The sequence below is a fragment of the Cervus canadensis genome, chromosome 8 (genome assembly GCF_019320065.1).
Source record: "Cervus canadensis isolate Bull #8, Minnesota chromosome 8, ASM1932006v1, whole genome shotgun sequence".
NCBI lineage: Eukaryota > Metazoa > Chordata > Mammalia > Artiodactyla > Cervidae > Cervus > Cervus canadensis.
Genome location: NC_057393.1, coordinates 12,762,330 through 12,897,721, shown reverse-complemented (window position 1 = coordinate 12,897,721; position 135,392 = coordinate 12,762,330). Strand labels below are relative to the sequence as shown.

At 42.3% G+C, this 135,392-nt stretch overlaps 1 protein-coding gene across 1 annotated transcript; it reads right to left on the bottom strand.

The window, feature by feature from the left end:
* Positions 1–53,610: 53,610 nt before the first annotated feature.
* Positions 53,611–124,214, bottom strand: CACUL1 (CDK2 associated cullin domain 1). Its single transcript, XM_043475315.1, has 9 exons — positions 123,518–124,214; positions 101,511–101,637; positions 100,548–100,650; positions 74,244–74,339; positions 72,217–72,319; positions 70,163–70,252; positions 66,432–66,570; positions 58,961–59,004; positions 53,611–58,536 (listed from the first exon to the last, which is right to left on the bottom strand). Exons 1-9 carry the CDS (start codon positions 123,879–123,881, stop codon positions 58,496–58,498), a joined length of 1,107 nt encoding a protein of 368 aa, XP_043331250.1. The 5' UTR covers positions 123,882–124,214; the 3' UTR covers positions 53,611–58,495.
* Between the last annotated feature and the right edge of the window lie 11,178 nt (positions 124,215–135,392).

Below are 135,392 nucleotides of genomic sequence, written 5' to 3'. Positions count from 1 at the left end.
CCTCAAAGATGTTTGTTTGTTAAAAGTCCTGTTTAGTTTATAAAACCAAGAAAAAATGGACCACTTCTCCCCACTTGGAGCCCACACTGACCTCTTCCTTGTCCCAAGTTCTCCAGTCCCAGCTGCCCCTCCAGTCCTGGGTCCTGCTCTTACTTGCCTGTGGGACTGCCTCCTCCCCTGGGTTTCATCTGCTGAGCTGATTGCCTCCGTGAGACCCGTCAGGGATGATGATTTATCCTCTTGCTCCCCAAGGCATTTGGTAAGTTCTGGTTAAGTTACATCCAGATGAAGGAGATTTGACAGCTTCCAAAATCAGGGGAAGCAGCATGAGCAGGAGTGGACCCATGAGACACGATGTTGCTTCCAGCCAACAGGGATGAGACAAGAAAAAAAGTTTTCCCTGGAGATGGAGTAAGACAGTATCACGTCTGCTTTATAATGAATTGAGGCTTCCTACGCAGCTCAGTCAGTAAAGTATCTGCCTGCAACGCAGGAGACCTGGGTGCAGTTCCCAGGTCAGGAAGTTCCCCTGGAGAAGGAAATGGCAGTGCGCTCCAGTATCCTTGCCTGGAGAACCTCATGGACAGAGGAGCCTGGCAGGCTACAGTTCATGGGATTGCAAGAGTCAGACACGACTTAGAGCCATCTTTCTTTTTATAACGAATTGAGAGAGTAGCTTTGACATATATACTCTATCATGTGCAAAATAGATAGCTAGTGGGAAGCTGTCCAGCACAGGGAGCTCAGCTCGGTGCTCTGTGATGACCTAGAATGGAGGAGGTTCAAGAGGGAGGGGATGTGTGTACAAACAGCTGATTCACATTGTCCTACAAGAGAAACAAACACAACACTAAGTAATTACATGCTAAGTCGCTTCAGTCGTGTCCGACTCTTTGAAGTCCAATGGACCGTAGCCCACCAGGCTCCTCTGTCCATGGGATTCTCCAGGCAAGAATATTGGAGTGGGTTTCATGCCCTTCCCACCCAGGGATCGAACCGATGTCTCTTATGTCCCCTGCATTTGCAGGCAGGTTCTTTACCACTAGCGCCACCTAGGAAGCCTCAAAGCAATTATACTCTAGTTTTTAAAAAAAAAAAACAAGAAATTAAAAAAAAATAAATTCGACTTTTGCTTTTTTACCTTGAAGGCAGCATTGATTTTACCAGAGAAAGAACTGATTTGCACAATGTCTGTTCACCCTTTTTTCCCACTCAAAATGGCCTTAGGGGAGAAATCTAACCCGGAACAAGGAGTGGTAGGACAGTCCCTGAGAGCTGCCAAGGGTCTGCGGCTGGCAGATCCACCTCTGCTGTGTTCAACCCTGCTGCCCCCCTGCCGTCCGGGAGTCCTGAGACTTGGTCCAGAGTTTTAATCCATCACACCCTCTGAATTAATTCCAATAGTATGACCTGCATTTTCTCCCTCAACTCAGACACTCAGGATGACTGACCCCAAACATTGAAGTGTGAGCAGAGTTCTGGGCCCGAGTCCAGAGACAGAAATAGCAGAAACTGCCAACACCTCCAAAACAGCCGTTCTGAAACTTCAAGTCTTGTGGAAGACTCGGGGCAAGCCTGGGAGGAGGATGGCTGAGGAGGCACTTTCCACTTGAGAACAAGCTCGCTGAAGTAGAAACACAAGTTGGAGGGGCCACTGGGGGGACTGGATGGATGCCCAGAGATGGTCGTCCAGAAGGTTTTGTGGAAGGGCCAGCAGAGAGCTTTTGAAACCACTTCCTGGGCACATCTGTGGTGGAAGCTTCATGCCAGGGGTTAAGGGCATGGGCTCAAACGTTCTAACCCCGCTTGGCTGTGTGATGCTGGCTGAGTCATCTGCCTCTCTGAGCCTGCTTCTAGTCTGTAGATCGGGTTCATGAGAGTCCTCACTTTCTGTGCTCCCTGAGTCTGAATGAGATAACCCAGGTGATGAGCTCTGGGTAGGTCTCTGGGTTAGTCTCCCTTACCCAAGTCCAAGCTCGCTCTGCTCGCCCAAGAAGATGGCAAACTAATTTCTCAAAATAACCATCTTCTGGGGTCTAGATGCCAGGTTCTTTTATAGAACAGAGCTGAGGGAGGTGAGGAAATAAATTAAAAAGCCCATTAATCTTGCACACATCTCCTAGAAAGTCAAACCTCGGGAAGAGGATGTGTTCATTTCTTTCTTCCGGTAGCCACCCACAGGTGCACAGGGGCCTGAACATTGCTGCAGTAATCTAACAGAAGGGTAGAGTTCCCTAAGGATGAACAGTATCCTTTTAGTGAACAAAAGCGGGCGGTGGGGGGCGGGGGCGCGGGGGGGAACAAAGGCTAAAGTAAAAGCAACAGATCCATCCTGGAGTCAGTTTTTCCCTATAACACCTGCATGTGGTTAGTGCCCAGGGAATGTCAGCAACTCTATCTGCCCTCCACAGTTGTTCTCCGTGTTCCCACACTCATGGCCTTGTTTCCACCTCACACTAGCCTTGAGAAGTAGGTGAAATCATTACACCCATTTTACAGACTTGGAAGCTGAGGCTCAAAGAGATGGAATGGTTTTCTAAAGATGTTGTAGCTGAAGGGGCAGAACCTGGCTGTGCACTTGGGTCCTTCAGCCTCCTCACCCCACCCCTCCATTGGAGGGACCAGACAGCACTGTGGGTACCTCTGAGAGCACCAAGGAGCATCCGAGCTTACAAAGCAGGTCACCCAGCACAAACAGACTCTCGTTTAATACCTTCATAGAATGAGAGAGTAACTGCCCTCACGCTGTACAGTTCAGTTCAGTTCAGTCGCTCAGTCATGTCCGACTCTTTGCAACCCCATGGACTGCAGCATGCCAGGCTTCCCTGTCCATCACCAACTTCCAGAGCTTACTCAAACCCATGTCTATCGAGTTGGTGATGCCATACAACCATCTCATCCTCTGTCATCCCCTTCTCCTCCTGCCTTCAATCTTTCCCAGCATCAAGCTCTTTCCAATAAGTCAGTTCTTCACATCAAGCGGCCAGAGTTATTGGAGTTTCAGCTTCAGCATCAGTCCTTCCAATGAATATTCAGGACTGATCTCCTTTAGGATGGACTGGTTGGATCTCCTTGCAGTCCAAGAAATTCTCAAGAGTCTTCTCCAACACCACAGTTCAAAAGCATCAATTCTTCAGCCCTCAGCTTTCTTTATAGTCCAATTCTCACATCACTACATGACTACTGGAAAAGCCATAGCTTTGACTAGATGGAACTTTGTCGGCAAAGTAATGCCTCTGCTTTTTAATATGCTGTCTAGGTGGTCATAGCTTTTCTCCCAAGGAGCAAGTGTCTTTTAATTTCCTGGCTGAAGTCAACATCTGCAGTGATTTTGGAGCCCAAGAAAATTAAGTCTCTCACTGTTTCCATTGTTTTCCCATCTATCCGCCATGAGGTGATGGGACTGGATGCCATGATCTTAGTTTTTTCAATGTTGAGTTTTAAGCCAACTTTTTCACTCTCCTCTTTCACTTTCCTTAAAAGGCTCTTTAGTTCTTCTTCACTTTCTGCCATAAGTGTGGTGTCATCTGTGTATCTGATGACATTTATTGATATTTCTCCCGGCAATCTTGAGTTCAGTTTGTGCTTCATCCAGTCCTGCGTTTCACATGATGTACTCTGCACATGAGTTAAATAAGCAGGGTGACAATATACGCCTTGACGTACTCCTTTCTCATTCATTTTCACAGAATGAGAGGGTAACTGCCCTCACGCTATACAATTTGGGGCTAAGAGTATAAATTATGGAACCAGACTGTTGGATTCAACACACCAGATACCAGACTGTGGGCTGTTATTTAATCTCTAGGCGGCCTCAGTTTTCCTGTCTCTAAAACAGCTATAGTGATCTGTGTGCCCACCTCGGAAGACTGAATGACTAAAGTGCATCGAAGAATACCTGGCATAGAGTAAGCGCTCAGTAAACATTAGCTGCAATCTTCCACATTTTACAGATGAGGAGTGTGAGGGGTGCAGAAACTCGAAGCTCGGTTTCTAGAACTCTCCCCACCATCCCTTAAGAGTCTGGCCCATCTGCTTGAGGCCAGATCCACTCAGCTGCAAAGTCTCAGTGCCAGGGTCAGCCAACTGCCCAAACAGTCAGCCTCCTCTAACCCAATCCACCCATAATTCCTCCTACTATCATGGGATTCTTTTAAATATATTTACTCAATTGTATTTTTTTTTATTTCCTGAAGCTTTGTTGCTTTTTAGCACACAATCAAGAGTTAAAGGGGGGTGTGGAGGAGAATGTGAAAGTCACTCAGTCCTGTCCAACTCTTTGTGACCCCATGGACTATTCAGCCCGTGGAATTCTCCAGGCCAGAATACTGGAGTAGGTAGCCTATCCCTTCCCTTCTCCAGTGGATCTTCCTAACCCAGGAATCAAACCAGGGTCTCCTGCATTGCAAGTGGATTCTTTACCAACTGGGCTATCAGGGAAGCCCATTTGGAGGAGAATGGATACATGTGTGTGTATGGCTGAGTCCTTTCACTGTTCATCTGAAACTACCACAACATTGTTAATTGGCTATACCCCAATACAAAATTAAAAAGTTAAAACAGGGAGGAAAAAAAGAATTAAAGCCTCGGGGATGAGGAGCAATGTAATTATAACAAAGATTAAATCAGTATTTAAAGGCTAATTTTGACGTGTGCCTTGAGTAACAAAAATCAGAATAATATAGTCAGGTTGAGAGCGTAGGTGAAAACACACTCTGATTCTAGAACACGATGGGAAATGCTCTTGAGTTTAGGTGAAAACACTGTCTGGCAACATGATATGTTTTGCTTTTCTGTGGTTAAATAAAAATCTAATTAAGTCACGGAATCTGCCCTGGGGAGTTCCAATGATGCTGTGATGTGATTCAATAAGGAAGAAAATGTGTGAGTACAGTAAGCACATGCAGATTCAAGCCATCAAGACACCGTGTTGCTGGGATTAATATAAAACTGGGTACGCAGCACATTCTGCAAATTGGAGGACTATTGCCTAACTAAGCAGAAGGACCCAAAGCTTCATAAACAATTTAAAAATACCAGCAGTACAAACACTCATTTTCAAACAAGGTCAGATCTCAGGTGTTTTTTCTTCCCACTCAAAGATAAGGGAACACAAACATGGAGTGGTATTTTTAGTTTTCAAGGGCCCCAGTTCTAGGGAAAACATCTTTTCCCTAGGCTAGTGGCAATTTCAGAGAAAAAGGTGGGAGGGTTTTACCTGGCTTCAAGCCCAGCCTGAACTCACTGTAAGGGAGTCATTGTCAAGAAAATGAACGTCTACTAGACAATATTAATAATAATTATGACGATGATTAGTGGAAGAATAGGGTGTGAATTTAAGGAGATAGTTGTCTCATGCTCTCACTTATTTATTTAACAGTCTAAGCTGGAGCGGGCTTCCCTGGTAGCCCAGCTGGTAAAGAATCTGCCTGCAATGCAGAAGATCCCGGTTTGATCCCTGGGTCAGGAAGATCCCCTGGAGAAGGAATAGGCCTGCCTCAGCATTCTTGCCTGGAGAAGCCCCATGGACAGAGGAGCCTGACAGGCTACAGCCCACGGGGTTGCAAACAGTCGGACACGACTGAGTGACTAAGCACAGCACAGCAAGCTGGAGCCAATCTGGCAGGAAAACAGTAGGAAAAGTAGTATGTTTGAAAGAAGAAGGTACATCTAAGAAAAAAGTCAATGGCTCTGAGATCATTTAGGTTAAAGAAGCAAAGGAGTGGGACTTCCCTGGTGGTCCAGTGGTTAATTAAGACTTCGACATCCAAAGCAGGAGGTTTAGGGTCAATCCCTGGTCAGGAAGCTAAGATCCCCCATGCCTTGTAGCCAAAAGAAATTAAAATATAAAGCAACATTGTAACAAATTCCATAAAGGTTTTGTGGTTTTTTTTTGTAGTTGTTGTTTAGTCATGTGTGACTCTTTGCAACACTATGGACTGTAGCCCTCCAGGTTCCTCTGTCAATGGGATTTCCCAGGCAAGAACATTGGAGTTGGGTGGGCATTTCCTTCTCAGGAGATCTGCCTGACCCAGGGCCGGAACCCACAACGCCTATATTGGCAGGCAGGTTCTTTACCACTGAGCCACAGGGGAAGCCCTTTAAAAAATGGTCCACATCAGAAAAAAAAAAAAAAAAAAAGAAACAAATTAGCAATTAACTAAGCTTAGGGACAGAGAAGGGGAGAGACTAAGGGGTCCAAGAAAATGTATTAATAAGGTTATCTTGGATATAAAGATTCCAACAAATACCCACTTGTCATTATTAATATGTTTATTCACAAGAATACAGAAAGCAGAATTCTTTACATTTGAGAATATTCTTTATGCATGTGTTTTTCTTAAATATATTTTTGAGTGAGTTCATTTTATTCAATGAATAGATCATTTTCAGGCTATCGCCTTAGGAATACGTTCTTATAAATATATGCATGGTTCCTCATTTTCCCATCTTTTCCACCCTCTTTCTGCCCTCATCGTTAGTCTCTCTTCTTCAGACTCTGGCTTCAATAACAGGGAGTGAAGGCAAAAGCAAACTGGACATTCTTTAAAATACTTTTGTGAAGACAGAAATAAAATCAATTAAAACTACTCAGTTTTAGCTTTGTAATCTTTCAGTGTGGTGGATTGACAGTGCCCTTTCAGCAGAATGATGGTCTGTGAATGAATCTGGTGGCAGGTCATGTGAAAAGATACAGAGATGCGAGGAGTTTTAGCCAAGCTCACCATGAACTGTGTCAGTTGGCATCAGTGTCATTAGAAATAAGCTAGCAGTTGACTAATTAAAAAGCTACATTTGTTTACACAATGTTATGAATAATAATAATGAACCTTTCCATTGACCAAGGTTGATTGAGCCAGAGGTGGACAGCTGACCCAAGCAAGGGCAATCAGAATTCTTTCCTAGGATTTTTCAAATTGAAATTGAGACAAAGGGTTGGGAGGGAGGTTCAAGAGGGAGGGGACATATGAATACTTATGGATGACTCACGTTGTTGTATGGCGGAGACCAACACAATATTGTAAAGCAGTTATCCTCCAATTAAAAATACATCAAAAAAAAAAAGGAAATTGAGAAAGAGAATGAGCCTCTTAAGACTGAGCCCTTGAGACTTCCCTGGTGGCCCAGTGGTTAAGACTGTACTTCTAATGAAGGGGGCCTGGATTTAATTCCTGGTGGGGGGAATAGATCCCACATGTCATAACTGAGAGTTCGCATGTGGTAGCTAGAGATTCGGCATGTGCAACTAAGAGCCAGGGCAGCCAAACAAATAAAATATTAAAAAAAAAAAAAAGAAAAAAGACTGAGCCCCTAAGAAGTAAGACAAGAGGAAGAAAAATTTTCTTCAACTCTTTCAGGATCCCTGATTGGGTCAAAAAAATTAAACTGACAAAGATTAACAGGAGAAAAGTGTACACATTTTATTGAATTTTTACATGTACATGGGAACCTTCACAAGAGAATGAAGACCCAAAGAAGTGTCCAAAGCAGGAAGCATGTATACTCTGAGACAAGTAATGAATTTGTGAAGGATTGACAAGACAAAAGGCTTGAGCTAGGGGTAATAAGGGCTTCCCAGGTGGTGCTAGTGGTAAAAGAACCTGCCTGCCAATGCAGGAAACATGAGATTCAAGTTCAATCCCTGGATTGGGAAGATCCCCTGGAAGAGGGCATGGCAACTCACTCTAGTATTCTTGCCTAGAGAATCCCATGGACAGAGGAGCCTGGTGGGCTATGGTTCATAGGTTCACAAAGAGTCGGACACAACTGAAGTGACTTGGCATGACTACAATCAGGGGTGATAAAGGCTCAGATAGCAGAGTCTGCCTGCAGTGCAGGAGACTCAGGTTCAATACAGGGTTGGGAAGATCCACTGGGGAAGGCAATGGCAACCCTCTCCAGTATTCTGGCCTGGGAAGTCCCATGGACAGAGGAACATGGTGGGCTACAGTCCATGGGGCTCACAAAGAGTTGGATACAACTGAGCAACTAACACACAAGCACCTCAGGGGTAATAAATGGCAATGAAGTAACAAGAAAGACAAGGGTTGGTTTAACTAGGAAGATAAAGGTTGGTTTAACAAGCTTTGTATGGATTTCTTGGCCCCAAATTCCCTTCTCTGGTAATGAGACTATCTTCTTTCCTCCTTGTACAGGGAGAGTATCTTCCATGTGGAAGACTCATTTGTTTCAGGGAAGAAGAACAAGATGGGAGGGAGTCAGAGTAAACTTCCTGCTTGTGTCATTTTTTAATTCCTTCAGCTTCAGATATTTAATGTGCCCAGGAGGCATATCTTGGGGTGGGGTGTCCTGAATGAACTCTGTCACAGACAATCCTGCACAGGTTTGTTTCCCACTAAGTGAAATAAGCCCCCCATTGAGCGGAGCTGAGTGACCAAGAGTAGAAAGGTACATGGAGCAAGAGGGTCTTGACAGTGTCCAAGCACCTGGATCCCACTCTTCCTAAAGCCCTGCCCACAGGTTCTGCCCACAGGACGACGTGGCCAGTTCCAACCTGAGGGGCTGGATCAGGAGATGCTCGGGGTAAGACCCGGAAGATGAGAGACACTGAGAGAGAAAGAAACCCAGAGACCTGGGAGATCAGAGCTGCCCAGCCCAGAAGTGCCAGTGGCGCAGGTGGCTGAGCAGAGTGTGAATGAGAAGGCAGGCTGGGGAGGCAGGACCAGATCTGAAAGAAGCAGAACCTGTAAGCCAGGTAAGGAGTTGGAGCTTTATTCTCTAGGCCTTGGGACTCACTGATGGGTCTTAATTAGGGGAATGAAGTGCACTCCCATGGGAGCATGGAGAGAAGATTGAAGTGGAGACAGATAGGAGCTGGGGTGCCCACAGGAGGTTGCTGCAGAGGTGCAGGTGAAAGGGGAGGAGAGCCCAGACAGGGTGGGGGTGCCACCAACTCCCAGCACCAGCCCTTCAGCTTTTCCCTTCACTGGGTGTGGCTGGAGGGGAGGGGAGGGGAATCAAAGTGAAAGGGATGTTGTAGCAGCCTTCTGGATTGTTCCACCTGTTACCCTGGGCACCCAGAACACACATGCCCACACTTGGCTCATCCTGGGTTCCTCAGATGCTAGATTTCCTTCCAAATACATACAGGGTAGCAGGTGTGGCTGCATGACCCGATGTTCATTCTACAGCCTCTGTCAGCATCCACTGAAAAGCAGCAGCTCCCAAGAGGGTGCGCTCTCTCTTCTGGACACATGGGCTCCTCACCTATTAATCCCCTTGAAGACTCTTTGTCTGCATCGCAGACCATCTGAAATTCCTGCGCCCAGGCAGTCCTCCCAAAGTGCAGCCACCCACCCCATATGGGGCTCTGCCCCTACATGCAGTTCACTTTCCTGAACTTTGTCTATCCTCATTTTGCTGCCAGATGATAACAGGAGACCTTTGTCAGGATGATGGAGCATGGCACGCACCCAGGGAAGTCTTGACTGGATCCACTAACTCTGGGACTCACTCTGATTTTCACCATGGCCTTGGCCTTCAGCAGGATACAAATCACTGCCACTGTCCCGCAGGACCATCTCCTCTTATTGCACCCCCTCTTCCTCCAGGTTCCCTCTGTCCTTCTCCTCAAGATCTTAGACCAATGCATTTCCCCTGCATTTGCTAATTTGGCTCTAGTATCAACCAGCAAACCTTGACTCCTCCTCATAACCCAGAGCTGCATATTTCACTCAGCACTCCCCCGCTTTTGACAAGAGGCATTCTAAACTTACCTTTCAAAAAAGGGTGCTCAAGGGGACTTCTCTGGTGGTCCAGAGGTTAAGACTCTGTGCTTTCACTGTAGGGAGTGTGGGTTTGATCCCAGGTTGGAGAACCAAGATCCCACATCGCCAGGTGGTGCGGCCAAAAAGGGAGGAGGGGCTCAGAGGTAATTATTTCTCCCATCTGCCTTTTCTGTTTCATTTTGACCTCACGTTGCTCTGCATAAAAACATAACACCGATAACTTAATGACTTCCACATTACCGTAATTTGCCTTATTACGCTATATAATCAATTTCTCAGTTCAGTTAAGTTCAGGTCCTCAGTTGTGTCTGACTCTGCCACCCCATGCTTTGTGACCCCAAGCAGCACGTCAGGCTTCCCTGTCCATCACCAACTCCTGAAGCTTGCTCAAACTCATGTCCATCAAGTCAGTGAGGCCATCCAACCAACTCATCCTCTGTCATCCCCTTCTCCTCTTGCCTCAATCTTTTCCAGCACCAGGGTCTTTTCCAATGAGTCTGCTCTTCACATCAGGTGGCCAAAGTATTGGAGTTTCAGCTTCAGCATCAGTCCTTCCAATGAACACCCAGGACTGATTTCCTTTAGGATGGACTGGTTGGATCTCCTTGCAGTTCAAGGGACTCTCAAGAGTCTTCTCCAACACCACAGTTCAAAAGCATCAATTCTTCAGCCCTCAGCTTTCTTTATAGTCCAACTCTCACATCCATACATACTGGAAAAACCATAGCTTTGACTAGACGGACTTTGTTGGCAAAGTAATGTCTCTGCTTTTTAATATGCTATCTAGGTTGGTCATAGCTTCTCTTCCAAGGAGCAAGTGTCTTTTAATTTCATGGCTGCAGTCACCATCTGTGGTGATTTTGGAGCCCAAGAACATAGTCTCTCACTGTTTCCATTGTTTTTCCATCTATCTGCCATGAAGTGATTGGACTGGATGCTATGATCTTAGTTTTTTGAATGTTGAATTTTAAGCCAGCTTTTTCACTCTCCTTTCACTTTCATCAAGAGGCTCTTTAGTTCTTCTTCATTTTCTGCCATAAGGTGGTGTCATCTGTGTATCTGAGGTTATTAATATTTCTCCCAGCAATCTTGATTCCAGCCTGTGCTTCAACCAATTCCTAGGCCCCTTCATCTGCAGAAGGACACCACCCTCCTCTTCCAGCCTGATTGCTGCATCCAGGAACCTTTTCCACCACTGCTTTCACTTGCTTCTTTGTCCTTTTGTTCTGTCTAGCTGGTAAGCCCTGCCGATTTTTGCAATGGTTAAGTGCTGTGTTGCCCATGGTAAAAGCAAATTTCTTTGATGACAAGACAGGCAGATTCCCTTTTGCCACTGCAGTTCAGGGCCTTCTGAGATGTCAAGAGGACTATCCTTAGGAGCACCTGTTCCTTGGGTTGGAACAGAGACCGCCGATCGTGGCGGCACTCTGACTCTGGCTCAGCTCCTCTACAGAAAACTCTTCCCGTGCCCGGTGTCCTTCCACTGGGGCCCTCCAGGAACCTCCCAGGTGGGAGTGCTGGGGGGCGTGGCCAGAGAACCCAAACCAGCCAACCTTCCAGAACAGGGGCTTCCATGTAGCATCAGGGAGACGTGCCTGCAGTGCGCTCAATAAGGGACTTGAGACCTGTCTCAGAGGCCGCTGCCTCAGCTCCCAGTGGAAAAGACAGACGAGCTTCTAGCTCTCCAGAAGGGATGTGGGACATGACTGTCTTTACAGCACGCTCAGAGCCGGGCAGGACTCAGCCCCACAGCCACTGTGCTCCAGCTCTCCCAGGACAGTCCCCGAGGATGACTGGTGGGGACCCATGCACCTGATGACCTCCTACAGCATCGCCTGCCTCAGAGCCAGCCACCAACACTGTCCACCAAGACGCTCACAGCAAGCACCAGACAGGTTCCCCAAGGACCCTCCTTTTCGTGCATCTTTCTACGTTTTTACCACTCTGTCAAAAACAATCTGCTTTCCCTATAAGTACTTTAGTCTCCTAGCTAAACAAACAGAATGTGTGCTGAAATAACTGCATTTCCCACAGGGTTTATGAGTTTTCATTTTTTTGTTTAATTTTGACCATTGGCTCAGCTTCCTAGAATTGACTTCAGAGTGTCTAGGTGTGGGTGTGACTTCGCTTGGAGCATCATTTGAGATCCAACAACAGATCTGAATAGAGGAACCCAAGCCTCTCCCCAGGGCAATACCAAACAGCCCTAGGGTACAGAGCACCCAGTGTCATTAAAAAAAATATTTTCATACACTTTTTAAAAAATCTATAAAAATGAAAGGAGAGAACAACAGGAAATATTAGCTCCTAAAGATTGTTTTAAATCCTTCTCTAATTTTCGCCACTGGAGTTTCATACGTGAATTTGGTTTTGAATAGGGAAAAATTCTATGTCTCCCTTATTCTCAAATGCTGCTTCTGTGATCAGATGTGTGTGCATTTTCCCTCTCCAAGCAATTCTGCAACACCAGCTACTTAGTCCCACAATTTAAATCCATTCTGGTACTATCTACTTGAAGTTAGCCTCAGACTCCACAGGTTAAAAGCTCAGTCCCAAAAGACTGCCCCTCACACTTCAGACGCCAATCATAAGATAAGATTATCACCTGTGCTTCAGACTGACTGGTTATAAGTCCCCCATGACCCCCACTTTGGGTTTGATAATTTACTAGAGCAGCTCACAAAACTCGGGGTAGCAGTTTACTTACTAGATTATGGCAGCAGATGATGAGATGGTTAGATAGCATCACCAACTCAATGAACTTGAATTTGAGCCAACTCCAGGAGACAGTGGAGGACAGAGGAGCCTGGCATGCTGTAGTCCATGGGGTCACAAAGGGTTGGACATGACTGAGCAACTGAATAATGACAATAATTATACTTAGGAGCAGCCAGATGGAAGAGATGCATACAGCAAGGCATGGGGTAGTGGGGAGGCTTGAAGCTTCCGTGCCCTCTCCAGGCACACATCCCTGCAGCGCCTTCACATACTCACTGTCAACTACAAATTGGCACTTACCAAGAGCATTGCCAATGACTGAATAACAAAAGTGTTTGCCATCTGCCCCTATGGAGATTGAACCCCTTGCTGCTATAGCTGTTGACCTTCAACCACCCCTGAGGGTGTTCAGGGTGGAGTGAGGCACTCTGTGCTCCAGGGAATCTGGTGGGACAGGTCTTCAGATAGTTGGATGTTTTTAGGAACAGATTTTATGATCTCCATCCTTGCATCTCCTCATATCTAGAGAAGCACTGAATCGCTTCAGATCCTCATGACTAACAAAAAGCCCTTTGTAAAATGAGCACTTCATGGTATTGAACTCCCCCTTCACCAAAAGCTTATGTATTGTCTTTCCCCCAGTTCCACTTTGGAACAGTCTCTCAGAACTATCTGGGATGCTGCCTCCCAAGCTGCAGTCCTCACTTTGCCCCCAAATAAAACTTAACTCACAACTCTCAAGTTGTACGTCTTTTTTTAGTCAACATCACCAACCCAGGATTTTTATGGAGACTTCATTTTGAAGGCTCAGTTGATAAAATCATTGACTACTGGTGATTAAGTTGATCTCCAACCCCTTTCCCCTCCCAGGAGGTGAGACTGAAAATTTCAGTGCTCTAATTACATGGTTGATTTCCCTGGCAACAAGCCTTCATTCTTAGGGCTTTCCAAAAGTCATCTCATTAATGTAGTTAGGTAGGTAGAACAGAAAACAGGAGTCCAAAATGCGGTGGCGAAAAGACAAGGAAGGGAAAAGCCCGCGAAAATAGAACAAAGGAAGGTCCAAGGACTGGAGTGAGGACTTCAGGTAGAACAAACGACACTTCCGGCTAACCCAATTTACATAGGGCAGGCCCAGGGGGAGGAAAAAAACAAAAAAGAGGAGCCAAAGTGCTCTTTCTCTCTCTCTCTCCCATGCATGTGGTCTCTCTCTCTCTCTCTCTCCCCCTCTCTCCCTCCCGGGCACTGGTTCGCGTCTTTGGGTCGGCATGCCCTCACGCCTGGAGGATGGATTCTCCTGCTATTTTCTAAATAAAATAGGGCTGTAACTCTGATTTGTCTAAGAGCTATAACACAGTCTGTCCAAGACCCAAGAGCTGTAACGCGCCGAGGGCTTTAATGTCCGTCACTCCAAATCTTTGTTGTGACGAGACAGAACCAAGGAGCATACACTTGCCTGACAATATGAACTCATGTGATTGAAAGAAGATTGTTATGAATAACAAGGGTCACCCATTTTTATCTTCATCACTCTGAAACTATTTCAGGAACTGGGAACAAAAATAAAATATTATAACAAAAGATACCCTTATAGCTCTTATCACTTAGGAAATCACAAGGGTTTTCAGGGTTATGTGCCAGTAACCCTGGAGGAAGACCAAGGTAAATGTACTAAGTGATAGTCAATGGAATGCAGGAGGAATTGTTGAATACCACTTCCAAGTTTTAGCTCTAAAAATCCTCCTTCACAATCATTCATTTCCTTTCTGCCAGCTGAATGCAAAGAAGACAAGACCTTAGAAGATGAAACACCCACATCATGGAAGAAACTTTAGTCCCTAAATACATAGAACAGTCTAAGACCCTCTACCCACTTCCCAGTAACTGGAACAAAACCTCATTGGATCATAATATGAGCAAGAAATGAAATTTTGCTGTTTTAAGTCATTGAGGTTGAGGGGTTTGGGGGGGTTTTTTGTTTGTTTGTTTGTTTTTATATTGGTCTACCTCATGTGCCTATTAAAATAATTTTAAAACTTCCAACCAGAAAGTTTACAAAACCACCTCCATATCTTATATGCCTTCTACTATATTCCTCATAGAGACTCCTCAGTGTAAGTCCACACTCACCCAGCACCATTCTGGCTTGTGTTGTCACAGTATGTGAATGAACACTGATGGTTACTTTCAGTTTGGTTCATTGTCCTGATTGACCATATTGACACCTGGCAGCTCAACAATTCATTCTTAACTGCTGGATTCTGTCTCAGTGGCACCCACCCAAACATTTCTAGAAACAGAAGCATGTTAGATCCTAATGCATCTCAGGGCTGAGGCCCAGTCGGCCATTTTTCTTGCCACCCCCACCCCCAAACATCCTTTCTCTTTTTCCTCTCCTCCCCCAAATCCTTCTCTCCTCACCATCTGCTGTATCACTTAGTTTCTCCTGAATTTACCAGCTGAGCTCCTATTTCTACTAATGTCAGTGCCTATCATCCTATATCTTCCTGATCAACAGTTATATCACAATATCACAATCATGTGCTTGATATGTACTTGGTACATATCAGGTACGTAACATGTACTCAGTCATATTGTGAAAATAGACGATGACCAAGGGAAGGGGAAGGACTGGAGGCAGATTCCGGGGGCTCTGGCTTGCATAATAGAAAGAGAAATGTGCTTAGGGGAAGATGACTGCTTGACTTTGAGACATGCTGTGTCTAAGGTGGTGTCATTCAACCAGGTGAAGATGTCACATCGATTTATGGACGGGTTTGCCGAGCTCTCGCCTATGCAGATGGAAGAAAAGCCATGGGCATGGACCATCTGCCATGCTGTTATAGGGGCTTTTTATACCCTGGGAGCAATTGGAACTTCTGAGTGTTGGGGATCAGCCAATTCTGGGGAAAGAAAGGAAACGAAGGAGCTTTCCACCATCCAGCCAAGCAGGAAGGCAGTTCTCATGTTTTCACCAGGGAAACAAGCTCTGCATCTCACCCTGCTGCTCTTTTCAGGGAGGAAATATGAGCAGAAAATCAGAGGCCCCACCTCCCCACTGCCGAGTCAGACTGACCTCACTCAGGTTTCTTTCTCTCCTCCGCCGTAAGGACGGAAGCATAATTGCCTTCACACAGCCTGCATGGAAACCCTATGGAAAGCCTCAGATGCAAGAAAACACAGGGAGGTCACAACAGAGACAGTTGCAGGTCAACAGGGCCTGTGCCTTCTACCCTCCCTCTAGCGAGAAGGAGGCTCTCAGCAATAGGGCCATTGCTCAGAGGGGAGCAGGGGGCTCAGAGCTGGCTTGCAAATCAGCTGCACTGAGTCAGGGAGCAGAAACGAGTCTCCTGCTGGTGACAGCAACTCCCATGACCAGTGCACGCCCTCTCATTCCTGAGCACACCCAGGCTTTGGCTGGTTGTGACAGAAATGGTTGCACAAATACACATTTCTCCAAAGAAGACATGCAGATGGCCAAAGGCACATGAAAATGGCCAAAGGCACATGAAAAGATGCTCAACATTGCTAATTATCTGAGAAGTGGAAATCAAAACTACAATGAGGTACCACCTCACACGGGTCAGAATGATCATCACCAAAAAGTTTATAAGTAATAAATGCTGGAGAGGGTGTGGAAAAATGGGAACCCTCCTACACTGTTGGTGGGAATGTAAATTGGTACGGCCACTATGGGAGATTCCTTAAAAAACTAAAAATGAAAAATTTTTAAAAACTAAAAATAGAGCTACCTTAGGATCCAGCAATCCCAACTCCTGGCTTATATCCTGAGAAAGCCATAATTTGAAAAGATACATGCACCCCAGTGTTCACTGCAGCACTGTTAACAACAGCCAAGACGTGGAAGCACTGCAGATCCTGTGACGATCTGCACATCGATAGAACAACAGATAAAGAATATGTGGTACATATATACAGTAGAATATTACTCAGCAATTAAAAAGGACAAAATAATGCCATTCGACATGGATGGACCTAGAGATTGTCATACGGAGTGAAGTAAGCCAGACAAAGACAAATATCATATGATATCATTTATATGTGGAATCTAAAAAAATGGTACAAATGAACGTATGTACAAAACAGAACCTGATAACAAACACATGAAAAGATGTTCAACATCGCTCATTATTAGAGAAATGCAAATCAAAACTACAATGAGATGTCACCTCACACCAGTCAGAATGGCCCTCATCAAGAAGTCTACAAACAATAAATGCTGGAGAGGGTGTGGAGAAAAAGGAATGCTCTCGCACTGTTGGTGGGAATATAAATTGATACAGCTACTATGGAAGATGACATAGAGATTCCTTAAAAAATAGGAATAAAACAACCATATGCCCCAGCAATCCCACTCCTAGGCATATACCCTGAAGAAACCAAAATTGAAAGAGACACATGTATCCCATTGATCATTACAGCACTACTTACAATAGCTAGAACATGGAAGCTAGATGTCCATCAACAGATGAATGGATAAAGAAGCTGTGGTACATATACATAATGGAATATTACTCAGTCACAAAAAAGAATGCATTTGAGTCAGTTCTAATGAGGTGGATGAACCTAGAACCTATTATACAGAGTGAAGTGAGTCAGAAAGAGAAAGATAAATACCATATTCTAACACATATATACGGAATCTAGAAAAATGGTACTGAAGAATTTATTTACGGGGCAACAATGGAGAAACAGACAGGAATAGACTGATGGACATGGGAAGAGGGGAGGAGAGGGTGAGACATATAGAAAGTGTAACATGGAAACTTACATCACCATATGTAAAACAGATAGCCAACAGGAATTTGCTATATGTCTCAGGAAACTCAAACAGGGGCTCTGTATCAACCTAGAGGGGTGGGATGGGGAGGGAGATAGGAGGAAGGCTAAAAAGGGAGGGGATATATGTATACCAATGGCTGATTCATGTTGAGGTTTGACAGAAAACAGTAAAATTCTGTAAAGCAACTATCCTTCAATAAAAAATAAATTAATTAAAAAAAAAAACAAAACAGAACCTGGACCAGGGGAAGAAGGGATGATAAATTGGGAGATTGGGATTTACATACATACACTAGGGTCACGAAGAGTTGGACATGACTTAGCAACTGAACAACAATAACTGATACTACATACAGAATAGACAACTAACAAGAACCTAGTGAAAAGCACAGAGAACTCTGTTCAATACTCTCTAATGATGGCAAATAGCTGGGGAAACAATGGAAACAGTGACAGACTTTAATTTCTGGGTCTCCAAAATCACCGCAGATGGTGACTGCAGCCATGAAATTAAAAGACGCTTGCTCCTTGGAAGAAAAACTATGACCAACCTAGACAGCATATTAAAAAGCAGAGACATTACTTTGCCAACAAAATCCATCTAGTCAAAGCTTTGGTTTTTCCAGTAGTCATGTATGGATGTGAGAGTTGGACTATAAAGAAAGCTGAGCTCTGGAGAGTTGATGCTTTTGAACTGTGGTGTTGGAGAAGACTCTTGAGAGTCCCTTGGACTGCAAGGAGATCCAACCTGTCCATCCTAAAGGAGATCAGTCCTGAATATTCATTGGAAGGACTGATGCTGAAGCTGAAACTCCAATACTTTGGCCACCTGATGTGAAGAACTGACCTCACTGGAAAAAACCCTGATGCTGGGAAAGATTGAAGGCAGGAAGAGAAGGTGACGACAGAGGGTGAGATGGTGGATGGCATCACCAACTCAATGGACAGGAGTTTGAGCAAACTCCAGGAGTTGGTGATGGACAGGGAAGCCTGGCGTGCTGCAGTCCATGAGGTGGCAAAGAGTTGGACATGACTGAGCGACTGAACTGAACTGAATGACCTCTATGGGAATAGCATGTAAAAAATAATGAAAAAACAAACAGAAAAAGAGAATGTCCATGTTAAGTTTTAACAGTATTTTCAGATTGTCTTCTGCAGATAAGTCCCCAGCCTCTAGTGTCACCTCACAGATCGCACCAGAACAAAGTGCTATTTCCTACATTTAGTGTTTGTTTTTTGTTTTTTTTTTTTTTTTTGTAAGAAAGTGTTGACACTTCCTGAGCATATATCCAGGACATTTCACATTCTTAGAACATAAAACATAATGCAATTTAAATGTTATCTGTATTTAGAATTATCTTTAAAGGTTGTATTAAAGAAAAACCCCTACCTTCCTATTATATTTGGAAGTAACCCATCTCTATAAACCTTGAAGTAGTGAAGGCTGGCTCATCACAACCAGTCAATAAGGTTAATAAAAGTGAAGCAGAAATGTGGATTGAAACCGATAAGGCAGTATGTGGCATACTGTAGCAGACACTATCAGTAACCTGCCCAATATCTATTCTCGCTTCCTTCTATCAAAACCTTGATTGTGCTCAGGATAATAGTGCCATTTGCCTGCCGAGGTAAAGTCCCACTTTCCGACTCTGGTGTGGTCACACAACACAGTTCCAGACACAGAGAAGGAAGCAGGTATCTACTGTGGACTCCATAAAGATTTTTGCTTTTGCTGATAGAAGGGATGGGTATCAAACGGGTATCCTTTGCACTAACATCCCTCATCCCACCCTTTCTCCACCATTGCTTTCATCTGCTTTGAATGTGAAGTGATGCATGAAAATACCATAGCCATTCTGTAAACCTAAAGACAAAAAACATGAGGGAGAACTCAGAGAACTGAGGAGAACTGCAAAGAAATTGCCCTTGATATTCTCCAGCATAGGCCTTTTGATATTTGACTTTAAAAATAAAACATATATATTATGTTCCTCTTTGTTTAACTACTATATTATTTTGGTACTTGAAGATGTAGACATAATCTTGCATATATTACATTAAAAGTGTAGATATGGTGAACTATTTTTAAAGTTGAATTCTAATGAACCTTTATTTTACAAAATGAAGATGTGAATGAAAGTGGTGGATTATCTCTTTAGAAACTGTTTGCAGCCTTTGGTTGGAAAGCAATAAGATAAAAAGAGAAGAGGCTGAACTTTGGAATCTGACATGCCTAAATTAACATTTAATTTCTGCCACTATCTCTTGGGGTGAGGGGGGAAGGGAAATGTGGTTTCCTCACATATAATTTAAATATATTCTGGTGGCTCAGATGGTAAACAATCTGCCTGCAATGCGGGAGACCTGGGTTCAATCCCTGGGTCGGGAATATCCCCCAGAGGAGGGAATGGCTACCCACTCCTGCTCCATTTTTGCCTGAAGAATTCCAAGGACAGAAGAGCCTGGCAGGATACAGTCCATGGGATCCCAAAGAGTTAGACACAACTGAGCAACTAACTCTCACTTTCAAGAAGAGTCTTACAGGTTTGTTCTGAAGATTGCATGTGACGATCACATAGTAAGTCATCAACACATGTTGGTTCTCTTCTTCCATTCAAAACTGATCATTTTGTGTAAAAAGCAGCCTCAATCTACCTCCCAGGAGATAATACAACTTCTCATTATTGATTAGTTTATGAAAAGAGGAAAATAACAAGAAAATAAAGTAATATAGGACTTTTTAATCTAAACTACATATTTCAGGATGTGATTCAACTCAGCTCTTAAACCTTATAGAAGTACATCCCAAGTAAACTGAAAATTAATGCTCACTATGAAGACTATGAGCTTCTGCAAGGTCCGGGCCTAGAGGACTAACTTAGGTTCACTCTATAGCACTTACCAACACAGGAAATATAAGGGTGGGGTGTGGGTAGGGGGACAAGCAATGTTAGTTCTTTGCTATTTAGAACTCCCTAAGGATGACTGTTATCTAAGATTTTGTTAAGGATCACAACATGAATTTTTTTAGGACAGGAAGAAAGTGAAAGATCATCGACATTGCAGAAGTACAAATTCTACAGTTTTTTATGTTTGGCAGTTCTTTTGTTTCTTAAAATGAAAGTATGCATTTTCTTCTCACTTTGCAATTAAGAAGCATGCTTGTACCAAAAACCACTGAACTGCACACTTTAAATGGTTGAATTGTCAGATATGTGAAGTAGATATCAATAAAGCTATGTACAAAAACAAAAAGAAAAAACAAAAAAGAAAAAGAAAATAGATAACGAACAATAAATAGCATTTGGAGCTATACTCAATGCTTTGTCATTTTTGAGATTGCATCCAAGTACTGCATTTTGGACTCTTTTGTTGACCATGATGGCTACTCCATTTCTTCTAAAGGATTCCTGCGCACAGTAGTAGATATAATGGTCATCTGAGTTAAATTCACCCATCCCAGTCCATCTTAGTTCGCTGATTCCTAAAACGTCGACATTCACTCTTGCCATCTCCTGTTTGACCACTTCCAATTTGCCTTGATTCATGGACCTGACATTCCAGGTTCCTATGCAATATTGCTCTTTACAGCATCGGACCTTGCTTCTATCCCCAGTCACATCCACAACTGGGTATTGTTTTTGCTTTGGCTCCATCCCTTCATTCTTTCTGGAGCTATTTCTCCACTGATCTCCAGTAGCATATTGGGCACCTACCCGCCCTGGGGAGTTCATCTTTCATTGTCTTATCTTTTTACCTTTCATACTGTTCATGGGGTTCTCAAGGCAAGAATACTGAAGTGGTTTGCCATTCCCTTCTCCAGTGGACCACACTCTGTCAGCCCTCTCCCCCATGACCCGTCTATCTTGGGTGGCCCCACACGGCATGGCTCAGTCTCACTGAGTTAGACAAGACTGTGGTCTGTGATCAGATTGGCTAGTTTTCCGTGATTATGGTTTCAGTGTGTCTGCCCTCTTATGCCCTCTCGCAACACCTACCATCTTACTTGGGTTTCTCTTACCTTGGACGTGGGGTATCTCTTCACGACTGCTCCAGCAAAGCACAGCTACTGCTCCTTACCTTGTATGAGGGGTATCTCCTCACGGCTGCCCTTCCTGACCTTGAACGTGGAGTAGCTCCTCTTGGCCCTCAAAAATGACAGAATGATCTCTGTTCATTTCCAAGGCAAACCATTCAATATCATGGTAATCCAAGCCTCTGCCCCAACCATAATGCTGAAGAAGCTGAAGTTGAATGGTTCTATGAAGACCTACAAGACCTTTTAGAACTAACACCCAAGAAAGATGTCCTTTTCATTACAGGGGACTGGAATGCAAAAGTAGGAAGTCAGGAAACACCTGGAGTAACAGGCAAATTTGGCCTTGGAGTACAGAACGAAGCAGGGCAAAGGCTAATAGAGTTTTGCTAAGAGAATGCACTGGTCATAGAAAACACCCTCTTCCAACAACACAATAGAAGACTCTACACATGGACATCACCAGATGGTCAACACTGAAATCAGATTGATTATATTCTTTGCAGCCAAAGATGGAGAAGCTCTATACAGTCAGCAAAAACAAGACCAGGAGCTGACTGTGGCTCAGATCATGAACTCCTAATTGTCAAATTCAGACTTAAATTGAAGAAAGTAGGGAAAACCACTAGGCCATTCAGGTATGAACCTAAATCAAATCCTTATGATTATACAGTGGAAGTGAGAAATAGATTTAAGGGACTAGATTGATAGACAGAGTGGCCTGATGAACTATGGATGGCAGGTTTCATGACATTGTACAGGAGGAACAGGGATTAAGACTACTCCCCATTTGGAAAAGAAATGCAAAAAAGTAAAATGGCTGTACTGAGGAGGCCTTACCAAATAGCTGTTGAAAAGAAGAGAACGCGAAAGCAAAAGAGAAAAAGGAAAGATATCCATCTGAATGCAGCAGTTCCCAAAGAATAGCAAGGAGAGAATAAAAAATAAATCCTTCCTCAGTGATCAATGCAAGGAAATAGAGGAAAACAATAGAATGGGAAAGACTAGAGATCTCTTCAAGAAAATTAGAGATACCAAGGGAACATTTCATGCAAAAATGGGCTCAATAAAAAACAGAAATGGTATGGACCTAACAGAAGCAGAAGATACTAAGAAGAGGTGGCAAGAATACACAGAAGAACTGTACAAAAAAGATCTTCATGACCCAGATAATCACGGAGGTGTGATCACTCACCTAGAGCCAGACATGCTGCAATGGGAAGGGGCCCTTAGCAAGCATCACTACAAACAAAGCTAGTGGGGGTGATGGAATTCCACTTGAGCTATTTTCAAATCCTGGTGAAAATGATGCTGTGAAATGGCTGACTCAATAGTGCAGCAAATTTGAAAACTCAGCAGTGGCCACAGGACTTGGGAAAAAGGCAGTTTTTCATTCAATCCAGAGAAAGGTAATGCCAAGAATGCTCAAACTACCGCACAATTGCACTTCATCTCACCACACTAGAAAGTAATGCTCCAAAATTCTCCAAAGCCAGGCTTCAGCCAATACGTGAACCAATGAACTTCCAGATGTCAAGCTGGTTTTAGAAAAGGCAGAGGAACCAGAGATCAAATTGCTTGGATCATCATAAAAGCAAGAGAGTTCCAGAAAAACATCTATTTCTGCTTTATTGACTATGCCAAAGCCTTTGACTGTGTGGATCACAATAAACTGTGGAAAATTCTGAAAGAAATGGGAATACCAGACCACCTGACCTGCCTCTTGAGAAACCTGTATGCAGGTCAGGAAGCAACAGTTAGAACCGGACATGGAACAACAGACTGGTTCCAAATAGGAAAAGGAGTACATCAAGGCTGTATATTGTCACCTTGCTTATTTAACTCATATGCAGAGTACATCATGAGAAACATTGGGCTGGAAGAAGCATAAGCTGGAATCAAGATTGCCGGGAGAAATATCAACAACCTCAGATATGCAGACAACACCACCCTTATGGCAGAAAGTGAAGAGGAACTAAAAAGCCTCTTGATGAAAGTGAAGGAGGAGAGTGAAAAAGTTGGCTTAAAAGCTCAACATTCAGAAAACTAAGATCATGGCATCTGGTCCCATCACTTCATGGGAAATAGATAGAGAAACAGTGGAAACAGTGTCAGACTTTATTTTTGGGGGCTCCAAAATCACTGCAGATGGTGATTGCAGTCATGAAATTAAGACGCTTACTCCTTGGAAGGAAAGTTATGACCAACCTAGATAGCATATTTAAAAGCAGAGACATTACTTTATCAACAAAGGTCTGTCTAGTCAAGGCTATGGTTTTTCCAGTAGTCATGTATGGATGTGAGAGTTGGACTGTGAAGAAAGCTGAGCACCGAAAAATTGATGCTTTTGAACTGTGATGTTGAAGAGGACTCTTGAGAGTCCCTTGGACTGCAAGGAGATCCAACCAGTCCATCCTAAAGGAGATCAGTCCTGGGTGTTCAGTGGAAGGGCTGATATTGAAGCTGAAACTCCAATACTTTGGCCACCTCAAGCGAAGAGTTGACTTGTTGGAAAAGACTCTAATGGTGGAAAGGATTGAGGGCAGGAGGAGAAGGGGACGACAGAGGATGAGATGGCTGGATGGCATCTCCGACTTGATGAACATGGGTTTGGGTAGACCTGGGAATTGGTGACGGACAGGGAGGCCTGGCGTGCTGCGATTCATGGGGTCGCAAAGAGTCGGACACCACTAAGCGACTGAACTGAACTGAACTCAGTATTTTGTAGTAACCTATATGGGAAAATAACCTGAAAAAATAGATATATATGTATATATAACTGAGTCACTTTGCTGTAGACATGAAACTAACACAAATGGGATGTGTCAAGGCAAAAAGCACAGCAAAGGAAGTATTCAATAGAATGAAAAGTCAACCTATGGAATGGGAGAAGATACTTGCAAACCATATCTAATAAGGGATTAATATACAAAATATGTAAGTGTTCTAAACACTTCCACAGCAAAAAAAAAAAAAAAAAGTAAAAGTAAAAGATAATTGAATAGACATTTCTCTAAAGAAGTCATACAAACGGCCAACAGGTATATGAACAGCATAACTAATCATCAAGGAAATGCAAATCAAAATCACAATGAGATTTTACTCTATACCTGTTAGAATGGCTATTTTCAAAAAGGCAAAAAAGATAAGTGTTGGTGAAGATGGGGAGAAAAGGGGATCCTTATCTGTTGGTAGGAACTAAACTGCAACAGTAGTTAGGAAAAACAGTATGGAGGTTCCTCAAAGAATTAAAAATAGAAGTACCATATGATAGAGCAATCCCACCTCTGGGTATATATCCAAAGGAAATGAAATCAGGATCTCAAAGAACTATCTGTACCCCCTTGTTCATTGTAGCGTGATTCATGATAGCCAAGATGTGGAAGCAACCTGAATGTTCACCAACAGATGAATGGATGAAGAAAATATGAGAGAGATATATAGAGAGAGTATGGATTATTATATAACATATGGAATATTATTAAGCCATAAAAAGAAAGAAATCCTGCCATTGTGACAACATGGATAAACCTGGAAGACATTATGCTAATTGAAATAAGCCAAATGCAGAAATACAAATGCTGAATGATTTCATTTATATGTGGAATTTAAAATAGTCAAACTCATAGAAGCTGACAGCAGAAAGATGGTTGCCAAGAGTTTGGCGGGGGAGGAGGTAGAAGAAATGGATAGATGTTGGTCAAAGAATACCAACTTTCAGTTAAAGAATGAATAAGTTCTGGGGCTCTAATGTACAGCAATATGACTGTAATTAACAATATTGTATTATATACCTAAAATTTGTAAGCTAAATCTTCAGTTCTCACCCACTCCCCAAAAAAGGTAACTATTTGAGGTGATGGGTATGTTAAATAGATTGATTGTGGTAATTAGTTCACAATGTATTCATATATGAATGCATCAGTCTATATACTTTAAATATAAAACATTTTACTTGTCAATTATATCTCAATAATGCTGAGAAAAAAAAGAGAAAAGCCACATATCTAAGGTGACACATAACTTACAGTCTGAACCCAAATATTTCGGTGGATGACCAAATGTCCTGGTGGGCTTGGGACTAGGGCTTCCCTGATAGCTCAGTTGGTAAAGAATCCACCTGCAATGCAGGAGTCCCTGGTTCGATTCCTGAGTCAGGAAGATCCCCTGGAGAAGAGATAAGCTACCCACTCCAGTATTCTTGGGCTTCTCTTGTGGCTCAGCTGGTAATGAATCCGCCTGCAATGTGGGAGACCTGGGTTCGATCCCTGGGGTGGGAAGATCCCCTGGAGAAGGGAAAGGCTACCCACTCCAGTATTCTGGCCTGGAGAATTACATGAACTATACAGTCCATGGACTCACAAAGAGTCGGACTCAACTGAGTGACTTTCACTTTCAGGAGTTTCTTAGGACATAGGTCATTCTACTTTTGAAAATGAACATGACCCTTCATTCAACTTGTGATAACTTTTTGGTTCTCCTTATGATTTCTTCTTTTTTTTTTTCTAATTGCTTCACAACATTTCAGTGTGATTTCTTCTTTGACCAATGTATTGTTTAAAGATATGTTGCTTCATTTCCCAATATTTGAAAATTTTCTACATATCTTATTTTTAAATTTCAAGTATAATTTCATTTGTTAGGGAGCAGTCTCTAAATGATTTTAACCTTTTTAAATTTATTGACACTTGCTTTATAGACCAGCATATGGTCTATCTTGGTGAATGTTCCATTTGCAGGAGAAAAGAATATGTATTCTGCTTGTTGGGTAGTGAGTTCTAGGAATACCGACTAGGTCAAGTTGGTTGATAGTTTTGTTCAGCTCTTCCATATCCTTTGTGTGTGTTAGTTGTTCAGTCATGTCCAACTCTTTGCAACCCCATGGACTGTAGCCCACCAGGCTCCTCTGGTTGTGGGATTCTCCAGGCAAGAATACTAGAGTGAGTTGCCATTCCCTTCTCCAGGGAATCTTCCTGACCCAAGGATCAAACTCAGGTATGCTTCATTGCAGGCAGATTCTTTACTGCCTGAGCCACCAGGGAAGCTCAATCACTGAGAAGGAGGTAATAAAACTTCCAACTAGACTAGAAGATTCATTTCTTTCTCCTTTTAGTTCTGTCAGGATTCCTACTTGCATTTTGAAACTCTATTATTAAGTACATATACATTTAGGATTGCTATATCTACTGAGAACTGACCTTTGCATCATTATGAAAGGCCCCTCTTTACCTCTGGCAATATTCTTTATCTTGAAGTCTAGGTTAAATAATTCATAAGCTCCCTCCAACTCAGAAAAGGAAAGAGACAAGGAAGTGCGTGTGTGAGTCTGCCGCAGCCCTGACTCATTTAAAGTCAAAGACAGTCTGTGTTTTTTTCACTCCCTCTTGAAATCTTGGGGACAGATTGCAACATTCAGAGCATCCAAATTTATACAAAAATGGTCTGTTTGGTTTAAACCTGCCCAGATGTGATTCCAATTCAGCTGCAGGGGACACAGTTGTTTATGTCAGGTGGGCTGATAAGGCCTTTTGTCTTGGGGGAAAAAGCAGCAACTTATCAGCTCTCTTGGACCTAAATCACTGGGCTTTGGGGGGCTGGAGGATGGCAGATGCTAATTTTGCTCTTTGAAAACATCAAGAACATAGGTGACCTTCTCAGCTAACAACCTCTTTCCTGGTGGCTTGTCTCTCATTTCATCTGCATGGAGATATTCCTGGATGGGGTAGAGCCTCAGGTCATGTGGAATAAAATCAATGGTTTAAGGACATCAACCACAAACTCCCAGTTTACAGAGCGGCCATGGGGATGTGAGAGGAGTAAAAGAGAAGTCACAGGTAGTTTCCAGTTTAAAAGATGAGGGAATGGTGATCCCAGAGACTGGAACAGATGCTGGTTAGTTTTCATTTTGTGTCTTCCAAGTTCGTCACAGTGATAAATACCTAGTAGATGCATAATACGGGCTTCCTGGGTGGCACTAGTGGTAAAGAACCCGCCTGCCAAAGCAGGAGATGTAAGAGATGCTGGTTTGATTCCTGGATCGGAAAGATACCCTGGAGAAGGGCATGACACTAGTGGTAAAGAACCCGCCTGCCAAAGCAGGAGATGTAAGAGATGCTGGTTTGATTCCTGGATCGGAAAGATACCCTGGAGAAGGGCATGACAACCCACTCCACTATTCTTGCCTGGAGAATCCCATGGACAGAGGAGCCTGGAGGGCTATGGTCCACGGAGTCACAGAGTCGGGCACAACTGAAGTGACCTAGCATGCAGATGTATGATACATATTTTGGGGGCAATCCAATTAATAAAAGAGTGAAACTGAAGTCAGAATGTGCTCTCAAGGAAAGTAAAGGAATAGATCAGGGGTCAAAACCCCAGCTCCTTTAGGGTTTTATTAATCAGGGTTCAGTTGCAGATAACAGTAACCACTGTAGCTAGCTTAAGCAGCAATGAATTTAATTTCAGGAATCAAGTGTTTACAGAGTCACTGGATGGGATAAAAGAATAAATGATCTCTAGTCTGATAAGGAAAGTGAAAAGGAAAGTGAAGTCGCTCAGTCGTGTCCAACTCTTTGTGACCCCTGGACTGTAGCCTACCAGGCTCCACCATCCAAGGAATTTTCCAAGCAAGAGTACTGGAGTGGGTTGCCATTTCATTCTCCAGAGGATCTTCCCAACCCAGGGATCGAACCCGGGTCTCCCGCATTGCGGGCAGACGCTTTACCGTCTGAGCCACCAGGGAAGAGATTCCTTCAAATGCACAGAACTAGTCCACCAAGGGACAGGAACTGTAACTTCTGCTACAATCAGGAAGCTGCAGATGCAGGAGGCAATGGCTGGCTGGAGGTCTACATGACCAGTGGCCAGAGACCAGATGTGGCCCCGAGCACTGCTGGCTCCATAGCTCCACTGTGCCTGCTGGAATCTGCTGCAGCAAACAGACACTTAGCTCAATTCTGAATGCAAGTCCCAGCAAGGGCATCTGAGGGTCGATCTGAGTCACTTCTGGAGCCACACCCGCAGGGAGTTTGGGAAGTGCAGATCTTCCCAAACTATCGTTTCTGCCATGAAGGAAGTTATCCTAGAAGGAGGTTGCAACAGAAGGTTGGGGGTTCAGATTCTAAACTTTTCAAGAACAGCATGCTAACCGGACAAGACGCATCTCAGCCACACTTGCCTTTCCGCAAGCATGAGAGTCCTGGTAGAAAACAAAGATTGCAGAGCCTGGGCCAGGAGAGGGGAGAGGAGAAGCCAGTACAGACAGCAGGATTCCACGTATATGTGTTAATGTATGAGATTTGTTTTTCTCTTTCTGACTTATTTCATTCTGTATGACAGTCTCTGGGTCTATCCATGTCTCTACAAATGACCCAATTTTGTGAAATCTAGAAAAATGGTACAGATAATCCTATTTGCAAAGCAGAAATAGAGTCACAGAGGTAGGAAACAAGTGTATGGATATCAAGGGGGAAAGAAGGAGTGGGAGGAACTGGGGGATTGGGGTCAACACATATACACTACTATGTATAAGGTCCCTCAGTCGTACCTGACTCTTTGCGGCCCCATGGACTGTAGCCCACCAGGCTCCTCTGTCCATGGGATTCTCCAGGCAAGAATACTGGAGTGAGTTGCCATGCCTTTCTCCAGGGGATCTTCCCAACCCAGAGACTGAACCCGGATCTCCTGTATTGCAGGCAGAAAATCGATAACAAATGAGAACATATTGTGTAGCACAGGGAACTCTACTTAATGCTCTGTGGTGGTCTGGATGGGAAAGAAATCCAAAAGGGAGATGATACATATATACCTCCAAAGGGAGGTGATACATACATATGTATGGCTGATTCATTTTGCTGTACAGTAGAAACTAACACAATGTTTTAAAGCAACTCTACTCCAATAAAAATTAATTTTAAGAAAAGAAGCAGGAAAAGCAAGAGCGGGCATGTGGGGGAGAGAAACGGGGAAGGTTAGTGCGGTCAGCAGTCAGAGAAGGGGTGGCTCTGAGATTGGAGGGGGGAGCAGCAGCAGGGAGCTGGGAGGAAGGGAATAAAACAACGGGGGCCATTTTATTGGAGTAGAGTTGCTTTAAAACATTTGGCAGGACCTCGTGAAGCTGACTATAGCTCAGCTGGTAAAGAATCTGCCTGCAATGCAGGAGACCCTGGTTCGATTCCTTGGGTTGGGAAGATCCCCTGCAGAAGGGAAAGGCTATCCACTCTGGAATTCTGGCCTGGAGAATTCCGTGGACTCTACAGTTCATGGGGTTGCCAAGAGTCGGACACGACCAAGCGACTTCACTTTCACTTTCTTTCATTAACAGACTGATAGTGACTATGTAACATCCAGCTGAAGACGAGCAGGGGGGCACTCTTTCTGCCCCTTTCTGATGCCTATGTTGGAAGCTTTCTCTATCTCCTTTATACTTTAATAAAACTTTATTACACACACACACACAAATAAATAAAAATTAAAAAAAAAACAAAAACAAAATGTTGGATGAGAGGAGCAAGAAGACAAATGACACGGGCAGAACAATACCACTTATTTCCTTTTTAAGATGAACACACACAGAGCACTGACCTGGCTTATAGACACACAAGTGTGTGCTCACTGCAGTGTACAAGGGCCCACAGCAACCTCGCCTGAGATGACAAAGGGGGTGCAGGAGTGGAATGGGAGAGACGGGGACCCTGCAAGAGAGCACCGTTGCCAAAGTTTAGTATTTTTTATAAAAGCTTGGAAGAAAATAGACAAGATGTTAAGAGCTATTCATTTAAGTGGTGACAATACGGTCGTTGGTATGTTCTCTCTGTACTTACTTTCCAGGGCAATTTAAAAATCAAAAAATAGATATCGTTTTGTTTTGTTTTGTTTTTTTAAGAAAATGAGGTGGGTGATTCTGAAGTGGTTCTGTACATTTCATGCAACTCAATGAACATTTGTTTCTCACCGACACTTTCGGATCCGGTGGTGGCTGTCCAGAGGCGCCCAGCAAATCCTGCTTCTCCCGAGATTTAGGAGAAATTGATGGGGCTTCAGGCAACTCATCTCCACATACGAAGATACAATTTAAAATCATCACAGCTTCTGCTCCTGTTGGCGCATCTCTCCCCACCTGGTGCAGGGGTGGGGGTGGGAGGGGTCTGTGAGCAGGCTCAGCAGCCTGGGGGAAGGCGGGCGGGAACCCCAGCCCCTGGAGCCCCCCGTCCCCTCCAGAGCCAGAGGGAGGGACACCTCAGGATCCGTGGACCCTCCCCAGCCCCTCCCCTGAGCTAACCCCTCATCCTGAGCAGTCCAAGGGAGTCAGAAAAGGACCCAAGGAGAGCAGGGGCACCAAGGCAGGGGAACAGCCCTGGAAGGGGACGAAGCCTTACCCCCTGGGGCTCTGCCCACCTCACGTCTCAGGCTGTATGCTCCACTTCAAGAAACTCTGCTCTCCTGGGCAGAGACTGAGAGCATCCTGGCTGAGCACCCACCATCACCAGGCTCAGAGGCAGGCACTTAATTATGCAAAAGATCAGCTCTCTCATCTCCCAGCAAGCCTGAGGGTGACAAGAAAAATCAACCCTGAAGAATGTAGCAAAAAGGCATCGAATGGAAGGAGACTGGTGAGCTCATGGAAGTGACAGGAAGGCTGGAAAAAAGGGATCAGAGGAGGATCTGGAAGCTGAGCAGATTCAGGGGTCTAGGAAGCAGCTCTTGTGGGAGTCTTGTCAGGGCTCAGCTGCCAGGTAGTCCTGAGGGTGACCCCACCTAGAGTCACTTTGGCTGGGTTTGGTCACGTGATCACTCTGGCCAGGGGATGGCAGGACGCCTTGACATATCCATCTGATATCACACATGGTGGGGAGGTAATTCCCCAAAGGAAATCAAGGAACTGTTAGCAAAGGAAAGAAAATAAATGCTGAGCAGCCAATAAACAGCTGAATTTTATTGTAAACACACCCATTTTACAGATGAGGAGACTGAGACCCAGAGGCATTAAGTCCTTTTCCCAGGGTCACACACTTAGTGCAGAATGAAGATTCCAGCTCCATTCTTTGGGCTCCAAAGTCCAGGCTCCCCACACTGTTTCCATGATTCCAGAGACCACAGGGGGTCTGAAGCGAACAAGCATCGCCCCCAGAGTCAAGGCTATGCCTGAGTTTCACTGCCATAAAGCGGCCATCTGAAAGCTACAGCTTCTCAAAACATCCGTGCATTCTCACCCCAGATGAGAATTAAGGCCGTGACCAAGCTCAGGACTTATTGCTGTGATGCAGGACACTGCTGGAATAATTGTCTTATTATAGCAGGCCCAGAGACACAATTTCTCAGACCATCTGGCTGGAGTACGTGACCGGGAGGGACAAATTAAGATGCCCTCGGAGAAGCTAATCAGATAATAAATAGCAGACACACTCTGAGAACACAGGTTCATGGAGAAGTAGCCCTGGAAACTGTTAGGGACTCGGGGCCCGAGACAGCTAAGCCAGCTGGCCTGTGCTCTGGCCCTTCAGCCTGCCCACCCTTCTCTCAATGAAGAGGTGCCATCATCCCAATGGGGAGCAAGGAGGGAGAAGGAAATTGGGTTCCAAATGCAAACCTTTAGGCATAAATGAAATGAGCTTGTTTGTTCCTCACTTGAAGAGCCCAACTGATCATACTCAGCATAATACATTTTAGATACAATCCTGTCAACACGATAATAAGCAACATTTAGGCTGCGCTTTTCTCCCAGAGAAGCTGGTAACAAGCAGGGGTGGGCTACACACTTGCAGAAACATCTTCCATCAGGGAACTGCCTTTTGAACACAGAGCAGGCAGCTTGGCACTGGCCTGAATGTTTTCCTGATGAAGAACTGGCATCAGCTGAATGTTAAGAGACAGTCCACTACTGCCTGGCTCCCAGTTAAGAGAATGTTGTGCATGTGTGTGTTTTATAACACAGGACATCTTGGAACAAGAATCACCTGGCCCAATATACAACAAAAGTTTTCCACCTTGGCACTGTGCCATTTGTGGGTGGTTAATTACTTTCTTTTTAAAAAATATTTATTTGTTTACTTATTTATTCGACAGCACTGGCACACAGGATCTTCATTTCAGCCCGCAAACTCTTTAGGTGCAGCACGTGGGAATCTAGTTCCCAGACCAGGGATTGAACCCGGGCCCCCTGCATTGGGAGTGCAGTCTTGGCCACTGGAAGGGACTGGTTAATTCTTTGTTGCAGATGGTAGGGGACTGTCCTGTGCATTGGAGGATGTGTAGCCGCATCTCAGGTCTCTACCCACTAGATACCATTAGCTCCCCACCCGTGCCTCTCTCCAGCACCTTTATCCTTCCCAAGCCTGGTCCTGCCAGCAACTCTTGTAACCTAGGTCAGAGACTGCTGAGTTGCGGGCCAAATCGGTTCAATTTTGTTTGGTTCGCTAGAGTTTAATGCTTCAATCTGCTACCTACTGGCAGAAGAAGTCAAATTTCTATCTCTTCCTGAGAATTCAAAAAGCGAAAGAAAACATCTGACTTTCCTGACTTAGCAAGGTGGTAAGCTGGGGGCTCCAGGTGCCTGGTCACCATGGAAACCCTCCATCCTGCCTACGCTCACTACCACTTCCCTGAGTGGTGGGACCAGCCCCATCTGCAAGCGTTTGCGGATGTGTTCTAATTACTGTACTGTACTGTACTGTGCTGGTACTGTAGCAGATACCTGGAGCTCTGGGTTTCTCTGTAAACCACTCTGTCCCAACCCGAGGTGGTCCTGAGGATTACAGGTTCCCTAACAACATTCCCAGCTCTCCTCACCTCTCATTCCAGGCCACCTCATCATCTCCAGCTCTCTCAGAGCCTTGGACGATCTCGCGGTCATCTTCTTCATCTTTGTAACAGTCCCAGATAAGGAGAGAGACAGAGGTACAGTCTCTCTCAGAGTACAAGAGGGGAAACTGAGGCCCTCAAAGAAGTCACGTCACTACACCCAAGTGACTTCCACATGCAAACAGGAGCTGGATGGAGCCCAGGGTTTGCTCCTTGTTGTGAACCCGACGTCCGAGCCTCCCCCAACTTCATATGTTGCAACCTTAGCCCCCAGTGTGGCTGTATTTGAAGATGAGGCCTCCAGAGAAATAATTAAGGTTGAATGAGGTCATGGGAGGGGGTCTGCTCTAATGGGATCAGTGTCCTTCTAGGAAGAGACACCAGAGAGGACTGTCTGTACCTCCCTTCTCCTCCCCGCACCCCACAAGCATGACTGTGTGAGGATCACGTGACAAGACTGCCATCAATAAGTCCAGAAAAGAGTCCTTAAGCCAGGAAAAGAGTCCTCAAAGCGACCAGATCGGCCAGCTCCTTGATCGTGGACTTGCAGCCTCCAGAACTGAGAAAATAAACATCTGGTGTAGAGGCCGCCCAGCCTGTGGTTCTGTTATGGCAGTCTAAGCAGACTGAGTCATACCATACACTATTTTATAAACTGCTTCTTTCACTTAATGGTGCATCGCAGACATCTGGTGGGGTCATTCCTTTTAAGGGCTACGTCGTCATTTTTTAACGCCTATCTCGTCATTTTTTAACGCCCACATGCAGCTTCTCCTAAACGTTTCTGAAATCCAGGCTGTTGACGTCTTGGGGCAGGGACACCCTGAGGTCAGGATCCCAGGCCCGGCTGAGGGGACACCCAGGAAGGGCCAGGACCAGCCTCGGGCAGAGAAATGATGGCGTCGGTCCTGCGCCTGGACAAGACCGCCATCCCGGCGCGGCCTCCTTCCGGGGGCCCGGTAGGGGCTTCCTGTCCGGTTGCTCTGAGGCCCCCGTCCCCTCTCCCTCGACACGCCGGCACAACTCTCAAGTTGCTGCCATAGGAACTCGCCAGGCAGAGGTTGGTACGTTCTCCGCGTGATTAGGGATAATGGTGCTGAGTCACACCAGCCGTCTGACTGTTTTTCAGCTCCGTTTTTCAAATTAGGGCTGCGAGAGCGCTCTCGACACCACCCAGGCTGGCAGCGTGAAGTACCCACCCCTCCTCGCCTCCTCCCGCCAGCTAGAGGGCATGAGAGGCCCAGCCGCGTCCACTAGGGCTGTTGACAACAATCTGCCGGATGCTGAGTTCCCAGGCCACCTGCTCGCAAAGCCCTGATGCCTACACGTGGCCCGGCTGGGAACCGGGACCCTGCAGCCTCCGGAGGGGGTGCCTGAGGCCAGGAGGTGGGGGAGAAGGGCAGGCCTGGAAAAATGGGATGCAGGCCCCCCTCTAGCTGAATCCCTCAGTCCTTGTGATGTGGCTGAGATGACAGCCCCCTCCACCCTGGGGCTGCCTCTAAGATCACCCCTTCCTCCTCGTTCCCGAAGAGGAAGACAAAGAACCACTCCCTGAATAGGCATCCTCCTGAGCCTTTTACACAGATCGTCTCACTTAATGTCCCATTTAGCTCCTAGTGTGGCGTGTCCTAAGGCTCTCCTCCTCCACGGATAATGGAAAGGAGATGCTGAGCGCCTCCAAAGGCCTTGATGGGGCCAAATTTAAGAGAAAGCCTTTGATTCCCCTTTCTTGCCACTGCCACGGAGGGAGATGGAGCAAGGGAACCCTCAGAGGCAGTCAGTTCCACGAGGAGAGAGGGGTAAGTGAGGGTGATGTATCCAAACTCCTCCCAGCCCCCATCCTCTGTCTGGGCAGTCTCTACTTAGCCATGTACCAGGCTCCGCCCCTGAGTTGACAATATATGACCTGCAACCTCTCTCTGGTCTGATGGCCTTGGCTGTGCAACCTCAGGCAAAGCTGCCTAACTTCTCTGAGCCTCATACTTCTCAACTGTCCAATGCAGCTTTCAGATTAAAAAGATTTTGTTCCCCAAAACTTTCAGCAGCAGAGCCCTCAAACATGCAAGAAGCAAAGGCAGAGCTTGATAAATTTGGGGGTTTTGGAACAATGAGTGAGCTCAGCTGTAAGACCACATCTGTGTGGTTCCTCTCCCCAAGGCTGGCTGAGCGACTTCTCCACGGACACTAAAAGCACCCTATTCGCCAAGAACCATTTTGCTAAATACCAAATCATCCAAAGAAAATACCTTACATGAAAAATTAGCATATGTCAACTTAAATATAGTCACAACCTGAAAGTGGAGAGTTGTGTTTTATTCTGCAGAAATTTTTAGGACTTCAAGCTCAGGAGACAGCATCTCAAGTAACCCTGAGAGACTGTTCTGGGGAGTGGCAGCGGGGGGAGGGGGTAGGAGTGCAAGGGAAGAGTCAGTTTATATAGAAGTTTGCAACAAGGGGCAGGTAGTCTGGGCATCAAAAGATTGTTGTTAATTAAGGAAAACCAGGTATCTCAAGTTGAAGAAGTTAGCACTTTTCTATGTATAGGAAGATTTGAGAGTCTGGGTTCACTAAAATCATTCCTTTCATATGTATCTCAGCTATCTAAGGCAGTAGCTTATGTTTTTTTCACATGCACCTTCTCCAGCTCCTCAGAGCTCACCATCGGGAATGGTTGCAGTTAGGTGGTTGCCAGATAGTGGGTATTGGCCTCCTTCCTGGGCGCCCTCAGGGCTCAGAAACTCACATTTGGATCCTTGTCTGTTGCTATGTTGTTGTATGTTATGTTGTTGTATGATATGTATGTTGATAAGACATATCCTTGTCTGTTGATATGGCAGGAAATACTCCATTTCTTACATAAATGCTAAAATTCTCAAATGCAATGCTGGTAATAGTCTTTCTGTTGATGAAATATCTTGTGTGTGTGTGTGTGTGTGTGTGTGTGTTAGTCACTTAGTCGTGTCAATCTCTTTGTGACCCCATGGGCTGTAGCCTACCAGGCTCCTCTGTCCATGCGATTCTCCAGGCAAGAATACTGGAGTGGGTTGCCATGCTCTTCTCCAGGAGGATCTTCCTGACCCAAGGACCAAACCCCAGTCTCCTGCATTGCAGGTGGACTCTTTACTATCTGAGCCACCAGGGAAGCCTGATGAAATATCTTAAGCAAAAGTAAACTCTCCTTTAATAAGCTACTAAATATTGCCTTTACCAAATCAAACAGGAAATCTGATGAAGTAGACAAACTGGTTATTTGGCAAATTGATTGGTGAGTTTTCCTAGAAGGCAGATCCTTGGGCCGTGCTGCAGACTCTCTGAACCAGGGTCTGCATTTTAAACAAGGTCTTAGATAGTTTGACTGCTCTTCAAGTTTGAGAAATGCTAACTTAGAGTAATGATACTTCAGCCTTGGTTCCACATTAGAATCAGGAAATCACACTCTTGAAGAAATACCTGCATCTGCATGTTCACTGCAGCATTATTCACAATAGCCAAGACATGCAAACAACTTAAGTATCCATCATTGAGAGACGAACAGATAAAGAAAATGTGAGATATATGTGTATACCTATATAATATATGTAATATATTCTGCCATAAAAAGGCAGGAATTTCAACCATTTGTAACAACATTGTTGGGCATTTTGCTAAGTGAAATAAGTCAGATGAGCCAGACAGAGAGTGACAAATACTGTCTGACATTTATATGTGGAATCTTAAAAAGGTGAACTCTAGAAGCTGAGAGTATATATTGGTAGATACCAAGGGTGAAGAGGTGGGGAAAAGATGTCAATCAAAGGTACAAACTTCAAGTTATAAGATGAATATGTTCTGGGGATCTAGGGTACAGATGGTGGCTGCAGTTGACAGTGCTAGAGTGAACCCTTGAGGTGCTAAGAAAGGAGATCTCAAATGTTCTCACCACCACAACAAAAAATAGTAAGTGTGTGAAGTGATGGACGTGTTAACTACTCTTATCATGACAATCACTTTGCAATATATACATGCATCAAGCCGTCACATTGTACATCTTAAACTTATGCAATGCCATATGTCAATTATGTCTAAATAAAGCTGGGGGGTGGGGGAAGAATCATGTGGGGAGCTTTTTAAACCTGTCAGTGCCCAGGTCCCAGACCCAGAGGGTCTGATTTCCCTGGCCGAGGGTGAGGTCTGGGCTCCCTGTTTTCAAGCTCAATAGCTGCCTGGTGCCTACATTTCTCTATCTCCTCCCTCCCCTCTCATCCTCCTGGGGACCTGGGAGCTCCAAACCAGTCCCCCCCCTCCCCCCAACGCTCTCAGCGGGGGACCTGATTTCTATCATCTGAAGCTGACAGTCAGTCAAAACAAGCCATCAGCCAGGGAGATGCATCCCTTGTTCCCTTACAGAACAAGCCGTGAGCAGCCTCCCCATCCACACCTTCCGTGGGACTAATTACTGGCAGGATGACTGTGCAAGATGCAAGCCTGGCAGACTGCAGATTACTGAGACCCAAGCAGGAGCAGGGCCAGCAGCGCTGGGGACAGCGGTCGGGTGCCAGCGCTCACTGACCACTCCCTTCCTGGCCTGCTCTCAAGCCCATGAGCAGGTTTGGAAAGGATGTAGATCAGGGAGCCACCAGGGCCAGAGGGAGACTGCTGGGCTGGGAGAGGGAGTCGTGTGGGGCCAGGGGAGGGAGCCTGAGCTGTGAGTTGTGGCGGAGTTCAAAGCCAAGATGTTGAAGGCTCCTGGAGCTGCTACGGTTTTCAAGCTCTAGCACCCCAGCTTCACCTGCAGGGCTGGCCCCACTCCCAGAGTCTCTGATCCTGTTGTTCTAGGGAAAGGCCAAGAGTTTGCATCTCAAACGCATTCTGAGGTGATGCTGATGCTGCTGGTCCAGGAACCACGCTTTGAGAACCAAATGCCTTTGAGACTATACTTTGAAGCAACCTCTCGGTCACAGACTGCTCAGCGTTGTGGTTAGTGGAGCAGTCTGAGGGGCCAGCCACACCTGGGTGGGAAGCCCAGCTCTACCACTTCCCAGCTGTGTGACCTAAGGCAGGTTACTTAACCTCTCTGTGCCTAGTTTTCCCTTATGCCCACCTGCCAAGAGGAGCCAAGGACAGTAACTGTGCCTTAGGGCTGTGAGGAGGAGCAAGAGAAGGAATACCTGCCGGATGTCTGGAGTACGGGTGTCCTCTTAGCACTCCTTACCTGAACTGTGGCCAGGACGTGTCTGGAGAAGTGTGTGCATACCTCCTGGGCCAGGCTCCTTCCGGGGTTCAGTTGTACTTTACCAAATTATCTCTTTCCATCTTCAAAACAACACTTGGAAACAGATGTTTGGAATACCCTCCCTGACCCCTCAATTTACAGATGAGAAAAATCTGCTCAGAGAGTCCAAGCAATGAGTCCAAGTTTATACTGCTAAGAAGTAGTGGGGTCTGTATTTGAACCCTGGGTACCGACTCCCTTGCCCTCCTATCTTTTATTCAAAGACACTGAACTGATGTGACTTCAGCCTGTGCAGCCTTGCTGGGTACACATAAGTTGTGTCCAACAGGGTGGTTCAGAATCTCCTGGAACATGGGACCCTCCAGTTATCCATAGTTTCTTTGCTTCTAGAGCTGTGTTGTACAATACAGTACCCGCTAGCCACACTGGGCTACCGACATTTGACGTTAAATCCATTAAAATTAAATACAATTAAAAACTTCAGTTCTTCGTTTGCGCTCACCACATTCCAAAGGCTCAGTAGCCACCCATGATTAGTGGCTACTCTCTTGAACAGCGTAGACCTAGAACCTTCCCACCCTCACATAAAGTTCTATTGGACAGTGCTGCTCTAGAGCTTTGATATACTTATTCTCTGTACTTTCCTGTATTGTTTTCTAAATAAAAAGAGAAAAAGAGGAAGGAAGGACGAGAGGGATAGAAGGGGTAGGGAGGGAGGCGTAGAGAAGGGGAGGGGCATGAATTAACCCAAGTAATCGCTCTGGGGGTCACCTGTCTCCCCATGAAACCTGCAGATCAGGAATTTCTGTGTCTCCTTTTGAGACAGGCGAGCTGGAGCCCATTCTGGGGAGGGTTAAATAAGAGTCAAAGACAATGAGAGTCTTAACAGCCACGCTAGCAAGTGTCCAAATACTGCCTGGGGGAGACTTGGAGTCTCCACCAGAACAGAGATCCACTGGCCTCTGCAGGGGCTAGAACCCCTCTCTGCTGGCTTTCCTCCCTGTCTGGCAGCCTGGCTCAGAGGGCAGCTGGGGCTAGCAATTAGCTCTTCCCCAGAAACTTCTCCATCTGAGCATGACAGGAGGCCTTTGAAGACCATTCCTCAGCGGTGTTCCATAAACCACAGTGGGGTCATTTGCCTCTCTGTGCAGTGCGTGAGTGATGCAGGCAGAACGGACACTGCTAACTGTCCTGGGGGCTGGGGTGAGAGGGCGGGACGGGACTGATGCTGGAGTCCCAGACCTAGCTCAGAAGCTCTGGGACTCCCACAGTTTTCCCACAGGCGCAAAACAGACGCTCACCAAAGAATCGCTAAATGAGCAACTAACTTGATGGGTACAGGTTTCGGAGTTAGACCACCTGGGTTTGCACCAGGCTTGCTGGCTGTGCCACCTTGGACCAGTGCCTAACCTCTCTGAGCCTCATAGAGCTACTGGGAGATAAGCCGAGATCACGTAGGCAGAGAGAGAGCTTGTGTAACAAGGTGCTCAAGAAGTGTTGGCAGCTGTGATGAGGGTGAAAGTCTACCGGCCCCTGGCAGACCATTTTCCGCCCGATGGGCCCTTGACTTCGGTCTGGTCTCCTCCTCCATGCTGGGTCAGCAGTGTGTCCGCAGAGAGGATTCTAGCAACTGGGACTGTAGCTTGGTGCCCACCCAGGCTCCACTTGCCAGCGGTCCCCTTCCCAGTGCTCCCGGGGTCCTGCCTGGCTTGTCCTCAGATGCTGTCTCTATGCACCTCTAGAGGGCTTCACTACAGGGGGCCCCAGGGGTGGAAGGCAGCAGGAGGAGGCTCTGTCCAGGCACACCCGCTGCTCCAGATGACCCCCTGCCCCAGGTGACAGATCCTCTTGCAGGACGTGTCCTGAGTCTGTGCTGCAGAGTCAATCCCCACTTTGTCTTCACATATCAGAACCACCGCTGCTGGCACTCAAGGCCTCTTGATGGTGATGAGCCCACTGGACCAGAACTTGGAGGCCAGAGAGCCACACCAGACCTGCCTGTTTCCCCCTTAGGGCCTGGCCTCATCCCGAGAGGCCAGTGGAGCCCCTTGATCAACAACCTTCCTCTCGCCACCCCAGAATTTATTCACCAAGGTCATGTGGGTGTCATCCGGGGATGAGAATTTAAACATCCCCTGGTTAATGGCTTTGGGTCTGCCACATCCAAGAGGCACGTCCTTTGTCTCCGGCAGGGGAGGGAGCAGTCTTCCGGCTGTCTCGGGCATTGCAGAGAGAACGCACTGTGTTTCTTGATCTTAACACATTTAGTGGTTACATGATTCTGTATTACCTCATCCAGACTGGTCTGAAGGCTCTGCCACCCCAAACTCACTGACTGCAAAGTCTGCGAGCAAGAACAGAGATCCTGCCAGGCCCTCTCTCCTGCCGCTGGATAATGAATGGAGCCAGGCCTGGTTGCCGGAGTAACCATTCAAAATCCATTTATTTAAGGAAATCAAGAATCCTGTTTATGCCCATTAATCTATACGAATAAAACCTTTGACTGCAGAGGGCTCTGGAGGAGGGGCTCCAAACTAAAGCTTCCTTCCCGCTCCCTCCCAATCCGCCCCAGTTGGCGGGGTAATCACGCCACCCTAACTGGGCCAGCGGACAATGGGCTCCCGGGGGCTGGGCTGCAGCAGGGCTCAGGGGGCTTCCTCGAGAGAGGGAAGATTCGGCCAGGTCTCTCTCAGGACCCCCATCCGGGGAGGCTGAGAGCTTTGCTCAGGGAGAAAGCCATCGTGAATTTCAGAAAATGTGCCCCGCATGCTGGGCCCCCATTGAAGCACTTGCTGGGCTCCTCCCAGCTGCCACCAAGGGCTCTGGGTGTGAACCTACAGCAGGAGGTGCCCCATCGGCCCCAGGGCACGGTGACAGAACTGCATAAAAAGATCCACTGGATTTGGGATTCTAATTTCAGCCCCAGATGAGAAAAATTGAAAGATGATTTAAGAATTAGTCTTCAATTCAGACCCTCCATAGCAGGCTTCCCAGGTGGCGCTAGTGGTAAAGACCCCACCTGCCAATGCAGGAGACATAAGAGATGTGGGTTCAATCCCCAGGATCAGGAAGATCCCCTGGAGGAGGGCATGGCAACCCACTCCAGCATTCTCACCTGAAGAATCCCATGGACAGAGGAGCCTGGAGAGCTACAGTCCATAGGGTTGCAGAGTTGAAGCAACTTAGCACACACAGACTCCATAGAAGTGAGAATCTTAGACTTGGTCCAGCCTGTGTCCCCACTTGGGGTGGGCCCCAGGTGCATGTAAGTCACCTGGGGCGTGAGGCTGAAATGCAGGTTTCTGGGCCCTACTCGGGACCTAGAGAATCAGAATCTCGGCAGGTTGGAGAGGGGTCACAAGTAACAATCCCCACTGGCTCTGCAGGCCGAAGTTCAGGAACCCCCCTCTTTTCACCAGTGAGAAGAAGAGAGGCAGCCAGTTGGCCAGGGCCCCCAGCAAGGTAAGGTCAGGAGGAGGCCTGGGGACAATTCAGAGAAATGCCATCTTTGCTGACATGGAGAGGGGTGGTGGCCAGGCCTCGATTAGTTGGGAGGCAGCTTCTGGACTTAAGGGGACTTGGACTCTAGCAGCTATTTCAGCCTGGCAGGTGGAGTCTCAGCCCAGGGTGGGGTCTTCAGGAGGGAGCAAATCCACTGGGCCGGGGTCCACGCCTGTGTGGCAGCCACCAACCAGCAGAGTGGACAGTGCAGGGAACGGTTCGGGGGGTCTGCTCTGCGTCCAACCACCTCGGCCCTGCCACCCAATGGCTGTGTGACCCTGGGCACTTCTCTGGGTCTGAGCTCATCTGAAAATTGGGACTAGCTGGGGTTCCTGCTCCCTGGGTAAGTTGGGGTCGGGGGACGGGGTTGGGGGGTGAGACATGGTGCAGCTGCTCAATTGCACTTGCCTCTCAGTTCTTGCTGCTTCCCCGACGCCCACCCTCATCTCTCCGTGTTTCTGAGCAGACGGAGGGGGAAAGGGGGGCCCCAACTCTGCTCCCAGCCCTAAGCCTCCCAACTCTCCCTCCTAGGGGCAGAGCGCGGTTCACTTCCTCCCTCACTCCTGGCCCCACCAGACTCCTTGCTTGGAAAGAGGCTGCCTGCCATTCGGTTAATTCAACCCCTGTGTTATTCATCACATCTTTAACTGCCCATCAGGACCGGTTAGGCCAGGATGAGACTGCCAAGGTGGTCGTGGAGAGTTAATAGCATTCCAGTTGCCAAATAGTCCAGTCTGAACAGCATTTCAGAGGTAAATGATCAGTTTCTAGTGAGGGTCCTAAAATGCTGAGGTGGTTCAGAGCCTCATTCTCGAGCTGGGGTCTGCAGTGTGATCCGGGACTGAAATCATAGCCCTTGGGGACAGACCCAGATTGGACCACAGCTCTATCCCCGAGTAGCTGTTGTGCTTAGTCGTGCTTCATCCCTCAGTTGTGTCCGACTCTTTGTGACCCCATGGTCTGTAGCCCGCCAAGCTCTTCTGTCCATGAGGATTCTCCAGGCAAGAATACTGGAGTGGGTTGCCATGCCCTCCTCCAGGGGATCTTCCCAATCCTGGGATCGAACCCTGGTCTCCTGCACTGCAGGTGGATTCTTCACTGTCTGAGCCAGCAGGGAAGCCCTAGTAGCTGAGGGACTTTAAATAAGTTGCTGACTATCTTTGAACACCACTTATCCCATCTGTAAAATGGGGCTGAAAATGCTCATAGCTCCCTCCTGAAGAGTCTTGAGGATTAAATGCCACAGTGTATATAACATGCTTCACCCATGGCCTGACAATGCTCAAGTTCAATAATTGAAAGCCACTGATTCTGCCCAAGGCCTTCCTTCCCTCACCCGCAGCCTTGGACGCCGAGGCACGAAGCTAATAAGATGGAGACGTCTCAGACTACCATGGAGACTGTCTAATCTAATCTGTAGAGGCTGCTGTGTGGCTGTTTATTGAGTTAAAAGAAAATAGGAGTCTAATTTCAGCCCAAAGAAGAGAAAGCTACATGACAACTAGAGTAATGGGCTCTGGCTAGACAGCTTGATAGTAACTGATGATGTTTCCAGCATTTACTACATGGTAACTGCTTTCCCTTAAAGGAAAAAAGTCATTTAAATTGACTACAATTGTAGCTGCTGTTTTCCCAATATGATTACTAGCCCCACTTCTAATACAAGCCCAGTGTATCTGTAGATGGGGAAACGATAGTCACATCTCTAAGGGGCTGAAGCTGAACTGTCTGCCTCCCTGGAACCAGGCTCCTTCCTAACAAACACCTGGTTCTGAGCATCAGCAGGAAAACTCAATGGCAGCAGACACAGCACCGGTTCTTGCAGCTCTGCGTCTCCCCTGGGAAAAGGGACAGATGATGTGGCCCCAAGCAGCCCTCCAAGGTCACCCTTGGAGGGAGCGGACGCCACAGTACTGCCATGCCAGGCGCCGCTGTGCCCAGATGCTGGGGGGTGCAGTGTCAGGAGGGGATGGCCCTGGGCTAAAGACGAGGGGACCTGGGTTTATCGCCAGCTGGCTCCCCTGGGCTGCTGCCTAACAGAAGCGGCTCTGGAGCCAGACAGCCCTGGTCTGGACGAGGTCTGGGCCTCATGCAGACAGCAGGGATACAGTAGCGGGCTGAGGACATGTGACACAAAGTGTGCAAAGTGTGCCAAGTGCCTGACACGCTGCTTGGCTCAAAGCAAGGCTCGCTAAGGGAGGCTTATTCCTAAATGGCCTCATCTTGAGAACAGACACTGAGGCCTTCAATTCAGCGTCCTGCTCAGGACACGTTGGGGCTGGGGGGCCCGTGGGGGCCCCCTCCAGATCCTGCCAGGCACGCAATGAGAGGGCCTTAGAGCCTGTGTGTGGGGGGACATGGCGCCTGTCGCCTGCCCCCTCCCGCCCCCGCCAGCCTGGCTCCCACCGCCCCAGAACATCTCCTGTGTTCTCTAGGCCCAGGGGCCACCCCAGCCCAGCATCTCAGGTTGTCCCTGGGAGCTCAGAAATGCTGTGATAGAAATACACCTACTGCTACATGGAGATTGAAAATGTGTTTTTCACGCTGTCAGGCAGTAGGGCAAAAGCAATTTACAAATGGTCAGCTGCAGGAGAGCTGCGGCTGGAAGTGTTTGGTGGTTTATCAAACACTGCCGACCAGGGCTACGAGACACACAGTGCCCGGACAAGGCTGGGGTGAGCGTGCAACTGGGTTTCTCTGCAGGGGGGTGACCAAGGATGCGGGCTCTTAGGATCGGCGTGCCTGGTTACTCCACGCTGGGGACCTTGGCTTTGGGATCAACTGAGCATCCCCCATTTCTACCCAGAGAGAAAATGCAGGGAAGAAAATTGTAGACTCCATCTTTTAAATGTATTTGGTACTGAAAGTGTGTGGGGGGTTCAGCGAGCACCGCTCAAAAGCCAATAAACAGGCCAGGTTGGTGGAAAGGGAAGTTTGCTTTATTTCAGATGCCTGCAACAGAGGGGGTGGTGGTGGGATGGCAGACATCTGTTCAAAGGCCAACTCCCCCCACCCCGCTCCACCCTCCCCCACCCCGCTCCACCCTCCCCCACCCCGCTCCACCACCAAACCGGCAACCAATAGGACAAAAGCTTTTATAGACAGAAGGGGCTACACACAGAAACAACACAGTCAACTCTGAACTAATTGTTCAGATTGGTCATCGGTGGTCTGACCAGCATTATCCTGGTTGTTTTAGGTACAGTTAACCTTCAGTTCCTTCAGATGAAAGTGAAACCTTCAGATGAAAGTGAAAGAGGAGAGTGAAAAAGTTGGCTTAAAGCTCAACATTCAGAAAACTAAGATCATGGCATCCGGTCCCATCACTTCATGGCAAATAGATGGAGAAACAGTGGCTGATTTATTTTTCTGGGCTCCAAAATCACTGCAGATGGTGATTGCAGCCAGGAAATTAAAAGATGCTTACTCCTTGGAAGGAAAGTTATGACCAACCTAGACAGCATACTAAAAAGCAGAGACATTACTTTGCCAACAAAGGTCCGTCTAAGGCTATGGTTTTTCCAGTGCTCATGTATGGATGTGAGAGTTGGACTATAAAGAAAGCTGAGAGCCGAAGAATTGACGCTTTTGAACTGTGGTGTTGGAGAAGACTCTTGAGAGTCCCTTGGACTTCAAGGAGATCCAACCAGTACATCCTAAAGATCAGTCCTGGGTGTTCATTGGAAGGACTGATGCTGAAGCTGAAACTCCCATACTTTGGCCACCTGATGAGAAGAGCTGACTCATTGGAAAAGACCCTGATGCTGGGAAAGACTGAGGGCAGGAGGAGAAGGGGACGACAGAGGATGAGATGGTAGGATGGCATCACTGACTCAATGGACATGAGTTTGAGTAAACTCCGGGAGTTGGTGATGGACAGGGAGGCCTGGTGTGCTGCAGTCCATGGGGTTGCAAAGAGTCAGACATGACAGAGCGACTGAACTAACTTGAGAAAGAACTAAAGGTCCTTGACTATGCTTAATGACTACATCATTATTATTTGGTGTCCTTTGTTTTCGTTTCTGCATTTCTCACTTCTCTGATTAAACTTATTCTTTGACTAAAGTTTGCCACAAAAGGCAGCTGAGGACATGGTAGGGGGGCAGGACAAGGACCATAGGGTCCTGCTCCATTTCATATTATTTGTTCACCACTTTGTTTCAGAAAAGCTCCAAAGTGGGTAACAAAGACCCTGTTTATAGAAAAGGGATCACAGAGATCACCCAAGAGATCTTCTGGGGGCCTTAGGACACTTGGGCTGCAGGTAGCAAACACTGACCTTCACCCCTTATGGTGAAGGAAGTGTCACCAAGTGCATGGCAGAGCTAGCCTTTGAAGGAACAGGAGCCTGGCGGCTCCAGGATTTCAGCAGGCAAATCCCAGCCCAGTCCCTGGGGCCTCTTACAGGCTTCAGAAGGCTCTGCTCAAAACTCCATCTCCAGGGGAGAAAGCTGATTGGCTCAGGTAATACGCCCATCCAAACAAAGGCTGAGGAAGGCAGGACAGTTTCACCAGCCCTGTCCAAACTGTGTTGAATATGGAGGAGCAATTCTTTAAATTATTTGCAGAAGGAGATGGGTTTCATAGCAGAGCAAACCAAGGCTCAGAGAGCTGAAGTGACCTGCAGGGGGACACACGACACATAGGGCCAGGAGTTACTGACCCCAAATGCATCTCTGAGTGAAGAGCTTATGTTATCTGTATGGCCCCACATGGCCTCTCAGAAGTCCTGATCCACATCTGTTCTTGCCTTCTAGCTTCTGGGTCTCCAGGTCCCCATGTCTCCTGCCTGAAAGGGCTCACGCTGGGCCCTGGCCTGAGATGGCCTGATGAGACTGGCAAGTCTTGACTCTTACAATTGCTTTCACATCAACCCACCCCCAAGCACTGCCTTGCACCTGATTTTCCCACTTCTCCTTCCAAGACCCCCTTGCACCCCTAATAAGATGGCACCCCACAGTCAGAAAGCCCATCCATACCTGCTTCTTCTCTTTGATCTCCTTTCGTGTATTAGCAGATGGTTCTGGTACCTTTAATTTTCTTGCTGTCCTTGTAGCTCTGACACGGTTCCCCCTTCACACTGCCGCCTTGGATTAGCTTGATTTAGCATGACTTTCAGTAGACTGGAGAACTCCATGTCTGTGGAACTTGGGAGGGTCTGACTAACCATGTTATCCTTAGGAAAGCCTGAGAGCAGAGAGCACAGGAACCCAGAAGGGAGGGCCCCTGTAGTGCCCAGGGACAGCCCCACTGGTTGACTGCACGCCAAGGACTTCAACTGCTCCTCCATCCAAGCTTCCTCTGATGGGTTGCAATGACATTTTCTCCAAATGTCAATCCAATTCTCTAACCCTGATTGGAAGCCAACATATACAATCAACTACGGCAAGAGGAGCTATGAAGGAAACACGTGATTCACATGAGAGCTTGTTAAGCTCAGACCCTCCAATTTAAGGATGAACATTTTTATCCACTTCAAAACAGACTTTTGATGACAGAGCTGAGAAATGAGCCACCAGCCCCAATAGCTATGTGTTCACTGGAATCACCGTGGTTCTCTGTATGGCTTCTACAGAGGAATAAGGTCCCCTTATAATTCTGAGAATCCCATGGGATTAAAAACAAAATCAAAAACTTTCTTGGGGAAACAGTTTTAGATTTACATACCAAGAGTTGCAAAGACAGGACAGTGTTTCTGTAAATCCTTCCCCCAATTTCCCCCAGTTTAAACTTCAGGTAACCATGGTACGAGCTTCCCCAATAGCTCAGCAAGTAAAGAAACCACCTGCAATGCAGGAAACATAGGAGACATGGGTTTGATCCCTGGAAGACGAAAGGGCAACCCATTCCAGTATTCTTGTCTGAAAACCCCAAGGAAAGAGAAGCGTGGTGGACTACAGTCCACAGGGTCACAAAGGGTTGGACACAACTAAGCACACAATTTGATTGACAACCATGGTACATTTCTCGAAACGAAGAAGTCATCAGAGCAATGCTATGCCTCAGATTTTATCCAGATTTCTCCACTTATTTTTTAAATCCCAGGATGCCAAATGGCACTTTGTCACTATGACTCTGTACTTAGCTTCACCTATCACAAGTATTTGGTTTTCCCTGGTTTTTCATGACCTTGACACCTGTGAAGAGGGGCAGTCAGGTGTCCTGGAGAAAATCCCCCTCTTGTCTGACACCACAGAGGTGAAGTGTCCTTCTCAGGGCATTGTATTGGGGGTAGGATACCACGTGACTCATGGTTGCAATGTGAACCATAACCACTTGATTAAGGGGCTGCCCTCAGGTTTCTCTGTGATAAGAAACTTCTTCCATACTCAGAAGCCAGTCACTGAGTCCAGCCCATATCCAGGGGGAGTGTAATTAAGCTCCACCTCCCGAAGGCAGATCAGAGTTTCTATAGATGTGCTCAGTTCAGTCGCTCAGTCGTGTCCGACTCTTTGCGACCCCATGAATCGCAGCACGCCAGGCCTCCCTATCCATCACCAACTCCCGGAGTTTACTCAAACTCATGCCCATCGAGTTGGTGATGCCATCCAGCCATTTCATCCTCTGTCGTCCCCTTCTCCTCCTGCCCCCAATCCCTCCCAGCATCAGGGTCTTTTCCAATGACTCAACTCTTCGCATGAGGTGGCCACATTAATACCACATTAATAAATATCTGGAGAGTGAGACAACTTTTGAGTTTATGCAACTATCCTATTTCTCCTTCAACAACTTCCATGTAGCATTCATCAGTAGATCATGTCTGTAGCAATTATTACTGTGGTTTTCTAATGGGACTATTTCCCCATGCATGCGTGCATGCATGCAGCTTAGTAGTGTCCGACTGTTTGAGACTGTGGCCTGCCAGGCTCCTCTGTCCATGGAATTTTCCAGGCAAAAAGACTGGAGTGGGCTGGAATTTCCTTCTCCAGGGGATCTTCCTGATTCAGGGATTGAATCCGCAAAGCCTACATTTCCTGCGTCGGCAGGTGAACTCAACCACTGCACCACCTGGGAGGCCTCACTCCCCCAATACTGGTTAAAAAAGTGATACATTCTGAAAGGAGCAGTGGCATTTCACAATGCTGACAATGTTGGACACCATTCTCTTCTTGAAAACTGTGGTCTGAGCGCCCCCACAAGGCAATCGGACTTAGACTTGATCTTACATGAGAGCATCTTCACAACAGTTTATGAGATGTGTGTGTGCATCCATACCCTGTTGTGTCTGAGGCTCTTTAGTTGTGTCTGACTCCTTGCGACCCCATGGACTGTAGCCTGCCAGGCTCCTCTGTCCATGGGATTATTGCTATTGCAGCAAGAATACTAGAGTGAGTTGCCATTTCCTTCTCCAGAGGATCTTCTGGACCCAGGAATCTAAGCCAAGTCTCCTGTGGCTCCTGCATTGGCAGGCGGACGCTTTACCACTGAACCACCTGAGTAGCCCTATTTTCTGAGATGGAGAAATTTAAATCCCAGAAGAGGTTTGTTGGTTATCTCACAGTAACATTTGAAAAAGTATTGTCAGTATTAAATATGTTCTTAATTTTTTTAGTGATAAAAACACAGATGTTTGCAATTTGCCAACCTTTCTTGTGGTGACAAGTGCCTGTCAATAATGCAATCACGAAGGTATTTTAAAAACAAAAAAGACAGACTTTATCCAACCCTTCAAAGTAAAGATGCTATACTGAGTAAGAAAGTTGCTACTTTTTCTAAAGAAATTAATGTTAAGAGCATCTCAAAAATGGCTAGACATGATTCCAGCTTCATGAAAATGTGTTGTCCAAAATTGGTCACCAATAAAACCTCTTATAAGAGCACACTCAAACTTGGGAACTAAAATTCAAAAGTGAGTTTCAATAGCTCTTCAACCCATTTGTTAATAATAAAAATACCACACTCACAATTATTGAGCAAGAACAAGTTAGGGACAGTGAGACAGATGGAAATTTATTACAAAGATTTCAACAAACACTTTAAGACTAGTAGATGGAACTGAAAACAGTATTGTTTTTCAGAAAGCCAAGGCATCTGGATCCATAGATTCCCTGGATCCACATCTTAATGAAGTTTTTTTTTTTCTGCCCCCCACCCCAGCTACAATAGCCATAAGAACTCAGCATTAAAATAAACTTACCTTAGAATCACACATTGTTTTTATTGTGAAGTGTTAAAACTAGGAGTTTCAAAAATAATGAAGCATTTTTAATAATATGGCTCTTACTAAACTTTTCAGAAAGAGTAAAGGGTTTTTTCTGTTTTAACCACAATACACACAAAAAGTATTTTAAAACATTTTCACCTCATCTTTTTTCTCATCTATTTTTTGTCTTATGTGTATTAGTATAGTACACAATTTAAAAATATATACGTATGTACAAATGCTGGGTCAGTGCTCTACATAGTGTAGTTGGGTGATTGATTTACACAGGGTTCTGTTTTCAGACCATTGCTTACATTCATAGAACAAACGTCTCCCACCTCAAGAAAATATAAATGGTATTGTCTTCAGTTTTTATAACTTTTAACTTCGTTCATTTTTAGTCCATCTGGAATTTCTTTTTGGTGAAGTGTATGACTGAATTTTCACCAGCTGTATCAGCACTTTCCACTGAATAATGTCATGATCAGAACCATTTTAAATACCCATCTTTAACATGCTTAAAAGCACTTGAGTCTCTATTTTAAACCATCTTCCATTAACTTGTCTTTTGACACCAGTGTAAAAATGTAATTGCCATTGTAAAAAAAGTGATTTTTGGTACAAGTTCCTCTTCTTTCCCCCCTTTCAATGAAGATTTTATTTTCATCTGTTCATACTTTCACACAAATTTTTTATTTATACTTAAAATACTTTTTGGTGTTTGGATTAGCTTTGCACTGAATTTAGATATTAATTCAAGAACTGACATGTTTACTAAGATCAAAATGTTCCTATTCTCAACTGCTTATAAGCCAGTGTTCCTCTCTGTTCTCACTTCCCCTTTACCCCACCTTCAAGGAGACCATGGTCTTGAAAAGTGAAAGTCGCTCAGTTGTGTCAGACTCTGAGACCCCATGTACTAACAATCCATGGAATTCTCCAGGCTAGAATACTGGAGTAGGTAGCCTTTCCCTTCTCCAGGGGATCTTTTCAACGCAGGGATCAAACCCAGGTCTCCTGCATTGCAGGCGGATTCTTTACCAGCTGAGCCACAAGAGAAACCCAAGAATACTGGAGTGGGTAGCCTATCCCTTCTCTAGCATTTTCCCAACCCAGGAATTGAACCGAGGTCTCCTGCATTTAAGGGAGATTCTTTACCAACTGAGCTATCAGGGAAGCCCCATGGTCTATAAATGTTAATTCTCTTTCTTTAGTTTTACTACTTATGAATCTCTACACAATGTACTGTTTTTCCTGGTTATGAACTTTGTATAAAGGTAATCAGGCTGACTATACTCTTCCGATTTGCCTCTTTTTAACTCAGTGTGGTTTCTGAGACTTACCCAGGTTGATGCACAAATCTGTGTGCTGCACTTAGGACTCCACAGATCCCACTGCACACACACAGTTCATCTCTTCATTTCCCTGTAGATGGGCAGCTGGCTCTCTTTTCCTCCTTTTTCCTCCTGTTGTTACTACAAACACTGCTTGTTGTGACCATTCCTGGACATGTTTCCTGGGTATTCACATCAGACGTGATTTTCTCTAAGATAAACCCAATGTTCAACTTCACTAGCTAATACTGTTTTCCAAAGTGGTAGTACTGACTTACACGCAGAGTAGCAGATGAAGATCCTGTTGTCGCAACCTCTGCAATTTTTAGTATTTTCTGACCCCGCCCTGCCTTTTAAAATTGTAGTTGACTTACAATGTTGCATTAATTTCTGCTGTGCAGCGAAGTGACTCAGCTATACATATATACATTCTTTTCCACTAGGTTTACCCCAGGACACTGAATTAAGTTCCGGGTGCTACACAGTAGTGCCTTGTTGTTTATCTATCTTATATATAGTAGTTTGCATTTGCTAATCCCAAGCTTCTAATTCCCCCCCCCCCCCCCCCCCCCCCCGCTTACCAACTTTTTAATTGTTGCCAATACGGGGACTGCTGCTGCTTCTAAGTTACTTCAGTTGTGTCCGACTCTGTGCGACCCCATAGACGGCAGCCCACCCATCTCCCCCGTCCCTGGGATTCTCCAGGCAAGAACACTGGAGTGGGTTGCCATTCCCTTCTCCAATGCAGTAAAGTGAAAAGTGGAAGTGAAGTGGCTCAGTCATGCCTGACTCGTAGCGACCCCATGGACTGCAGCCTACCAGGCTCCTCCGTCCATGGGATTTTCCAGGCAAGAGTCCTGGACTGGGGTGCCGTTGCCTTCTCCCATACGGGGACTAGAAACTGGTATTACGGCTTCAATGTGTCTCCTGATTACTGGTAAGGCTTGACATTTTTTCAAGTTTATGAGCCATTTCTGGTTCTTCTGTGAAATGCCTACTTGTGAATTTTGCCCAATTCTCTCCTGAGTTGTCGCTTTCTTACTGATATACATTCAGGTGCTTTTTAACAATTATGTACACATCATGATTATCTGTATCTTGTTCCAGTTTGGCTTTGCTTTTTCATTCTGTGGCATGTTTGGTAAACAAAAGTAGTTATTATTAGTACAACCAAATTATTTCTCTCTTAACTAATGGTTTGCACCTTTTTCCCTTCCCCCTAAAGTCATAAAAAATATTCTTCTATATCATCTTCTAAGTTTTACAGTTTTAACTTTAATCCAGTAAATCTTTAATCCACTTTGGACTGACTTTTGTATCTGGTGAAAGGTTGAACTCCAATTCACTTTTTTTCCTCTGTGAAAAATTACTGAAGCCCCATTTAAGAAATAATCCATCCTCCTCCTCATTGATCTGCAATGACTACCTTTAACAAAATTTGGTTCTGGAACATGAGTGGGTCAGTTTCTGAGCTCTTTATTCCTGTCCATTCATCTACTTATCATCTCTGTGCCAACTCCACAGAGTTTTAAGCACTCACTGTATTTCACAGTAAGGGTCATACTCCGGTAATCCTAGCTCTCCTCACACCTCACCTTCTTTATGAGTATCTTCGATATCTGTGGTCCTTTGTTCTTCCACTTAAATATTAGGATCAACTGGGATTTTTCTGTTGAAATTACTTTAATCTACTAACATTCGGAGAAAGAGTTGAGACTGAGATGATCTTACCAACCACTGTCTATTTATGTCAACAAAAGTGCTTTTTAAAAATTATCAATTTCTCATTAAAAGGCTTATATAGCTTTTATTAAGATTTTTAGGTACTTTGTGACTTTTCTGTTCCTAGTATAAATTCTATTTCTTAACAATATTTAAAAAATTTACAGACATTACTGCTTGTGGTTGCTGCGTGAAAATGTAATTGACATTTGCATATTGATTGTGTTCCAGCAACCCTGATAAACTCACAAGGCTACTAATCTGCCTTGTAGATATTTTGGATTTTCACAGACAATCTGATCACACGTTAATCTGTTGATGGACGGGTCACATTAACTGACTTCCTAACGTTAACCAATTTGCATTCCTGAGATAAATCCAATTTGGTCATCTCTGATCACCATCATCACATACACACACTCACACTGGTGTGGGGGTCAGGATGGCCCCTCATGCTGCAGGCTAATGAATGTGGTAGAATACCGAGTGTCATTATCATTTAGGAAGCATCATGAATGTCCTATAAGCAAAACCATACATTCTGTATTAAGACAAAGTTCCAGTAAACCAGGTGTCAACATAACAAGGCCAAGCACATCTGTACAAGATTTATTTCATTAACCACAATGTTTTAGAGTGATGGTATACACCCTAATACAGAAGGAGTGATTCAGAATCCATCAAGAGTTAAAGGTCAGAGCCAAAGTCAGTGGCTCTGAATCCCCAGTCAATAAGAGTTTCATCCACCATTTTGTTCTTCTTGGATTCATAAAAGAGCTGATGTACAGAACACCCTGTTCTAAGCTCCACCATGCTTTCTGACAAACAAGGACCGCCAGGAACTAGACTTCATCGCTTCATCCTTGCTCTGGCTATGCTGGTGGGTGGCAAAAGCCTTTTGTCTGCATCTGGCCTCCCATTTACTCTCAAGCATTCCTGTCTCCAGTCATAACTCCCCACATCACATGTGAACAACTTCTCCTGAATTGCATGGCTGTAATATTGACAAACAGGGCTAATGAGAGCAATTAAATTGCCAACTGTTGAACAAGACATACCCTTTGAAGAGAACAGCCACAGTCTTATTGCATTTAGTACATAGTCACAACATTGAAATGACATTTGAGAATCAATACAAAATATTTATTTTTTTCAAACCACAGAATTCACCTCAGAGCCACACTATCAATTTCCCAGAATTATAAGCCAATAACACATTGCATTTCTAAACAATGCAATCCAACCAGAAATGAAGATAATTTCAAATCAACAGGGGTACAATATACCCTACGGTCCTATAAGAATGTACCTCTGATTAGCATTTTCTTTAATTCTCCCGCAGCCACTCCACCAACATAAGCAGAAATAGTATAGGTACATGTGCCATTTGGCTCTGGAAAGAGGTTCAAAATGAGGTCTTGGCCAGTGGACATGGGAAAGTGTCAATGACTTAGTTAATGAACAGTGGGAACAGAAGAGGAATCATTTCCCTTGAAAAAAACAAAGGTCCTTTCACAGATCCTGGTGGCCAGAAACGGGCACATTTCAACTCGGTAAGGAAAATAACAGGAAAGCCATTTCTCCATGAATACCTATGACCTCTGTTTTACCTTCTGATAAACATAAATTCCATCTTATGCAATCTTAGTGAAAAGAGTAATCACAACTAAAAAGGTCCTTATAAATCTCTTCTAGGTGTATGTCAAGGGATTCATATTCTGATCTTAAATTTAAAGTCCCGTTAAGAGGTCTAAAGTGGATTAAAGTCAACATAATACTCTGAAGCTCAGTAAGATACCATAAAAAAAAAAAAAAAAATCCAAACAATGACTGGATAACTAATGCAGGGGATCTGTTTTGTTTTTTAATTGTGAAGTTTTTTAATAACCCAGATTAGTGTATATTCATAGAACAATGTTATCTAATACTAGCTGCTTATTGGACAATTGAATTTTAGCTCAAGGATAATGCCTCGTGTAATAATCATGGAAATAATAAACTGCAATAAAAAAGAAAAAACACAGAGAAGAAAACAGAGCCAGTTTCAATGAGAAGACAAGATCTGAAGGGTGACCCTGGGAGATTAACCAGCTTCTTTAAATACTGCGACACAAGCGCTCCTGCTCACTTAGCTCCGGAAACCAACTGTGTTTGCAAGATCACCGTTACCTTTGCTTGTACCTGTACACAGACCATCACTCTAAAGGTATCCTTTTGTGCTGAAGAACTTTCAAATCCCTTGTTTGGTCGGTACAGAATATTATAGCGAGGTGATGCGTGTGCAAACTCTTCCTGAGGAATTCTTTGTGTGTGCAAATTTGCAACCTGACAGAAAGCGTGGCATGCAGCAAGAGGAGTGACGGGGTCCGGGGCTGTAGCCCTGGGGACGTCTGTGCGTGCAGCGTCATTGCCACAGCCCACTCTTCTGCAAGCTCACTTCCTCACACGCTGACTTTCATCCCGCACCTCGAAGGAAGGGAGGGGAACTGCCTCCAACTTGTAAAAGGGACAGGGGATGAAGTCACTTGTCCACAAAATTTAATAATGCACCACTCATGCACCCGGGTATTTGTCTCTTTTCACTAACTCCTATCTAAGAACTAGTAGATGAAGAGTCACACCACCAGGTTTTGCTCTCTGCCCCCCAGAAAACACAGCAGTCAGGTCAGGGTGCAGCTGTGATGAGAAGGATATAAGACAACACATACTGAAGCTTAATGCCAACTTTAAAATAAGTACTATCTCTCCAAACAATGATCACCTATTGATGTTAAGTGTCACCATTCCAAAGTGAGTGAACTGGCTTTCTCTGGAGGGTCCAGTTTCAGGCTGCATGTATACACTAGTCCGTTTGGCAAACCAACTGCATGTGTTGACTCATGAGATGATCAACCTGCTTTACAATTTTCTGTCTTTGATGATTTGGGCCCCATAAAAAGCCAGTGTTTAACTATGGTGTGTAAACTACATACTGTACTGGCAAGAAGAATACAAGTGAACACGCGAAGGAAATACTTTTAGGCAGACAGTACTTAGTCAATACAAAATGGAGGCATCTCTTACTTCTTCATTGCAGACTAAGAATTTTGTTAAGAATCCCAATTAAGTAAGTAAGGTCAATATTGACTTAAAGAAATAAGTTCTTCATACTGCATGGTACCTCAAAAGGCCAAGATGAGTAAGAACCAGGTTGAATGCACTGGGAGAAGCTGTTCCTCCAGTGCCTTCTGATCATAGCTTTGCACCATGAGGCCCTCACCCATAGCGAGCTGCAGCCACTGTGCAAAAATGTACAGAGAGACTAAATTCTGCAAACTTTACTCTGCCCACTTTGTTAACACACACAAAATAAAAAGAAGACAATACAAACTATTCCCCCATTAACTAAACAATGCAAAAAGCATCCAAAGATTTTAACGCCAATTCACATCCTAATGTGATGCTTTTATAGGGAAGGTTCCGTTGTTGGCCAAAGAATACTTCCTTCCCAGAAAAAGCATTTGGGTACATTACTAGGATAATGAAGCATTCATCCACATTTAACAAAACATTCCAATTTCATTCCTTTTCAGAAATATTATTATTAAAACTACTTGAGAGAATTTGGTTGCAGGTGTTACATTTATAAGCCTGCAGCAAGCAGTCCAATTGAGTCAAGTAAAATTTGAACTTCATGATAAAAGAGAATTCTTCCTTGACATTGGAATGTTATGATGTGGCAAATCAAACCGTACAGGGCACAATGAGAGCCTGTCAATAGTCTTAGCAGTTTCAGTGTTTATCAATACAATCCAAGGTGCTCACAGAATTAAAGGAGCACGCGTCAAAGTCGTCCTCAAAATCTACCAACTCTGGTTGATAAGTACTTAAAAAAATAAATCTGACAGCCTTTAACTTCTGCTTCTATGAATACAAATTTTACAAATAAAGGATTTCTATTCGGTGACTTGACTTGCTCCTGACACTACACTTCGAACTCACCCCGAGCCTGCTCCCCGCAAAAGGACCAAGTGAACTGGCAGAGGCAATTCTATGAACAACCTGCAAATCACAAGTGTGATAGTCAGTATCCCTGATATGTCTTCTTTTTTTGCCCGTAGTTCTCTGAAGAGATAAATTAGTCTGACATAGCCAACAAAGCCAAAGAGAGTCAAGCATATGCTCGATTTAGATTTACGCACAACTGAGAAAAAAAAATCTTCCCCTTGTCGCATCTATTTTCCTTTGCCTTTCAAAATCAATAGGGTAAGCTTCAGTCTTTTCTAAGGAACTAAACAGCACTGTGAGTGTGTGGAAACAGAAAATATAGCTTGGCCAGAGCTACCTTTTCTCTATGACACTCAAATATAATGTTCTAAAAGATACAGACTGCAGACTTTTTTTCTCAAGTACTTATCTCACCCATTTAAAACGAGACTGATCAGGAATCCCGCACTATTGATTGTTTGGATTTAATAACCGTATCTGCTTCCTAGAGCATCACAGGAACCAGCTTTGACCACTGGGTAATTCTCAACAGTATTAAAAAGGGAGCTTTAGTGCTAAAGGACTGCCCAACGCTAAACTAGCGTAATGGCAACACTACAGCAGCGGGGAGAGCCTGTTAAACGGCAGAGGAATGGAAATGTTCTACACGAGTTGGTCCCCAACATTTAACAAGAAAACACCACTGCGAGGCAGGGGGAAATCTGACCCGTGTGCAACATGTTTCTCTTTCCCCACTGATTTCAGAGTCCTGCTATGATGTCATACCCGACATCTTGGTGGGTCAGACTGTAATACCATCAGCTTTTTTGGGAAGCATTTGTGTTTCACAACATGGTCACAGAGCTGCAAAGTGCACAAAGCTCAAGGCACAGCGTAGAAAAGAGTTGTGAACTGATGGGGGTGGGGGGTGGGGAGAAGTTATATTGAAAGCAGAGTTAGCATTTTCCTGTAACAAGACTTTCTAATGCTAAACCAAGACCAACTCTTTTTTTTTAAGGGGGTCATTTTGGTTATGGGTGAAAAATACTGTATTTTGTAATGATCTGCTTGATTTTAAAGCAAAGACATCTTGATGTGTGAAACCAATATGCCAAAGTGCCAAGTCCACAAATGAACAAAACAAGTGCTTTAAAAAAGAAAAGATTCTTCTGCTCTTATATCTTTTGGAGGAAGCTGCTGATTTTGGCTGCCGGATCTCACTTAGCAATGGTCACTCTTCATGTGTGTTCCTCACAGAATCTGTAGATAAACTTGTTAGAAGATTGTCCCATTCCATTTCAAAATCATCCCCAAGTCTAGCAGCAACTGTTTTGTTTTGTTAGTTTGTTTTTTTTTAATTACAAACCCAAGTAAGAAGTCCAGCATCCTCTTCCAAGAAGAGCTTGGTGACACGGCTCCTGAGTGTCTGCGGGACCCCCGCTGTGCTCTGACCACAGTCTCTGCAGCTCCAGTGTCCTCTTCTCAGGAAGTAAAGTACATTCAATACATTCACTATCTGTACCCTCTAGAACTTGCACAGGCTGATGAGCTGTCTGAAAAAAAAAAAAAAAAACATTGGAAAAGGGAGAAGTAAAAACAGCACCCAGCATCTGATAAAGGTAGAAATCTGCTTATGTGACACATATTTCTCACCCCTCTCCCAAAAGCAGATCAGGAAAAAACCTCAAAACCATGTGGCTGTGAATGACAAGAAAGGGGACCATATCACCCGGAACTGAATCTGGACACTTATCTCATTCTAGTGGAGATGAAAGAACTGGCAGCCTCTTGACAACTGCCTGAGAACTACCACCAGCAACAGGGCTTCAGAGCTGCCATGGCTTACCCAACAGTCTGACCTTGACCATACACAGTGCCCTTGGAGACCACCATCAGGAACTCTGCAGATATCATTATAGCCAGGGGCTGCTTTACATCACAAAACCATCAAAGATGGTAAGGAGCATCATTACTTACTATAAGTCAACTCATCCCCAGCTCTCTTCCGGGACTGGTCACCTCTGGGGATAAGAAAAGAAGAAGTCAACAGAACTGACTGACATCTTCACACACCAAAGTAGAGGAGAAATGAATTAGCATCACTGATGATGGAAGTTGAGTAGGTTTTTCAATTTTAATATCCTATTTTAAAATTGACATTAAACTTGTAAACAGCAGCTGAGTCATTTATAACCTGAATATTTTTAGCTAAAAGGTGCTACCTTTTAAATATAGAAAGCTATTAAAGGAAGGAAGGATTATCTATAAAGATGGGTCCTAGAAACTGGTTCAGACTAAACTGTCTTTGAAGACAAATCTAGGCTCTATTAACAACATCCCTGGTGAACTGCATATAACAGGGCAAATTTCAACTATGAAATAGAATAAATTAAAATCTTCCCCTAAGAGTCCTATTATGGGATTGATAACTGTTTAAAGCTTTTGGAAAATCTCAGAAATCTTAATGAATACCCTTCTTGCAGACAGAACATGAACCTTTACATACAGTAACCAGTTCACCTTAAATACCTACAGAAATACCTAAAGACCTACAGAAGTTCGAGTTCCACTTAAGAGATAGGAAAATAAGAGTTCTATGCTATTTGTAAATCCTACTTTTGTCTCTGCAGTTTCTTAGACAATAACCCAGACAAATGACTAAAATGCCTAAATAATGAGTAATAATAACCAGTCCACTAGCTTTTTCTTCCTCAATCTCAGCAGCATTTACTCAGCTGACCTCCTCCTTCCTGAAACACTCCATGTTCTGCCCAATACTCTGTCCTTGGCCACTTTCTCTTCTTCTCCACGTATGTTCTCCTTAGTCTAGGAGAGTGGTCATACCAGTTCTGTGACTTGAAATATGATCCTTATGCGAACGGCTCCCAGAATCCTATCTCCAGCTCCGATTCCCTCCTGATACTTCGGTCTTGTGAGGCCCAGTGGTCTCATCGCCACTGTCACCTGGATGACTTCCATGTTCTGCAAATTTACCACGGCCAGAACGCATTCCACCCCCACGCCTTCCTCAATAAACTGCACCACCATCCGCCCAATTACTCAGGCCCCAAATCCTAGCTCATCCTTGATTCCTCTCTTTGCCTCACTCTGGAGCATTCTGTCTCAACACATAACCCAAAATCAACCACTGCTCGACCCCACGGCTACAAAGCCAATTCCAACCCACTTTCACCTTTCCCCTACACCACTGCAAGATCTTAGTATTAGTCCAGGCAAGAGCCAGAGCTATCTTATGTTAAAAGCATATATAAGATGACTTCATGTCTCTGAATAAAAGCCCTTCGGTAGCTTTCTATGACAGTTAAAAAAAAAAAAAAAACAACTCTAATTCAAATTTATTTTCCCAGCCCTGTGACTTATGGCTCTTATCTACCTCTCCACACCCATTTCCTCTCTCTGTTCACTATACTTCAGCCACTCTGGCTTTCTTTCTGTCCCTTGGACATGTTAGCACTTCTGCACTTTTCTCTATACTTGCAACACTCTTCTCCCAAGTTAGCCACATGGGTATCTCCTTACTGTTCAGCTGGAATTTTCCTCTTCAAGGGCATTACATCACCAAGTGAGGGGAACAGCCCCTCATGCATGCCCTGGTCAGGTACTCTATCCTACACTCCGTCTCTTTTTCTGTGTAGCACTCATTATTATTAGAAATAATTTGTTTACATGTTTGCTATTTATCTCCCAACAGCAGAGTATAAGCTCCATAAAAATAGGAACTCTGCCTGTCTTGTTTACCCAGTATCTAGAAGCAGTATCTAAGTGCAGAGTAGAAAAACGAAATATCTGCTGAATTAACAAATTAGTGCATAACTAATAAATAGCCTCCACAGATGGATTAAAATGCTAGCCTAAGTAATTATTTCATGTTTTTGTGTAATCTTCCAGATTACCAAACTTTCCCACTTTCTCTGGTTACGATCAAGACCAGAACAGAAACCTCCTGCTACGCTGGATGAGGAGTCTTAAGGACCAGAAGAAAGAGACCACACCAAATGGTCTCTGAAGGATTTTTCTCTTGACCGAGCATTTAGAGAAAAACCCAGCATGAACTAGGTTTAGACAGCCTAACAAATTCTAAACAGATCCACCCTAATGCTGCTTTTGAACACCTCTATTGTTAATATACTATTTGGCCAAAGCCAGCTGAGAATCTTACAGTACTATCATCACAGCTTTGTTGCTATTCAGTCACTAAGTCATGTCCGACTCTTTGCGACCTCATGGACTGCAGCACACCAGGTCTCCCTGTCCTTCAGTCTTTCCCAAGGTTTGTTCAAATTCATGTGCACTGAACTGGTGATGCTATATTACCATGTTATCCTCTGTTGCCCGCTTTCTCCTTTTGCCTTCAATCTTCCCCAGTATCAGGGTATTTTCCAAAGAGTCAGCTCTTTGCATCAGGTGGCCAAAGTATTGGGCTTTCAGCATCAATCCTTCCAATGAATATTCAGGACTGATTTCCTTTAAGATCGACTGGTTGGATCTCCTTGCTGTCCAAGGGACTCTCAAGAGTCTTCTCCAGCACCACAATTTCAAAAGCATCAATTATTTGGTGCTCAACCTTCTTTAAGGTTCAACTCTCACACCCACATGTGACTACTGCAAAAACCATAGGTTTAACTATACAGACCTTTGTTGGCAAAGTGAGGTCTCTGCTTTTTATCATGCTGTTCAGGTTTGTCACAGCTTTCTTTCCAAGGAGTAAGCATCTTTTAGTTTCACAGCTGCAGTCACCATGATTTAGGAGCCCAAGAAAATAAAATCTGTCCCTGTTTGCACTTTTCTCCCTTCTATTTGCCAGGAAGTGATGGGACTGAATGCCATGATCTTAGTTTTTTGCAGACTGAGCTTTAAACCAGCCTTTTCACTCTCCCCTTTCACCTTCATCAAGAGGTTTTTCAGTTCTTCACTTTTTGCCATTAGAGTGGTATCACCGGCATATTTTAGGTTATTGACATTTCTCCCACCAATTGTGATTACAGCTTGTGATTCATCCGGCCCAGCATTTCACATGATGTACTCTACATAAGCAGAGTGATAATATATAACCTAGATGTACTCCTTTGCCAATTTTGAACCCGTCCGTCGCTCCATGTCTGGTTCTAACTGTTGCTTCTTGACCTGCATACAGACTTCTCAGGAGACAAGTAAGGTGGTCTGGTATTCCCATCTTTTAAAGAATTTTCCAGTTTGTTGTGATCCACACAATCAAAGGCTTTAGTGTAGTCAATGAAGCAGAAGTAGATGTTTTCCTGGAATTCCCTTGCTTTTTCTGTGCTGTGCTTAGTCACTCAGTCATGTCCGACTCTTTGCGACCCCATGGACTATAGCTTGCCAGGCTCCTTCTGTCCATGGGGATTCTCCAAGCAAGAATACTGTGGAGTGGGTTGCCATGCCCTCCTCCAGGAGATGTTCCCAACCCAGGGATTGGACCCAGGTCTCCTGCATTGCAGGCGGATTCTTCACCAGCTGAACTACCAGGCAAGCCCTTGCTTTCTCTACGATCAACAAATGGCAATTTGATCTCTGGTTCCTCTGCCTCTTCTAAACCCAGCTTGTACACCTGGAAGTTCTCAGTTCATGTACTGCTGAAGCCTAGCTTGAAGGATTTTGAGCGTCACTTTGCTAGCATGTGAAATGAACGCAATTGTATGGTAGTGTGAACATTCTTCAGCATTGCCCTTCTTTGGGACTGGAATGAAATCAGACCATGAGCTCCTTACTACAAAATTCAGGCTTAAATTGAAGAAAATAGGGGAAAATCACTAGGCCATTCAAGTATGACCTAAATCTAATCCCTTACTATAATACAGTGGAGGGGACAAAACAGATTCAAGGGATTAGCGTTGGTAGACAGAGTGCATGAAGAACTATGAACAGAGGTATGTAACATCATCACAGCAGCATTCACCAAATACTCTGAAACAAGTAAATTAATGCTGATCAAAAAGGAAGACACAGGATAGATCTTGAATCTGGAACTTAGACTTCTATAAACAAACTTCATTCCCACCCCCACTCCCCAAATTTTTTAAAAAAATGAAACACATTAAAGTAACAGGAGAAAAATACAGACATGAAAACAACAGGAGGCACACAGAATGTCAGTGTGATGTACATGAGACTGTTAAACCACTATCTGATAACACTATCAAGTCAGCTGCCCTCAACACCAGACCCAGGCTACTACTGAAAAAGCCCTGATCCTTGGGTGACCGTCTCAGCTAAAAGAATGACAATACCCCTAACAAGGTTCTACTTTGTTCTAGAAATCCAGGACAGTCACTCAGCAAAAATAGTTTACTTGCCTTTAAAAGCTACTTGGCACACGCTTTGAAAAGGCCCATAGATGGGTTTGAATGAGGATGCTCGACCTGAGGGCCTGCGTGTTAGAAGTTCCCTAGTGAGCTTATCTTCCATAATGTAATCTTTGACAACAGCAGACAACAGCCTGCCCTTCCCCCAATAAGCAATTCAACTATGCAGGTAACATGTTAAAAAAAAAAAATACTGCTTTTAGCTGGTATGTTACTTCTGGCTTTGAAATAAGTCCACACTATATTTCTACGCACCTAAAGATGCTTCACATAAACTCCAACTCAAATAAGAATCTATCCATTAACTACAAAGACGATATATTTGACAATGTTCACTGATTTTAAAACATTTCAAAGACTGTGCCATCCACATTAAAGCAATGCACTGTCATACCCTACATCATGTAAATGCAATACAGCCTCAAATGAAAAAATAGCTTGCAAAGCTGAACAGGAATCATGTATGGCTAGACACAAACCATAAAAAGATTGCTCACATGAAGGCAGCCAGTAACAGAATTTTTGTTAGACAGCTTATATGGTATTTTTTGCATCAGTGGACACCACTTCTTCAAAACAATTCTAGCCAAAAATGATCAAAGGCAGCATCAGGTTTGGAAGGAGCAGAGTATGGAAGGTCCAGACACAACAGCTGGAAGTGCAGGTGACTGCCGTCAGCTGCTAAGTGCATGGTGTGTGCACACCCTTTCTGACTGGTCTTAGCCAGCCCAGCAGTTCAGAATGTCCGCTGAAATCAGGGCCTACTCTGTGCAAATCACCCAACGGAGTAAGTCATGAGGCAGCCTTTAATCTTCAGAATAAATGTAGAGTAGTTCGTTAACAGAAAATAGCTCAACTCAGTTTGTAAAATAAAACAATTTTATCATCTTTTGGAATACTAGCTTTTAAATTTCCTATGAATGAACACACCTGACCCATCCTGACCTTATTAGAACAGTGCCAGGCCAGTCCTTCACGTTCAAAGGCAATTTGAACTTATTGAGCTTATTTTTGGAGTCAGTGCCTCAACTCACCCCAAGCAGATTTTACATAAGAGCGAGGAGACACCAAACAGTCCTGCGCCCTGTTCTCTCATTCCAGGTCCCAAGTTTTACCTAAGAGTGATGAGACACCCCTGTTCTCCTACTCCAGCTCCAAAATTAGGATTCGGAAAATGTCTCTGGATGTGTGTCCACACTCTTCTGTAATGTGAATCCAGGTGTTCAAAGAAATCTACAAGAGCTATCTTCCTACACTGCTTCACAGAAATAAAAGCCTTCAGAGGGCTGTTTGTTAAAAGCATTGATAAGCTCATCTCTAAAATTAAAAGCAAACACTCAAATATAACATGGAAAAAAAGCATAAAATAATTCAAAATTATGGTGAGCCTAGGAAAAAACATAAGAGGTATACTCAGTTTATTCTACATTTATTTTTAAAACATTTCAAGAAAAAACTTTTAACTATAATTCAGAATGCATAAGCCATAAAGAAAAAACTTGATAGTTACGTAAAATAAAAAAAACTTCCACATGACTTCAAATAAAACAAATACACCAAAAAACACACCATAAGCAAAGTCAAAAGAAATTGAGAAAAAAACTGTCATTTTGGGCAAACAATCTGTTCACTATAGAAAGAGCTCCTAGAAACCAAGAAAAAAAGACTAACAATAGAAAAGAAAAATGAGCAACAAGCAGAAACCGTTTACAGGAAAAGAAATACAAACACAGGAAAGTATGCTCAGCCTCACTCCTAATAAGAGAAACACAAATGAAACGAACTCTGAGTAATTACTTTTCACCTGCCAGACTGGCAGTGTAAACAACATACTCCATAGAAATACTACAGTTGATGTCAGAAGACACCCAACCACTGGACACCAGGGAGAAAAGTCAGTTGTTGGCATGCAGACTCTCCCACGGCCTTTTGTTCCTCTCCCTTGCCACAGGGAAGGCGGGCTCGTGGGCCTGTCCACACGGCTTCCTTTTGACAGCTGACCGAGCCCTTCCAGTGACAGCTGCCCACGAGGTGGAGAGTGACTGGTGGGTTACTCAGTGGCCCCTGACCACATGAACACAGACGCCACCGGGACACAAAGGGAATAAATGCCAACAAAGAACAAAGGATCTGCTTTCTTTCCTAACCGGTGCTGAAATGAGAAACTGACAAACAGCGATCGTGATCAAGGCTGGTGTTCTGAGGGTGAATGTGGCCTCAGAACCTGCGAAAGAGCGTGGCCATCCCCTGCCCAAGCCAGAGAAGTGAGTCAATACCCAACCACTCTGTGTCACAACTACACCTCAGGGAGGAACCGAGGTGTCTTTCTCTCCACAACTTTCTCCCTTTAATATGAGGGATTCAAATAAGAGAAGGCATGCAACCGTGCTAAGGAGAGGGCAAGGATTATGAAAATTATAAAGTTCCACTATACCCTCCAACGATCTGATTACAGAATAGGATGCTTTCCCGTGAGGAATCAAAATTTTTCTGTAATTTTAGTTGAAAATACACACTTTGAAAGATTTTCTGGGGTAAAGCCAGGATAATGAATTGCAACTTTCAGAAAAATTAGCAAAGTGTTTACATCAAAATCAAGGGAGGTGAATTTTGTGGACACATATAAGTGATGCCCTACTTTTTAAGAAGAAATGACTACAATTTAGGGGAAAAAATGGAAATATGAAAAACACAATCTAAACCCTCCTTACCAGTTTAAGTCATAAAACTAATCCTTTGCTAGTTTAGTCATAAATATACCTTTATAACTGATCATAAAATTTTGACAAGGTTTCTCCAAATATTCAAAACTAGTATAAGAGGATCAAAGCTGGAAGAGCTCTTCGGAGGCTGCCCAGACTAACTGCCCACCTGATGAGAAATCCCTTCTTCAAAACCTACTTATGAGCAGCTCCCATAAAGTCAAAACCCAGCTTCAACACTTTCACAGACAAGGAGCTCACCACCTCTCCCCTCAGCACCGGCCCTATCGGCGGGCAGATGTCTCCCATTCTAAGAAACTGGCGTCCCCCCTCCAGCCCCACTACCAAGCCAAACTGGCCTAAGGAAATGGACATATTTTATCATGAAAGGAGAGGAAAACTTGCCTTGTGAAACCATTCTGTATAAGTTCTCTTTGAAGCTTCTGATCTTGAGCAGCATATTCAGACAGTTCAGACTCCACCGCACGAGGGAGAATGTTTGGAATAAATTTAGAAAACAGAGTCGGAGCCATCTGAACCCACTCTGTGAGGGAAGGAAAAGATTCATTAAGGAAATCATACAATTTAAACAGAAAAGGAAAAGTTTTCTTCCCAAACAACAAGATTATAAATGAAACCAAACTTAAAGTGGGAAAAAAATTAGTGAAACCCCTTCTGATAAAGAGGTTAAGTTTCTTTTCTAAATGGAATTTACAGGAAGAGGATATTTTACGTTTTATTGATTTAACCAAATTTAACAAAAAATCCATAGAGAATTTTTGAATGAACCGTCTCAAAAATTCTAAATGTGGAAGAAAACACAAGGGAAATAAGCAAAGAATTCTGAGCAGGAGGGACTTGGAAGGAAAAGACTTGGTGGAAATACGTAGCCCTGTGGAACATTAATTAAAAAAATACACTGGCCTAAGGACAGAACAGTACATGAAGTAATAAGCAGACATATTTTAAAAGTACCAAAAAATGGGGAGGGAGGTGGGAGAGATGATGTTACCCATCATTTAAAATATAAACCAACTTTGACTCACATTAAATTATAGCAAATTAAACATATGTAACAGTGAAAGAAAGAGAATTAACTGGTAATCAAACTATTAAGGAAAAGATAAAAGATCAAGAGAATAATCTATAGAAAAAAATTCATTCCTCAAAATAAATAGACAAAAAGAAGTCAAAGGAAAATATCTGCATTAGACATGACAAAGATAAATTAAGTGTCTTTATTATAAAGCATTTTAACAAATCAGATACTCTTCCCCTTACTCAGTGAACACTAAATATAAATACTGCCACTTCTGTGCCCTCTTGGATTCTTCTAACCTAGTCCTTTCAAATTTTCCCTTTTGGATATATATATGGGCTTCCCAGGTGGCACTAGTGGTAAAGAACCCAACTGCCAATGCCGGGGACCTAAGAGACATGTGTTCAATCCCTGGGTCAGGAAGATCCCCTGGAGAAGGGCATGGCAACCCACTCCAGTATCCTTGCCTGAAGAATCCCATGGACAGAGGAGCCTGGTGAGCTACAGTTCATAGAGTTGCACAGAGTAGAACACGACGGAAATGACTCAGCACGCATGCACGTGCGTGTGCGTGGGGGGGGGGGGTTGTGTGTGTGTGTGTGTATAGGGCTGTGTGTGTGTGTGGTGTGTGTGTATTCTGGCTGTATATATCAAAACCCATAAAATGTCAACTCTGTATTTAATCCAGTATGCTCACTTTAAAAACTGTAATCTAAGCAAACAACTCTAAATCAGAAAAACAAAGCAAAACACATTTAATGCTATGCAGTGCTGGATCACTGGCAAATTAAAAAAAAAAAAAGCCTAATAAGAGAAGAGCTAAACTAGAGATGGTAAACAACAAACAACGAAAAAACCAAGCACCACAAACACTATCAAGGTGATCCACTCACCCTCTGTACAGACTTGTATCAAAATGTTCTCAATAGTGTCCCTTCTTCTAGCTCAGTTCAAATGGCTTTAAAAAGAGTCTCAGTTTAGAGCCCTGGGGAACCACTAACCCATCAGAGAAGGCAAGGAGTCAAACCAGTCTGACATTTTACGGAACTCCAGGCAATCATTAAAATGAAGATAAAGAAACAATGAAAAGTGTTTGTATTAAATGAAGAAGAGCAAGATGGGATCATGGGAACTATTCCTAGAGAACTTCTAAAGACGAGATGGAAACACATTTAAATAACAGATGTCATCAGAATCTCCAAGGAATAGGGCCCAGGAATCTACAGTTTAACAAACCTTTTTGGGTGATTCAGATGCATCCACTATATAAAAATCAGCACTACTGTAATGAAAGGAACCTTTACATTTAAAATTCAACTTTTAAAATATTTTAACCTTAGTCTGTCAGGTGAATAAAACTGCTTAAACATACTAGGAAGACAATGGGTACTGGCAAGACGAATAAATGTCAAAATAAGTTTAAGAGTATCTCAGAAAATAGCTAGGACAGCAAAAGGTTCGTCTGTGATAAAATTCACCTTTTCAAAAGGACAATTCTCAAATACAGAATTCTCCTCACAAGTAGTACAAATCCTATAGAAGAGCTCAAACCTGGATAAAAATAGCATTTGGATAAACATGTATCTACAAGTTTTTCTACCCTTAGTGACTAGTTTTATTCTGTGATTTTGTTACTAATGATAAAAGCCAGAGCTGATAAAGCTGCTCACTTTGGAGGCAGAATTTAGAAGTCTGTCATACTGTACTTGGATGTCTTCCAAAATAAAAGAAAAAAATCATTCATAATCTAGCACTAAAAGAAAAATTCATGAGTTACTTTCACCACACTTAGCAAAATGAAATTTAAAATTCTATGAAACTAGAAAAAGAAATTCATCAGTTTATTGTACACAGGCAATACTTTTAATTTTATATAAATACTTATTTTGTAGGAATAATATGTCTAAAAATTATGAAGATTAGAGCAAGAACTGATTCCAATTTAAGTAACATTACATTTGAATACTCTAGAAATCACTAATTCTTTAAAGAAGCCTGAGAAAGAAGGTACTTCTGGTAGATCACAGTCTACCCCTAATATCACAGTTTTTACTTGGTTTCCAATTTGGTAAGCTAAATTCTGCTATTTCTTTTAAATTAAATAAGTAAATTATTCAGATATCAGTCCATTAAAATAACCACTGGACCCAAATGAAAAGCAGTAACAACAGTTAATATTAGCACGCTTATTACATTATCAAGTACTATTATGTTAAGTTCTTTAGATCCTGTTTTATTTCATTCAATCTTCAAGTGACAGAATTTCACAAAAAAATAATTACTGTCAAAAAGGCATCCTTAAGTTTCTAGACTGGCAATTATTTTTCTTTTTATTCTCTTTCTTTCTTAAGTAGCAAGAGTTTATTAAACAGAGAGAAAGTACACTCCTAAGAAAGTATCAGAGGAGACTGTCTGAAAACCAGAAGCAGTCAGAAAACAATTTTCTACCCTGAACTTCAGCAATCTCTGTCCTATGGACATTTTTTAATTGACTAGATCACTGGGATAAGTTTGAGGTTCTGGGTTATAAACAGAAAGATGCATCTGGAGAATCCTTTAAATTCAGTGCTTTTATTATAAGACATATATTAAGATTAACTTACAAACTATGCCTTGAACACAGTGATCTTTGATTTTTGGTTCTGCTATTATATCTCCCTCCTCAAAATATCCTTGAAATAACTATAATTTTATCAGAACTTCTAGATTCCTTGCAAGATATATAACAGGCCTTACAAGATGGAGCTGTGAATGTGTATGCCTGGACATACTTGCAGTATGACGCGGAAGTAAAGGAGAACCTAACAAAAAAAGAGATTCATGCCAGACACAAGATTCAACTGTATCTAAAGTGTCTCCTACAAACTATTTCTTGTATTCCCTGAATTATCTGCTTTTCACTAGTATAGAAAGACTTCCAAGTGAGACCCTGAGTTTACATTTCACAATAATGAGTATCTAACTCAACTTTCTTCTGTAACAAACCCAAATACCATAAAGCTTCAGAAAACACAGAAAAACACTATCCTCTCACAAATCAGGCTGGAATTGCCATAAACAAACAAACCTAACCCCTAAACAAATGATGAATGTTTACCTGGTCTGAGAGTATACAGGCCTTTCACAATATTTGCCATAGTTGAAGGTGTGACCTGAAATGGTGTTGACTGGGCTTCTAAAAGTAAAGCTGAAATAAAGAGAAAATGGGTTATAAAAATTATGCAACTCTTATTGATTGTCAAGGTTTCAGTTTCTATCACCGTTTCTCCCAAAGACTGAAGGATAAACAAGGATAAGAAAAGAACAGCTCAAGAGGGCAAACCAAGTATTTATACACTAAAGTTCTTCTTTTTCAAAATTAATCCATCACAGTCGAGTTCCATCTACCAAGTAAATATGTGCATGTTGTTGAAACACTGACAGAAATTATTCAATTGATGGAGGTTCTGTAAATAAGCAAAGCTGTATTAAAGCAACAGTACTCATGGTACTTAAGTGAGTGAGCTATAAATACTTCCCATTAAGTTCATGATTTAAAACACTTACATTTGGGGAATGAAAGTTCTCTAACTCCCTCATCTCTAACTCCCTCAATCATTTCCCTTTCCCCAAAATCACCATATATTAACTAACAAATATTCATGAAATTTGGTGTAATTTTAGTCTAAGCAGGCTTGTCAAATTATTAAATTGTTTTTTCTATTCACACCTTTTTAAAAATGGAAATGCCATCTCACTTAGTCAACATTTCTGTAGTTTCAAACATGCAATGTGTGTTACATTTGAATTCATGTACTGAAGGCCAGAGGGTCACTGGTTCAAGTTTTTCCTTCTGATTTTATCATCAGCAGATAGCTATAATTTTGAATGGCATAGATAAATTTAAAGGATAACAAATGCTAGGCATTGCAGAAAAATCACGTCTTAAAAAAAAGGAATGTTTAAAATCTGAAATTCTAAATTTCAGTTTCTTGGAGTCTCTCCTACTCTACTAATTTCAACATGACCCCAAACCCAGACTCTGTCTCTGTTAATTCATCTTCCTACTTTTGGACCAACCATTTGGCTTTCAGTAAGTCTTGAAAGTGAAAGTCGCTCAGTCATGTCCGACTCTTTGCAACCCCATGGACTATACACTCCATGGAATTCTCCAGGCCAGAACAATGGAGTGGGTGGCTTTTCCCTTCTCCAAGGGATCTTCCAATCCAGGGATTGAACCCTGGTCTCCTACATTGCAGTTAGATTCTTTACCAGCTGAGTCACAAGGGAAGCCCAAGAATACTGGAGTGGGTAGCCTAGCCCTTCTCCAAGGTATCTTCCTGACCCAGGAATCGAACCAGGGTCTCCTACATTGCAGGCGCATTCTTTACCAACTGAGCTATTGTCTTATTCCCAACTAATTCTTCAGGTTCAATCACACAGTCATTGTGTCATCAAATACATATATTTGCAAATAACCTCTACATAACTATAACTACCTATGTCAAACTTGATAGCTATATAAGGAAATGATAAATTCACATATTAAACATAAAATGAATACAAATTTGGGATGAATTAATTGAAAATAATCACATTCAGTTACAAAAAGATATAACATTTCAATAAAATCCTCTCCACTTAAAATTCTTTGTAGAAAGTCTTTAATTAAAAAGTAAAATTTTCTAGTTGAACTCCCCTTTTAAGTAAAACAAAATGGGAATTTGAGGGAGCTGTAGCTTGAGAGAAGGGACAAACATATGTTTAATTCTCATAAGCTTTAGCTTTTTTTTTAATAAAAATAAGGAAACTGAGAGGATACTGTGCTATTTCAAAAATATTAACACTATCCTAGAATTATCGGTAACAAAATTATGGGCAAATGAACTCTTTAATATTAATAATATTTCCCCCAATGTCAGAGGAAAACAAAAGAGGCAAAGTATCACTCCAGCTATGATGGCACTGTTCAGAGCCTGGCTTCTCCCAGCTCACTGGGTGAACTTCAAGTCAAATTTCAATTCCTCAGTGTCTCACTATAGAATGAGACTTTAACACTTCTTGTGATACGATTCCAAAGATGTCAACATTGGGGTTCAGATGCCAATGCTCACTGATTCAAAAAAGAAAACCTGCTAGTGTCACGTCATCCCTCCAGGTTGAAACACTTACGCATTAGGCTGTAAATGTGCTTTTCTGCAACGTGTTCAGTAAACAGCTTTATAAGGTCATCTTTTAAGTCTCTGTTAAGCTTGGTTTCAATGTAAAACTTATTCTGAAATGGAAAACAAGTTATTTTTCAGGGCATCAATTAGAGGGAAATAATTAGTCTAATGAACTGAAGCACTAAAAAATAATTTTAGGAAACAATTCATAAAAGCATCAATTAAAACATAAAAAACCAACATTAGAAAACAAAAGCTCTGCCACTATTATAGTCTTCCTAGCATGGAGTTTAAAGCACATAAAGACAAAATGCTATAAATCATATAAAAGAACATGGGAAGATACTCAACATTAACTAGACAGGGATGTAATGGACCATATTGTATGATAAGCACTTAATATGCCCTTTTATATGACTACATCATGATCTAAAGGCAATACCAGGAAACACAAGTGATAGGTACGCTATTTAAAAATCCAGGCTTAAAGCAGGCAGTGGGCATGCACCGGTTGACTCCCCTACATTCCACTTTAATGATTAGTCCAAATCATTCAGTTTACAGCATTCCTTCCAGATGGGTAGTCTTTGGTTCAAAGGCAGACAAGTGACCCAAGGTAACCCAATCAGACTAAGGGAAACTGAGGCCTGAGTGAAGAGTACCTTACAGTCATTTTACAACCATGTGGAAAACAAGATGAAACAGCTATGTAAAGCAAAGAGACAAAAAACAAGATAAGACTTTGATAACACTGCTCAACTACAGATTTAACCAACCCTGGAAACTACTTTATTTCTAGAACTTTATAGCAAGAGACAATACTTTTCTTTCTTTATCTAAATCACTTTGAATCAAGTTTTGTTTCTTACAGCCAAAAGCATCCATTAAAATGACTGGCAAGTCAAAAAGACTAAATTCATTTGTGTTTAAAAATGCTAACTCCATGTATAGGAGTAAAAATACAAAGAGGAATATTAACAAGTTGCTCACTGATTCTTTCAATTTTTAACATTTTTTTTCCTCTCTGATATGTTTTATTTCCCCTAAAATAAAGAAGAAAACACTTGCTAATGAAGAAATATACCTCACACTGCTTTACATCTTGCTTTTTCACCTAATGTTGTAGCTTGAAAAGATTTCCCTTGAAAATAACATACGGACATGTCATCATTTTTGTATAGTTTTTACTATAAATATCCTTCATCCATTATTTAAATAGTAGTCTCCCACTGACAACACAGATTTCTCCCAATGACCTGTTTTTTTTTTCTCCCCCCCCCAGTAAAGCATATCTTATGGACAATAAATCATTTTGAAGTTTGGTATTACACACAGTGACCTCTAAGCAATAGAATGTAGGATCAACCTAAACAACTCAACCTAACAACAAGAAAGCGGGACAATGGTTTCTAAAGGCTCTTCCATTCAGTAGGAACACAAAACATTAAGATCCTGTAACTTTATATATTTAAAACAGGGTGGGGTGGGGTGGGAGCGGAGAACACATCAGCAAAGTTAAGAGACTACAGATTATACCCATGGCATACCCTCCAAATGAAAACGATCATTAGAATGAAAGAAAATTTTATTATTCTACTTTTTATGGAGTTACCTCCTTGGCATTTATTATACACCATGTTTTTAGAAATATGTCTTAACTGTACTTTCTGAAGATAAGAAATCTTCATATATAGGAAAGATTTTATTTTCTTATCTTTATTTCTTTATCTTTATTTTCTAAGCACAGTATCTTTCATATGGTAGAAATAAAATAAATGCTAACTGGGTGACTGTGATTAAGTAATGCCTAATTGACTATTTCAGCAATGGTATTTATGAAGTTTCAAAACAGTGTACACAAGGCTAAATAAGTTTTCTATGTCAACACTATCAAATATTGCTGAAAGAGATTAATTTCCATTTCTAACGTAATACTTAGTAAAAGAAAAATAGAATATACTTAACTTTCTGCATCTGTTTGCACTTAGACCAATAAACCAAGGTATGTGGAAAGGGAAAATAGCTCTAACTTACCATATATATGAAAAGAGGCACAATGCTCTGCAATGCTCCCATATATTGTCCAAGAGCTATATTAAATCTTTCAATATAGAGATCTGGAGGGCTGGCCTGTGAAAAACAACATAAATGGGATCATTTTGGGAAACCAGGTACAAAGATCTTCCAGCACAATCTAAAATGCAAACAGAACTCAATCAAAATTCATACTGAAATTCACAATTAGGAAAAGAGAAGGCTTATATCCTGAAGTTTAGTTAGAACTTCTATCTGTATTCCAGTATCTGCTATGCAAAACCAAGGTTTGATTTAGTTGTCTTTAAAATCTGTGAAACTGTACCACCTTAAAAAGCTTGCTCTGTGAGTAAAAAGCTAAATTCATAATTAAGATAAATGATACAATTTTTAAAATTACCACTAAACTATAGACATTTACTATGGGAACCAAACTATTATCTGGGCTTGGAAAAGGGTGGGGGGAATTCAAGGAAATGGTATATGCTTAATATACTATAAGAAAGGCTGTTGGTATCTTGTAATTATCTTTGGCACAGTAATATTCTGAGTTCTATACTAACTCGGTTGTAAATCACTCCTGTAGCTAACCAACTATAAACTCATCAACTAGAAAGCAGGACTCAGAGGATCCATACACATCTGCAGCTCTGGACAGCAGTTAAATATAATACATGACTGGCACTTAACTGTTATCAATGATGGTTTTGATGGTTGTAAACCCATCAAAAGACAACACTTCCAATTTCAACGCATGTTATTGAATGTGCCTGCATGCAAGCATGAATGCAAGCTATGTGTGTCCCACATGCAAGTCCTAGTCAGTGAAGCTGTATGCAGAGGCTAAATGAGGTCACAAGAGCCCTGATCCTAAAGAATTAGTGCCCTTATTAGAAAAGACACCCAGGGGTTCACTCTCTTACCCTTCCTCTCCCTCCCCTCCCCCAGAGCACACTCAGAGCAAAGTCCACGCGAGCACACTGCGAGAGGGCGGCTGTCTGCGAGCCGTGAAGAGCTCTCACCAGAAATCAAGTCAGCCGGACCTTAACCATGGACGTTCCAAGTCTCCAAGATGGTGAGAAACAAATTTCCACTGTTTAAACCACTCGGTCTGCAGTCTTTTGTTATGGCAGACCAAACAGACTAAGACACTGTGTTTTACAAAAATGTACCCAGGTTCTATTTCACTTTGTTCTCTGAAGCTAAATTAATTAGGTACCATTTTAACATTGAAGAAACACACAAATGGGCAAGGATTTGCCAAAAATGAGTATGTTAGGAGACGACAGATCCAAGTCTTCCAGTTCTGAATTGAGTCTTGGGCCAAGGAGCTGGGGGAACAGGAATGGCACACAACATCACACAAAGTTGATTCCACAAAAGGGCTGACTGGTAACAGTCTGATAAGCTGATAACCACATCATACACAGAAAGTCTGACTTTCAAACAAGGCTACAAAGAAACACCACATTGAAAGACTCCTAAATATTAAATACTGAGATTATAAAACCATTTCAGCTAAGCTGCTTTAGAAAATGTCCAAATAGTCCAAATATATTTTAAAATAAAAAACTTAACTCTTTTTTTCACTTCTGCTTAGAAAGAAAGAAAGAAAGTAAAGTGAAGTCACTCAGTCGTGTCTGACTCTTTGCGGCCCTATGGACTATAGCCCACATCAGGCTCCTCCATCCATGGAATTTTTCAGGCAAGAGTACTGGAGTAGATTGCCATTTCTTTTCCAGGGGATCTTCCTGACCCAGGGATCAAACCTGGGTCTCCCTCAATGCAGGCAGACGCTTTACCATCTGAGCCATACTTACTTCTAAGTCATCTCCCATTACTGAGTTCTTACATAGAGGTTTGGTACACACTATTTTAACATTTATTTTTCTTAGTCTACTGCAATACATCCAACATTTTTCCATTTAACTTCTGAGGTAACTGAGGCTCAGAAACAATCACTTGACTGTAGTTCTATTGCTAGTAAGCCCAAGAATTAAGACTCAAACACTGTTCAAACTCAGTCCTTGCATCTGTTTATTCAGTTCAGTTCAGTTCAGTCGTGTCCAACTCTTTGCGACCCCATGAATCGCAGCACGCCAGGCCTCCCTGTCCATCACCAACTCCCGGAGTTTATTCAAACCCATGTCCGTCAGGTTGGTGATGCCATCCAACCATCTCATCCTCTGTCATCCCCTTCTCCTCCTGCCCCCAATCCCTCCCAGCATCAGGGTCTTTTTCAATGACTCAACTCTTCGCATCAGGTGGCCAAAGTACTGGAGTTCCAGCTTCAGCATCAGTCCTTCCAATGAACATCCAGGACTGATCTCCTTTAGGATGGACTGGTTGGATCTCCTTGCAGTCCAAGGGACTCTCAAGAGTCTTCTCCAACACCACAGTTCAAAAGCATCAATTTTTCAGCGCTCAGCTTTCTTCCCAGTCCAACTCTCACATCCATACATGACCACTGGAAAAACCATAGCCTTGACCAGACGGATCTTTGTTGGCAAAATAATGTCTTTGCTTTTTAATAGGCTATCTAGGTTGGTCGTAACTTTCCTTCTAAGGAGGAAGTTTCATGGCTACAATCACTATCTGCAGTGATTTTGGAGCCCCAAAAATTAAAGTCTGACACTGTTTCCACTGTCTCCCCATCTATTTCCCATGAAGTGATGGGACCAGATGCCGTGATCTTAGTTTTCTGAATGTTAAGCTTTAAGCCAAATTTTTCACTCTCCTCTTAAACTTTCATCAAGAGGCTTTTTTTTTTTAGTTCATCTTCACTTTCTGCCATAAGAGTGGTGTCATCTGCATATCTAAGGTTATTGATATTTCTCCCAGCAATCCTGATTCCAGCTTATGCTTCTTCCAGCCCAGCGTTTCTCATGATGTACTCTGCATATAAGTTAAATAATCAGGGTGAACTACTATTCAACATCGTGTTGGAAGTTTTGGCCACAGCAATCAGAGCAGAAAAAGAAGTAAAAGGAATCCAGATAGGAAAAGAGGAAGTGAAACTCTCGCTGTTTGCAGATGACATGATCCTCTACATAGAAAACCCTAAAGACTCTACCAGAAAATTACTAGAGCTAATCAATGAATATAGTAAAGTTGCAGGATATAAAATTAACACACAGAAATCCCTTGCATTCCTATATACTAACAATGAAAAAACAGAAAGAGAAATTAAGGAAACAATACCATTCACCATTGCAACAAAAAGAATAAAATACTTAGGAGTATATCTACCTAAAGAAACAAAAGACCTATATATAGAAAACTATAAAACACTGATGAAAGAAATCAAAGAGGACACAAACAGATGGAGAAACATACCGTGTTCATGGATTGGAAGAATCAATATTGTCAAAATGGCTATTCTACCCAAAGCAATCTATAGATTCAATGCAATCCCTATCAAGCTACCAACGGTATTTTTCACAGAACTAGACCAAAGAATTTCACAATTTGTATGGAAATGCAAAAAACCTCAAATAGCCAAAGTAATCTTGAGAAAGAAGAATGGAACTGGAGGAATCAACCTGCCTGACTTCAGACTCTACTACAAAGCCACAGTCATCAAGACAGTATGGTACTGGCACAAAGACAGAAATATAGATCAATGGAACAGAATAAAAAGCCCAGAGATAAAATCCACGAACCTATGGACACCTTACTTTGACAAAGGAGGCAAGGATATACAATGGAAAAAAGACAACCTCTTCAACAAGTGGTGCTGGGAAAACTGGTCAACCACTTGTAAAAGAATGAAACTAGAACACTTTCTAACACCATACACAAAAATAAACTCAAAATGGATTAAAGATCTAAATGTAAGACCAGAAACTATAAAACTCCTAGAGGAGAACATAGGCAAAACACTCTCCGACATAAATCACAGCAGGATCCTCTATGACTCACCTCCCAGAATATTGGAAATAAAAGCAAAAATAAACAAATGGGACCTAATGAAACTTAAAAGCTTTTGCACACAAAGGAAACTATAAGTAAGGTGAAAAGACAGCCCTCAGATTGGGAGAAAATAATAGCAAATGAAGAAACGGACAAAGGATTAATCTCAAAAATATACAAGCAACTCCTGCAGCTCAATTCCAGAAAAATAAATGACCCAATCAAAAAATGGGCCAAAGAACTAAACAGACATTTCTCCAAAGAAGACATACAGATGGCTAACAAACACATGAAAAGATGCTCAACATCACTCATTATCAGAGAAATGCAAATCAAAACCACAATGAGGTACCATTACACGCCAGTCAGGATGGCTGCTATCCAAAAGTCTACAAGCAATAAATGCTGGAGAGGGTGTGGAGAAAAGGGAACCCTCTTACACTGTTGGTGGGAATGCAAACTAGTACAGCCACTATGGAAAACAGTGTGGAGATTTCTTAAAAAACTGGAAATAGAACTGCCATATGACCCAGCAATCCCACTTCTGGGCATACACACTGAGGAAACCAGATCTGAAAGAGACACGTGCACCCCAATGTTCATCGCAGCACTGTTTATAATAGCCAGGACATGGAAGCAACCTAGATGCCCATCAGCAGACGAATGGATAAGGAAGCTGTGGTACATATACACCATGGAATATTACTCAGCCGTTAAAAAGAATTCATTTGAATCAGTTCTAATGAGATGGATGAAACTGGAGCCCATTATACAGAGTGAAGTAAGCCAGAAAGATAAAGAACATTACAGCATACTAACACATATATATGGAATTTAGAAAGATGGTAATGATAACCCTATATGCAAAACAGAAAAAGAGACACAGATGTACAGAACAGACTTTTGGACTCTGTGGGAGAAGGCGAGGGTGGGATGTTTTGAGAGAACAGCATGTATATTATCTATGGTGAAACAGACCACCGGCCCAGGTGGGATGCATGAGACAGGTGCTCGGGCCAGGTGCACTGGGAGGACCCAGGGGAATCGGGTGGGGGGGGGGGAGGTGGGAGGGGGGATCGGGATGGGGAATACATGTAACTCCATAGCTGATTCATGTCAATGTATGACAAAACCCACTGCAATGTTGTGAAGTAATTAGCCTCCAACTAATAAAAATAATTGAAAAAATTAAATAAATAGATAAATAAAATAAGCAGGGTGACAATATACAGCCTTGACGTACTCCTTTTCCTATTTGGAACCAGTCTGTTGTTCCATGTCCAGTTCTAACTGTTGCTTCCTGACCTGCGTACAGGTTTCTCAAGAGGCAGGTCAGGTGGCCTGGTATTCCCATCTCTTTCAGAATTTTCCAGTTTATTGTGATCCACACATCTGTTTATTAGGTAAATGCAAAAGTAATTGTGGTTTAGCATTGTTGAACTTTGCCATTTCATACTGGAATACATTCTTAAATAAATGTGGTTATATTATACATCATTTTAATGTTCAGTTCTCCTATTTTTTTGGCTAATGACTTACTACTTGGTGTGTATTTCATCTTTATTTCAGACTAGGAAATTATGTTAGACAAAAAGCAAATTCAAGCAATTTTCTTACTCGAGCTCAAACTGGGTTGTAAAGCAGCAGAGACAGCTCTCAACATCAACAACAAACGCATTTGTTCTAGGAACTGCTAAAGAACGTACAGTGCAGCGGTGGTTCAAGAAGTTTTGCAAAGGAGACAAGAGCCGTGAAGATGAAGTGTATAGTGACCAGCCATCAGAAGTTGGCAACGACCAACTGAGAACATCATCAAAGCTGATCCTCTTATAACTACACAAGACGTTGCCAAAGAACTCATCACTGACTATTCTCCAGTCATTCAGCATTTGAAGTAAATTGGAAAGGTGAAAAAGGTCAGTACGTAGGTGCCTCACAAGCTGACTGCAAATCAAAAAAATCATTTCGAAGTGTCGTCTTCTCTTGTTCTATGCAACAACAGACCATTTCTCAATCTGACTGTGATATGCGATGAAAAATGGGTTCTATACAACAGGCAACAACCAGCTCAGTGGCTGGACTGAGGAGAAGCTTCAAAGCACTTCCCAAAGCCAAACTTGCACCAAAAAAAGGTCATGGTCACTGTTCAGTGCTCTGCTGTTGGTCTGATCCACTACAGCTTTCTGAATCCCAGCAAAATCATTACATCTGAGAAGCATGCTCAGCAAATCGATGAGATGCATCGAAAACTGCAACACATATAGCCAGCACTGGTCAAAAGAACACAACTCTTCTCCACCACAACGCCCTTCACACAACCCATGCTTCAGACGTTGAACAAACTGGGCTAGGAAACTGTGTCTCATCCTCCATATTCACCTGATCTCTCACCAACCAACTACCACTTCCCCAAACATCTTGACAACTCTTGACAAACATCTTGACAACTCTTGACAAACATCTTGACAACAGGGAAAACGCTTCCACAACCAACAGGAGACAGAAAATGTTTTTCCAGAGTTCACTGAATCCCAAGGCATGGGTTTTTATGCTACAAGAATAAGCAAATTTACTTCTCATTAGCAAAAGCATGTTGATTGTAATGGTTCCTATTTTGATTAATAAAGATGTGTTTGAGCCTAGCTATATTTCTTGGGCTCCAAAATCACTGCAGATGGTGACTGCAGCCATGAAATCAAAAGACACTTGCTCCTTGGAAGAAAAGCTATGACCAACCTAGACAGCATATTAAAAAGCAGAGACATGACTCTGTGACAAAGGTCCATGTAGTCAAAGCTATGGTTTTTCCAGTAGTCATGTATGGATGTGAGAGTTGGACCGTAAGTAAAGCTGAGTGCTGAAGAATTGATGGTTTTGAACTGTGGGGTTGGAGAAGACTCTTGAGAGTCCCTTGAATTGCAAGGAGATCCAACCAGTCCATCCTAAAGGAAATCAATCTGAATATTCATTGGAAGGACTGATGCTGAAGCCAAAGTTCCAATACTTTGGCCACCGGATGCGAAGAGCTGACTCACTGGAAAAGACCCTGATGATGGGAAAGACTGAGGGCAGGAGGAGAAGGGGACGACAGAGGGTCAGATGGTGGGATGGCATCACCGACTCGATGGACAAGAGTTTGAGCAAGCTCCAAGAGTTGGTGGTGGGCAGGAAGCCTGACGAATTTTAAGTCCAGGGGGCCGCAAAGACTGAGTGAGTGAACTGAACTGATAATGATTTAAGATTCACAGTCCAAAACTGCAATTTCACTTGCACCAACCTAATACAATCAATTTTTAGCACCTCGAAATTTACAGAAAAAATTTCAAAATTCCAGTTTAAGGCACTATCTTACTTCTGTCCTTTCACATCCTGCTCCTTCTCCCATGCAGCCCAGCACAGCCATCAAATGGAGCTACTAACAGCTCCCAAACCATATCCACGTGCTACTTAGGCCTAATTGCCTACACATTCTACCTCTTCTCACCACACCCTAACCAGACTCACTCTGGCTAACTTTTCCTACTCATTCTTCAGGATCTGTGCCACTTCCTCAAAACTAACTGAGATATATGGCCCTTCAACTGGGCACCACCACACCTCTTTCTCCACTGAGAGGTCTCTGTCACTAAACTTTCAGCCCCTAGAGGGCAAGATCTGTGTCTTGTCTTTACATCTCCAGTTGCAGACCACAGAACCTGAACATCATAGGTATAGATGTTTTGTTTTGTTTTGTTTTTGCATTTAGTCTTGTTTATATCTAAACTTGTTTAAAGCTAATCTGTGCTGTGTGCTCACTTGGTCACATTTGACTTTGTGACCCAACGGACTGTAACCCACCAGGCTCCTCTGTCAATGGAATCTTCCAGGCAAGAAGACAGGAGTGGGTTGCCATTTCTTCCTCTAGAAAAATCTAATCTAGCCTTGCTTAAATCTAAATTGCTATTTTATCATTAACAAGGTTATATGACTATTTATTTATTTAGTCTTTTGAATTTTGATTTCCATAAATATAAAAAAATAAACAAGAAAAATACTAATGTGCTACTTCCAAGATGTGTTGAGAATCAAAGAAAATAATGTGTAAGTTCTTTGAAAAATGTCAATTATTACACATGTACATGCAAATAGTAAACTCCTTTCTGAATTAACTGTCTAATACCTCAGAAAAACTTTTTAACATTATTAAAGGCATTCTTTGTCAACTAAAGAAATTGGGGAAAATGGTTCCACATTATGGGCAAACCTTTCACTATAATGAACAGAATCACATGTAATATCTTTCTCCAAACTGCATCAAAGAACTCTGGAAATATTTCAGCATTCAAAGAAATAAACTTTGTAAGTATTATATGAAAAAAGAAAATCTGAAGAGTTTTTGCATTAAAATAATTTCCTCTTTTCATAAAAGGATATTTAATGTATCCAAAAGTTAAAAGTATGAACAGTGATCAAAAGTCATGCTTAACAGCAGACAGGATCAATAAAATTGAGTTCCTTAGCTATTCTTTTAAAGAATTCCCAAAGCCTCAAAGGTTATGAGTGTTACAAAGTACTCTTTGTACTGAATCAAATGTCAAAACATTCAGCTAGTTTTTATATTTCCATATTTCATGTAGCACTTTTTCGAAACCTCTTAAATAACAGACTACAAATTTTAATAGTCTTCTAAAATAAATCCAGTCTCTACTAGAAACCTAGAAAATACCTGCTAGTAAAAAAACCAATCAGATTTTTTTCTCCTTAAAACTTAAGTTTAGTATACTTTGGGCCCCACTGGGGAAACTGCTACCTATTTGATTTATATAATTTCACCATCAGTGTATTTGGATTGGACAGTATGTGAAATTTTTTACCTTTAAAATAAGCAAGCTTCATTTTCTTCACTAATAAAATAAGAAAAAGCAAGTCACCAGAAAAATAACCATTACTCCAAACTCGCTCCAACTATCGTAACAGACTTACATATTACCTGAAATCTGTAATACAGCTGGTAGGAATATTTTGATTTATTCTTTTTTAAATGAGCAATGAATTCAACTGGTTTTAAATTCAAGGAAGTTCAAAAGGGTTTAGAAAATTCACCTTTCATTCCTTCCTTACTGAACAAACCAACACTTAATTCCTTTATAACCTTCCAGAAGACTTTTACTTACATACAAGTAAATAAGAGTCCTATTTATAACCAGTGGGAACTTGGTGTATAATACAGGGAGCTCAACATGGTGCTCTGTGACAACCTAGAGGGGTGAGAAGGGGTGGGAGGGAAGTTCAAGAGGGAGGGGACACATGTATACCCATGACTGATTCATGCTGATGTAGGACAGAAACCAACACAACATTCTAAAGCAATTATCTTCCAATTAAAAATAAATTTTTAAAAATCCCACTCACATTCTTTTTCACATAAATGCTAACTTACAATTATACTGGATCTGCGCTTTTCCTAACAATGTATCTTGGAGACTGTTTCCTTCTAGTGGTTCTCAAACATCTGGATGTCAGGAATCCTTTATACTCTTAAAAAGTAACTGAATATTCTAAAAGTATTTATAATGCAGGTTACAGCTATTAATAATTACCATGTTAGAAATTAAAACTGGATTTTAAAACTATGTATTAATATATTATAAAATAACAATAATAAAAATTGCATTTTAACAATTTTAATGTTAAAATACAGATAAATACTTTATAAACTAACTTAATATATAAATAACTACATTTTCCCCAAAAAAATTAGTAAGAAGAGTGGTATCACTACAAAACATCAAAAAAATTAATACCACCACCTATCTCATTAGAAAAGTCTTTTTAAGGATTGGGATATTATCAAAGTCATCATGACAGATACAGGTTTTCCAAAATTCTGATTTTCACTACAACGCTCGAGTTTTACCACTGGCAAACAAACAGCATCAGTTGTTTTTCTTTAGGTGACACAGATCTTTCCTTTTCCAGAAAATGTCCATTAAACAGCAGTCTAAACAACCATGAGGCTTCCCAGGTGGCTCAGACAGTAAAGAATCTGCCTGCAAAGCGGGAGATGGGGGTTCAGTTCCTGGGGCAGGAAGATCCACTGGAGAAGGGAATGGCTACCCACTGCAGTATTCTTGCCTGGAGAACTCCATGGACAGAGGGGCCTGGTGGGCTACAGTCCACGGGGTCGCAGAGTTGGCCATGACTGTCAAACACTTTACTTCACTTTCACGAAATAACCATAGTTTGTCATTCTTTCAAATAATGTTTTAAAGGGGAAAACACTACCTAAACAGCTGGTTTAGCTCAAAACTCATATAACTACAAGTGCTATTTCTCAAAACAATCACTCCTACTTTAGTATACAAGGCTTCCCATTTCTTCACAAAGAACATTCTTTTAAGTATATTCAAAGTCACAGTTTAATAAAATTAAGACTTCACTGTTTCATCTTGGACATTAAATGAAATGCTTCTGTTTTTTGCTATGAGTGTCAAGAAATGAAGATTCAAGCTAAGACAGCAGCAGTTTTACCCACCATTGCTTCTGCACCACCAGACCAAATATCAATATAGTGAAAAGGAAAAATTAGATCTTAGCAGAATTAGAAAAACTCTTGATTTTACAGACCCCCTGAAAAGATTTCAGTGACCCTCAGAGGTCCTCACACCACTTTTTAAAGAAATCTATTCTTGTAAGTATGGTGTTTGAATGTACTATTCATTTAATCAGTCCCCATTGATAGCTTATTGCTTATCTGTTACCACCACACAAAGTTGAAATTAATTACTTCACACAGATGCTATTCTGTAAAGTAGTCTTAAGAAAATTTAAGTTTAAAAAAAAGGTAGAACTAGATAATCAAATATTATCATATAAAAACAAAATAATTTTGACACTTTTATAGAACAAAGCTGCTAAATATTATATATAAACACATATATTTACTAAGTATATTCCTTAGTTATCTTTAATTTTGAAAGCTAGATAAGAAAGGCTGCTCAGTTACTCTAATTAGATGTATATTAATTTTTAGAACGGCATGACTTGTTTAAATAATTTTACTAGCCAATACAGGGCTTCTCCTATGGCTCAGCAGGTAGAGAGTCTGCCCTCCAATGCAGGCGACCAGACTTGGGTTCAATGCCTGGGTCGGGAAGATACCATGGAGGAGGAAATGGCAACCCAGTCCAGTGTGCCTGCCTGGAGCATGCCATGGACGGAGAAGCCTCACAGGCCTCAGTCCAAAGGGTCACAGAGTCGAGCACACAAGCACTAGAAGCCAACAGACAAATATACTGCCATCTAGGTCAGTGCTGCCCAACAGAATGTCCTGTGATGATGGAAATGGCCCATATCAGTAATGTCCAATGTGGCAGCCCCTGGCCATGTGTGACTACTAAGCACTTGACATGAATTAAGTAAAACCAAGAAACTGAGTTTTTACATCCTTTTAAGTTATATGTGACTAGTGGCAACCAAACTGGATACTGCAGATGTAAAACGTAAGTTCCATAACTTCATAATTATATCCCTCCTAGCCACGCCCTGTCCCCATCCCACCAAAATGAAACATACACACAAATAAAATTTAAGACTATCTGCTTTTATGTTCATAAACAACGTTCAGTTCAGTTCAGTTCAGTGTGCGACTCTTTGTGACCTCGTGAACCACAGCATACCAGGCCTCCCTGTCCGTCACCAACTCCCGAAGTCCACCCAAACTCATGTCTGTTGAGTCGGTGATGCCATCCAACCATCTTATCCTCTGTCATCCCCTTCTCCTCCTGCCCTCAATCTTTCCCAGCATCAGGGTCTTTTCAAATGAGTCAGCTCTTCACATCCAGTGGCCAAAGTATTGGAGCTTCAGCTTCAGCATCAGTCCCTCCAATGAACACCCAGGACTGATCTCCTTTAGGACGAACTGGTTGGATCTCCTTGCAGTCCAAGGGACTCTCAAGAGTCTTCTCCAACACCACAGTTCAAAAGCATCAATTCTTCTGCACTCAGCTTTCTTTATTGTCCAACTCTCTCATCCATACATGACCACTGGAAAGACCATAGCCTTGACTAGACGGACCTTTGTTGGCAAAGTAATGTCTCTGCTTTTTAATATGCTGTCTAGGTTGGTCATAACTTTCCTTCCAAGGAGTAAGCATCTTTTAATTTCATGGCTGCAATCACCATCTGCAGTGATTTTGGAGTCCAGAAAAATAAATCAGCCACTGTTACCACTGTTTCCCCATCTATTTGCCATGAAGTGATGGGACCAGATGCCGTGATCTTAGTTTCCTGAACGTTGAGCTTTATGCCAACTTTTTCACTCTCCTCCTTCACTTTCATCAAGAGGCTTTTTAGTTCCTCTTCACTTTCTGCCATAAGGGTGGTGTCATCCACATATCTGAGGTTATTGATATTTCTCCCGGCAATCTGGATTCTAGCTTATGCTTCTTCCAGCCCAGCGTTTCTCATGATGTACTCTGCATATAAGTTAAATAAGCAGGGTGACAATATACCGCCTTGATGTACTCCTTTTCCTATTTGGAACCAGTCTGTTGTTCCATGTCCAGTTCTAACTGTTGCTTCCTGACCTGCATACAGGTTTCTCAAGAGGCAGGTCAGGTGGTCTGGTATTCCCATCTCTTTCAGAATTTTCCAGTTTACTGTGATCCACACAGTCAAAGGCTTTGGCATCGTCAATAAAGCAGAAATAGACGTTTTTCTGGAACTCTCTTGCTTTTTCGATGATCCAGCGGATGTTGGCAATTTGATCTCTGGTTCCTCTGCCTTTTCTGAAACCAGCTTGAACATCTGGAAGCTCACAGCTCACGTATTGCTGAAGCCTGGCTTGGAGAATTTTAAGCATTACTTTACTAGCGTGTTGAGATGAATACAATTGTGCGGTAGTTTGAGCATTCTTTGGCATTGCCTTTCTTTGGGATTGGAATGAAAACTGACCTTTTCCAGTCCTGTGAAATAGCTCAACTGGAATTCCATCAACTCTACTAGCTTTGTTCGTAGTGATGTTTCCTAAGGCCCACTTGACTTCACATTCTTCAAATAAACAGCTTTCGTATGTTATAATGAAATAGGCAGGTAGAAAGGAAGGAAAGGAAGACTCTAATAAACCTAACAAGGCCACTAACACATGTTTGTTGGAAGTAATACATATTCATTGAAATTTTTAAAAATCAAAAATGCAATTATAGAAAAATAACCACTACCAAGAATGGTAGATAACTACCATCAACATTTTCTTCTGTTCTTCTGTGTGTGTTTTTACGGAATGATTTTGTAATCTGGTATTATCACTCAGCTATATATACTCATCAGCACCTACCTCCCAGATCAAATATATCTCTACAATGTAATTATAATGACTGGCCCCACCAGTGTCTACTTCATCACTCCCTCTTCACTAGACACTTAAACCAAGCTCTGCTATTTGTATTATCCAGGTATGCATGGTACTCCTACTCCAGACTGGCACTGCAGTGGTGCAAATGTGTTGTGTGTCTTTAGCAACAATACAATCTTACATTTAAACCAAAAGGGCCACCACTCCTAGCTTGAGAGAGTCCGGGTTCAGGAATCACAGTACATTTCCCCAGGCTACCGCTCTCCTAAGTACCTGAAGGGTTTATTAATGATGCAGATTCCTTTGCCATACTTCAATCCAAAGTCCAGACTCAGAAACTCTCCAGAAGTGTGAATTTTTAATGAGAATTTCAGGGGATTCTTTAGACAGCTGGCCCAGCAGCTGTTAAGCACTTAGAAACCTCTACCTTCGAACACTTCAAAGGAAAGGAAGTGCTCTACGGGAAGGAAGTCTAAAGGAACCAAAGGAGGGTGGAACAGTAATTACCCAGCGACACAAGGCATTTACTGCATGACACAGGGACACTGCAGCTGCAAACTATACCGAAATCAGTAAAAATACGGTACACTAGCATTTAACATTAGCGTTAAGACTACAGGTGAATTGTTTTTTTTAACAGCTTCTTGATTATCATTGAATTCAGTGATTATGAAGTTATTAAAGCCTAACAGTGAAGCTCTCACTTCACTTAGAATACAGAAAGCCACCAGAGAACACCAGCCCTGACCTGATGATGAGAAAGAGCTGGTCAACCTACAAAATCAATTTTTGGAGCTCATCAGAGACCTGAGGTCACCATATTTTACAACTGCAATGTCCAACCCCTCCTGATTCACACTAAGAACAGTCACAGTGCACTGCTCGAGAATCTGAGGCCTTCTTATCTATTGAAACCATAAAACTCAAATCCAACTCAACTACTATTATGACTGACTCAACTCCTCAAACTAAGAGCCCAACAGAAGAGTGGAAGGCCCATTAGTGAGCATAAATATTATTTATGTCAGTCTCTACTATTGTTTCCATACACACTGCCCAGCATTCAATTAGAAACACCCAAAAAAGGCGAGAAAACACACCCACTGTCACGAGTTAAATGGCCAACAGGCCCAGACACAGAGATGCACACAAGCTGAAACTATCTTACAGACTTTAAAATAACTATGATTAATATATGTAATGATCTAGAAGAAAAAGTTGGCAACATGCATAAAAAGATGGGGTTTTTAAAGTCAAACAAATGCTAAATATTTTCAAACAGTTCCTTCATAATCTTTTAATATTTATTCCTTATATTACCGAGCAGGACTTCAGCATTTTGGATGCCATACAAATGGACCTGAATGCTGTCTTAATGTTTTCTGAATCAAAAATTCGTTTTTCTCTTTTAAATCTGCTTCTATATGACTTACTTTAGCAAAAAAGAAGAGTGTAATATACTTTGTCTAACTAGCTTAATCCATGACTTTCCAGAACAGTTCCATGCTGCCATCAGCCAGATTTCTCAAGGCTCCAGAAGCAATGCTACACCTGAGACAGACAGAGGCCACATCAAAATGGAATTTCTTTTCAAATAGACAAATACATACCATCTGGTATTATATTCTCATCCATTCCCATTTCTACTGTGCAGATATTGTTTCCATAATAAAATATCCAAAAAAATGATAAGATATGTACAAGGTAAATGAGTCTCAGGAGCTATTAAGAATTATAATGTATATATTAGATGCTCCTAATATAAATTGTAAGGATGATTTTCTAATTAAAAACAACAACAATAAAAAATTAAACTCAGTCTAACAGACAGTGGAAGACATTTCTTGTTTAGGCCTCTTAACTTTCAAAGTCAACTGCTACTATTATTACTGTTACCATTATATGGAAATTTCTTTCTCACTTATTTCTTTAAAAAAAAAAAAAAAAAAAAAAAGACCGTCTTTATTTCTCAAATACTATTTGAATCTGAACACTAAACAATTAAAATCAAGCCTCTGTATTCCTGAATTCCTTTAGCTTACCCACACAACAGTGAGATAAACCCAGGTTCTAATCTCAGTTTTTTAACTGACTGGTGGTGGTTTAGTCCGTAAGTTTTGTGACTGACTCTTGAGACCCCATGGACTGTAGCCCACCAGGCTACTCTGTCCCTGGGATTTCCCAGGCCAGGATACTGGAATGGGTTGCTCTTTCCTTCTCCAGGGGATCTTCCCAACCCAGGGATCGAACCCTGGTTTCCTGTGTTGCAGGTGGATTCTTTACCAACTGAGCTACCAGGGAACAACAAAGAGCAGTTACAAAAGGTTCAAGGATTACTTAATAGAAAAAATATCCAAAGAAGTCAGATGGACTCGGATGACTTCTCAATGTCTTATACCCCTCATCCCTTTGAACACTGAGCAAAAATGATCTGATCACTTCTCCATATTTGCTTATTTTTTGAAGGAAACTTTTTTCCTTATCTTTTTCAATTTAAGTACATAACTGTCTTAAACAAAAAGTTTACTTTAAAAAGAGTACAACTCATCAAGGTACTCTGTACACTCTGTACAACGGCAAATAGTTATTATTTAAGAGACTTGACTCTATTGCTCATCACAAATTCCATTTTTCAAGTTAACTCTTTTAACTGGAATAGATGGTTCTAGTAATCTCAGCTGTAAGGCAAGCATGTTTTTTTATCTTTATCAACTAGTAAGTGCTTTTACTGGATCTCTTTGGGGCCTGGTTCTACTAGGACAAATGAAAAGAAAACACAGACCTACCTTCAAAGGATGGTGGTAAACAAATTAGAACTATAGTCTGAATGCAAGCCTATAGACTGAACAAGGGTTAAGGCGTCTCATTGGCAAATTCCCTGAGATAAGAACAACTTTGCTATAACAACTACTTTAAGTTCTAATTTCTACTTAAAAATAGATCTCCAAATAACTTATTCGGAAAGACTTCCTGTGAAGAGTTACTTATCAGTTGGCAGTGACAGCTACCTTACTTGAAATCTATGCAGAAAGGGTAACAGACATTGTTCTTATTATCTAAAAATCTGTTAACCTTTAGTCGTAAAATATATGTATACACTTTGTAGTTCAACAGCTATAGAAATTACAGCCTCTGAAAAATATACAAAATTTCTTAGGACGATGTTCCTGACAACTAGTTGAATTATGCTGCCATCCACTGGACAAAACACAAATGGCAAAGCAATTCTTGGCTATGATTTTTAAACACAAAGATAATCAGGTTCCATTTGTTAGCAGTTTTAAGAGTAAAAGGATTTCAAACCCATGCAGTTCAGTTATCCAAATAGCAGCCAAGCAAAACAGAACCTTCTAAATGTTGTCAATTCAAGTGCTGATTTTATCAGTCAAAACACTACTCCCCAAACCTCAGTGACTCAACAGAACAGAGCTTAGATAAACAAACTGCGGCATAAACATTCAATGGAATGCTATCCAGCCAAAAAGAAGAATGAAGCATCGTGCTATAATCATGAATAAACCTTGAAAACATGATACGTTATTTATGAGAGATACAGAAGGCCATATATTAACTAATTCCATTTCTACGAAGAAAAGGCAAATCCACAAAGACAGAAAGTAGATTAGTTACACTGCCAGTGGCTGAGAGTGGAGATGACGGACTGGCTACTAATAAGCACTGGCTTCTTTCTGGGGTGAATAAAATGTTCTGACAATAGTGGTGATGTTGCACAACTTTGCGTCTGCACTAAAACCCACTGAGTTGTAAATTTCAAAAAGGTGAATGTCAGGGTATGTGAATTGTATCTCAATAAACATATAATAGATTTTTTTACTGTGTTTAAAAAAGGAAAAAAATACATATAGCACACCTTCCTTTCTCCCTTGTTTCATGCCCATCTTGAGTATAGCTCCATGCTATACTCACTTAGGGACCCAGGAGGCTTTACCATCTAAAGCACTGGGCAGAGAAAGGGAAACATGGAAAATTGCACTGCCGATCTTAAAGGCTTCAGATCTTTGGGGGGTGCACACCTCACTGAACCCACTTTCTCTTACAATTCACAAGCCAATGCACTTGGCCAAGTCTAACTTCAACAGGATTGAGAAATATACTCTTGATTGGGAACATGTGGTTAACAGCATCAAGACCAGCATATTTACCTAATAAATTGTTGTTGCTGTTTAGTCAGTAAGCTGTATCTAACTCTTGTGCGACCCCATGGACTGTAGCCCGCCAGGCTCTTCTCTCCATGGAATTTTCCAGGAAAGAACACTGGAGTGGGTTGCCATTTCCTTCTCCAGGGGATCTTCCAGACGAGGGATTGAACCCACATCTCCTGCACTGACAGGCAGATTCTTTACCACTGAGCCACCAAGAAAATCCTACCTAACGAGTACTTAGTTCAAGACCACAACAGGCCAGGGAAAACAAAGTAAGTTAGGATCCTTGCCCTTAAGAAGCTCCCAGTACTGCAAAGGTGACTTCCTGCTGGTAACTAAATATATGCCAAGTGCTAAACTAAGGACTCTAGCAGCAACACAAAGTGCTAGCGCAGCAAAGTACAGAGTGATCAGTGAAGCCTACCAGTAATAGAGAAGTTAAAAGCTGGGCAAACCCTAACAAGGGGACAAGTAGAATGCCCCCTCTGCAGAAAGGGAAAGGAGGAAACAAACAGTGGCAAAAGGAACTAAGAAAATACACAAAGATAAAAAGACAACCCCCTCCCCACCACCACCATTTAAATTTTAAAAGCAAAATACTCTTACACGATCTTCCTGAGTTCAGGTGTAAAGAGTTTTGAAATTCTTGTTAAGCAGGATGGTCTTTGTTCTTTGGACAAATGAAGCAAAAGGTTAAGAAAATGAATGACATGGTAAGTCTAAAAAATAAACAAAATGGATAGAGGGAAGGTGCAAGGTCAAGATATGAACCAGAAATCTTTTTCTGTTGTTTGAGCAAGTATGAATGAGGACCTAAATAAACTAGGGACATGGCAGGGAATAAATTTGAGACATTTTACAAGGGAGGAAAATCAGCAAGACTTGTGACCCGTGTCAAATCTCTATCATGCTACTCATCACACTCCAGTATATGAAAATGACCATCACACTTTTTCCCTGAACAGTCCAAAGAATAAACCCATCTTACTCATCACTATATCCTCTACATCCAGCACAATGCCTGGCATATGGACACTAAATGTTAGCTGAGCTAAATATTCAAAAACCACTCTCATCTTCCCTCCCACTCCCACTTCTAACAATTCCCCTGAAGCCAAAATGATCTTCAAATCCTCTCATCCTACCTCTCTGCCAACTTACTGTCTTATTTGTCCTGCCTCTTTCATCTGTGCAATGTGCCCCAGACATCTCTTTCTCCCTTTTGATTGACAACAGGTTCACAATTTTTCACCCAAGATTCCTGGGACTATAAGTGTGCTACAATTCAGAGCTTTTCAGATTTAGAAGGTACTATGGTACATATACCATATACTCTGTAAAATATTCAGTAGAGAATGGGAATATCAACCCATTGATATTTCTGGGAGAAAACATATGTAGGTTCCCACTGAGTTCCCTCCTCACATGAGTTTTAACCAAGTTTTACTGCAAATGAGTTTTGGCACCAAACTTAGAGGGGGAAAAAAATCCATTTTCAAAGCTTCTTTTTATATTTTGGAATTACAGACAAGGGACTGTGGACCTATGTATATTCAGAGATATGTAATTCATATCTCTGTTTTCCTTCACTCCTACTGACTCTCCAAGTTTTCACCTAGGGACATTTTTCTTCTATCTGAAGAACACTCCAGTATTTCCTCAAAAGGAGAAACTACTGGTGATGAATTCTCCCAATTCTTGTCTAAAAGTGTATTTCATCATTTCTCTCTGTTTCATGATCACCTCATCTCCTAATATAACCAGGTATTTCTGAATGAACATCAGACACTGTTTATGAAAAATTATGCAAACAATTTGATGCCTAGGATAATGATCTTGCTCTAGAGAGAATTTACTTTTGCTTCTGGTAAGCCACTAGAGGAACTAGCAAATCCAGACCATCTTCATTCCATCAGGAATCAAATGCCAGCTACCATGACAGTTCTAACTGACCATTGTTACTATACCTAGGATGTGATCCTTTAGGTTTGGTGGGACCTGAACCCCAATTTTTATCACCCTACCCCCATAAACCCATCAAAGCTTTATAAAATTTCTTAGCCTATGACACTACTCTTCCCAAATAAACAGGCACCCCCAGTAGAGAAATGGCTCAAATGCTAGCCTCCCCTCTCTAGATTTCCTTCTTTTCCCAGATCTTGGTCCTATAATTCTTCACTTTTTAATTAGCTTCTTGGACTGTTCTTTTTTTTTTTTTTAACATTTTTGGGTTTTGGCCATGCCATGAAGCATGTGGGATCTTAGTTCCCTGACCAGGGATCAAACCCGTGCCCCCTGCAGTGGAAGGGTGGAATCTTAACCACTGGGCACCAGGAAGTCCCCATCCCTGGTCCATTTTTAGAGCTGCTCTCAGCTGTAGGGTTGGTCTAAAATTATCCAGTCTCATCAATCATATGTCTATGACTGCACCTACTAGAGTACCTTGCACACTTGCATAGGAAACGGCAAGCTATAGTAGGTTCCCCACTAGGGATCCCTACAACCAACCAACCAGCTCAGTTATTTTATACTGGCTAAGAAATCAACAGGGATTAAGAAAAACAAATGGGACTCTTTGATGTTTTTGAATAAGAAAGTATGCCCATCAAATATTAGCATTTTTAGAAGATTCAGTTCAGTTCAGATGCTCAGTCGTGTCTGCCTCTTTGTGACCCCATGGACTGCAGCATGCCAGGCTTCCCTGTCCATCACCAACTCTTGGAGTTTGCTCAAACTCATGTCCATCAAGTCGGTGATGCTATCCAACCATCTCATCCTCTGTTGTCCCCTTCTCCTCCTCCCTTCAATCTTTCCCAGCATCAGCGTCTTTTCCAATGGGTCAGTTCTTCGCATCAGATGGCCAAAGTATTGGAGCTTCAGCTTCAGTATCAAGATTAGTCAGTCAAAAAAAAAAAACAGACTGGAGAAAGGAAGACCAGTGAGGAGAGCTCTGCACTAGGGTAGGCACTAGCCAACAGTGACAAGGATAGAGATGACAGCAGCGGGAATAAAAGGGGACAGAAACAGGTCAAACGACTGTATTCCATCAACCCTGACTATCACCTGGAAATAAGAGGTAGGGGAGAAAAAAGGAGTCACAGGTGAATATGAAATAACAAGCCTGAAAGTAAAACTGATTTGAGAGAAAAGGAATTTCAATTTATACATGAAGTATCCAAAAGGAGAAATCCAAGTTGAAATGTCTCATAGGCATTTGGAAAAGCTAGTTTGAGTCCTCACTTAAAGTATAATGATTGCTATAAGTTTCAACAGAATTTTCTAAAACTAACCAGAAAGAATATCATTTACTAAACTAATAAACCAATTTTGGTATATCAAAAAATCAGAACTGTAAATTCACATTTTGAGGCTTTGGAGACATGGGTAAAAAAATAGAATAGAGATGTTCACTACCATATTTAAAAACAGAGAAGTGAAGCACAAGTTCGGGAGAATGACTTAAAAAAAACCAAATGCAAAATATGTCACAGCTCAAACAATCTCATAGTTTAAGTAAAAAAAAAAAAAAAAAAGTGTAGATACACACACAAGAAAAATACAATAGTAAATAGAATACTAAGTAGGTTTAGCTATGAAAGTGATTTAATAAATTTAACAACAAAAAAGTTTTTAAGTTACCAAAGTGGTCAAAAGTCATTGTTTCCAAAATGGAAACAAAAAATGCATTTTTTCAAGAACAAGCAAGTTAAATTATGCTGTTATATTAAAACATTTAGGTTCAACAAATTAAAAGAATCTTTTAAAATGTCTAAAACCAATATTCTCTAGTTTTTAACTCAATAACTGGGGAACATGAAACATTATTTCATATACTCTTCAGTCCCTTCAATACAATATGGCTTTTGATAGAAATAAATAAATCATTCTGACTTATGTAAACTATACACACACCAGTAGTTATTTTAAGATGCTCTTGAAAGATAAGAGGCTGATGCCCTAAAGGTTCAATTCACTGATTATATTAACCCCAACACTAAATTTCTGATTTGTCTGCCAAATGCAAGTCACCCCACGCTTCTGTTTTAGCTCATGATAACATTATTTCACTATTAAATTCAGAGCTGCAAACAAAACATTCCACCCAAATGAAACTCTTCTGGCTCAAGGGGCCTGAGCATACTCTCAGGTTCTGTCCCGAATGAAAACTGTCCTTAAGGTCTCTATAAAGTAGAGATTACACTACAATTATGCCACACACCTGCAACACTGAATAAATTAATATACTGGATTAAGTGAAAAATGAATAAATTAATAAAATGCCTACACAATTAGTTAGGACTTCCCAGGTGGCTCAGTGGTAAAGAATCCGCCTGCCAACGCAGGAGACGTGGGTTTGATCTCTGGTCTGGGAAGATCCCCTGGAGAAGCAAAGGGCAACCCACTCCAGTGTTCTTGCCTGGGAAAGCTCATAGACAGAGGAGCCTGGTAGGCTATAATCCACGAGGTCACAAAGAGCTGGACACGACTTAAGAGACTGAACAACAGGCATCCAGGGACACAAAGATTAGTGGTCACTAATTATGCTACTCTTCCCACTGGTCAAATGTGATGCTGAACATTCACTTGACAAACATTTGATGAGCTGTAACTGTGCCAGGCACTACGGATAAAAAGACAAACAAGACAGAGTCCCTGCCCTCTAAGGAGGAAGGAGCTGTGAGGCGTCCAGATGTGGACACAGAAACAATACAGAGTTGTTATTGCCAAGATGCTATGAGTACACAGAAGAAAAAGTTCCAATGGCGTTTTGTTTGTCTGAGGGAAATGTGAGGGTGCTGGGAAGATTTTACACAGGTGGACACTAATGAGTTTAAGCCTGAGAAAAGAATGAAGCAGCACTGGCCAGGTAGTAAGCAAAGAAAAAGTATCTTAGACTTGAGAGTAAAGGAACCAGATATTTAGGTAAAGCCACTTCATTTTAACACTGAGAAAACTTGCAAGATGATATCAGCATGCTTAATCAAGAGGCAAATAGCTGCTGAGGGGCAAAAGTTGAGACCAGAGCCCAGGTCCCCATATTTTTATCCACTTCACCCTGCTATTTAATAATGGTTTGACTTAACAATTTTACAACAGAGATCATTTCAAAGTAAGATTTTTCATAGTCCCATGTTGCTGAATTCAAAGTAGGATATGCATTGATTCTAAAAATAAACTAAGTTTCCTGGTTTTACATAGTATATTATCTACATATTTATCAATATGGCTTTTAAAGTATTAGCTATCACCTAATATTAGCTCTGAAGAAGGAAATGGCAACCCACTCCAGTACTCTTGCCTGGAAAATCCCATGGACAGAGGAGCCTTGTAGGCTACAGTCCAGGGGGTCGCAAAGAGTCGGACACGACTGAGCGACTCCACTTCACTTCAATATTAGCTCACAAGAGCTATCACCGCTGTCTACATTTTAATTTTATAAGAATTATCCCTATATTAATATCAACCAAAAATTCTTTAGTTACCTAACATGCCATATTAGTAATGGTAGAGAAAACAGGCATTCTGATACACACTGAAGCTGAGGGGGCACGTAACTTGGCACAACTTTTGTGAACCACAAAATATGCACAAAGTACATGAGATGGCAGGCAGACCTCAGAAATACTATAGGTTCACTGCAGACCACCGCAATAAAGGAGAAGCCAATAAATCGAGTCACACGTATTTTTAGTTTTCCAGTGCTATAGTCTATTAAGTGTATAATAGCATTATGTCTAAAAAAAAAACCAATCAATGTACATACTTTAGTTTAAAAATACTTTACTGCTAAAAAATTCTAAACATCATCTGAACCTTCAGCAACCTGAAGTAATAATATCTCTGATCACAAATCACCATAACAAATATAATAATAATGAGAAAGCTTGAAATATTGCAACAATTGCCAAAATGTGCCACAGAGACACTCAGCAAACAGATGTCGTTGGGAAAATGACATCAGTAGACTTGCTCGGCTGGCGGTTGCTACACACCTTCAATTTGTAACAAATGCAGCGCCTGTGAACTGCAATAAAGTAAAGCACAATGAAACTCACAAGAGTGACTGTCCACTGCAGCACTGTTAGCGACAGCCAAAGACTGGAAGCAACCTAAATATTCACTGGTTAAAAGTGGTTAAATAAACTGAGGAACATCCACAAAGCAAGGTACACTGAACTATGGTGCATTTGTGATAAAGAATAAAGGAGCTCTACACACAGTCAGAGATCACGCTCCAAAACAGCAGAAACTCACTCTGAACTTCAGTGACTCACAGGCATTAGTTCCCTGTACAGTCCATCCTGGGCAAGTAACAGGTTACCTTTGGGTTACCAATAACTGATCAAGCAAATTTATGCCAGAAACTGTAGCCAAGTTAGACAGAGCATGATAATACTATACTACAAGGCCCTCTACCTTTAAAAATATTTTACAGTAATATTCTAACTAAGAATGAAAAGTCTTACACTGCTTACAAAATTAAGTACCAGAAAAATCTACTCAAGCAGAAACTGCGATACGACAAATAGCTTTGGCAAATCAGAACTCTTAATCAGTCAAATTAAGGACACACCTGAAGTCAGAGCACACGTATAAAATGTATCATAAAATCTCCAATTCACATTTCAAAGGTGACTCTTATAAGCAGACAAGTAATATATTTTATCCTTATAATGTGAACTGAAAGGTTTGCTTTCTGTTTTAGAAGACTATTTAACATTATTTCAATAATAGCAAAAGAGTACTAATAAAACGATCCTTTTTGAGATGAGTTCTTCGCTGATCTAATGAAATCTCTGGTATATCCTACACCCAGAAGACCACCTAGATTTCATGTTAAAAACAAGATCAAACTCAGATTTCTACTAGAAAAATTTTCATTATCCAAGATATAATCAATATTCATAAACATTCATTCACTTTTACTCAGTAAGTGATGCCTAGTGTGTATCAGACACTGGGCAAGGTACTAACAGCGCAATAATGAAGAAGACAGACATGCACCTCTGCTCTCTCAGGACACGGTACTGGGCCAGGGGGTGTGGGGAGAGGGGACAGCTAAACCAGAAATTACAATACACAATGAACTACCATGACATAGTCAGTATTAGAGAAGCACAGATAAGGGGTTCCCAAACCCAGACTTGGGGAACAAGGTATCAGAGAATGTTTTCCAAAACAAATGATGTCTGAGTTGCAGCTTGAATGTTAAGTTCACAATGACTGACAAAATAAAGAGGGCAGAGGAAAAGGAAGAATGTTTCAGGCAGTCAGCTTAACATGGCAAAAGCCAAGATGTGAGAGAGTACCTAAAGTGTTCATGGAACTGAAATAAGTTCAGGAACAGAAAGCCATTATGGCTGTTCAGTCGCTAAGTCATGTGTAACTCTGTGAACCCGTCAACAGCAGCCTGTCAGGCTTCCTCGTCCTTCACGATCTCCCGTAGTTTGCTCAAACTCATGTCCATTGAGTCAGTGATGTGATCCAACCATTTCATTCTAAACGCCATTAGGCTACAGAAATAAGCAGGAGTCCAGACAATGAAGGGCTTTCTAAATCCCATTAAGAAGCTTAGATGTTATTATAACAGGAATATGATTATCAGAGCTGTATTTTAGAAACAGTCACTCTAAAATGCAAGATTCTAGTTAGAAGTGGTAAAAGTAGAGGCACAGCACCAACTGAGATGAGCGTTTTAGAACACACCTAAAAAGACGTAGCCTGGACTGGATGATGGAAAGTGGACAGGAGCCAAGACAGAAGTAGAACATAAATGGGATTTGGCAATAAATTGGACGTGGGGATTCAGAGAGGGTAGTGTCAAGAATTATTAAGCAAACCATCCAAAGCTTCAATGCACGGGTCTTAGGTTTTACCTGTAATTCATATACAATGCCTAATACTAAATATATTTGTTAAATGAATAAAGATTTTGTATTTACATGTATATGTATGGCTGAGTCCCTTCGCTATTCAACTGAAACTATCACACCACTGTTTGCTAATAAGCTATACCCCAATACAAAATAAAATGTTTAAGAAGACCAAAAAGACAGATTTTGCATTTAATGGCAAAAAAGATGACGAAAACAATTTATACCAACAACAGGAAGAAGATATATTTGGCTATGATAAATACAACTCTGGCTATAATTTTTAAAGAAAAAGCTACTTTTACTTAGTACAACAACTTTTTGGGGTAAACAAAAACTAAGACACCTCAGACCACAAGAGACGTGAGGAACAATATCCAAATAGTAACCCAGCACTTGCTGGAAACTGGATATTTCAGAATTGCTGAAGCACGTCCTAACTGTGGGGTGGACCCTGGTGATCCACTGCTGAGGGACTTTTCTACACATCCTGTAATTTCTACACCACAACTAAAATGTGAACTGGCCCTGGAATAAAGACAGTACGTGACCTTCAAGCACTGGAAACTTTACTGAGGTGGGGAGGGCGAGAGTGCTATCAAGAAGCCAGCTGCTTCCTTAAACAAAATATTTCTGCAACTTTGCCCAGATTTTACAGCTGAGATGATGTTCATCTGTAGAAAGTTGACCAATAAAATGCTAACTTCAGTTGTTAATATTAGCAAATATTAGAAACTGGTAGGCTAATAACGCTTCAAAGATAACAATAAAAAAAAAAGTTCAGAAAAAATGAAAATATAAAATATACACACGTTCATAATACAAAAGTCACCAAAGACTGAGGTTAACAGAACAAATAAGGTTTTAAAGAAAAGAAATGCTGACATGGTTAATAAATGGAATTAAAGTTAGAAATACACATAATCTAAAAATGTCCACAGTTTTGTCAAATTTTCAAATTAATCTATTCCCAAGATGAGACAGTTTGAAGAAGCAAAAATCATTACAATCAGTTCTTTACCTGCAGCTCCTTTGAGACTCGTTCTAAGTGGTTAGTTATCTTTTTAATCAGATCACTGTACATCTGCTCCGAGTGCTGCTGGCACACACATTTATACACACAACTGTGGGGAGGAAGGCAGACAGAAAAATCAAGGGTGACACACTCCATCAGCCCAAGGGAGAGGCATCCCCTCAATACATAACCACTGGTGAATTAAGTCGGGCCTAACAAAGTGACCAATGCAACTCTTACACAAAAATGTACTCTGCCCCAGTCAGTGTTCAAATGGAACGGCCAGCACTGCCAGCTACAAAAATCTTTCTGAGGATCCTATTAACTACTTTATCAGTACTAGATAACCTAACACTGGGTAATAATCTGAGTTTGACAACTATTTAAAAGTCAGCTTCTTTCTTTGATATTAACGAACATCAAAATAAGGACGAGTGAGTGACACACAGCACAGTTTCTAACTCACAAGTGTTTGCAGTGCAACGTCTGTGATTCACTTGTGTAGAACAGCACAGTTGTCACTTCCTCCTCTTGTGACTGGGCTGATCTGACATCCCACCCCAGTCCTCAATAATGTGCTACCTTCACTTACCAGGAGCTGGGAAACAAAATCACCAAAGATAGGTAAACTTGTGTATCGTAAACATCAACAGAACAAGCCAGCACTTCCCCACAAGACTAAAAGGACAATGTTTTTTTTTAACCTTTTTCACTGACCTCTATAATTTCTGCATTGTGTTTGGTGGGGGTGGCAGGCTGAGGTAGGGTGAACAATACTTTGATTTGAAAACCAATTCTGAAGTAAGAAGTACAAATAAAAATCCCAATCCACAAGTGTGTAACATATAAATTACTTATAGAGCCTCACTATATGTATCATATATTATATGCATACATACTGTCATAATTCAACTTGCTGTGAACCTCAATATACCCTCTAAAATTCAAGCAAATAAAATCTTGACTTACCTGTATATCTGTTCATAGGATATGGGGATATAGTCACCAGGACTCTGAGTTAAAAGCTGATCTATGGCACCATCCAATTTTGGCCAGTATGTGCTCTTATAATCTTCAATAGTTATAACATTCATTACTAAAAGTAAAAAGTAAGATGAATATTACTATGTGCCACATATAAAATAAACACAAATCACAGCAGTTTTTTAAATTCCTCTCACTAATTTTACACTGACAATTTATCACCTAAATACAACTCAATTATTATTTCATTTCCAATTTCAAAAAGCCCAGTCTGATCTGGGAATTTAAGCAGCCATTAATTATGATTTTAAAAATCACTATACAAAAGAAAAACAAAAAATTACTATAAATCTACCTATCGTTAAAAATAACAAAACAAGCAATTCTCTCTGGTTCCCTTTGCAGTTTTCTGTGATGACTGGAGCATTCCTAACATGCACTGACCTTCAAATACACATTGTCCATGACGCGACAAGATGGCCTATTCATGAACCGCAATAAAGTTCTAGGAAACTTAACTTCTAATCAATCTTTACAGAAACCCCTGGGAAAATCTACCTAAGGAAATGACTGTGGAGATTAAATTCCAAATGCTACAGTGCTAGAAACTTGCTAAGATTTTACGGCACCACCAGGAGCTCCTGGACATGACAATAGCTGTAATGTAGGCTCACGCGATCCCACCCTTTAGATAAGTCCAACAGAAAAATGTCGAGGAACTGCAGCCATAAGTTGAAGGCTTACCTCATTCCTAATGGCTGGCTCTTATTCCTCCAGGATGGGTTTAATAAAGCATTTATATAACAGCCTGTCCTAACTGTGAAATCCAGGGGTATAATGGGTACCTGACAGCACTGTAACGCTAATAGTGAAAAGAGCTACCCAAAGCACCTAAAATAACTTGCATTTTAGGAGTCTTGACAGGAGCTAACAACTACTAGATCAGCCATTTTACTATTGAGTTTACCAGAAACTTGGGAGCAGAAGGGTGATTTCCCCCAAGAGGACACAGCTCATCACTGGCAGTGGTACCAGGAAAAGCAAAGTCTTGATCTGGTATCTTTCTATCACATTAATGTTAGTCACTCAGTCATGTCGAACTCTGTGACCCCATGGACTGTAGCCCACCAGCATCCTCTGTCCATGGAATTCTCCAGGCAGGAATACTGGAGTGGGTTGCCATTCCCTCCTCTAGGGGATCTTTCCGATCCAGGGGTCAAACCCAGGTCTCCTGCATTGCAGGCAGATTCTTTATGGCCTGAGCCACCAGTCCATTTCCCAATTTTAGGTTCACTAAGGTTCAAGATGTTTCTCACATCTATGTGCCACATCTACTGTGTCTGTTCAAGATTTTCTTTAATTCACTTTTTTTTGTTGGCTTTAATATACTTAAAGGACACTTGAGTTAACTAGTGATTTGCACAACATGGAATATCTGCTAAGTGAAAGAATCAGACCAAAAAGGCTATATATATATACATATATATATATATATATATATATATATATATATACATATATGGTAAGACTCACTTATTTATAAAGGCAAAATTGTAGGGAGGAAAACAGATCAGCAGCTGCCAGAGACTAGAAGGTTGAAAGAGGGACTGTATACAAAGGGGAAGCAGGAGGAAACGTTTAAGACAATGGACTCTTTTGTATGGATACGTGGTAGCGGAAACACCACTCCGTGCATTTCTCAAAACCAAGAGGACTAATCCCTATAAAAAATACATTCACTGTATGGAAAAAAAAAAAATTCAACCAGGATGTAGTGGTAAAGATGGAGTGTAAACTGTGACAGATAAATCTAATTTACAAATGAATCACATAGCTGCCATTAAAAAAAGGGCTGAGGTGGGAGGGAATGGAGACCAAAGTAATGTTTTGACTACATATAAGGCTAAAGACAAAAAGAACTGTACATGCATGTGCACACACAGGCACGCACACAAAAGGCAGAAGGTGGCCAGATCGTGGAGGGCCTTATGAGCAGTGGAGACTCCGCCTTTCACTCTGAGTAAGAGGAGGAGGGTTTTGAGCAGCCAAGTTACGTAATCTTTGATTTTCTATGTATCATTCCAGCCGCCTTGCGCAAGAAAGCTGTGAGCGGTGGGGGGTTGGACCGTGTGAGAGCGGTAAGGGCCAGAGGAAAGGCCAGACTCTGTACATGTTTTAAGGGAAAGCCAACAAGATTTGCTGATGGTTTGGATGTGGGATGTGAGAGAAGGGTCAAGGATGACTCTGAAGTTTTTAGCCTGCGCATCAAAGGATGGGGATCCCATTGACTAAGATGAAGAGGACGCAGGAGAAGTCCAGCACGTTTTGCAGTTGTAACTGCTGGTACCCCACCCACTTACTCTGCCCACAGAGGCCGTGGTAGACACCTACCACTATTCGCCACAGTGCTCTCTGGCTGCCACTGCTCTGTCTGAAGGAGGGGCAGGTTGGAAGTTCAAGAGAATTAACACCCCAGGAGGCACCATCAAGTCATGACTAATGAGACCTCGGGGAGCAAATACCCGCATCTGCCTTTACTCTGGGTGAGTGCTGCGCCGACTCCCAGGTCCCCACTGGGAACACACTCCAGTAGCCACCATGCTGACTTCCTTACTGGCTTCCTTACCATCCCTGTCTCTCATCTCCACACTCTGACAGGTGCTTCCTAGAATCACCTCCTTGGGCGTAAAACTACCCGTCTTCAAACAAAACAAAGAAAAAAAAACAACTCATCAAAAACAGAAAAGTAGTGCCATTGGCAACATACCCATAGACATAAATACAGTTATTAAGTTCCATGAGGTTCTACTGCCTTGAAATATTGAGTGAAGTTTGCTTTCCCCGTGATAAAAGGGGATCAGCAGATGTTGCAAAGTGTCACAAACTAGCTCCAAAATACCACCTTCCCCTATGCCAAGTCCCTTCACTGTTTAACAACACTGTTAATCGGCTATACCCCAATACAAAACAAAAAGTTTAAAGTTTGAAGAAAAAAAACTGAAAATAACTGAAAACCAAAGTACTTACTATGTGATTCTAGGTTACTGAACCTATCAGTGTGGGGGAGACCATAGGACAGAGGAGACTGGTGTGATGCAGTCCATGGGGTCACAGAATTGGATACAACTTAGAGACCGAACAACAATACAACATCAGTGTCCATCATCTAAACCACACCATATACCTGCTCTATGCTCAAAGCTGGGAACTGAAGAAGGTAACATGTTCAGATCAGAAAGAAAACTTCAAGTTCCAAAAGCCAAGAATGCACAGGCCAACCCATGGGCTCCTGGACAGCTCAGTTCAATGAACTCCACCCGGCACTGTAGCTGGGGAGCCGCCTGCTTTCCATGCACAGGTCTCACACTTCTACAAATCTCCAAGGTAAAGATCTGATGGAGGAAAAAGAACCTAAGATGTGAAGTCCCACAGGTGTAAGGACAGAATGAAGTCCCAGTACAAAAGCAAAGATTTCTGATGCCTCTCAGATATCTTTCATGTGGCACTAAGAAAAAAAAAAGAAAAAACTCTGCTTTTAAATATCTTTGAGAAGAGACCTTCAAACCAAAATGAAAAAGGCACAAGTCACAGCAGAAAATCTTAACTCCTATTTCCACATCTAAAAAGAAGTTATATCTATTTGCACATACATTTTGCTTGAAAAACAACAGAAAACCAATTCACTTACATGCTACCTATCATGGAGTGAATGTTCACATTCCCTCAAGACTCATGTGTTGAAATCCTAACCCCCAGGGTGATGGTATTAGGAGGTGGAGCCTTTGGGAGGTTTTCAGATCATGGGGGTGGATCTGCATGAATGGACTGAGTGACTCTAGAGAGCCCCCTCACCCTTTCCACAATATGAGGACCCAGGGAGAAGGTGGCCTTCTATGAGCCAAGAAGCAGGCTCCCTCACCAGACTCCCAGTCTGGCAGGGCCTTGATCCTTGACTTCTCATCTCCAGAAATGTGAGAGATAAATAAGCCACCCTGTCTACGACAGTCTGGCCCAGCAGCACGAACACTAGCTAACATGTGGCTTCTCAGGAGCCACCCAATCTTCACCGTAGTAGAAAGGAAAGCAGAACACAGATAAGCATCTGCCAGAGCTACAGGGAGTTTGAAGAATGAGCACTGGTTGGTTTTCATACCTTTAGCCAAAGATCAAGAAGGTTTTTCATATCACTCTTCAGTCAACACTTAAAATAACAATCCCGACAACTTTTAAAATATTTAATTCCTTGCTAATCTCAACCCAATCTGATTTAAAACAAATCAAATAATATTAGCCATTTGTTTATCTAACACTTGATACAGCCTCAAACAATGTGTGTGTGTGTGTGTGTACCCACACAGCCTTGTGTGTGTGTGTGTGTGTGTGTACCCACACAGCCTTGAATTCTAAAAGTAGATCCTCTTGTTAGAGAAATGTAAGCAATCCCTTTCAACTTCGCCCACAAAAAAGTTCAGACTAATCAAAAGAAATATAAAATACGGAACCTAAACAAAACCTAACTGAATTTTATCTAGGTTAGATTTCCCAGCTTGAAAAAAAATGCACTATCTTTCAAACTGCCTAAAGAAGATATTCTAAACTCAAATACCTACAAGGCCCAGGCCAGTAACATAGATGAGTAAAACAGACCTGGCACAAGAATAAAAAAGAGCTGTGAGCATTTCAATGAAGCGGGGAATGTATATGCCCTCTAAGAGACATTTAAGTTCAAAAAATTTAAAAACCCTATAGCCTCAAAACATCATGTCACAAAGCTTAAACTTTGAACCTCATAAGATAACAAGCTCACATAGCCTACTGAGAAAGTACTACAACTGATCTTTACTAAAATAAAGTGAAATAAGATCTGAAACTCATGGAATAGCTGGAATCTGAAGTCTAGAAAGTACTGTCAGGTTGTAAATAAACGAGAAACTACTGGGGATATGTAATTCATAACAGGCAAGAATAACTATCTTCCACTTTCATACTTTGTTATCCAAGTAACTTATCAACACTTGACATATTATGTGTTAATTATCAATCTTCCTCAAACCAGACATAAACCCTTTGGAGAAGGAATTCATTCAATGCTAGATTCCCAACTCCAAACTAGCACGTGATAGGTATTAAATAATGCATGTGAAGTAAATTAATTTAATGAAATACAAAGTAAATGTTTAACATAAAAACAGTTCAACGCATACTACTTATCAGTAGCTTTGGAATTAAAGTGCATTTGGTTTCACAGACTAAAGCAAACCAGGTAAGCCCTACCAGATATTCCTTTTGAGGTTTTTCTTGTTATTTTTTTGTAAGGGGAGGATATATTCCGAAATTATAGCAGACGTTATTAACTCATTCTAGGTCTACTGCAAAGACTGGTCCCTCCCTTGGATCAGTGGCTCCGAAAATGTGATACCAGGAGCATCATCAGCACCAGTTGGAAACCTGTTCACTTGATGTAAATGCAAAGCACGGCCAGGCCCCAACCCAGACCTTGGGGTCAGGAGAGGAGGGAGGGGGTAACACGGTGCAGAGATGCCTTTGAGCCCTCCAGGTGATTCTGCTGCCTGCTTCTTTTTTTTTTTGCATTTATTTTTATTAGTTGGAGGCTAATTACTTCACAACATTGCAGTGGGTTTTGTCATACATTGACATGAATCAGCCATGGAGTTACATGTATTCCCATCCGATCCCCGCCTCCCACCTCCCTCTTCTACCCGATTCCCTCTGTCTTCCCAGTGCACCAGGCCCGAGCACTTCTCTCATGCATCCAACCTGGGCTGGTGATCTGTTTCACTATAGATAATATACATGTTTCGATGCTGTTCTCTCGAAACATCCCACCCTCGCCTTCTCCCACAGAGTCCAAAAGTCTGTTCTGTAAATCTGTGTCTCTTTTTCTGTTTTGCATATAGGGTTATCGTTACCATCTTTCTAAATTCCATATATATGTGTTAGTATGCTGTAATGTTCTTTATCTTTCTGGCTTGCTTCACTCTGTATAATGGGCTCCAGTTTCATCCATCTCATTAGAACTGATTCAAATGAATTCTTTTTAACAGCTGAGTAATATTCCATGGTGTATATGTACCACAGCTTCCTTATTCATTCATCTGCTGATGGGCATCTAGGTTGCTTCCATGTCCTGGCTATTATAAACAGTGCTGCGATGAACATTGGGGTGCACGTCTCTCTTTCAGATCTGGTTTCCTCAGTGTGTATGCCCAGAAGTGGGATTGCTGGGTCATATGGCAGTTCTATTTCCAGTTTTTTAAGAAATCTCCACACTGTTCTCCATAGCGGCTGTACTAGTTTGCATTCCCACCAACAGTGTAAGAGGGTTCCCTTTTCTCCACACCCTCTCCAGCATTTATTGCTTGTAGACTTTTGGATAGCAGCCATCCTGACTGGCGTGTAATGGTACCTCATTGTGGTTTTGATTTGCGTTTCTCTGATAAAGAGTGATGTTGAGCATCTTTTCTGCCTGCTTCTTAAGAGAACCACTGCCCACTGCTCCTACTCCGCTCAGAACAGCCGGGGGTCACAGGCGCTCCTCTGTTCTCTGCTAGCACATGGTTGCTGGGTCTGAACAACTTCAATCGCAGAACAAATAAAGGTGCACGAGTAACAAAGAAAACAATTTCAAGGGCAGCTAGTCAAAAAAGCCTTCAAGTTCTAGTCTTCCATTCCCTTCTCCCCACCAAAAAAGCCACCCTCATTAAGAATTGGCTCCTTAAGGAGAATATAGTATTGGCAATTATGAAATAAATGATTAAGCCAAATTAAACAGGCTAAATTATGTCTCAAGCATAATGACTTTTTAGATTAATTACAACTAATTACAATGAGATAATCTGACAAGTCGACTAGGAGAAAAAAGATCTGGCTAGGGTAAATGATTTAAGAGAAAAATTATGATTTCTTGTGGTCACAGTGTGCCCATCTATCAATAAATCTGTGTGGTTTAAAACTTTACCCCCTGGTAGAATAATATCCAACATAAGGGGAAGTCTGAAATCTTTCAAGCAATGGAGAGAACAAAGTCTGTAGAATGGGGAGAATCCTTTGGGGGAAAAAAAAAAAAAAAAGAACAGAGTAGAAGAGAATTAGAATCAGAATAAGGCTGTGCAGGTTAGCAAATAAATGCAGTTTTACTCTTTCTTTAAAAAAAGAAAATCCCAGTTACTTATTTCTCTCAACAGGAAAATAACTTGATCCAAGCAAAGAGAACAGTAGTTTAGCTGCTCCCAAGAGAACTGCCCAGTTGGGGAAAAAACAGTAAAAGAAGTTACCAAATCCTTTAAATATATTTTTCCATATTAGAAAGAAAAAAACAAAACCTGTACCAGCTACTCAGATATATTTTGATTCACTGTTAAAAGATGATAGCTAATGTTAAATCCTAATAAAGGAATTGTTTCTAAAGTAAGCTAAAACTTTTTAAAAGCTGTATGCTCTATGGGGAGTTTTTAAGTTTTAAGTTCTAAGTTGCATGTGTCTGGGAAGTTTCTAAGTTTTAGGGTATATGGTTTGTATAATTTAATTTAAACACTATGAACAATATAAAATATCTACTGTGATCATTAATAAGTCATTCTTTGTAATGTTGTTCAGTTCAGTTCAGTCGCTCAGTCGTGTCTGACTCTTTGCAACCCCATGAATCACAGCACACCAGGCCTCCCTGTCCATCACCAACTCCCGGAGTTTATTCAAACCCATGTCCATCAAGTCGGTGATACCATCTAACTATCTCATCCTCTATCGTCCCCTTCTCCTCCTGCCCCCAATCCCTCCCAGCATCAGGGTCTTTTCCAATGACTCAACTCTTCGCATGAGGTGGCCAAAGTACTGGAGTTTCAGCTTCAGCATCAGTCCTTCCAATGAACACCCAGGACTGATCTCCTTTAGGATGCACTGGTTGGATTTCCTTGCAGTCCAAGGGACTCTCAAGAGTCTTCTCCAACACCACAGTTCAAAAGCATCAATTTTTCGGCACTCAGCTTTCTTTACAGTCCAACTCTCACATCCATACATGACCACTGGAAAAACCATAGCCTTGACCAGACGGACCTTTGTTGGCAAAGTAATGTCTCTGCTTTTTAAAATGCTATCTAGGTTGGTCATAACTTTCCTTCTAAGGAGTAAGCATCTTTTAGTCTCATGGCTGCAATCACCATCTACAGTGATTTTGGAGCCCAAAAAATTAAAGTCTGATACTGTTTCCACTGTCTCCCCATCTATTTCCCATGAAGTGATGGGACCAGATGCCACGATCTTAGTTTTCTGAATGTTAAGCTTTAAGCCAACTTCTTCACTCTCCTCTTTCACTTTCATCAAAAGGCTTTTTAGTTCCTCTTCACTTTCTGCCATAAAGGTGGTGTCATCTGCATATCTGAGGTTATTGATATATCTCCCGGCAATCTTGATTCCAGCTTGTGCTTCTTCCAGCCCGGCATTTCTCATGATGTACTCTGCATATAAGTTAAATAAGCAGGGTGACAATATACAGCCTTGACATACTCCTTTTCCTATTGGGAACCAGTCTGTTGTTCCATGTCCAGTTCTAACTGTTGTTTCCTGACCTGCATACAGGTTTCTCAAGAGGCAGGTCACGTGGTCTGGTGTTCCCATCTGTTTCAGAATTTTCCACAGTTTATTGTGATCCACACAGTCGAAGGCTTTGGCGTAGTTGTTATACCCATGTAAATACTAAGTTACATTCATGTAAACAAATAACTAGATTAACATTTTGGTCCAGGTAAGACTTGTAAGATAAAGACACTTGAGCCTTGGAAGAAAAGCTACGACAAACTTAGAGTATTAAAAAGTAGAGACCACACGTATTAAAACGTAGAGACATGCATATTAAAAAGTAGAGACAGCACTTTGCCCACAAAAGTCCATCTAATCAAAGCTATCGTTTTTCCAGTAGTCATGTATGGATGTGATAGTTGTACCATAAAGAAGGTTGAGCACCGAAGAACTGATGCTTTCAAACTGTGGTGCTGGAGAAGACTCTTGAGAGTCTTGTGGACTGCAAGGAAATCCAACCAGTCCATCCTAAAGGAGATCAACCCTGAATATTCATTGAAAGGACTGATGCTGAAGCGGAATACTCTGGTCACGTGATGAGAACAGCCAACTTTTGGAAAAGACCCTGATGCTGGGAAGATTGAGGGCAGGAGAAAGTGATAACAGAGAATGACACGGTTGGATGGTATTACCCACTCAATGGACACGAGTTTGAGCAAACTCCTGGAGTTAGTGAAGAACAGGGAAGCCAGGTGTGCTGCAGTCCACGGAGTCACAGTCAGACATGACTGAGTGACTGAAAACAACTGTATGAAACTACATAACCTGCTTTGCCTTGCTTCAAATGACATGTTTCTTTCCCCAAACACCACAAAACTTACACAGAAATACATTCCACTATTATTTTACTCAATTTGAAAAAATGTAATAGAAGAGTTGGGGCTTCCCTGGTAGCTCAGCTGGTAAAGAATCCACCTGCAATGCAGGAGACCCTGGTTCAATACCTGAGTCATGAAGTTCCCCTGGAGAGGGATAAGCTACCCACTCCACTATTCTTGGGCTTCCCTGCTGGCTCAGACAGTAAAGAATCTGCCTGCAATGCAGCAGACATGGGTTTGATCCCTGGGTTGGGAAGATCCCCTGGAGGAGGGCATAGCAACCTACTCCAGTATTCATGCCTGGAGAATCCCCATGGACAGAGGAACCTGGAGGGCTACAGTCCATGGGGTCGCAGAGAGTCAGACACAACTGAGCGACTAAGCACACAGCAAAATAGAACAGTAGAAAATTCCTTCATCATTACTATCTTACAAACAGAAAACAGCCGCTGTGGCCTACCAGCAGGATTGAAATCAACGTTACTTTAGAATAATTCCTGCATATCATTCCACAATTATAATATCACACTTGAGCCTGTGACAGTTTCCACAATGAACATGTTATATATGAAAGTACATATATGAAAACGGTCAAGTGCTATCAATATATCCTTTATGGCTCCAACTCCAACTAATCCTAAATTTCCCCATGTTCAAATATAAAGCATCTGCTCAATTGAGATTCCACAGGTGTGAACCATGCTAACCGCAGGTCTGCCACAGTTTTAAAATTCTGTTACTTCTTGCAAGATTTAAAGTCAACTCTCCATGGCATTGACACCAGGAAAGTACTGCAGTAAGGCGCGCTGAGGTAGAAACACCAACAGGTGAGCTAATCTTGCCCTGCAGAACCCTAAGTTCACAGGAGGACAGTGAGCAAGGTTAGAGGCAGAGAGTTGGTGGGTGGAGTGGGAAGGGTGAAGACTGGTTACAAATCTGTAGACTAAACAATGAGAAAGAGAGGATTATTCTGCACAGAAACTGACAGATAAGAAATTAGGACTCAAGGACAAGATACACGGTAGGTGGGTGCATAGGTGCGAAGTTCAGGGCTGGTGGGTTGAACTGAAGTCAAAAGTCAAAATAAAAAATGCTCAAACATCCAACCCTGCCCTTTTTCTTTAATTCTAGAATGCCACTGGCAAGGAGTAGTATTTACTTCCTATTTGGCAGTTCACCCAAGAAAACAGCAGTTCTGCATCCAATTAGCCTACAGAGAAGCCCAACACTTAAAAGGGCAAAGTCCCTTGTAAACAAAGAGCTACCAATCAGCCTTTTCACTTTTAAATATGAATAGCTAGCAAAGGATCACCAAAATTTGCAAGGTTTCAGACGCGAGAGACCAAAACAAACAAAAAATTGTAAAAACATAAAAGCAAAGATAATCAAGAGAATAAAAGAAAACTTAAAAAAAAAAAACTTTATAATTACTGTGCTCAGAGAGGACAAAAATTAAAAATGGTGATGAAAAAGAAGCAATCCAAACACTCTCAAGATTAAAAACACAGCCACTGTTAAAAATCCAAAAGAAAACAGCAAGAAATTCTCCCTGAGTTTAGAGAAATACAGTAATAGTTTAAGAGAAATAGAATATACTGAAAAATAGTTAACAGACTTAGAAGACCAAGGCAGGAAATTCGACATCTGACTACGAATAATTTCAGAGAACAGAGAGAATGGAAAGGGAGAGAAACACCGACTCACTAGCCTGAAAAGCGTCCCGGTGACTCTCTCAAGGGAAAAGGCCACGCACAAAATAACAGGAATAAACACTGTACCTGAACTCTCCACTGTAATACTGCAAATTAAAAGTAAATGAAGCAACACTTGAAAAATTGCTTACATAAGAATTCTCTAACCAAAGTGTCAATCGAGTATGAAGGAGCATTTTTATATATTCAACACCTGAAACTACTATCCATACACATTTTTCTCAAGAGTTTGCTAGAAGGTATGTTTTACACACACACACACAGGTATATACCAGTAAAAAGGAAGATATGAAGTGAGGTGGCCAAGACGGCAGAGTAGAAAAATCCTGAGCTCATCCCTTCTGCCATGGATACACCAAAATTACAGCTCCTTACAGAGAAGCTATGATGAGAACGGCCCAAAAACTAGCAGAAAAGCTATTCCACAACTACATACCTAAAGAAGGAATCACAATGAGCCAACTAGGAGGAGACTCAGTACACTCAGGACTCACAATTCCAGGTCAGGGGTCCACAAATGGGAGGAATATCACAATCACAGAGGTTCTCTACAAGGAGCGAGGCTCCTGAGCCCACCTCAGGCTCTCCCACCCAGGGCTCCGGCACCAGGAAGATGAGCCCCAGAACCTCTGGCCTTGAAAAGCAGCAGGGCTTGTGTTCAGGAGAGCCTGAACACACTTGCGGATCCTGGAGAGCCCCCGGAGAGGCAGGAGGCAAACCGCAACTCCCCCTGGGGGTGGAGATGCTGGCAGCAGCCATTAGGGGGCGCTCCTTCTACCAAAGTAACACAGCCCTGGCAAGGGACGCTTTGGAATCCTCCCATAGCTTATTAGTGCTGGGGCTTACCCGCCCACCAGCAGGCCAGCCCCAGGCCCAAGGCCAGGCAGACAGCAGCGGGAAGCCTACCTCACCCTCCAGCAGGCTTCCACCCACCACCTGAGGCAGGCTTCACAGCCAGGCTGGGGCCAGTCCCACCCACCACTGCACCAGCCACAGCAGCTCCCCATAGAAGGGCGCAGGCAGCCCCAGGGGGCACCCCTAGAACATCTAACTCTGGTGACCAGCAAGAGTGCTGCTGGGGCCCACAGGATGCCTCCTACAGGGGCCAGCACTCCCAGACAGGGAATGTAGTCACCCTACCCAACCCAGCGACCTGCACAAAATGAGCAGAGGAACATGCTCCAAAGAAACAAGAAAAACCTCAGAAAAAGAACTAGATGAAGTGGAGATACACAATCTACTCAATAGAGTTCAAGGTAATGATCATAAAGACACTTCCTAACTCAGAAGAATAGATAAACATGGTAAGATTTTAAATTCCAAACTGGGAAAGGAGTACGTCAAGGCTGCATATTGTCACCCTGCTTATTTAACTTCTATGCAGAGTACATCATGAGAAATGATGGGCTCGATGAAGCACAAGCTGGAATCAAGACTGCCAGAAGAAATATCAGTAACCTCAGATATGGAGATGACACCACCCTTATGGCAGACGGCAAAGAGGAACTAAACAGCCTCTTGATGAAAGTGAAAGAGGAGAGTGAAAAAGTTGGCTTAAAACTCAACATTCAAAAAACGAAGATCATGGCATCTAGTCCCATCACTTCATGGCAACTAGATGTGGAAACAATAACAGACTATTTTCTTGTGCTCCAAAATCACTGCAGATGGTGACTGCAGCCATGAAATTAAAAGGGACTTGCTCCTTGGAAGAAAAGCTATGACCAACCTAGATAGCATATTAAAAAGGAGAGACATTACTTTGCCAACAAAGGTTCGTCTAGTCAAGGCTATGGTTTTTCCAGTAGTTATGTATGGATGTGAGCATTGGACTATAAAGAATGCTGAGCGCCAAAGAATTGATACTTTTGAACTGTGGTGTTGGAGAAGACTCTTGAGAGTCCCTTGGACTGCAAGGAGATCCAACCAGTCCATCCTAAAGGAAATCCGTCCTGAATATTCATTGGAAGGACTGATGCTGAAGCTCCAAAACTTTGGCCACCTGATGCAAAGTACTGACTGGGAAAGACTAAAGGCATGAGGAGAAGGGGACGACAGAGGATGAAATGGTTCGATGGCATCACCATATCGATGGACATGAGTTTGAACAAGCTCCAAGCCTGGAGTGCTGCAGTCCATGGGGTCGTGAAGAGTCAGACACAACTGAGCAACTGAACTGAAGATTTTAAAATAGAAAATACTGAGAACCAAACAGAGCCTAAGAACACAGTAACTGAAATTAAAAATACACTAGGGGCAATCGACAGTAGATTAGATAATACAGAGTAACCGACTGCTGATCTGGGAAGACAACAGTAGAAATCACCCAAGTTGAACAGACATTAAACTTCTGTTCCAGTACTTCCAATATTCTAAAGCACAAGAAACGGGAAAGCTCAGCTAACCCACTGCCAACGGACCTCTCCACCCAAATGTCCCACAGATAACTGAGACACACACAGACATACACCCCTTCCTATACTCCTTCCATATCCATATCCTCCCTTCTTCACCCCCAAATTTTATAGACTATAGTCCCCAAATGCTTTCAAATTGTGGTGCTGGAGAAGACTCTTGAGAATTCCTTGGACAGCAAGGAGATCAAACCAGTCAATCCTAAAGAAAATCAACCCTGAATATCCATTGGAAGGCCTGTTGCTGAAGCTCCAACACTTTGGCCGCCTGATGCAAAGGACTCTTTAGAAAAGACCCTGATGCTGGGGAAGATTGAAGGCAGGAGAAGGGGATGACCCAGGATGAGACGGTTACAGAGCGTCGCCGACTCAATGGGCAAGAATTTGAGCAAACTCAGGGAGACAGTGAAGCCCAGGGAAGCCTGGCGTGCTGCAGTTCACAGAGCTGCAACGAGCCGGACACAACTTCGCGACCGAACAAGTCCCGGGATATTTCCAAAATCTGAAACCACCTCTGTTCCAATCCTTAAGTTGCTCAGGCTGTCATCTCTTGTCATTACAAGCCCCTAACCAATCTCTCATGTTTCCATTTACTCTCCTTTCTAATCGAACAGGCTAAGACAAATTTTACCAAGGTGACTCCCTGTGGCTCCTGTTCCTACAGAAGAGAATCCCATCTCTAACCTGGCATGCCCTTTGCATTTAGACCTCTCAATCTATCTAGGTTTAATCTGCGCCACTCCCTCCTCACACCCTACTTTCCTACAATAAGTTTAACTCTGAGTCTTCCACACAGGCTTCTCTCTGCCAAGGAAGTCTCTTCAAGCCCAACCCTGCCACCTCAGTCCTCCCAACAAACTGTTGTTCATTTTCAAAGATTCTTTTGCCCTCTGTGCTACCATGGACATACATAACTTTACTACAGCATTTAATTATAACATATCACAATCATCTGTCCATCAACCTCCATGCTAAATTCTGTCTCATTCATCATGAGGCTAAAATATTACCTTGGCATACAGAAGACAATAAATATCTGTTAGATAAAATGCCATCCTAGTCAGCACATCTGCAACTACTACTACTGCAAATTACTACTCCTCTAATCTGTAGAGGTTAACAGCCAAATAACTACAAACGATGAAAAGAAATATGAAAGGCCAGTTTGCTCTGCCAAGACAGATTACCAAAGAATACCCTTATATAGCTTTTAACAGTTTACAATGTGATTTAATCAGTATATGGTCTGCAGCTTACAGAGTTACAGTTTTTAAAGAGGAACTAAACAGTACTCATTTTCTTGAAGGATTTGGGACTGGGCCTTACATAAACATTACAATGGATTTCTCTTACAGTCTCACTTGTGCAATTTATATCAAAAAAATAGCAAGACAAGGGACTTCCCTGGTGGTCCAGTGGTTAAGAATCCATCTGCCAATGCAGGAGACATGGGTTCAATCCCTGGTATGGGAGGATCCCACATGCCCGGGAGGAACTAAGCCCATGGCCCACAACTACTGAGCCTGTGCTTGTGAATCCGCAAGCCACAACTACTGAGCCCACGGGCCACAGCTATTGAAACTCTCATGCCTGGAGCCCACGCTCCACAGCACGAGAAGTCATTACAGCGAGAAGCCCACACACCGCAGTAAGAGTAGCCCCGGGTCACCGCAACTAGGGAAAGCCCACACGCAGCAATGAGAACCCTGCGCATCTATAAATAAATAAACAAAGGCAAGACAAGATCCCCAACGAGATCCTGAAATTCAGACAGTCGACTGGTATCACAGTGATGTTTGGTGCTTTGGAGAAGGAAATGGCAACCCACTCCAGTATTCTTGCCTGCAGAATCCCATGGACAGAGGAGCCTGGCAGGCTATAGTCCATGGGGTTGCAAGAGTCAGACATGACTTAACGACTAAACCACCACCAACTCCACTAAGAGAGAAGGTGAGAAGACACCAAACCACCATCACCGATGCTATGAACAGTGCATATTTTAGGGCCTGATTAGCTGATCCACTTGGGAAAGAATCAATCAACCTGGAAACTGGCAGACAGGACCTGATCAGATAAAGAGCAACTTTATTTAGGATTTACTAAAATCGGTTAACACTTTCACTAAATTCAGAAGTCAATTTTAACAGACTTTTGAATCACTAATTTTAAAAAGTGATTTCATTGACTTCAATTAAAAATACTGTGAAGCTTTCATCTATCTGGAAAAGCTTCTGGGGCACTGGGCTCATAGTTCTCCTGAGATCATGCTACAAGATCATTAGTCAATGCAAAACCCCTCCCAACCCCCTCCTCCCATTTACCCGTTCACCGCCTTTTCATTCCATCTACCCATCCACTGTCTTTTATCCTCACACTCAGTCCCACCTGCCTGCAGCCCCAACACATTCAGACAGGGAACCATTCTAGCCTATTTAACAAATTTGGAATATAAACAGATGTGACATATGCTACATCTGAGCAGAGGCTTTCAAAGCCAATGGGTACTGCCGTCCATTCTCTTCTCTTTGCCTTGGCCAAGAGTGACAAGACCCAGAAGAGAGGTGTGCCTCAGAATGAGATGACGCGTGAACAGTGACAGCCAACTGTCAGCTAGTAACATAACACGGGCAAGAAAGAAATCCTTATTGTCCCGTAAGCTTCTGAAACTCGGGGGTTATTATTATAGAAAGTTGACAAATGTGCAATGAAAAACTGAAGTAAATCATTTCACTTCCCAAATTACATTCCATCAGTCAGACACACCTGAATGAGATTTGGAAGGGCAAAGTGAGGCAAATAACAGGTTATTGTTTGTGGCTGGTGGTTCTGGCGAGCAAGGTTAGAGACGTCAGTGAGTTTCAGTGTCTGGTCACCAACTTCAAGGATGAGGGAGGCAACTGTGATGATTCAAGAATGGTGGTGGAGGCAGCAACAGCAGCGTGCCCTGGGGAGTGGGCTGGTGGAGCAGCCTCACTGAATTCACGCCTCCAACCTCGCCAACAATTTGCAGAGGACCTGGTTTTTGCTATTAAATCTCCTATTGCTTTAGATACCTAGTGTTTTCTTGGACTGAACTGTGCTTGATGAAGTATTTGGTACCAGAGGAGTTACAGGACACAGACTCTGAAGTTAGGAAGCTGGCTTTGGTTTGCCAACCTAATTAGATTTAAAGGCAATGATGGGCATTGCCACCATTAGATAACATAATGCTAACACTATATGACATGGAGCGGCAAAGAAAAACCTATCACCTGTAGCTACCTCGAATAAACGTCTTCTTGAAGAAAACAACATGGCAGACCGCTACAGCTGCTATGATGGAAATAAGAAAGACAAGAACTGTGGAGTGGGCTCATTCTGATGACAGGTGAAAGCTTTAAAAAAACATTTAGCGCAGTAAACTGAGGACCAAAGAACATCCATGATTGCAAAAAAAAAAAAAAAATGCCCTTTAATGCTTAAAGGCACAGGATTGATAGAGCTAAAAATCAGAAACAGAATGATTCTGCAAGTTACAGAACTACCAAATAAAAATAATTCAAATTCTAGACATAAATCTTAAGTAAAAGTTAAGGCACTGATTGTGAAATGTAAGACCCTGAGACCTGAAATGGGGTCAGTTTGGTGTTTTATCAACCTGAGAATCCTGACCTCAAAGCACTCACAGAGAGGAGGACCCCTTCTCCCCAGTATAAGGCTGATCTTTACGTGACAGAAGCCCCTGTCACAATACTACCTGGAAATAAACCTCCAACTAAATTAAATTTCCCCAGGGGAACCAGCACCAAATCTAAACAAACAGGAGCCAGCCTTCATTCCAAAAAAACTAGACGCACTGTAGTTAAAAAATAACTCATCTTATGGTGCTTTGTTTATTGCACTTTGCAGATACTGTGCTTCTTATAGACGTTCTGTGGCAACTCTAAGTCAGCCAAGTCTATTGGTGCCATTTTTCCAACAGCATTTGCTCACTTTGCGTCTCTGTCGTATTGTGGTAATTCTCAAAATATTGCAAACTCTCTACCAGCAAAAAGATTATGACTTGCTAAAGGTTCAGATGATATTTAACATATTTTTAGCAATAAAGTATTTTTAATTGTTATGTTTGTTGTTTCTTAGACATAATGCTATTGCACACTTAACAGACTATACTATACTGTAAATATAACTTTTATAGGCACTGGGGAAACCAAAAAATTCACGTGGTTCACTTTATTGCAATGGTTTGGTACATAACCCGTTAATATCTCTACATATGCCTACGCAGACTTTCAGAAGACTTTTTAAGAATTCTAAAGACTGAAATATAACTTTAGATGAGACTTATCAAAAGGAATACACTAACTGAAGAGTCATTGTAAAATCTCAAGAAACTAGACATGATTATAACGATTTGCTCAGTTAACTGACTGAAACCTGAACCAAATGATAGCCTATGTTAAAAACAGTTGGAACTCCTGCTGATCAAGAGCAGACTTGAACAAACAACAAATTAAATACCAAAGACTACACAGCAATAGAAACTATCTGAAATGAAGCACAAAGTGGGGTGAAAAAGCTGAAAAAGATAATGAACAGAGTCTCAGTGATTTAGTATACCTAACGTGTGCAACTGAGGGGCACCGTGTAGTTATTCTGAATGTAATGTCCCAAACTGGACAAATTCCAGAACCCTAAGCTCAGAGAACACCAAAAAGAATAAACCTAAAGAAAACTCTACCTCCAAGAAACAACACAATCAAACTAAATTTGATATAGTGAAAGATAAAATGAAAATCTTAAAAAGAGCCAGGAAAAAAAAAAAAAAGGACCCATTACATAGACACTAGAATATTCACAGATTTATTATGAGAAATAATGGAGGTTGAAAGACAAAGGAAAGACATCTTTAAAGTACTGAAAGGAAAAACAAAGACAATACAAGACTGTCAATCTAGAATTGTATCTCCAGCAAAAGTATCCTTAGAAACTGAAGGTAAAAGAACACTTCCGTGAACAAGCAAAAGTTGAATAAATTCCACACTAGATCCCTTGGCAATTTTAGGCACTGCAAGTATCTTCTCTAATTCCTTCATCTGTCTGTCACTGAAAGAAAAATCTTTCATTTTTTTCTACAAAGTTATCGTTTTTCCACCTCTGTTTAAGTCTCAGCAGCTTTAAGATGCCCTTCCCTGTCCTGAGGGAAAGAGTGTCTTCAACACTGTCTTCCATTAATTTTCTAACTTTTCCTTTCACACTTAAATCTCTAATTATCTATAGTTCATCCCATCTGTGGTGTTATATTGTTTTTCTTCCCCATACAGTTGAATCACTCTTCTGAGCAACATGACTTTCTCTGATGATTTATGACACCCTTAAGTTCCTAAACATTTATAGGTAACTTTCTGCTAATATGTCCCCCCAGTCTATTTTTATGTTCTCACATTCCTATTAGTTTTTATTACTATAGTTTTGAAACAGAATCTTAAACTTCTGATAAGGCAAGCCCCCACCAAAGCAAATCTTTAAGACTGATTTAGCTATTCAGACTTTATCCCACCTGTCATATAAATTTTAGATCTAGGTTATGGAGTTTGTTAGACAAACCGACTGGAATTTTGACGGCAGTTTAATCAAACTTACAGATTAAAATGGAGAAAACTGACATCCTTACAACAATAAATAGTCCCAAGAGCATGGAAAGTTTTCTCATTTATTTATTTAGATCCTCTTCTGGCTCCTTGGGGGAGCATCCCAAGTGGCACAGTGGTAAAGAATCTGCCTGACAATGAAGGAGATGGAAGAGATGTGGATTTGATCCCTGAGTGAAATGGCAACCCACTCCAGTATTCTTGCCTGGGAAATTCCATGGACAGAGGAGCCTAGCAGGCTACATTACAGTCCATGGTGTTGCAAAGAATCAGACTCGACTGTGCAACTGAGAACACATTTCTGGCTCCTTAGTCAAGTTCTCTCCTTAAAGATCTTATGTGCTCTTAGGTTCATTCCTAAAGACTAATTTGTTCTCACTACTGTATACAATATTTATCTTTGATTATCTTACTGAATGCTTATTGCTAGTGTGCTAAATACTACTAATTTCTGTAGGTTGATTTTAAAAGCAGCAACCCTGCTAAACTCTTACTAGTTCCAACAGTTTCTCTCTTGATTCTAATGGTTATTCTAGATAAGTAATATTATCTGCAAATAATGAGTTTTCTTGCTTTCCTTCTAATCTTTATACTTTTTATTTTTCCCTCTGTAGTGTCAGTTAGGACCTCCTTATGTTAAATACCAACAGTGATACAAGGGCATCCTTATCTTGTTACTGATCTTAAAGTAAGTGTATCTGAAATTTCTCTATTATTATTTGCTGTAGGTTTTTGGTAACGGCCACTATCTAGTTATCTTGTGTTCAAAGTTTGTTAAGATTTTTTATCATATATCGGTGCTGGATCTTATCAAATGATTTTATGGTATACAAATAATTGATGACTTTTCTCCTTCAACCTATTAATGAGACAAATTACATTAACAGACAAACAGATGTTGAACCATATTTACATTCTTAAACTCTGATCAAGATTCTTTCAACACATTGTTGGATTTGATGAGCTAGTATTCTATGTAGGATTTTCTTGTTTATGCTATAGATGTATAACTTTCTCATACTGACCTCAACTAGTTTTGAAATCAAGACTTTACTAACTTTATAAAATGAGTTTGGCCTCTTTTTTTTTTCCCCTATTCCAGACAAACCTTTAAAAAGAAATCTTCATTTAAAACTTCATTGCAACTCAGTAAGATTATCTTCATACAGGGCTTTTTTTTTTTTTTTTTTTTTGCCATTGTTCATTAAATATTTATTAGTCAGCTCAAGCTATCTATTTCTTCTGATACCAACCTTCATAGCTTGTAGTTTTCTAAGAATTTATACATTTCCTCCAGGCTTTCAAATTTATAAACCAAAAGCAATTCAAAAATTATTTTTTAAACATCTCACGTTTGTAGCCGTTTCCCATTTATCACTTATTTTATCTGCATCGTTTTAAAATCAGAGGTCTGTTTATCTTATTTACCTTCAAAACATCTTCTTTCAGTTTGGCCAATCTTTCTTTTTTTCCTAATTTCACTGATTTCTGCTCTTAACTGTAGGCTGGTTTTTTTGGAACTCTTGAAATGAGTTTGGTAAAAGCACTAAGGCAAGCTTCCTTCAACATTTAGATAAGTCACCCTGCCACTCTGTCTCAGATCTGGTTTCACTACATAGACTTCAACACAGAAACTATACAATACAAACATTATTCTCTCCTATTCACAATACAAAAAAAACTAGAGAAATCTTATCAACCGTAACTACATATGAATGTGTCCATGTTGAAGGCACATAAATAATGTGCTCGTTCCCCCAAAATATGTAAGGCTACCACCATATACCTGAACCAAGGCACTGTCTCTGCACAGCTACTTGGACAATTACTGGTACAGCTTGATAAAATTAGCAACTAGAAATGAAATCTCCAATTGCTTTACCAGATGCCATTCAAAACGTGTAGTTATTAATAGGAGGGGAAAAATCTGGCTGTGGCGATCGATTTCCACCACCACCAGCCCCCCAAAAAACTCGCTTAAAGCAAAAGCACTTTTTTTTCTAGCTGTGGAAGGATACATCCCTGGTGGGGACAGTTTCAGTTACAGAAGAGATTTGGTCTGAAATCTTTCTGCCTGCAATTTAGCGTTAAGGCGGATCACTAACATAAAGTTCAACATTCAACACAACCTTGGACTTGGACACATACCGAATGGCTTATTCTTATAAGTGTAGGCTTTGAAAAATAATTTTATACAGTATTAGCTTCAAAACGGATGTCGTAGCTCCCACTGCACTGGTGTTAACTCAAGAAGCAACTCATACATTTTCCCTATGAGGATGCAGAAGGCGTGCGCTGGAGACGGGAAAGAACGAAGCGCAGATACAGGTCAGCTTTCTAACTCCTGACTTGCTTAACGCAGGCTGGCTAAAGGCACAGAAACACAGTGGCAAGATTTCTTTTTCCTCTGGCTGCAAAAAACACAAAAAGACTGAAGGCCTCTCCCTAACGAAACCCGGCAGCCTTATACTTTTCCCTTCACGTTTGAGGATGAAACTTAAGGGGGAACGGAGAAGAAAAGAGCTTCCTAACGTTGAGAGCGAGCCAGTCCTGACACGGATCGCGTCTGCAGGAGAACTCGGGGCTGCGCGCGTTTAACCCAGGCTGCTCTTTTATAGGCCAGGTAATCCGAGAAGCCAGGGCCGCTCCGGCGCCGGCCCTCCGACACCAAACCCGGGAAGGGAGGGAGGGACGCGGGTGGGGGCAGGGAAGAGGAGACCCAGGCCCGAAACAAAGAAAGAAGGGCTGGCCGAGAGGGACGGATTCGGCGTCCGCGCGGGGAGGAGGAAAAGCCAAGGCTGCTGGCGAAAAGGCTGGACTCGCAGAACTTGGAGGTGGAGGTGTGGATGTTGACGGTGGAGCCGGGGGTGGGGGCGGGGGCCGCCTCGGCCACGGAGGCCGCGTCGCCGCTCTTCAACATCATGATCACCCCACTGGCCTCCGGCGGCAGCGGCGGCCCCATCGGAAGCCCCGCCTTGGGGCCTTTTCTGTCCACGGAGACCGCAGGCATCGCCAGCAGCTGACCCCCGGGAGTCTCTCGGGCAGGGGCTGGGATCGAAGGCGGGGGTGGCGGAGGCGGCGGGGGCTGCCGGAAGCCGTCCACGGCGGCCTCCCAGTTGTTGTGGTTCTGGTCGTCCATCATCGCCTCGTAGCTGCCCCCCTCCTCCTCTTCCATGCTTTCCTCCATCCTGCAGGCCCCCAGCACCCGCCCGCCTTCACAGGCACCTGCTGCCCGTCTCAACCCCGGGCCGGGCCGGGACGGGCCGGGCCGGGGTGGGGGGCGGGCACCGCAGCCTCCTCGAGCTCACATCGCCGAGGGCCGGAGCGGGCGCGGCGGGGAGGGGCAGCGGTGTGCCTCTGGTCACTCAGTCTCCGCCGGGACGCCTCTTTGCAGACAGGACTGACGGCGGTGGGCGCTCCCGGGTTCCACTCTGGGGAGAGGCAGCCGTAAAGCGGGAGCGCTCTTCACGACATTTTACAGCAGCTTCCAACAGGCAGTTGGGGAAAGGGCGGGCAGCGGGGGAGGAGCGGCCAGGAGGGCACGTGGTGCGAGGAAACAAGCCTCCGGAAAGCGGAGCGAAAAGGGGCGGGAGCTGTGAGCCACCACTAGGCGGGAGAACAGAGGTTCGCCCCGCCTCGACTGGTCGCGCGCAGAGAGGCAGGCGCTGGGCGACCCAGTTCCTGGGGAGCCGGCTCCGGCCCCGCCCCGCGCCCAGACTCACGTGATAAGGGAGTGGAGCTGCGCACGCGCTTTCGCAAGCTGGTTACCAGGACGACGGGCAGCAGAGTTTGTGACTGAAAATGTGTCCAGAGCCTTGACGGTCGCTGTGACCCAGGCTTCCCCTTTCGGCCGTGTTTTTCTTCCGCTCGCCCGATTTACCGGTCTTCGGACCACAGAGGGCCTTGCATTTCCGGCTTTTGCTTGATACGTAACCTTGGTGGCCAGTAGAGGGTCCGGGTCGAACATCATAAACGGGTTGTGACCACCCAGGGCGGCCCTTGGCTGAATAGCTCATGGCCGGCCCTCTGCAGACCCGTCCCAAACCCTCATTCTGGTGAATAACAGGCGAAGCAGCAGAGTGACTAAAAATACTAAGTGTGTTTGAGCTAATCAAGGATTTTTTAAGTTCCTAATTCCTCCATACACTGAGGCCAGAAACGTGAAACTTAAAAATGCCACTCTCCGTATGCTGTCTCACAAATCTTGGCTACAAATTTGAGATTAGAGTTTTGAAGGACAAAGAAGAAACATTATGTAACTCTATTATAATTTCTTCTATTCCTCTGCATTCTTGGATTATAGCAATAGTATATTGTGTGAGAATGTGTGGTTACAGTTGTTTATTGTGGCGCTCGTTCTCTGATGGTGAAAAGTTGTCTAGAAAAAAACCCTTAATTACTTTAAGCTAGCAAATAATGAATCCTTATTTCCACAGATATGTAATTAGTTTGAAGTTACGTAAATCAGTTCAGCCACTGAGAAGTTGTCTCTGATATACTTAAGTATCCACATTTATTTCAGCTTCTCTACACGTATTTTCCCAGCGTATTCTGCACTATACTTAATGAAGCGTTTTGACCACTTGTTTTTTTAGTCGTTAAATCATGTCTGACCCTTTGCCAACCCCATGGACCGTAGCCGATCAGGTTCCTCTGTCCATGGGATTTCCCAGACAAGACTACTGGAGTGGGTTGCCATTTCCTTCTCCGGGGGCTCTTCTTGATCCGGGGATTGATCTCATGTCTCCTGCATTGGCTAGCAGATTGCTTACCACTGTCCCACCAGGGAAGCCCTGTGAGCACTTACAGTGGTTTAATTTCAGAAAATGCTCTCTCATATTCATTAAGGGCATATATTTTTTGAACCAGCACAGGGTTTTGATTCTCTGGCCCTGGGACATTTGGGGAATATAAAAAAGAAAAAAAGACAATTTTCAGAGTGAAATGCTCAGCGGCCGTGGGGGCGGGGCGGGGGGGGGGGCAGAATTGTACCCTTAGAGTTATAAGCCTGGCAAGAAAAGAATGTAAGAGGAAAGAGAAATTATAGTTTTTGCAGGCAACAAATGATAATTTGTCATTACTAGACTTTTGAGTTGGTGGATGTGACTAGATAAAAAAAAACGCTCAGTACACAAGAGAATCATAAATGTGTGTCTAATAATATGGTCACAAAATACATAAAGCAAAAGTTGACAGAAGTACAAGAAAGAGAAATCTATCATCGGAATAGATGATTTAACAGCTTGCAATGGGTTGAATAGTAGCTCCCCCAAAAGATATCTCTGTGTCTTAATCCCTAGAACCTGTAAATGTTACTTTATTTGGAAACAAGGTCTTTGCATAGGTAATTAAAGATCTTGAGATGAGGAGAGCTTCCTGGATTATCCAGGAAGTGGGTTGCCATTCCTTTCTCCAGGGGATTTTCCCAACCCTGGTATTGAACCCAGATCTCCTGCATTGCAAGCAGATTCTTTACAGTCTGAGCCACCAGGGAAGCCCTAGGATTATCCAGATGGAACATAAAACCAGTGGCAGGTGTCATAATTAGAGCAAGGAGGAGGGAGATCTGAGACAGAAACAGAAGAGGAGGAGGCAGTGTGACCTCAGCGGCAGAGGCTGGAGCGATGCAGTCACACTGTCACACCAAAGGCCAACAGCCACCCAAAGCTGGAGGAGGCAAAGAATGAATTCTCCCCTAGAGTTTCCAGAGAGAAGACAGCCCTGCCAAAACCATGATTTCAGACTTCCAGCACCGTGAAAGAATATCTGTTGTTTGAAGTCCCCTACTTCTGCTAATTTGTTATAGCAGCCACAAGAACTAACATATAGATCAAAGGAACCGAAACATCTTTAAGGGACTAGAGGATTTGAATAACACAGTTACCAAGCTTTGGTTTAATGTATACACAGAGAACTCAACTACTGCAGAATATACACTCCTTTCAAGAATATGTGAAACTTTACAAAAATTGAACATACTGGGTCATAAAGCAAGTCTCTCTACATGTCTAAGGATTGGTATCATAGCAACCACATTCTCTGACCACTGTATAGTTCAGTTAGAAATCAATAACCAATAGACAGCTAGTGAAAACCCATATTTCTAGTCTTCCAATCAACTTATGGGTCAGAAAATCATTGATGAAGACATTTAGAACTGGAGGGATTGGTACTGACATATCATATAACTTTCATCTACTAATAGTAAGGCCTACTATGGGGGAGGCTTACCCAGCATACTTGTGAACATAGAACCCTTTACATGTATACTGCTATAATAATCAATTTGAGACATTCATCTTAGCTATAATTGGTTAAACACACCATTAGGAAAAAAATCTAACAATGATTGAACCAAAGCAATTACTGACAGGGTGCAATTTGCCATAAATAAGAAGCATCACCTACTGAAGGGAAACAAATGAACATATTGATAACTCATTGATTTTATGGACATGGGACATTATTATATTACACTTGGGACTTCCCTGGTGACTGAGACGATAAAGAATCTGCCTGCAATGCAGGAGACTCCGGATTCAATCCTTAGGTCGGGAAGATCCACTGGAGAAGGGAGTGGCTACCTACTCCAGTATTCTTGTCTGAAGAATTCCATGTACAGGGGAGACTTGTGGGCTACATTCCATGGGGTGGCAAAGTGTCGGACAGAACTTAGTGACTAACACTTACTTTCACTAAAAGCTTAATATATTTTAATAGGTATTAACTTAAAATCTTTGGTGATTTGTTCTGGAATGTGGAGATGGGGAATAACATTACTAGCAACCATTGACCCAACACTGGACAGATATAACACAGGTTAATTAATAATTACTACAACATTCCATAGTCTCAGACATTAATCTGTTTTCTTGGATTTTTGATTTGTCTTTTATTTCCCACTAGGATATTAGTAGAGATCCAACCAGTCCATCCTAAAGGAGATCAGTCCTGGGTGTTCATTGGAAGGACTGATGCTGAAGCTGAAACTCCAATACTTTGGCCACCTCGTGTGAAGAGTTGACTCATTGGAAAAGGCCTTGATGCTGGGAGGGATTTGGGGCAGGAAGAGAAGGGGATGACAGACGATGAGATGGCTGGATGGCATCACCGACTCGATGGACATGAGTTTGAGTAGACTCCTAGAGTTGGTGATGGACAGGGAGGCCTGGCGTGCTGCGGTTCGTGGGGTCAAAAAGAGTCGGACATGACTGAGCGACTGAACTGAACTGAACTGAGGATATTAGTTCCACCAAAGCAGGAAATATGTGTATGTAAGTTTATTTATGTAAATAAAAGACAAATTCAAAACATTAATAGCAATTACCTAGGGCTAATGGGATTCAGTTCAGTTCAGTCGCTCAGCCGTGTCTGACTCTTTGCGACCCCACGAACCGCAGTACGCCAGGCCTCCCTGTCCATCACCAACTCCCGGAGTCCACCCAAACCCATGTCCATTGTGTCGGTGATGCCATCCAACCATCTCATCCTCTGTCATCCTCTTCTCCTCCTGCCCTCAATCTTTCCCAGCATCAGGGTCTTTTCCAATGAGTCAACTCTTCACATCAGGTGGCCAAAGTATTGGAGTTTCAGCTTCAATATCAGTACGTCCAATGAACACCCAGGACTGATCTCCCTCAGGATGGACTGGTTGGATCTCCTTGAAGTCCAAGGGACTCTCAAGAGTCTTCTCCAAGACCACAGTTCAAAAGCATCAATTCTTCGGCGCTCGCTTTCTTTATAGTCCAACTCTTACATCCATGCATGACTACTGGAAAAACCATAGCCTTGACTAGATGGACCTTTGTTGACTAAGTAATGTCTCTGCTTTTTAATATGCTATCTAGGTTGGTCATAACTTACCTTCCAAGGAGCAAACGTCTTTTAATTTCATGGCTGCAATCACCATCCGCAATGATTTTGGAGCCCAGAAGAATAAAATCAGCCACTGTTTCCACTGTTTCCCCATCTATTTGCCATGAAGTGATGGGACCAGATGCCATGATCTTAGTTTTCTGAATGTTAAGCTTTAAGCCAACTTTTTCACTCTCTTCTTTCACTTTCATCAAGAGGCTCTTTAGTTCTTCTTCACTTTCTGCCATAGGGTGGTGTCATCTGCCTATCTGAGGTTATTGATATTTCTCCCGGCAATCTTGATTCCAGCTTGTGCTTCCTCCAGCCCAGCGTTTCTCATGATGCACTCTGCGTATGAGTTAAATAAGCAGGGTGACAATATACAGCCTTGACATGCTCCTTTTCCTATTTGGAACCATCTGTTGTTCCGTGTCCAGTTCTAACTATTGCTTCTTACAGATGGTTTTTATCTTCTTCTTCGTTGTCTTCCAGTCTTTTCTATATTCTCTACAGTGAGCATGTATCAACGCTATTTTTATAATCAGAAAAACATTCCTAACCTCAAAGTTTAAAAAATAAAAACAACATTAAGAAAGTATAAGTTGGGATTCTGTATGTTAAAACATTTATTTTGGCTTCCAGAAACAGAAATCTCAAGTAAAAATTGCTTAAAAATCAAGGCTATTCATTGACTAACATACTGATAAAAGTCTAGCGGGGCAAAGGTGAGACATGGTTCCATCAGGTCTCCAGCTCTGTTATTTGCCTTGAGTTTTGACCTGATTTTCTCTTTTGCAAACTTCATCCTTAGGCTGCCAACAAACTGGCTGCCACAGCCCTAGACCTCACATACTTGACCAACAATGTCCAGAAGAGGGTCTGTGGCTCCTGGTAGGCGTTGATTGTAAGCAAGTTCTTTCCCAGAGCCCTGAGCATACTTCTTCTCCATGTCCCATTGGCTCATTCTTGAACCAGTCTACACAGCATTTAGCCCCAAATTCCAGAGTCGTTTACTGGCAAGGGCATGGATTTATTCTTGGAAAATGAGGCCCATCCCTGGTACCCAGAGTGGGACACAAGAATAAAATCTGAGGTCAAGTAGGGAAGTTTAAATGGATTCAATACCCATTACAGGCCCAGATATCTAATCCCCAGAGCCTATCCACTACACAACTTCATCCCAACCTCTCCACTCCCTCCCCTTCATAAACACATCCCTAAAAAATATATGTATGCAAAATTGAGTGGGCTTCCCAGGTGGCGCTAATGGTAAAGAACCCGCCTGCCAATGCAGAAGACATGAGAGATGCAGGTTTGATCCCCTGGTTTGGGAAGATCCCCTGGAGGAGGACATGGCAACCCACTCCAGTATTCTTGCCTGGAGAATCCCGTGGACAGAGGAGCCTGGAGGGCTACAGTACACAGAGTCGCAAAGAGTCAGACATGACTTAGCATGCACACACACACAAAATTGAGTATGTATTGATTAGAATCAAGACAGACAATTACAAAATAAACATGTAGCTAATTATTTAAAATAGGTAAAATGGGGGAGTGCAGAGGTTTTGTCACTAAGAATTAATCTTATATAGCTTTGAATACCACCATGTCACCTTTCCTACAGAGTATTTCATTATGATTGTTCAATATTTTTGAATGAATAAACACATCACTACCTTAAATCTACTTGAAATCTTATTTTTATATTGGTAGCCCTTTTTCATTTTAATCAACTCTTAAAATACCATCCGTATGATGAGATACATTCTTTCCTAAAAGAAAACAATGCTAACTATTACCATTTTCTTGTATCTTTTCATCTAGTTAACCCTCCTATTCTTGCATTGTTGGTGGTAGAGAGGTTTAGTTGCTAAATCATGTCTGATTTTTGCAACCCATGGACTCCTCTGTTCATGGGATTTCCCAGGCAAGAATACTGGAGTGGATTGCCATCTCCAAGGAGTCTTCCCTACCCAGAGATCAAACCTGGGTCTCCTGCATTGCAGGCAGATTCTTTACTGACTGAGCCATCAGGGAAGCCTCTTGCATTGTTAGATAAAATTGCTCAGAGGTGAGCAAGAAGAGAAAAGAAGAGATGAAAATTTATATGAAAAAATTCCCAAACTGTACATGCTTCTAGTCAAGTCAGAACCAATTAGACAAGCTTGTGATAGATAACACACGGACCTATAGATGATTGTTTTTAATTTCTATTTCATTTTAAATTCACTATTAATTTCATGAAGGCATTAGCATGGAAAAATTGAAAACACAACTTTGATAGAGATAAACTATATTAGGATAAAGAAGAATGAATACTTCTCTTGTAATCTCCCTAGGAGATTATAATGGTACCAATACAGCATTTGACAAAGAAGTGACTTGTGAATGCATAATACAATTGGAAGTCTAAAGGCAAAGCTATTGGAATGATCTTGATTAGAAGGTAAGAGGATTAAAGGCATGTAAATAACTCAAGCTTCAATAGCTGTGCAATGAGATTACTGCTTACAGTGGAGATGTGTAGCCACTCGGGGGAGTATTCTCTATTCGATATTTCTTTCCATGTTGGATTTTGTTCCTTCCTTTTACATCTTAGCATCTGCATCCAGCCAGATTCCATCCTAGCAGGGGAACAAAAATAATGATGCAGATTCTTTCTGTAAACCTGATGAATTAAGGGGCTGAAGGAAAGGACTCCAGGCTGAAGGAGACTGTAGGGAAAAAGGTTACCCTACCAGCTCCCTGTTGTCAGCCTATTTCGTTCACTCCATCATTCACAAATATCTCTGTGCTCAGGCGCTGTGCTGGGGCTACAGGAGTAAACAGACAAGAAGGGTTTCCGTCCCTCATGGAGTTTCCGTTCCTCTGAAGTGTCAAGATTTAAACAGTGAACCACAGGAACCAAAGCCTGACAAGCAGGATAAAGGAAAACACCAGGCACTGTAAGAAGGCATCACAGAGAAAGTTATTTTACTTGGGGTGACCAAAGAGACTCAACCTGAAAAAGAGTATTTCTGCCAAGACAAAAGGATGGGTAGAAGTGAGCCAGTCAACAAGTTAAGGAGACAACTTTCCAGGCAGAAGGTGTTTGACATCATCTGGGAACTAAAAGAAAGGAACACTAGTGGAGGGAAGGGGAATGGAAGGGTTGTGACATATGAAGGAGAGGTATAAAGGGCTTCCCTGGTGGCTCAGTGGTAAAGAATCTGCCTGCCAAAGCCTGCCAATGCAGGAGACACAAGCTCAATACCTGGGTCAGGAAGATTCCCTTAGAGAAGGAAATGGCAACCCATTTCCTTGAATATTAGGAAAAAAATACCAATATTCCAGTATTAGTACACTGGTGTTTCAATATACGAATTGGGATACCAATATTCTATTGATATATTCTCTTGCCTGGAAATTTCCAGACAAGAAAATATGCCACTTTTCTTGCCTGGAAAATCGCATGGACAGAGGAACCTGGCAGGCTATAGTCCCTGGGGTTGCAAAAGAGTCAGATATGACTTAGTGACTAAACAACAATAACAACAAAAGGAAATGGCCACATGTGTGCTCTATACTGCCTGTTGAGGAGTCTGTATTTCTGTTTGAATGGAAAAGACATAAAGAAGTACTGTGAGATGTAACTTACATTGTATAGGGGCATCTCACCCTGAGGGGAATGGCCTATAGGGAAGGAAAGAGTGGAAAAAGAGACCAATTAGGGAGTTACGGCAATACTTCAGGCAAGAGAGGATGGTGGGGGACTTCCCTGGTGGTCCAGCAGTCAAGAATCTGCCTTGCAATCCAGGGAACATGGGTTTCATCCCTGATCTGGGAACTAAGATGCCACATGCCACAGAGAAGCTGAGCCTCTGAGCTGCGAGTACTGAGCCCTCGCACTCCAGAGCCCAGAGCCCTTGGGCCACAACTAGAGTGCATGTAAGATCCCAAGTGCCAAAACTAAGACCCAATGCAGCCAAATAAATGAATATTTTTTTTTAAGAGGTAATGATGACTTAGACTTTGGGGACAGTAATGGCTGAAGAAAAATGTAGTAGGCTGCAGGACCCTTTTGGCACTTGAATGGACAGGACTTGGGTTAAAGCTTGAAGGTGAGGGAAAGGAAGGTTTCAAGAATGATGCAGCTGCTTGATGTAAATGATCATGTTCTTCTAAAGCTAGGGTTTTGTCAGATGCATGCAGTGGAAGGAGAGTTGGATCAGTGATGAAAAAGATGAATTAGTCATAAACTTCAAGCTGCATAAGAAAATAAAAACAGATGGGGCACGTGGCTAGAGAGCCAGGAGAGTTGTTTATGGATGAGAGGTGTCCATGAGGTTGAAGAGCTGCTGCAAGGATGTCGGTCGTTATTCAGGAAACCTGCAGGATAGATGATAACCAAAAGGTAGGATGTTTGAATTAGCAATTCAGTATTGCTTCTCACTGATTCAATGGACATCACCAATTCAATGGACATGAACTTGGGCAAACTCCAGGAGATGGTGAGAGACAGGGAGCCCTGGCATGCTGCAGTCCATGGAGTCAGGAAGAGTTGGACACAACTTGGTGATCTAACAGCAATTGCTTCTCCAAACCCCACATCCTCAAAACAACAAGCAACAGTTCTGGATGCCATGAAGGTTTCTGTGTGTTGGTGGTAACACCACCAATAGTGGCAGTGACGTATCAGAGTGCAAGGAGAATCTGAGCAACAGCAGCACTTAACTGAAAGACAACAAATTAATTAACTTCTGAAATCCTTTCCACTTGGCGCTAATGTGATAGATTCTTGCATAACAGTAACATTGCCCAGTTGTGCCAGGTGTCCGTTTTCATGTTCTAATTCATAGGCTTGGAGCTACTTGCTGTGTTAAAGCAATTTGATTTAATTTAGACAAGATAGATGGGGTACACTTGAAAAGTTAAGTGAAGCAATAGAAGTGAGTTGTAGTCTTCAGTAGAAAATAAAGTTACTTTTTTTTTGCATTTGTATTTGCACTGTCCACAGATACTTGGTGTGAACTGTTGCTTACAAAACAAAACCACACACAGTTGTTTGTTTTTCACTTTTTAGAGCATTAATATTCTAATTTTTAAAGAAAATGTTAAAGGAAACAAAAAAGTTTGCATGACTACAAAAAGCCTTGTACAAAATTACCCAAAAATAGTTTCTATAGAGATTTTTTGTCCATTAGAGATCAAAATGTACTCTGAAGAAAGATTTTAACAAATGAAATAATATGCTGTGGTTGTCAGTCTTCTTATTTTGTCTCAGATTGAGGAATTTGAAAGGAAAATACTTTAAAATAATGTATAAATCTTGATCTTTCTTATAAGACAGAGTGAAACTCATGATATTGGTAAAAGAAATTTTCATAATGAAATTAAAATATTTTGTACTATTTTCTGTAACAGTAATTAATTATATATGGCCAACCCCCATTAAAATATTACATATGAAACTCATGATCAAATGCACATGATATGTTAGATTTATGATTCATTTCCAATCTAAGTATTGTTTTAAGAATTTAATTGATAATTCTAGTTGCTGCAACCTCAACCAAACGTAATTTCTTCATTTTGAAATGTCCCCAGAAGTTTATTTAATTTATCATTACTCTTGATAGAACACAAATTATGTGAAAGTCTTGATTATAACAACATAATTAGTAATTTACTTAAATGAGGCAAGAAAATTAACTTTTATGGAGTAAATATAATTTATGAATTTTTTATGGGTTCATTTTATTATTTATCCAAATAATAAGCTCATGGAAAGAACACCCACCCAAAAACAAAAATAGTTATGGGTAAATCCATCATCTTGAAATTTTACCATAACTTTACACACTTTGTAATGTTGCTGTCATATAAAGATATATTTTTCAAGAAAAGGGGATAGTATATGTGTCATTTAGCATTCTGTTAGCTGGGTGAATAACATGTCAATATTTGGACATAGAGACATATAGATGAGTCTCCATTTGTATTCTTGCAGCAAATATTATAATTGGGCCTGATGGGGTTTCCCTGGAGGTCCAGTGGCTAAGACTCCATGCTCCCAATGCAGGGCGCCTGGGTTTGATCCCTGGTAAGGAAACTAGATCCCAGATGCTGCAACTAAAGATCTCACATGCTGCAACAAAGATCTAAGATCCTGAGTGCTGCGACTAAGACTCAGTGTGACCAAATAAATATTTTTTTAAATAAAAAAGAATTGGGCTTAATGAGGAGGCCAGCAATGGTTGAGACTAGAGGGCTTGAAGGGCCCTCTGCACAGATGTTGGTGTTTCCCACATGGGACTGAGGGCAGGACTGACATGGAGATAAGGGGAATCTGGAAAGGAAAGTGATGGGGGCGGTAACTTCCAGGAGGTGGTCAATGTGAGGAGGGCGGGTAGAAAACTCTGATGATGTGAGCCTCGGTGGAGCTCACAAGGGGCAGAGGAAGGAACAGCTGGGACAAGGAGGACACCAACACCACTTGCCCATCAAGGAACCCAAGTGACGAGAAATGTGCCCCTTTGGGAGGTCACAGGGAGACTGCTCTCGGAGGAGGGCTAAATTTGGGTTAAGGCTGGGATGTGGAGGGAATAATTGAATTAAAAATACATGAGAAAATCTGCTGATCATGAAGCAAATGTTCTAGAAGGCACAGTGAAAGGAATTATGAAGGAGGAAAAGGGTGAAAGATTGTGTCGGGGAGGTTACAGAGAATTCTGGAAATGAGAGTTAGTTTATTAAACATTATCGCCTACACTTACAGGGGGAAAAATGGCATTCAAAGGTCTAGTGCATCCAATCCCAATGGAGTTCTTAGAGGAAGGGGACATCCGGGGCCAACATCATTCAG

Bases quoted from the DNA above. Each gene is read 5' to 3' on its own strand.
- CACUL1 (XM_043475315.1), bottom strand. From the start codon at position 123,881: ATGGAGGAAAGCATGGAAGAGGAGGAGGGGGGCAGCTACGAGGCGATG. The intron at 100,651-101,510 runs GTAAGTCAAGAT...TCCTCCCCACAG, and splicing joins TCCTATGAACAGATATACAG to TTGTGTGTATAAATGTGTGT. The intron at 66,571-70,162 runs GTAAACATTCAT...CTTCCCTCACAG, and splicing joins CCTGTATACTCTCAGACCAG to AGTGGGTTCAGATGGCTCCG.